The 144,179-nt window shown below is 38.6% G+C and overlaps 1 protein-coding gene across 3 annotated transcripts in view; it reads left to right on the forward strand.

The window, feature by feature from the left end:
- The first annotated feature begins 138,330 nt into the window (after nt 1-138,330).
- PEX5L (peroxisomal biogenesis factor 5 like) overlaps nt 138,331-144,179 on the forward strand; it is a 250,462-nt gene continuing 244,613 nt past the window's right edge. For all 3 annotated transcript variants that reach the window (XM_032298507.1, XM_032298509.1, XM_032298511.1), the window contains exon 1: nt 138,331-138,484. In XM_032298507.1, coding sequence (XP_032154398.1) covers nt 138,464-138,484 — 21 coding nt within the window. In that variant the 5' untranslated portion in view covers nt 138,331-138,463. The remainder of the gene's footprint in view (nt 138,485-144,179) is intronic.

Genomic DNA, 144,179 nt, shown 5'->3' on the forward strand with positions numbered 1-144,179 from the left:
TGACAATTTCCCTTCTTATCAAAGTAAAGGCAGATTCAGGTTGGAATCTTTCACTGGGAAACCTTGTCTAGCTAAGATAGCTCTGCTTTTGTTTATTTTCACAGTTATCTTCTATTTATAGCAACAGATTCTGATTTTCAACTTATGGTAATGACACCTAGTTTCCTTTGATAACAAATTTATTTGAGCTAAAGTAACTCCATTTCTTTTTAATTTTTAATTTTTGTGGGTACAGAGTAGGTTTATCCATTCATGGGGTACATGAGATATTTTTATACAGGCATGCTATGCATGAAAATCTCATGAGGATAAAAGAGGTATTCACCATCTCAAGCGGTTATCCTTTTTTGTGCTTCAACCTAAAGAATTTATTTAGAAAATTAAAACCAATAAACAAATTCAGCAAAGTTGTATGATACAAAATCAACATACAAAAATCTGAAGCATTTTTACATGCCAACAGCAAAGAATATGAAAAAGACATCAAGAAAGTAATTCCATTTACAATAGCTATAAATAAAATAAAATACATAGGAATTAACCAAGAAAGTAAAATATTTCTACAATGAAAACTATACAACATTAATTAAAAACATGGAAAAGGACACACAAAAAATGGAAAGATATTCCATGTTCATGGATTAGAAGAATCAGTATTGTTTAAATGTTCATGCTACCCAAAGTAATCTATAGATTCAATGCAATTCCAATTCAATGCAATCCCTATTAAAAAACCAATGACATTCCTCACAGAAAAAGAAAATCATAATATTTATATAGAGTTTCAAAAGACTCAGAATAGCCAAAGGTATGCTGAGTAAAAAGAACCAATCTAGAGGAATCACATTACTTGTCTTCAAATTATACTAGAGAGCTATTATAACCAAAACAGCATGGTACTGGCTTAAAATAGACACATTGACCAATGGATAAGAATAGAAAACCCAGGAACAAATCCATACACATATAGCAAACTCATTTTCAACAAAGTTGCCGAAAGCATACACTGGGGAAACGACAGTCTCTTTAATAAATGGTGCAGGGAAAACTGGATACCCATATGCAGATGAATAAAACCAGGCCCTTATCTCTTGCCAGGCACAAAAGTAAAATCAAAATGGGTTAAAGACTTAAATCGAAGCCCTCAAACCATGAAACTATGAAAATATTAGGGAAACTCTCCAGGACATTGAACTGGGAAAAGATTTCTTTAGTAATACCCCACAAGCACTGGCAACCAAAGGAAAAATGGACAAATGAGATCACATCAAGTTAAAAAGCTTCTGAACAGCACAGGGAACAATAAAGAAAGTGAACAGACAAACCACAGAATGGATGAAAATATTTGCACCTACCCATCTGACAAGAGATTAATGACCAGAATACATAAGTAGCTCAAATAATAGGAGAAAGATCTAATAATCTGATTTTAAAAATGAGCAAAAGCTCTGAATGGGCATTTCTTAAAAGAAGACATACAAATGGCAAACATGCATATGAGAAGGTGCTCAACATCACTGATCATCAGAAAAATGCAAATCAAAACTACAATGTGATCATCTTACCCCAGTTAAATGGCTTATATCCAAAAGACAGGCAATATCAAATGCTGGTGAGGATGTGGAAAAAAGGGAACCCTCCTACAATGCTGGTTAGAATGTAAACTAGCACAACTACCATGGAGAATAGTTTGGAGGTTTCTCAAAAACCTAAAAATAGAACTACCTTATGATCCAGCAATCCCACTGCTAGGTACATACCTAAAGGAAAGGAAATCATTATATTAATGAGGTCTCTGTACTCACATGTTTGTTGCAGCACTGCTTACAATAGTCAAGATTTGGAAGCAATCTGCATCTGCATGTCCATCAGCAGACAAATGGATAAAGAAAATGTGGTCCATATACACAGTGGAATAGTATTCAGCCGTAAAAAGAATGAGATTCTGTCATTTGCAACAACATGTATAGAACTGAAGGACATTATGTTAAGTGAAATAAGCCAGAAACAGAAAGATAAACTTTACATGCCCTCACTTCTTTGTGGGAACTAAAAATTACAACAATTGAACTAATGGAGATAGTAGGATGATAGTTACCAGAGTCTGGGAAGGATAGTGAGGAGTGGGGAGTGGGGATGGTTAATGGGTAAAAAATATAATTAGATATAATGAATAGAATCTAGTACTTGATAGCACAGCAGGGTGACTACAGTCAACAATAATTTATTGCATATTTTGAAATAACTAAAATAATACAATTGGATTGTCTGAAGCACAAAAAAGGATAACCGCTTGAGATGGTGAATACCTCTTTTATCCTCATGAGATTTTCATGCATAGCATGCCTGTATAAAAATATCTCATGTACCCCATGAATGGATAAACCTACTCTGTACCCACAAAAATTAAAAATTAAAAAGAAATGGAGTTACTTTAGCTCAAATAAATTTGTTATCAAAGGAAACTAGGTGTCATTACCATAAGTTGAAAATCAGAATCTGTTGCTATAAATAGAAGATAACTGTGAAAATAAACAAAAGCAGAGCTATCTTAGCTAGACAAGGTTTCCCAGTGAAAGATTCCAACCTGAATCTGCCTTTACTTTGATAAGAAGGGAAATTGTCAAGTTTTAGAGAGATGTTAAAGAAAAACAGCATCAAACTAAGATTCCTCCTTCATGTAGTCAGAATATGTTGAAAGAACATTGAAAAGGCAGTGACTTCCTCACTCAGTCACTCATTCTCAGTTATTGCCCTGCCCTGCCCCTGACTATTAGGCTCCTTTGGGCTCTCAGCAATGGTACATTCAACCACTTAACACATGGCAAACAAAGCAAAAGTGAAAGGTTGTGTCAAAGGTCGCAGTCCACAGTACAGTATAATAAAATACTTATGGTTACGTAATAGTTTTGCTTCCTAAAGAGAATTTCATCTGACAGTTTTCAGAAACTCTCCAACAGAATGGGAAAAAATTTTTGCAGTTCAGCCATCTGACAAAGGGCTGTTATCCAGAATTTACAAAGAACTAAAACATCAGCCTGATGAAGGATAATTTGACTTCTTCTCTTCCAGTTTGGATGACCTTTATTTCTTTCTTTTGTCTCATTGCTCTAGCAAGGACTTCCAGTACTATATTGAATCACAGTGGTCACAGTTGGTATCTTTGTTGTATTCCAGATCTTAGAGGAAATGCTTTCCATTTATTCTCATTCAATGTGATACCAGCTGTGGGTCTGTTATATTTGGCTTTTATTGGGTTAAGGTATGTTTTGTTTATACTCAGTATTTTTAGGGTTTTAATTATGAAAGGATATTGAATTTTGTCAAATGCTTTTTCAGCATTAATTGAAATGATCATATGGTTTCTGTCCTTCATACCAGGGACATAATGTATTATATAATTGATTTACATATGTTGAATTTTCCTTGCATCTCCATGATAAATCCCACTTGGTCATGATGAATGAACTTTTTAATGTGTTCTTGAATTCAGTTTGCTAATATTTTGTTGGGAATTTTGCATCAATGTTCATCAGAAAAATTGGCTGTAGTTTTCATTTTTTGATATGCCTTTTTCTGGTTTTGGTAGCAGGGTAATATTGGCCTTGTAGAATCAGTTTGGAAGTATTCCCTCTTGCTCTATATTTTCAGAATCATTTGAATAGTATTGGTATTAGTTCTTTAAATGTTTGATAAAGTTCAACAGTGAAGCCATTAGGTCCCAGATTTTTGCTGGGAAATATTTTATTACTGCATTAATATCATTACTTGTTGTTTGTCTGTTCAGGCTTTGGATTCTTCATGGTTCAACCTTAGTAGGTTGTATGTATCTAGGAATTTATTCATTTCTTCTAGGTTTTCCAATTTATTGGCAGATAGTTGCTAATAGTAGCCTTAATGATTCTTTGATTTTCTGTGGTACTGGTTGTAATGTAATGTAATTACACCCTTTTCACCTCTGATTTTGTTTACTTGAGTATTCTCTCTTTTTTTCTTAGTCTGGTTAAAGGTTTGTTGATCATCTCGTTTATCTTTTCAAAAAAAGAACCTACTTTTTGTTTTGTTGATCTTTTGTATTTTTAAAATTTCAAATTCACTTATTTCTGATCTGATCTTTATTATTTTTTATCTTCCACTAACTTTAGGTTTGGTTTGCTCTTGCTTTTCTGGTTCCTTAAGATGCATTGTTAGGTTATTTGAAGTCTTTTTACTGTTTTGGTGTAGGCACTTATAGCTATAAACTTTCTTCTTAGTACTGCTTTGGAAGTATCCCATAAATTTTGGTATATTGTGTTTTCATTTTTGTTTGTCTCGAGAAGTTTTTAATTTTCTTTCTAATTTCTCCATTGATCCACTGGTCATTCAGAAGCATATTGTTTAATTTCTAGGTGTTTCTATCGTTTCCAAAATTTCTCTCATTATTAATTTTTAGTTTTATTCCATTGTGGTCAGAGAAGATACTTAATATTATTATTTTTTTTAATATTTTAAGGATAGACCATATGTTAGGCCGCAAAATGAGTCTTAAACTTGAGAATGATTAATGTGCTGAGGAGAAGAATGTGTATTCTGCAACCATTGGATGAAATGTTCTGTAAATTATTAGATCCATTAGGTCTACAGCACAGAATAAGCCCAATGTTTCTTTGTTGATTTTATGTCTGGATGTCTGGATGCTCTATCAAGTGCTGGAGTGGGATGTTGAAGTCTCCAACTATTATTGTACTGGAGTCTCTCTCTCTCCCTCCCTCCCTCCCTCCCTCCCTCCCTCTCTCTCTCTCTCTCTCTCACTCTAATAATACTTGCTTTATAACTCTGGATGCTCAAGTATTGCATGCATATATATTTAAATTGTTTTATATTCTTGCCAAATTAACTCCTTTATCATTATATAATGGTCTTCTTTGTCTCTGTTTACAGTTTTTGTGTTAAAATCTATTTTGTCTGATGTAAGCATAGCTATTCCTGCCCTTTTTTGGATTTCATTTGCATGGAATATCCATTTCCATTCTTTTATGTTCAGTCCCTGTTTGTCTTTATAAGTAAAGTATATTTCTTACAGATCACAGATCACTGGGTCTTTTTTTTTTAATTCATTCAGCCACTATGTCTTTCAGGAGTTTAGTTCATTTACATTCAAAATTATTATTGATAAATAAGGACTTACTCCTGCCATTGTGTTATTTGTTTTCTGGTTGTTTTGTGGTCTTCTCTTCCTTCTTTCTTTTTGTTCTGTCAGATAATTTTCTCTGATGACATGTTTAATGTGTTGCTTTTTATTTTTTGTGTATCTGTCGTATACTTTTTTGATTTGAGGTTACCATGAAGCTTGCAAATGCTATCTTATAACTCATTATATTAAACTGATGACAACTTAACAGTGACTGAATAAGGAAACTAACAAATAGGTGAAGGTAAAGCTAATAAAAACTCTACACTTTAACTTTATCCTTCAACTTTTAAACTTTTTGTTATTTCTATTTATACCTCATTTTACTGTCTATTTTTTAAAGTTATTGTAGTTATTATTTCTGATTGGCCCATCTTTTAATCTTTCTACTTGTATTAGTCCATTCTTACACTACCAGTAAAGACATACATGAGACTGGGTAATTTCTAAAAGAAAGGTGTAATTGACTAGCAGTTCATCATGGCTAGGGAGGCCTCAGGAAACTTGCAATTATGGTGGAACCGGAATCAAGCATGTCCTTCACATGGCAGCAACAAGGAGAGGTGCTGAGCAAAGGGGGAAAAGCCCATTACAAAACCATCAGATCATGTGAGAACTCACTCACTATCACGAGAACATCAGCCTGAGAGTAATTGCCCCCATGATTCAGTTATCTCTCACTGGGTCCCTTCCACAACACATGGGAATTATGGGAACTACAATTTAAGATGAGATTTGGGTAGTGGCACAGCTTGAGATAGGAGTAGTTTATACACCGCAATTTCAGTGTTAAAATATTCTGTGTTCTTTCAGTGTACATAGTATTACCAGTGAGTTTTATACCTTCAGATGATTTCTTATAGCTTGTTAGTGTCTTTTTCTTTCAGATTGGACAACTCCCTTTAGCATTTCTTGTAAGAGGTCTGGTGTTGAAATCCTTTAGCTTTCGTTTGTCTGGGAAAGTGTTTGTTCTTCATGTTTGAAGGATATTTTTGTTGGACATATTACTCCAAGTTACTTTTTTTTCCTTTCAGTACTTTAAATATGTCATGTCACGGTCACCTGTCTTGAAAGGTTTCCCTGAGAAGTCTGCTGCCAGATGTATTAGAGTACCATTTTGTCCTTCCTTCCTTTCTTTTTTTTTTCTTTTCTGCTTTTAGAATCTTTTCTTTATCCTTGACGTTTAGGAGTTTGACTGTTAAATGCATGAGGTAGTCTTATTTGGGCTCAATCTTCTTCGTGTTCTATGACTTTCTTGTACTTGAAAATGCATATCTTCTCTAAGTTTTGGGAAGCTTTCTGTTACTATCCCTTTGAACAAAATTTCTATTCCTGTCCTTCTCTATGTCCTCTTTAAGGACAGTCACTTCTTTCCTTACTTTCTCCCCCAAAAAACAGAGCCTGTCTCTGTGCTGAGCTGCCTGGAGCTGGGAGAGGGGTGACACAAACACCCCTGTGGCCACCACCACTGGGACTGGGCTGGATCAGACCGAAGGTCCACATGCTGGGCCTTGCCTGAGGGCCACAGTAACAATTGCCTGGCTTATATAATCCCCATTATCCCCACATGTCAAGGGAGAGACCAGGTGGAGGTAATTGAATCGTGGGGCAGTTTTCCCCAAGCTGTTCTGATAGTGAGTTCTCATGAGATCAGATGGTTTAAAAGGGGGCCTTTCCCCCTTTGCTCAGCACTTCTCCTTCCTGCCACCTTGGGAAACAGTGCCTTCCTTCCCCTTCCCCTTCCACCATGATTGTAAGTTTACTGAGGCTTCCCCAAGCATGCTGAACTGTGAGTCAATTAAATCTTTATCCTTTATAAATTGCCCAGCCTTAGGCAGTTCTTTATAGCAGTATGAAAACAGACTAATACAAGGTATAAACAAGCCCAGACTGCAAAGCCTACAGTAAATACCTGACTCTTCAATGGCCAGACACTGATGACATCCACAAGCATAAAGACCACCCAGGAAATCTGACCTCAACAACTGAACTAAATAAGCCCAGTGACTAATCCTGGAGTGACAGAGATAGGTGATCTTTCAAAGAATTCAAAACAGCTCTTTTGAGGAAACTCGGTGACATTTAAGATAACACAAAGAAGAAATTCAGAACCTTCTCAGATAAATTTAACAAAGAAATTGAAAAAATTAAAAAGAAGCAGAAACTCTGAAGTAGAAAAATGCAACAGATACACTGAAGAATGCATCAGGGTCTTTTAAGAGCAGAATTGATCAAGCAGAAGAAAGAAATAGTAAGCTTCAAGACAGGCTATTTGAAAATACACAGTCAAAGGAAACAAAAGAAGGAAGAATTAAAAACAGTGAAATATGCCTATATGGTCTAGAAAATAGCCCAAATGCGTATGTACTGCCTGACTATTGCCAACGTTCATTCAAGGTCCAAGTTCTGTCTACAGTCAGCTTGTGGTGAGTGCTTCCAGGGCCGTTTCACTGTCTTCAGGGCAATGGGGTCTCCTCTGGTCCAAGGAAGGTTCAGAAGTGCTGTTCAAGAGCCACAGCCTGGAATCAGGGACCACAGAAGCACCTTTCCTGCTCTACCTCACGGTGGCTGAGCTAGTATCTAAGCTGCAAGACAAAGTCTACCTCTCCCCTCCACTCCCCTCCCCCCCCCCCCCCCCTCCCCCCCCCCTCCCCTCCCCTCCCCAAGAAAAACAGTCTTTCCTGAAGAGAAAGCTACACTGCCCGGGGTTGGGGGTGGTGACATAGGTACTCCTCCTTTGGGGGCTCTGTTTGGTTCTCACTGGGTCATGTGCCCCGCCAGGTCACTGGCTTTGAGCCCAGCACACCATCAGGACCTGCCCAGGAATTGCAGTACTTGTGGCCCAGATTGCCTCTCAAGTTTATTTAGGACCCTGGAGCACTTTGGACCCTAGTGAAAGGCTTTAGAGAACCCGGGTTCTGACTGCTGGGAGAGGCAGTTTTCTCCAGCTAGGGCTGGTCTAAAGGCAGCGCCTGTGGTGGCTGGTTGAGTTCTGCCCTGTGTTGTTTTCTGCAATAACAGGGCAGCGCTGAGTTCCAATGCAAAGTCCTACAATCCTGTGTTTTCCCCATGGAAGCATAAAGATTCTCCCCGCACCACGTGTCAGCTCCCAGGGGATGGGGTAGGCAACTCAAGACTGTCTTTCCTACCCTCTTCAGTGCTTTCTTCAGTGATATGAAGTTAAAACCAGGAACTATGATAACTTGCATCATTTTTGGTTCTTGTTTAGGTGCTTTTTTGTGTGGATAATTGGCCAATTTGCTGGATAGTTGTTCAGTCTGGTTCAAGTGTTCTCTGAGGGGAGGACTGTTGGAGGTGGCTTCTATTTTGCCATCTTGTTCCACCCTCCTAGTGATTTGAGTGAAACAATTTAAAGAAAATATTAAGTAAAGAATAGGTCATGTGTAAAGAGTAAACACACCTGATGGCAAAAACTTAAGCATACCCTTAGAATGACCCTGTCTGGCAGATGCACCTGAGTGTGTGTTCTGAGCTAGGGAATATGACAGTGGCCAACCCAAAGAGTCATTCATTGTCTGTGAGCCCCAGCTTGACCCATGAAACGTGGGCCATACAGGGAATTGAAGCCCTAGGTTTTGGGTTAAATGAAGATTGCCAGGTGGAAGTCATTAAGAAGAAAGTGTCAAGTAAAGTTCCATATAAACTGCATGGTGTTTGCAGGTTTTCTGTCCAGCCCACCACCGTTGGGCCTTGCAATTATTTTGTCTATTCCACCATCACTGCACCATATGTAAGTCGGATGCCTCGCCCAGCCTGCCATCACTGCACTGCATGTGAGCACACGCCTTCCCCAGCCTGCCATCACTGCACTGTATGTAAACGGTTGCCTTGCCCAGCCTGCCATCACTGCACTGCATGTGAGCACACGCCTTCCCCAGCCTGCCATCACTGCACTGTATGTAAATGGATGCCTTGCCCAGCCTGCCATCACTGTACTGCATGTGAGCACACGCCTTCCCCAGCCTGCCATCACTGTGCTGTATGTAGGGTGCATGCCTTGCCCAGCCTGCCATCAGTGCTCTGCATGTGAGCACACGCCTTCCCCAGCCTGCCATCACCGCACTGTATGTAAATGGATGCCTCGCCCAGCCTGCCATCACTGCACTGCATGTGAGCACACGCCTTCCCCAGCCTGCCATCACTGCGCTGTATGTAGGGTGCATGCCTTGCCCAGCCTGCCATCACTGTACTGCATGTGAGCACATGCCTTCCCCAGCCTGCCATCACTGCACTACGTGTAAGTTTGTCCTCCGGGCTAGCCCACTGCCGCTGGACTTTCTCCCTTCTCTCCCTGTGTATAAGTTTCTAATGTGACCACATGTCTCATTTGCTGGCTTTGGGTCTCTTCTTTAGCATCTTGAACCAGGAGCCTTCCCTACTGAGGTCAATAGAGATTCAGCACAACATGGTTCTCAGATATGGAAAATATCAAATTGTTTCCCAGATGACTGAAGTTTGTAAAATCATGATTTAGTCCAACCCCCTGGATTTAAAAGAAGTGCATAATGTGCAGAGCAAGTTTTAAGCTAAAAATTGAACTAGAATCCAAGTGTCCTCTCTCTTCACCATCACCCCATGACACTCTCCCTCCCCAGCTTCTCAAGCTCTTTTTTTCCCTCCCATTCTCTTCTCCCTAAAACCTTCCTTTCTATAGGTGAGTTGTTCCTTTTGCTGAAATTTATGTAACTCTTGTTCTATTGTATCCAGTTTGCACCGTCTGCAGGCACATTTTTGACCGGGCTGTCCAGCATCTGTTCCATCACTGAAACATCTACATGTTCATAACTGAAGATTCTTCTAATAATGATACACAAGTTTACATATTAATTTTTAAGCTCTTTATAGCCCTTATTCTTGATTTAAAGTGCTCAACTAAGTTGGAAAGATTGATTATCTAATACCAGGAGGGGCAGTAGCTCGAGCGAAATGGTAAAAACATATATGCAGTTTACTTCAATTAATGTCTATTAAATGTCAAGTATTTACCAGTCTCTGTGCTCAGCATTGAAGATACAAGATAGATTTGATATCCTAATAACTCTAATTTATTGTGCACATTTAATTCATTATGCCATTTAGTTCTTACCACAGCCTTCTAAGAAAGCTGTTAACCATATTTTATAGATGGAAGAACTGAGATCACAGAGTTTAGGTAACTCATCTGGAGGTACACAGTTCATAAGGGCCAGGGTCAGAGTTTTGATCTATTTGAGGCTAACCCTCATATTTTCATTTTACATTATTTTACTTCTCGGAGTTCCAAACTTCAGTACTTACAGTTTAACAAGATACATGTATGTTGTTTGCACACATAAACTAACAGTCTATTTGGAAAGAAAATAATTGGGAATATAAAAAGAAAGGGTACCAATGTAGAATATTCCAAATGACAAATGAATGGAATATCCTCACAAGTGGCCAGCATTCCAAACTGCATTGAAAGTGGACACACTGGAGTCCTCCGGCCTCGACTGGAAAGAAAATCTAGGGTTCAAAGAGGTGAGGATGATGTGGAAGGTGTCTGAGGCAGAGTAATGGGCATGTGCAAATGAACAGAGATAAGAAGAGAGAAGCCGCCGAATGGTGAGACGTCCGTTATGGCTACAGCAGGGTCTGTGTCAGCAGAGGGGTCGGAGCACAGAGGTCAACAGGGGCAGGTCACAGGGAAACTGAATGCCAGACTTGAGGCTTCCTCTAGGGACAAGGGATCCATGAAAGGTTTCTGAAAGGGAAATGTGTGAATAATTGTATTTGAAGAAGACCTATCTGGTAGGAGGATGCAGGTCGAGTCAGAAGAGGGAGTGAGGACTCTGTGCCATGAGCTCTGCTAACTTCATGATGATAAAGGCGTGGACCGAGAGCAGCCGTGGAACCAGAAAGAGACTTCTCTTTTGGCTCAGTCACCACCTAGAGGGTATACCATGGCCCCTTTCATGTTCTGGATCTCTGTGTCTCTGTTTAGAGAAAGCCCATGATAAGGCGCTGGGGGCGGGTGAGCAGAAGGGAGCCTCACCCAAGTGGCAACATCAGAGAAACGAAACCGAAGGTATTTTAGGAGGGTGGTTTACAGGTCCCAGTGAAACATCAGTGCAGGTGACACTAAGGCAATACCTCAGGTAACCAGAAGGAGGAGCTGGTGGAACCCTCAGAATCCGAATAGGTATGAACTGCACAGGGGGGAGCGAACAGTGATGGTTCCGTAACTTTCTGGAGGCTTTGCTGAAATAACGATGCAGAAAGAAAACCTTTTCAGACCTTTGAAATTCTAACTCAACATGGTATTATCTGCAGTGTATTTGCTGTGCATTGCCTGATGAGAAATAATTGCATGGTTTTGAAATGGCTGCCTGTTCTGACATGTAACTGCCGTGCAGTAATTTGCAGTCATGTATGTTTTGTGTTTGCCTTATTACTGCACTGTCCACTTACGAAGCATCATTAAGACCCAGTAAGCCATAAATTAGGTAGAGTTATACTTTCTGGCAATTCTTTAATGTGACTGATTACCCTTGGCACAAAAACTACGTTGCATGAGCTTCTTAAATAAAAACTGCATAATGATCTTTCCATCTGTCAAAGTCGCATAATTAAAGGCATCAGCAGTGCATAGAATTAGCACCTCAGGTTTTGTTCACAGGTTTGGACAGCAGCCACCATCAGTTTGACAGACGGAATTGTTTTTCTTCACTTCTCCATTTGCTCTCATTTCTGCTGTTGCATAGGCCCTAGTCAGGGCCCCTTTGAAGATCGAGAATCATGGACCTGGGATAATTGACTGCATGCAGGATCTGTTGGCTTGCTTCATAATTTATCAGCAGATGTAAGCCAAGACTCTAACCGCATGCCATTAGAGAGGGGGTCCATCTCCCCGTTATCCCCTTGAAGCTGGAGAAAGCTATTATGAGGGTACATGAGGACACCTGGCATTCTCTAGATGGAAAGAGGAAAGGAGGACTTCTTTGCTTCTCAGTGGCATTTTCTGAGCACCTGCTATGCGCTCAGCTGTTGGTGTTACTACAAGAATTATAGATGAGTCATTACTTTCACCTGCATGTTCTAGCACCAGCTCCCACATGAAATAATAATAATAATAATAAATAGTTGCTAACTTGTTGACTGCCAGGAAAAAGCCCTCAAGTATTTTCTCATTTTAAGATGAAGTAACTGAGACACAGAGAGCTAAAATCTTGCCCAGAGTCACATACTTAATAACAGAACCAAAATTTCACTGTCTACTCAGAATAGTCTACATAAATAGAAAAATGTGGCTGAGTAGTAGGCAGGGTGATTAATGTCTGTCCCATATAGAGAAGAATGTGCATAAGGAAGAGAGAATAATAAGTCCATTATTCAACATGAGCTGGAAATACAGGCAATCTCCAAATCAGCAGAGGGTTCCATTCTAAAAATGTATTTGTAAATTAGTTTTTTGCCATTTATTCATAAAATGACATGATGTCTGGGATTTGTTTCAAAATAATAGGGGGTGGTAAAGATTAAGTACAATTGGTCATAAGTTAATTGTTGAAGCTGAGTGAAGGGTACATGGGGTTTATAATACTGTTCTCTCCACATTTGTGTATGTTTTAAATTTTCTGTAATGAAAAAGTTTTTAAAAATACTGATGAAAACCTACTAGCCTTGCTATGGATAAATGTACAGATGTATATATGGAACATTCTACATAAAATTTTCAAGAACCTTTGTTGCTTTGGCAAGCACTGTTCTTATACGATCTGTCTCAATTTGTAGGACTTCACTCAGATGGCTATGCATGTGGTAATAATTGGCTTTAGGATTAAAATAGCTTATGAGTTCTCTTTGATTTTTAAGAATCCACAAATATAGTATTTTCTAGTGCCTGTATTAGTCTGCGTTCTCCAGAGAAACAAAACCAATATGAGGGTGTATGTGTGTAGAGAGAAAGAGAGGGAGATGTATTATAAGGCATTGCCTCATGTCGTTTTGCAGGCTGCGAAGTCCCAGCATCTACAGCTGACAGCCTGGAGACCAAGGGGACATGATGGTATCGTTCCCACTCCGTTTTGAGTACAAAGGCCTGAGAGCCAGGACAGCTAATGGTGTCAGTTCCAGCCTGAGTCCAAGTCTGAAGGCAGGAGAAGACTGATGGCCCAGCGTGAAGACAGGTAGGAAAGGCAGATTTTCTCTTACTCCATCTCTTGTTTGATTCAAACCTTCAATGTATTGGATGAGGCCCACCCAAATTGAGGAGGGCCACCTGCTTTCCTCAGCTTACCAATTCAAATATTAATCTCATCCATAAATACCCTCATAGACACCTAGAATAATGTTTAACTAAATATCAGGCCACGCCGTAGCCCAGCCAGCCATGACAGTGCTTAGTAAGTGGTAATACGTCCAGAGGTCAGAAGCAAATCAGTTGGAGACAGAGGCTTTAAAGTGGTAACTAGAGTAAAATTGTTACCTAATGAAACTCCAGGTTTCTTAGTTAATTCATGATCACAAGAAATGTAATAGACTCACTGTGACTCACATCCATGGACCCAAGTTAAAACCCACTGAATGGAAAGTTGTCTGCTCACCTCACGGTCAGCTGTATCTGAGATGTCTCCATGGCAGGCTTCTCCTCATGGTCCCAGCTGCTTCCCTTTCTTCCCTCCTTCATTCCTTCATTCCTTCCGGAAAAGTCTATTCCTGCAATCCTATGTACCGGGTACAGTGTTAGGTATTAGGAATATAGCAGTGAATCACACACATTGGCCCAGTGAGAATCAGCTTTATAACTTCGATGTGAAAGAGGCTTAGAGGTAAAATCTGAAAGGAGGAACGGAAACTTGTCTTGAATCTTGTTTTGCATAACACTTGACACAGCACTAATGAAATATCAATTTTTATATCAAATATATATGGAGCAGACTTTGGGAGGCTGACGCCGGTGGATCACTTGAGGTCAGGAGTTCAAGGCCAACCTCACCAACATGGGGAAACCCTGTCTCTACTAAAAATACAAAAATTACCCCATCTCTACTAAAAATACAAACTTAGCAACTAATTTACCTCCTGTAATCCCAGCTACACAGGAGGCTGAGACAGGAGAATCACTTGAACCCAGGAGGTGGCGGTTGCAGTGAGCTGAGATGGTGCTGCTGTACTCCAGCCTGGGGGATAGAGCAAAACTCTGTCTCAAAAAAAAAAAATATATATATATATACACACACACACACACACACACACACACACACACTAATATATATTATATACAAATATATACATAATATATAATTATATAAATTTTGTATATAAACAAAAATATATAACTGTATGTAATATATAAATATCTATATAATATGTATGGTGTATACACACACACACGGGCCAATACTACCTGAGGGTGGCTACTTCCCCACCTTTTGATGCTGCCACTGGCACAGCCTCCCATCCCCACAGATCTTAAAATCTGGAGAGAGAGAGAGAGATAGTAAACAAATAAACATAATATTCCACTAGTGATAAATAATGTGAAGAAAAATACAGAACATTCAAAATATGATAATGAAGCTTAGTTTTGATTGGGATGTCTTTCTCTCTGAGGAAGAAACATTTAAGATGGGTCTTGAATGAGGCTCTGTTAGTAGCTAGAACTGTCCTGACAAAATCCCACAGACCGAGTGGCTTAAACAACAGAACTTTTCTCATAGCTCTGGAGACTAGAAGTCCAAGATCACGATGTTGGTAGATCTGGGTTTTTCTGAGGCCCCTCTCCTCATCATGCGGGTGGCCACCTTCTCACTGCATCCTCACTTGTTTTTCCTTCGGCCTAATTATTATCTTTGTTCTAATCTCTTCTTATAAGGCCACCAGTAATACTGGATTAAGACCCACTTATATGACCTGATTTTACCTTGGTTGCCACTTTAATGCCTCTGTTTTCAAATACAGTCGGTCTGAGATACTGGGGGTTAGAACTTCAACATACGAATTTAGGGATGACAAAATTTTGTTCATTACAAAGCCTGTCTAGGAAAAAAGAGTTGGAAATGAGATATGAAAGTGCATTGGAAACTTTGGTGTCGAAGTGTAAAGAAACTCTGGATCACCTCTGTTTTCTCTAAAATGTCTTAGCCAACATACGGACCAGGTAATGGCAACGGTGGGACGAGGGGACAGGAAGTCAGAGAAGAATAAGTGTAAACTGGTGGTTACTAATGATGAAGATAAAACTTACTAGAAAACATTTCTGAGCAATGTCGAAGGCTTGGTTGAGGTGAGGGAACAATGTGAGTCTGCCTGGGGAAGTAGTTCTTCTTCACCACCCACTTAGCTCTGTGGTAAAGGCTCAGCAAAGACGTTTGTTCAGACTGGGGTTTTGTCAGAGAGGGATGATTGCAGGGGAGAGGGGAGGGAATCATGCTACTGAGCCGTGGAATCTTAGCTAGATAAAGACAGAGGCAAAGAAAGAGACACACAGGAAGTGCACAAATCAGTGAATTAGACGGGAAATTTATTTAGTGGCATTGTATTTCCTAGGCTCTTGGTCTTCCTGAAGCACCTGCTTTATTCACCAACAATAAGCTCTAAAACTTTAAGGCTATCTCTGTGATGCAGCTGGACGTGTCTCCCAGAAAGGTCATTTCTCTCCAGCCTCCTGAACCCAGAGGCTATGAAACATTCCTGTTAGTCCCCCAAATTTCCCATCTCTGGCTAGGAAAACTCAAATCACTTTGTTGTTTTGGGGAGCGCACTAGTGATACCTAGATCCAGCTTCCTACCTGCACCCTCCTCTTCAAGCCCCGGTGCTCATCAGTTAAAATGGCATTAACATAGCGCTGAAGGACTGCCTTCAGTTCTCATAGATTTGAGAAGAAGGAGATTGGTGCCAAGAACCTTATTCATGATAAGTAAGATTATAGATCTAAATGTCATGTGCTAACAGAAATTTATTAAAGGGTATGCTTTAAAAATCATGGAATTTATTATTTTCAGAATTTCAGGTGTTCATTATTTTAACTTCCTGGTTTCTCTCTGCACTGTAAACACATGCAAAATTTATTTTGCACAAGTATGTCACGTAATGCTTTCTGACCAAACCAAACAGACTTGATTTAATGACCATAGGGATGGACCTAGTCCCAATTGCATTAATTGGTAAAATATTTACGATCCATGGTGCCATAATATATGTGCAAATGTAAGTGTGGTGTTGAGTGACCCAGATACCAGCTCAGCTTGCCTTCTGTAGCATTGGCTTTATTGTTCAGCATCCCATTCTTTGAAACTGTTTGGTGCTGAGGACGTTTAGACAGAAACTCCAAAGAGGGGGCAAGAAAGAAAAATCTGGGAAAAAACCCTCAAGGAAAGATATGTGCCTAAAATCTGCATGTAGCATATCACATTCGGGCAGACATAGCAAAAGGCACATCAATTCATGACCTAGTTACTATGTGATGTGCTTTCTTTTACATCCATTATTCTGTTAATCTTAACAATAACCTGAAAAGTAGATGTTTGCTGATTAGAAAACTAAGATAGCTGACAATCAGAGATTTGCTCCAAGTCATACATCCAGTTCAAGTGGCAAAGCCAAGATTCCAACTTAGGTTTCTCCAGTTCTTGAAGGTATTTTCCCTCTCCTTACCTGCTGCCACCTGCCCCCAGTTCAGGCTTCTTCAACAACACACCATTTTCCTACCTTCATACTTGCTCCCCAGTCTGCACTCTCGTGATTGGCATCTCCTTCAGTAACTATCCAAGCTATTCTCTTGCTGCTCATTATATTCTTTGTGACAGCACATGTTCAAAATTGTCTGCTGGGTCCCACTGTCTCTGTCAACTTTTTTTTTTTTTTTTTTTTTTTTTGAGACAGAGCTTCACTCTTGTTGCCCAGGTTGAAGTGCAGTGGCGCTGTCTCGGCTCATTGCAGCCTCCACCTCCCGGGTTCAAGCGATTCTCCTACCTCAGCCTCCCGAGTAGCTGGGATTACAGGCATGCACCACAACACTCAGCTAGTTTTGTATTTTTAATAGAAATGGGGTTTCTCCATGTTGGTCAGGGTGGTCTCGAACTCCCGACCTCAGGTGATCCGCCCCCTTGGCCTCCCAAAGTGCTGGGATTACAGACATGGGTCACCGCACCCAGCCCCACTGTCTCCTCCAATTCATTTATTAATGACGGCTCCACCAGCTCCACTACAATGAACTGGCAGTTGAGTGAATATTCTTGCACATTAATTGCTTTATTTCAGTCTCATTTGTTTTACTGTAATAATGAATGAAAAATATTAGATTTATTGTGGTATTTCAAAAAGAAATAACATTCACTAAAAACTGCAGTGTTTGTAGGAAAAGTCATGAATAAAATCAGATAGTAGATTTAAAAACCATATCCAGCCTCCGCTAGGTTTTGTAAGGCATTGCTACTGAAAGTATGGCAGCCTCAGCTCATTAGAAATACAGAATGAGCTGAGGCCCTTCTGTATCCACCCCAAGCCAGGCCTCCTGATGAGAATCTGATTTAACAAGATTCCTATGTCATTTGTACACTCGTTAAAGTTTGAGAAGCACGGCTCTGTTGTACTGAGTTTTGGTATCCAAAGCACAAGTGTGTGTGAAATCACTCTTGCTGGAGAAATCTTTGAAATAGAAAGAGTAAACGTTTCAGTGTCACACAGAATGATGTCAACATTTACTAGTTTTATAACTTTGAGTAGGCTACTTCAACCTCCAAACCTCTCTAAGTCTGGAAATTTTCATCTATACAAATGAGAAAGGGTCCAAATGGGGCAAAGTAACAGCCAAGAGGAACACCAAGGAGACAATGGGAGGAAATGAATCTTAGCAGGGTCAGCGAGAATGGAGAGGTGGGTAAACAATGGAAGGAGAACACGCCTTTACTTCTTCCTGGGAGTCTGTACTTGTAAGGTTTGGTTGACATTTAGGAAATAGGTGAGATAAATTTTGACTTTGGTTCTATTATGCCTTTTTGCCTGTAAGTAAACTTTTGAATAAGTAGTGACATTCTGCAGGAAAGCAATAGAACTGGTAAAACAGGTGACTAAGGATTTACGAGATTTAATGGAAAATTCCATATAAACAAAAAAGTCTTAAAAAACACACCTACATATCTCTCACAATTACCCTTGTGATCAAATAAGTTTTTTCTATATCCAAGTCTATAATTTTTAAAAATCCAGTTTGCTAAACTCTAATGATTTTTTGAAAACTGTATCGGGAATATTTTCTTTTCTAGTCAGAGTAACAGTTTAATCAAAATGTCTCTCGTTTCTTCGATCTATTGATACAATTTCAAAAATGAAGGAATGAAGCAAAGGTTCATTTATTTAAGCATTGATTAGGTAAAACAAAATGTAAAACTTATTACATTGGAGATACTTTTCAAATAGATTCTCAAACATATTTTAAAAAATAATTCTTTTACCAAAATGTAGATGTTGCAAGTGTTTCCTTGAGTGATAATACTGAAGAACATGCTATTAACACATTTTTTGTAATGAGAAACAAACATTCATATATTAATAAATTGTAAAATTATCCTCCAACTCCATCAGACATTGTCCTTGCCCCCTTTTTATTGTAATATCTTGCATAAATATACTGCCTAGGTAGGATTACAGGCATAGGTAAACAAATGATTCCAAAATAACATGAAAAATAAAAAGAAAGCCTTACATTATTTGATGTTTGTTTGGACAAAAATATAATATTATGCTATTATTCAATGGAAGAGTTGAGGTGAGTCAACCTGGATATTGGCCTGGAAATTATTGTTTTTCTGATCAAAAGAATTAAAAAAAATAAAACCTTATATATTCTGCAGCCTTGTTGACAGTCCTGTTCAAAAAAATAAAATGCTATCACACAATATTAGTACTTACATGCATAAAGAAAAACATCAAAAACAACTTTGTGTGACTTAGGGCAGTTTTAGATTTTTTTAAAAGCTTCATTCTAATTTTAGCAATTCGTCATATTTTGTTTATTTTTTGGCAAAAGCTAGAACTCAAAAATGATTCAAATAAAAATGCCATATCAAAAACTAGAGGAATCAAGGCAAGATTTAAAGCTCAGATTTCAAAGAAAGTAAGGAGACTATAGAAATCTGAAACAATGCATAATTTATAAAAAATTTTGGCATATTTGAAATGTTCTTGAATATTAATTGGATATCCAGATAGAAGTTTCTGTAAATTCTATTCTAGTATGAACCTATAGAAAACTTTTTACATTTGTATAATAGTTCTTAAGTACCTTTGCAAAGAAAAAGCTGTCAGTGGGATTTTCTAATGTAAAGTATGTGCTTCCGTTTGAAAGACTGAACTGAAAAGTTAGGAGCACCTGATAAGTGTAATTTGTGAATCACTAGTACCATTTTAGTATGGGGGGAAAAAAGGAAAGGCTGTATCTCGATGATGATAGCAAAATTTTGTTAATATGGAACTCAACAATTGTCTTAACAATCAAATTTCACAAATTTCATCATGTCTGATTAATGATGTCCACAACATGAATGCACCACAAAATCTGTGGACCAAAAGCAAACTGTCTTGGAAGACTAATTCAGTGTTTAAATCTCTATGTGCTCACTAGTATTTGGGGATAGAGTTATACCAGAGGTGGTTGTCATATCAAGTTTAAATCTACAGGTAAGCAGTTGTTAACTATCCAAGTTATGAAAATAACAGACGGTAGCCAGAAAGTTCCACAGGGAAAATAAGAAATTTTTTTTGGAAATACTTATTTCCAAAATTTTTGGAATATTTATTTATTCCGAAAATAAATATTCTTACTTATAAGAATATAAATAAGGGAAGGTATCTGAAAATATGACTTGTGCAATGATTAACCATTTATCTTTTGAGAATTATGTAAAGTTAGTGGTCTATTGTCATTTAAGGAGTATATGTTGAGAAATGGTTTTGATGAAAATGGCAGAAAACGAGACTATTTAGGCAGTCATGTGGGCTCAAAATTGTATTGTCTAAGACAGACTAATTGTGAATTATGCTTAATAGATATTGTTATTTTCCTTTATGACAATAAAGGCATCTCTGTTATTACAGAGTAAATTTTTTCATTCATTTATATTAAGTCAAGGTAAATCAAATTTTTTCTGAAATAAAGTCTGACTGTAAAGACTAAGATCAAATATTGATCCCCTGCATCATCGTAGACTTGCACCACATTGTTTGGGACCCTTGCTATGTTACTTTTCAGAGGGTTCCAATAACAAAATGCCAGAAGCTAGTGGCTTAAGACAGCACAAATTTAATACCTCATGGTACTGGATGCTAGAAGTCTGAAATCAAGTGTTGGCAGGGTCATGCTCTTTCTAAAGGTTCTTGGGGAGAATCCTTCTTTCACCCTTCTCACTTCCAATGGTTGCTGGCAATCCGTGGTGTTCTTTGGTGATAGCTTCATTGCTTCTGTCTCTGCGTTTATCTTCACATAACCTCTCTGTCTCTGGATCCAGAGAGCCCTCTCCTGATAAGGATGCTCGTCATTAAATTAGGACCCTCTCTCAGCCAGTATGACCTTATTTTACCTTCATTAAATCCACAAAGACCCTATTTCCAGGCTCCTGAGGTCCCAGGATTTAGGATTTCGGTATCTCTTTCTGGGAAACACAATTTAATTTATAACACTAGCCTACTCCTAAGTAGACCAGCAAAATCGTTAATTCATTTACAAATATTTATTGAGAGAAATAATTCTATTGTATCAGGCACTGTGATAAATAACCTAGACCAACTGTTTTTTTCTAAGGAGCTTACGGTCTGGATTCAAACCATATTTTATAGGTATTTGTAACTTAAAATCATTATATGTAGTTTATAACTTAACAAAACCTTTTTAATCTACATTCTCATGATAAATCTTCAAAACAGTCCCACACGTACACTGAGTAAATATTAGAAGCTACTTTCTTTTTTTGCATGAGAAACTGAAACATCAAGAGATAGCACTTGTCCAAAACTAGCCATCTGGTAAAAGCAAAGCTGGAATGACACTGAGGTCAAAATATACCAGCATACAAAAGGCTGAGTGATATCCACTTGCCATTTATAATTAAGAGGACCATTACTAAATATTAGGGTATTTTATAATTCATCATGTAGAAATGTGATTAAAAATAGAAGACACAGTTCACAAAGGAAAATTTACTTTGATATATGTATTTTATTTCTAATTATCAGTGATGCTCCAGCAAACATTCTGTGAGGAAAACATTCTTCACTGAGGAAAAAAGTGAAGCTAGATTTAGTGTGAATTCATAGAACCATGGTTGGTCACATTAGAATTTCAGTGTTAAAAATGTGGAAATGAGTCTCATTTTATTCAATCCCACGTCCCTTCCACAGCAGGTATCTGGAAAGAGACTTGTGGCAATAAAGAGGGAAAAAATGTGAGTTCTATGTCGTTCTTTCTCTGCAGTTACATTGGGCAGTGGATAGTATTTTACGTATTCTAAACTGTAATGAGTGGTATAATGAGTAAAAATACGCCAACTCTTAATGAACCATAGTCAGTATCTGATGGTGGAGTTGTGCTGGCAGTGGGTGGGGAGATGCTGAGGCTGTGGATGAGCTCAGATTTCCTCCCACAGATTCCGGCGGACTTTGTTTTTGTGGTGGTGTTGTTGTTTACAATCTATCAGATTTGTTTCTGCCACAACCACTTATGAAAAATGCTTCAGCAGATACACAGTTCTTACCCCCTGCAACAAAGCTGCTTCCAGTGCTGGAACCAACGTTAATAAGGAGAGAAGAAAGTTATTCAGAGAAGGCCTATGACAAAATTCAACAGCCCTTTATGCTAAAAACCCTCAATAAGCTAGGTATTGATGGAACATATCTCAAAATAATAAAAGCTATTTATGACAAACCGACAGCCAATATCATACTGAATGGGCAAAAACTGGAAGCATTCCCTTTGAAATCTGGCACTAGACAAGGATGCCCCCTCTCACCACTGCTATTCAATATAGTATTAGAAGTTCTAGCCAGAGCAATCAGGCAAGAAAAAGAAATAAAGGGTATTCAAATAGGAAAGGAGGAAGTCAAATTATCTCTATTTGCAGACAACATGATTGTATATCTAGAAGACCCCATCATCTCAGCCCAAAATCTCCTGAAACTGATAAGCAAGTTCAGCAAAGTCTCAGGATACAAAATCAATGTGCAAAAATCACAAGCATTCCTATACACCAATAACAGACTTAAAGAGAGCCCAATCAAGAACGAACTGCCATTCACAATTGCCACAAAGAGAATGAAATACCTAGGAATACAACTAACAAGGAACGTAAAGGACCTCTTCAAGGAGAACTACAAGCCACTGCTCAACAAAATAAGAGGACACAAACAGATGGAGAAACATTCCATGTTCATGGTTAGGAAGAATCAATATCGTGAAAATGGCCATACTGCCCAAAGTAATTTACAGATTCAATGCTATTCCCATCAAGCTACCAATGACCTTCTTCACAGAACTGGAAAAAACCACCTTAAACTTCATATGGAACCAAAAGAGAGCCCGCATAGCCAAGTCAATTCTAAGCAAAAAGAACAAAGCGGGAGGCATCACACTACCGGACTTCAAACTATACTACAAGGCTACAGTAATCAAAACAGCATGGTACTGGTACCAAAACAGAGATATAGACCAATGGAACAGAGCAGAGGCCTCGGAGGTGACACAACATATCTACAACCATCCAATCTTTGACAAACCTGAAAAAAAACAAGCAATGGGGAACGGATTCCCTGTTTAATAAATGGTGTTGGGAAAACTGGCTAGCCACGTGCAGAAAGCAGAAACTGGACCCCTTCCTGATGCCCTACACTAAAATGAACTCCAGATGGATTAAAGACTTAAACATAAGACCTAACACCGTAAAAACCCTAGAAGAAAATCTAGGCAAAACCATTCAGCACATAGTCGTAGGCAAGGACTTCATGACCAAAACACCAAAAGCATTGACAACAAAAGCCAAAATAGACAAATGGGACCTAATCAAACTCCACAGCTTCTGCACAGCAAAAGAAACAGTCATTAGCGTGAATTGGCAACCAACAGAATGGGAAAAAATTTTTGCAGTCTACCCATCTGACAAAGGGCTGATATCCAGAATTTACAAAGAACTAAAACAGATTTACAAGAGAAAAACTAACAAGCCCATTCAAAAGTGGGCAAAGGATATGAACAGACACTTTACAAAAGAAGACATAAGTGAGGCCAACAAACAGATGAAAAAATGCTCATCATCACTGGTCATCAGAGAAATGCAAATCAAAACTACATTGAGATACCATCTCACGCCAGTTAGAATGGCGATCATTAAAAAATCTGGAGACAAAAGATGCTGGAGAGGATGTGGAGAAATAGGAACACTTTTACACTGTTGGTGGGAGTGTAAATTAGTTCAACCATTGTGGAAGACAGTGTGGCGATTCCTCAAGGACCTAGAAATAGAAATTCCATTTGACCCAGCAATCCCATTACTGGGTATATATCCAAAGAATTACAAATCGTTCTACTATAAGGACATGTGCACACGAATGTTCATTGCGGCACTGTTTACAATAGCAAAGACCTGGAACCAACCCAAATGCCCATCGATGATAGACTGGATAGGGAAAATGTGGCACATATCACCATAGAATATTATGCAGCCATCAAAAATGATGAGTTTGGGTCCTTTGTAGGGACATGGATGAACCTGGAAACCATCATTCTCAGCAAACTGACACAAGAGCAGAAAATCAAACACTGCATGTTCTCACTCATAGGCGAGTGTTGAACAATGAGAACACATGGACACAGGGAGGGGAGCATCACACACTGGGGTCTGTTGGGGGGGAAATGGGGGACGGACGGCGGGGTGGGGAGGTGGGGAGAGATAGCATGGGGAGAAATGCCAGATATAGGTGAAGAGGAGGAGGGCAGCAAATCACACTGCCACGTGTGTACCTATGCAACAATCTTGCATGTTCTTCACATGTACCCCAAAACCTAAAATGCAATTAAAAAAAAAAAGAAAGTTATTCCAAACTGAAACCAAGGCAGGGTGTGGTGGCCCACGCCTGTACTCCCAGCACTTTGGGAGGCCAAGGCGGGCGGATCACCCAAAGTCAGGAGTTCAAGACCAGCCTGGCCAACATGGTGAAACCCCGCATCCACTAAAAAGCTACAAAATATTAGCTGGGTATAGTTAAACCAGATTAAGTTCACTTTTCAACCGCTTTCAGCCGACAGATTCCTGAGTACTCAAGCATTTAGGACCCGACACAATTAGCTCAAGTTCCATAGTCCTTTGCTCCAAGACAGCATGCTTGCCAAAATTCCTGCCACATTCTGCCGCCAGAGTCACACTGATCTTGGAAAGGGGGAGGTATTACTTATAAAGATAACTTATTATGAAGGTATGTCATAATTTCCTGAAAATATCAGTCAAGGTAGTCATGTGTGAAGAAAACATTTTAAGAGATCTTTTCATCCCCTTCTCCACTTCAACCCACTCTGTCATTTATCCTGTGGGTACATCCAAATATTTTAAGCTCAGTTATAAACGTGAGAGAGTGTGTATGTGTGTGTGTGTGTGTGTGTGTGTGTGTGTGTGTGTGTGTGCTGGTTTTGAAAAATTCATATAAACTGATATAAATTTTAAAAGCAAAAACTGTTAGGGAGATACATGTCCTGTGGGTACATCCAAACATTTTAAGCTCGCTTATAAACGTCAGAGTGTGTGTGGAGGGGGACTGGGGGGTTGAAAAATTGATATAAATTTTAAAAGCAAAAACTATTAGGGAGATACATCCATACTTTCAGATGTAGACTAGCGTCCACAAAACATAAAATTTTTTAAATAGATGCAAGTCATATGGATAGTATGATCATCCCTTAATAAGGAGTCACCACAAGGCAATCTCTTCCACAAGACCCTCTCACCCCTCAGTGAGAATTTGAAACATTATGTAATCTTGTCCCACAATTTTTTTTTTTTTTTTTTTGGAGCCAGGGCCTCCCTGTGTCGCCCAGGCTGGAGTGCAGTGGCATAATCTCAGTTCACTGAAGCCTCCGCCTCCCAGATTCAAGCAATTCTCCTTCCTCAGCCTCCCAGGGAGCTGGGATAACAGGTGTGCACCACCACTCTCAGCTAATTTTTGTATTTTAATAGAGCTGGGGTTTCTCCATGTTGCACGGGCTGCCCTTGAACTCCTGACCTCAAGTGATCCACCAACTTTGGCCTCCCGAAGTGCTGAGATTACAGGCATGAGCCACCACCCCCGCCCTTGTCCCACAATTTTTTGCTTATTTACTTGATTTAATTTTGCTTTATATTATAGATCGCTGCCTACATATTTGACTAGTTTCTGGACCATAAGCACTTTGAAAGCAAGGAGTGAGTTTGATTCATCTTTGTATTCCCAGGATTTAATTTAACGGCTAATTTATGTTTTTAGTTTAATCAATGAGTAAATGAGTGTTATAAGTGATCAGAGATCTCACTGATAAATATTTTCCTATTCTAGATTGAATTTAAAAATGTCTCTACTGACATTACCCTGTATTTTTTTGTAAGCTCATTCTCTCAGAGTTCTTGTGTTAGAAACCAGGCAGTTAGTGAGCAGGCCTTTAGTACCAGTGCTTTTTGGAGGGCAAAAATTCATCTGAGTTCATCCTTTTTTTTTTTTCGCTTTAGGTTCTGGGGTACATGTGCAGATCATGCAGGATTGTTGCACAGGTACACACATGGCAAGGTGGCTTGCTGCCTCCATTCCCCCGTCACCTGTATCTGGCATTTCTCTCCATATTCTCTCCCCAACCTCCCCACCCTCTGCTTGTCTTTAATCACTGCAGAATGATGACAGGATGGAAAAAAAAATCAAACTAAGATGCAATTATAATATCCCCTGAAATACCCAATATTGGCTTCAATTAATTAACCAAATATTTTAAGGTAGAGGCCTGGCTTTCTGATCTTGATCTGTGCCTGACCAGTAAAGGATTCTTGGTTTGTTCTCCTGTGCCTAAATCTCTATCTAGTAACTTGCCTTATACTTCATTTATTGCCTTTCATTTCTCTTCATTCCTTAGATTGGAACTGGAATTTCAGACTGATGGATGGGGATACATTAGGAGCCACAGACATCTAACTGCTTGCTCAGGCTTCCAATATTGCTGGTTGCTGGATCCCCACCAGCTCTGTGTAGTGTCCTCAGTACTGACTGCCAGCTCCTTCTGTCACCCGTCTCATACAGGCGGCAATGTGGCATGATGGATAAACAGCCAATATTTAGAATGAGGCCTTCATTCGAATCCCAGTTCTACCACATAACAGCTGTGTAATTGCGGGCAAGCTATTTAACTTCTCTGTGCCCATATTTCCTATAAAGTGATATTTATAATGATATGCACAAAATAGATTTTATAAAGGGATTTTTTAATGCACCTTTCATCTGCATTTCCTCCTTATGCCAATTATTTGCTTCATTCCTTCCTTTCCATGTTCTTTCTAATGTTATAGTTAGCAAGAAACCTACAAACTGTGTTTTCCATGCTCTCTTGTCAACCTACTTCTGGTTACCTTGTCCAAGAGGAGGCGTCAGCGGCTCTGTTAAGAACTTGGAAGATGAGAGGCAGAGAAAAGTTATTATTTTCTACTTCTAATGGTATACCCAGCAGCTGCGGCTGCCAATTCTGGGCTGTGGAAGAATCCAGGGCATTTTCAGCGTGTTCAGCAGGACTATAAACCCAAGCAGAAGTTGCTTAATCCCAAAAAGAGCAGCAATGGCCACGCCTCCACCACATCTGTTATAATTTCTTAAACGTTAAGAACATGACTCTCATGCAAATACAGAATGAATACTGTCGACTATTTTATTCAAGTCGGTAATAAGAGAAGTAGTCAGATGATAAGGCAGGTTCAAAGAGAGAATCAGGAAATGGGTGTGTATAGAGTCAATGACTCAAAAGAATAGTGAAATGAAATTGCTAACATATACAGATTTGGTTAACAGTCTGCAAGGCAAAAATCCGTAGCCTTTGAAGCTTTCTTTTCAGACACAAGTTATTTGTATTCCTGCCAGAGAAAAATCTGCAAGTTAAGATGTGACATGTATCTTTACTAAGTTTGGACAACGTGCATTCCCCCAAATTTCCTTGGACGAAACTCAGAAGACAGTATTTTTGGATAATGCTTTTTGAACAAAAATAAGAAAAAAAATAATGTCCTTGTTATGCAAGCACAGCTATGGGACAGATCTCCACAAATCCAGAAAACCTTTCAAAATGGTAATGGAGCCATTATTGTTCAGATGAACTGTGGAGGACGTGGTACATATTTAGTGTTTTGTCAGCAATATGTGAGAATAGTAACAGTTGCTACTATTATTTTTTATTATACTTTATTGGCCAATTAGAATAGAGAGAAATTAGGGCTGTTTCCATAGTCTCTAACCCATGTTGATGGTTAACTCTACTATTAGGACCTGGTCCCTCTTCAGCCAACTAGTTTGTTCTAGTTAGTCATGTCATGTCCTGGAATATCATAAGAATTAATGCAGAATTGAGCTCCATTTAGGCATTGACAGGTTTCCATAGGGAAAAGAAGTAACCAATAACTTGCTCAAGTGTTAGAGTGTCAAGGAAAGAATTGTTGACTCATTCATTTTGCGATTTTTCTGTGTCTTTAGGAAATGTACTGTAAACTGAGAGTCAGAGGGAGGAGTTACAGCTAAGCTGTACCATGCTCTTGCCTGGGGAAGAAGGCCTTCTCAGCTGATGGCCAGACTTCAGGCTGCTTCCTCTTCTCACCACGTTTATATGGCACTGGATTCAGACCCACAATTCCTGGGGAATTTGGGTGCAAACTGAATAGCATCTGGAACACATTCTTGTTTTTCTAATAAGAAAAGGTGATTAACTCAGGACTGGAAAGATTCAAGAAAAGTCTTGACCCATAGGTCTATGTTAATTCAGGAGGAATGGCTCAAGGTGAACATAAAAAAGTATATTAAGTGATAAGAAACCACTCCACTCTCTGAATTCAAGTAGAATGTTGGCCATTCTTCTTCAACAATGTTTTCAGGCATTTAAAATCATCAGCACTTTCCTTTTAGTCTGACTCTAATCATGATTTAGGCCCTTTGCATCTTACTAGTCTGACCTCCATGGCTGGGTGCGGTAATCACCACCCGAGGTTCTGTGTGGGTGCGTGTGTGACCCTTGCTCTTGGATTTGACTAGTTCTTCTCCTAATCGGGCATATAATTTAACGGGCTTAAGATTTTCAGCTGGGAAGCTTGGCCCCAGATCTTCCAGATCTGATATGTGCAGAACATTTCCAGCACACAGAGCAATACCAGCAGCTAAACCCCAGCTTTGACTGCATGCTTCAGTCCTGACTTCTGAAGTATGGGAGAACCCGTCTTGTTTCTCGGAATTAGAAATTACCCCCTCAACCCAGTCCTGTTGCTGATTCCATTTCTGTACAGGCAAACTTCCTGGAATTCAACTATTTTCCTAGATCTTGAATAATAATCTGCTGCTGGATAACTCTAGTCATTTCTAAAAAAAATATTCTACAAAAATCTACCTTACAGATCTTCCCACTTGCTTCCTGGACCCCTTTTTATTTGAGGCTTTCTAGTTGTCATCCTTTGCCTGCCAAATGAATTTCCTCCATTCTTCCTACTTGACCAACCCTGAAGCATCACTGTGGTGATTCACTGGTTCTGACTCCACCTCATGTGATCCTTTTGTGCTCCTAAATGAGCTCCATTTAGACGCTGACAGGTTTCCATAGGGAAAAGAAGAGAAATAGTGACTACATGGTTTATGGAATACAGAGTCCTTAAATATGGTTTGCCTACGTAACATAAATGAGTAATGGGCTGTCAAGGACCAGAATGCTGTGTACCTCTAGAGACCATCACTCACGTACAGTCACCACGAACACTGCTTCCTGGCATATCACAGACAAGTGGTCCTAACGGGGACTCATGCACAGCACAACCGTGGTTATCACTAATTCTCTTTTTGGAGAAACTCAGAAATTTCTTTTTTTTTTTAATCTCACATTTTAGAAAATGTGAGCAACTTATTCAAGATGATTGCAACACCATGCTGCCTAAAGAAAACATGCCAGTCAGCATGATTTGGCCACCGTAGGCCACCAGTATGTGAGTCAGCTACCAAATGTTCTCTAGAGACGAAGACGGTGGTGCTGGAGCAGCCAATTTGGGTTCCTCCAGATCTGCCCCCTTTGTCGTGTTAGATAACCAGCCATCCTCACCTGAATAGGATGTTTCTATCTTACTGCATTCTTATTCTCAACTTTTTTCTATTATTATACTTTAAGTTATTGGGCACATGTGCAGATTGTGCAGGATTGTTATGTAGGTATACACATGCCATGGTGGTTTGCTGCATCCATCCCCCCATCATCTACATTAGGTATTTCTCCTAATGCTATGCCTCCCCAATTCCCCCACCCTCTGCTATCCCTCCCCTAGCTCCCCCACCCCACAACAGGCCCCGGTGTGTGATGTTCCCCTCCCTGTGTCCATCTGTTCTCATTGCTCAACACCCACTTATGGATGAGAACATGTGGTTTTTGGTTTTCTGTTCTTATACTCAACATTTTTGTTCAGACTAAAATATTAGTTTTTAATCAGACATTCAACATAGATAGTTTCCTTTTAAAATTGACTTATTAGGATGAGAGGTATCATGATATGATATCGACTGTAGCTGTAGTTTACCTAACACATTAAAAAAAAACTTGTGTGTGTGAGTGTATTGTGATAGGAGAATTGCTGATTTCTGACTGGTTGAATTTGTTTCCATTTGACTTCTTTGTAAAATTTGATAGTCTTATGCATATACGAGTACAGGTTACACTAATCACTTTTACGGTAAAGTGATGCATTGTGTTTTTCTTTACGTATTATGTAACATAAAAATTTTAAACTCTAGACCTGAAAGGGCTTCATAGTGTTCAATATAAGACCCACAATCTATCCATCAGGCTCTTCACACTTGAGGCCCACTGTAGTTCTCCATTTTCCTGTATCTTACTGGAAAGGTAACCAGAGCATGAAATGGGGAGCCAGGCTTTGAATAAAGTAGAACTTTGGCCCTTTTCTGAGGCGTGGCTAAGCGGCACATAACTCAAAGCTATCCTTAGATAGGTGCACCTCACGTGAGCTGGGTCATTTTTCCTGGGGATCAGTCCTGATAGGTGATTGATAAAGTACTCCTGTCACCATAGTATCCCATGATATCCTAAACTTTGTTGGGAGGGGAAGCCAATTTGAATAAGGAGTTAAAAGGTTTTCTGAAGAAAACGAATGAGCCTTTCAGGTTTTAAAGTTCAATTTTTGTTGTTGCTGTTGTTGTTAATCCTTGTTGGGTTTGGAGCAACTTGTTGGGTTTTGTTGACCCAGAAAGTCTGCTAGTTGGAAAACCTGCCAGAGGCCTCACGAGCCAAGGGTAATTCACCGTAAGTGGTAAAAAAGGTAGAGTGGGCCTACACATTCGTGAGAAAAGGTGGCTGCATCCCGCAGAGTGTTTTATGGACTTCCAAGCTTGTCCAGATTCATCTACCAGGCATAGAGCCATGTTTGGGGGAGCAATGGCTGACCTCAGCAGCGTAAACTAAGATGCAGTCACCTTGGAGGCTGAGCACGGGGCAGCACTGCATCCTGTGTCAGCAAGGCCGTCACTGAGCCTGGACAAGACCTCCGATATCAGAGTCCCACAGCCACGGGTTGTGAGCGTCCAAACCATCGGTGCCAGGAGACTTGCTGGGTTTTGACTTTTTCTTTGCTGGCATTGAGAAGGCCTTAGGCCCTGCAGACAGAACAGCCCCTGGGTACTTGAAGGAGTCAGAGAAGGCAAGTAGAACATGAGCATGTTTTGATTTGAGAAACAAAAAGTGTAGCTATTTGTAAAGTGTATGTGTTTATACTATAAGTTGGTAAAGCAGACCATGCCAGTGACCTACAGGACACCTACATAAACTCCAGTGATGGCACGTAAGTCGCTCGTGACCACCGGGATGCCATCTGGAAGTGAGATGTGATCTGCCTAGGGAGAGGGCCATGTTTTCTTTTCTATGGGATGAAAGGCCTGGGACCCAGAGTAAACCTGAGAATGCTCAGAAAAATCAGTACAGAAGAAGACAGTAATATTCATATCCTGAATCCAAAGCAAGGGAGGGCATTCTTGAGGGACAGGTCTGCAGAAGTAGATGGCTCAGACAGACAGACAGCACCCCACTAAGCACCTACACTAAGGCTGGACAGCAGCGGCAGCAGCCCAGAAGTGGTGAGGTTCTTAGACAGTCAAACTCTGTGGCCATGTTTGTGTCGTTCTGCATTCTCAAGGGAGAAGATCTGAAATCTAGATCAACTAGTGAAAGGTGATTGCAGAGAGGAATAACCCTCTGAACTCAAGTGAGCCCACCTGGGGCTCTTAAACAAATCAGAAAGCCACAAAAAATAAAAACCTGGACCTCCTGATAAAGTGGGCAGGTGAGAGTCTCAGAGTTGCCATACCGCAGAGCTCTGATTTCTGATGACTGTTTCTACTCCAAGCTGATGAATCTATGCATTCCCGTGACACATGCTTGTTTAATATAAAATATCTTCATTAAAGAGTCTAGTAAATAGTGGCATTCCAGTAAGGTGCAGCACGTGCCTTCAGGGAGCTGTAGTCATTTTGCTGTGAACACCCAGGACCCAACCTGAGGTGCTCAGTATAAGGTTCACAGCCTGGGTTTTTACCCTTTCTCTGCTCTGTAGCAGCTGCAGGTAATCTCATCTCTCTAAACTTTAAATTTTATCTATAAAATGGGAATACTGTTGTTATTGTGAAATAAGGCATGTAGAGTTCTTACCGCCGTGCAGTGTCTATGACTATTATAACAAATAGTTCTAAAATGTCAATTGCTGTGGGTTATTTGGATTAATTGACGTAGTACATTACTTTCTGTATCAAACATTCGAATCACATGGAAAGATATTACACAATCAAGAAGTTGTTCCCCATGAACTTTTCTGCAAAATCAGAAAAATTGTGGTAAAAAATACAAATTCTTTCTGAAAGCAGCTTGTGTCAGAGACAATTTGTAAAAATTGTTGGCTGCTGTTAATAGCAATCTCAGATGCTCTGGGAGTCATTTTATGTAAATACATATAAATAATTGATGAAAAGGAGCTGACAGAGGTCTTTCAAATAAAGTGGAGATGGTCAGACAGAGAGCAGAAGTGTTAAGAATGGCGGTGTGGTAAGTGACTGTGTGCACTAGGTCAAGACTTGCTTTGAATGCTGGGCCAATTCCATGAGTGGCAAATACATGAGGAGTGCCATGAGGGAGGACCCTGTTCTCTACTCTGCTGTTTTCTTTCAGGCTAGAAAATGTTCATGTGTCTTTGACTCTTCTCCTTCCTTCACTGATACCCTGAACTGTCAGAGAAGATCCCTCTCTCCCTCCCTCCCTCCCTCCCTCTCTCCCTCCCTCCCTCCCTCCCTCCCTCCTTCCCTCCTTCCCTTCCTGCCTCCTTCCCTCTCTCCCTCTTTTCCTCTTCTTTCTCTCTCTTTCCCTTCTTTTTTCTCTCTTCAGAATGGCGCTCAGATCGTCTGTTGTCAGCGCTCTCCTGCCTGGCTCCCTGCCCTCACCTCAGGAGTCCCCTAAAGCTCCACTTTATCCTCACTATAAGATTCAAAGCCAATCCTGCTTCTAGACTAGGGGGATTAAATAGGCATAAACCAAATAGTTTAATCTTTCATCCTCAGGTGAACCTGCACTGCTTCTAAATCTCTGATGAACTAGGAGAACAGAGATTGAGGAACAGGTATAAGGAGAAAGAAAGAAGACAGCACAGCACTTCCTTCCCCAAACCCTCCAGGGCCTGGAATCCAAATTCAAATTCCAGCCTCTGTGATTGTGTCTCTACCACCTTATCTGGCCTTATTAAACTTTAAACAATAAAATCAAAGAGGTAGTTTATTAAGCAGGATTCTATGCTATATGGTATACAAAGAACTTTACCTACATTATCTCATTTAATGCTCATAATACCTTTCACAAGCCAACAGTATTATTATCCCCATTTTCAGTTGGAAAGAAAACCTGAAATTAAAATAGACATTACTTGCCCAAAGTCTCACAACTAGAAAGAGGCCGAGTCAAGATTTGAATCCAAGTTTGTCTAACTCCAAAGCCCAACCCCAGGTATTGAGTCTTCCTCAGTGAATCCCACTTTTCAGTCTGTTTGCTCTCACCTTGTGCCCAGATCGTTGCAGCAGCTTAGTAACCGAGGTCTTCACTTTGGTCCTCTCCCTACTCCAATCTAAGCCACCATATACACCAAAAGATGCCTGGGGCTTCCTGCTTGCCTCCTGCCTAAGTTTAGAGCAATAATAAAAGGATTTAAATCAAGACGGGGTCTTGAAGTTACTTTGTCCTGACCCCTGGGATGTTCTTCATTCCTTACATTCTTCCCAACCTCAGACAGAGCTGCAGTTAGCAGATACATTTTGTGCAATATGAACAAGGAACAAATGACCATTTTATGAAATATTGAGTCATATTCCCCCATACGCTATATTCCTATGAGAAGATCATTCATTTTTATCACCTTTATTCTTTTAGCATTAGCTTAATTCACTTTACAAGCTGAAAGCATGGAGAGGTGAAGCATGCTGATGCCAGACTTTCGGTGACAGTGATGCAAAGGACCTGGGGTTCACCAGAGCAGAAGTTTCAGAACCAACTCTCAGGTCTGCTTTTTCAAGCTTATAAAAAGGCATGAAGGTTCTGCATGTAAGGAAACTGCTCCAGCTTTCCATGGCCCATTAAAGGTCTGGGCTTCTTGTTAGTAGACAGTCCTCAAGAGGCTCCTGAGGGAGTAGCAATAACTAAACACAGCTATGGAGGTACCTGTGACTCTACATTAGAATAAAAACAGCTTTAATGCCATCACGTTAAAATGCTGAAATTACAGGAAAGAAAAAATATAACCTGTCATTCTACTCCCTAACATAACTACCATTAACATCTTACATGTTCCTTTTTCCTGAGTTTTTCTAATTGAAATAATGATGCCCATAAAAATATAAATGTCCAATTCAGGAAAGAAGTAGTATAAGCTGCTGATATGCACACTTTACTGGTAATCAAGAAAATTAAAACAAAACAATGAGGCATTATTTATTGGTAAAAATCTAAAAGACTAAAAAATTCCCTTGTAAACATAGGTGGTGCTATATTTCATTTGTGGCAGTATAAAATGGAAAAAGGTTGTTGGGGGAAAATTTGGCAATATCTGTTAAAATTCTGTGTTTACGCATCATCCTACAGAAATATTCACACAAGTTCACAAAGATGTATATGCAACAATGCTCATTAAATCATTCTTGCAGAATTTAAAAGTATTGAAAACCATCCAATTCTGCATTAGTAGAAAAATGGTTAAATAAATTTCAACTTATTTATATTGGGGGATTCAATAGATGTTTAAAAATATGAAGCAATGTTAACAATAGCAGTGTCGACTAGGGAAAATTTTCTAACACATATCATTACACAATAAAGCATGTTGTAGAACAATAGATTTGATATAACCTCATTTTTGAAAAAGATGCCTCATGGAAATGAGAAGGGAAATGCATCATAGCATTCACAATGATTACATCTGGAAACAAAAATAATATTAGTGAGAGCCACAGAAAGGGATTATTACTTTTTTGAGTTTTTCAAAATTTTAATAATGCGATTATATATTTGTATTTGAATTTTTGTCATGTAATTCTATACCTGTATGCGTGTAATTCTTTAAATATCAAAAGAAAGAACTTATAATATTTATAAAATTTTAACTATTATCATATTCATTAGGCATTACACCCAATCATTTTCCCTGTTTTTAGAAAACAGTATTTTCATAATATATAATATTTCATCCACTGAATGTGCCACTTTACATAACAATTTTCCTCATGCTGGACTTTTACATTGTTACTGACTTTTCACTGTCCATAATGTTGCAATGTGTATCTTTTTTAGAGATGGAGTCTTAATTTTCTTTATTTTGAAAGAAGTTCAAGGTTAGAGCCCCAGGAAGGGATTAGTTGGTGGAAAATTAAGAATGCTAAGGCACTGAAGAATCCTACTGAAACCAAGAACAACAGCTTGCCAAAAGTCTCTACAAGTAGCACGGACTTTGTCTTACTTCATGTTCCTCCCTTTGGACCTTCCTTTGACTTTCGTCTTAAATCGCCGACGTAATCACGTTGCTGCCATCTCGAATTTTGCGACTGAGCCCGACTCCAACACTGTAAGGTTTATGAAGCCAGGTGGCAGGATGATGACACTTGCTTTTATCACAGTATGCCCGCAGGTCAACTAACTACTTGCTATTCCAGAAGGCATTCGCCCATCAGTGAGGACAACGCTGTAGAACATCTTTTCCCAGAGGGCAGTGAAGTTGCTCAGCCAGAGCAGCCTTTTGTGGAAGGAAAACCTAATAAAGATTGAGTAGCCCCAGGAAAGCTGTGCTTTGTTTTGGAAGAAGGTGAATCTTGAACCATATGAGCTCAGTCTCGGTGAAAGCCAGCTGTACTGATGTACTCCAAGACAAACATATTCACTTTTTCTTTTTATCGTTGTTACTTTCCCTTGGATATCTAACTCTTTAAAGTAATATAGCAATTCTTAAAATTTCCCATTAGTTTATCCTCTGAAAGATGTATCATTACAAAATAATTGAGGCTGGACATCATATTGGGAGTCCTGGGAAGTAGAGTTTTTATGATACAGTTATGTAAATCACCAGCTAAAGACATTTCTATCACAATTCCCATGTATCAGAAAAGACTGTGGATGAAAGTGTTGTAAAGGGAAATTTTGTGGCTACACACCTAGCTTGGATCAAGGCAAGTGTGTATAACACCGAGCCTGATGTTTCACATCCTATCAGCCTACAACAGAAAACACTTTTTTTTTTTGAGACGGAGTTTCGCTCTTGTTACCCAGGCTGGGGCGCAAGGGCGTGATCTCGGCTCACCGCAACCTCCGCCTCCTGGGTTCAGGCAATTCTCCTGCCTCAGCCTCCTGAGTAGCTGGGATTACAGGCACGCGCCACCATGCCCAGCTAATTTTTTGTATTTTTAGTAGAGACAGGGTTTCACCATGTTGACCAGGATAGTCTCGATCTCTTGACCTCGTGATCCACCCGCCTCGGCCTCCCAAAGTGCTGGGATTACAGGCGTGAGCCACCGCGCCCGGCCCCAGAAAACACTTTTTGACCCTAGCCCCACTTGCGTCGACTCTCCAAAGGCTCTCCTCTTACACACACCCACCCACTCCATGACAGTTTTCTGCACACGAGATACACTTCAGACACCTGTACGGCTACATAGCCACCAAACAGTCCCTTGTTCTGGGCTCAAGCCACTCTCCAGACACCATATCCCGGTTCTTCCTCGAACCCTCTGGAGAAAACTTCAGGGATGTTTACAGGAAATTCTTTAAGTTACCCAGCAAAACAATACTTATAGAAGAACTAGAAAGGTTACAAGACTCACAAGTATATATTTAACAATTACATGTAAATCATTTACAGGTTAAAATTTTGTGGATGGCACTTAACAAATGTTCATCACTTAATTCTCCAAACAAACCTACAAAATAACATTATTGTTAATTATTTTACAGATTAGTAGATACTAGAGGTCACTTCTTCCCATCTGTGGTAGATTGTATTTTTCAAAAACGGCCACAGCAACATTCTGGGTCCACATGCTCTTCAGAACCTTATCAGCATTCTACCTAAAGGTGTAGCCTCTCTCTCCTCCCCTCAAAGTTGGAGGTGGCCTTTGTGGCTTCTTTAATAGAATATGTGTCAGAAGTGAGGCTGCAACTGGGGCTGTGTCATAAAAAGCAATATCGCTTTCCTGACCACATCCACCTTTGGAATTTAGCCACCACATTGAGAGAAAGGAATTGCTGGAGAGAGACCGTGTGTAGTGGTTCCAGACTACACATTTGTCTCCTCTGAGGTCCCAACCAACAGTCAGAATCAAGTACCTCCTATTTGAGGGAACATGCCTTCAGATCAGTTCTCAACCATAGGTCGTTGTGTGCTATCTCCCCACCTTCAGAGAGGACATCTGACAATTTCTGAAAATATTTTGGTAGTTACAACTAGAGGGTGAATACTACTGGCATCTTGTGGGTATAGGCCAGGATGCTGCCAAGTATCCTGCAGTCCACAGCACACCACAGCAAAGGATATCCGACTCATAATGTCAATGTCAGCACCAAGGCTGAGAAAACCTGCTTCAGATGACTCCAGGCTCCAGCCTTTGAGCCCCGCCTGCCGACATTAAGTAGAGTGGGGACAAGCTGTTCCTGCCAAGTCCTGCCCAAATCACAGTTTCATAAGGTGATTTGTTTTTCAGCAATAAATAATTGAAACACCATCAAATAAGTGGAAGAACTGAGTCATACCCTCCAGTCGTTGTGACACTGAAGCTCACGCATCTTCTCATGATGCCCCAAAGGGACACAGTGACAAAAGAGAACAGCAAAGAAGCTTTAGGCAAAGTGTCACTGAGATTTGGGCAAGGGAGAAGAAAGAGAAAGATGACTAAGACCAAGAAGAAAACAAAGGAGTATTTCTCACTGGGTAACTGGACCCCACGTTCATGATCTCAAGCTCAACACCACCCCTTCTCTTCCCTGGAATTGGAGAGACAACTCTGTTTCATCTTCACAACATCCTCATGAGTGTGCCTTTGAGGTCTGTTTCTGTTTGATGGTCCAAATACATCTCCTATAATGTCTATCATCTGAGACATGCTAAGAGGGCACAACTTCCATTAATAAGCTGTGGAAAGATTGTGTTTACCAATGGCATTCCACCTTAGAAAGAACAGCTCAGGCCAGGCACGGTGGCTCATGCCTGTAATCCCAGCATTTTGGGAGACTGAGGCAGGAAGATCATGAGGGTAGGAGCTCGAGACCAGCCTGGCCAACATAGTGAAACCCTGTCTCTATTAAAAATACAAAAAATTAGCCAGGTGTGGTGGCTGGCACCTGTAGTCCCAGCTACTTGGGAGGCTGAGGCAGGAGGATTGCTTGAACTTGGGAGGTGGAGGTTGCAGTGAGCAGAGATCGTGCCACTGCCCTCCATCCTGGGCAAGAGTGCAAGACTCCATCTCAAATTAATTAATTAATGAAGAAAGAAAGAACAGATCAACCAGACTTTTTTTTTCAAACTATGTCAACCTCAATTTCATCATAAGACTACTTTGAATGATCCACAGACTTCCAAAGTACATCACCACATCAAAGTAGGACCAATTCCCAGGCATGCAACTTCTGGGCATCTGTACTGAGAAGGTCATCTGAAATTTAAACAAAGATTTATATGCAAAATTGTTCATTGCAAGGTCTTTGCTAAGAGTTAAAACTTAGAGAAAAAAATGAAGTCTGACAATAAGGAAATGATAGCATAATTTCATAATATAAACCTATAGCAGAATATCATGAGAGAATTAATTAACTGTTCTATTTTTGGCTTTATTTTAATCTTCATTGATATACCTTCTCTATGCCTTTGATCTGCTTTCATGGCTACAATGACCACTCCTATTTCTTAGGACTAGACTTCACTCCCAAGCTCAGACCCACATACTAAAATGCTTACTACACACCATGCACTGATGTACACAATTTGTTCAGAGCATCTTTTTCCAATATTTTCTTTCCTACATTCTCTGAGTAACTGATATCCCCTTCTTCCCAGATCTCAAGCTAGGAAAATTGGCAACATCAGTGATTAAGTCATCCCTTTTCTACATGTTACACATCCAGTTAATCTTAGAATATTTCATTCTAAGTCTCTCCTAAATTTATGCTGAATAAGTCTCAGTTCTCTCATTATATTGTCATTATTATACTCCCAAGTCATCATCAACTCCTACCTGGATTCCTCTAATAGCTTCTAAGTGGATCTCATTTGCTCGTCTCTAATTCATCCTTCATGACACAGATAAAGTGATCCTTCAAAAATGTAAACTTGGTCGTAGAATCCCCTTTCTCACAGCTATTTATAACTGAGCATTGTTATAGGATAAAGTACAAGCTCTTTACTGGGTTTTGAAAGGCCATTCATTTCCATTCACAATTGCTACAAAGAGAATAAAATACCTGGGAATACAACTTACAAGGGATATGAAGAGCCTCTTCAAGGAGAACTACAAACCACTGCTCAAGGAAATAAGAGAGGACACAAGCAAATGGAAAAACATTCCATATTCATGGATAGGAAGAATCAAAATTATGAAAATGGCCATACTACCCAAAGTAATTTATAGATTCACTGCTATTCCCATCAAGCTACCATTGACTTTCTTCACAGAATTAGAAGAAAGTAGTTTAAATTTCATATAAAAACAAAAATGAACCCATAGAGCCAAGACAATACTAAACATAAAGAACAAAGCCAGAGGTATGATGCTACCTCACTTCAAACTATACTACAAGGCTACAGTCATCAAAACAGCATGGTGCTGGTACCAAAGCAGATATATAAACCAATGAGACAGAACAGAAGCCTCAGAAATAACACTACACTTCTACAACCATCTGATCTTTGACAAACCTGACAAAAACAAGCAATGGGGAAAGGATTCCCTATTTAACAAATAGTGGTGGAAAAACTGGCTTAGCCATATGCAGAAAACTGAAACTGGACCCCTTCCTTACACCTTATACAAAAATTAACTCAAGATGGATTAAAGACTTAAATGTAAGACCTAAAATCGTAACATCCCTAGAAGAAAATCTATGCAATACCATTCAGGACATAGGCATGGACAAGACTTCATGACTGAAACACCAAAAGCAATGGCAACAAAAGCCAAAACTGACAAATTGGATCTGATTAAAGAGCTTCTGCACAGCAAAGGAAACTATCATCAGAGTAAACAGGCAACCTACAGAGTGTGAGAATATGTTAGCAGTCTATCCATCTGACAAAGGGATAATATCCAGAATCTACAAAGAACTTAAACAAATTTACAAGAAAAAGATGAACAACCCCATCAAAAATTCGGCAAAGGAAATGAACAGACACTTCTCAAAAGAAGAAATTTATGAGGCCAACAATCATATGAAAAGAAGCTCATCATCACTGGTCATTACAGAAATGCAAATCAAAACCACAATGAGATACCATCTCACACCAGTTAGAATGGCAATCGTTAAAAAGTCAGGAAACAACAGATGCTGGAGAGGATGTGGAGAAATAGGAACACTTTTACACTGTTGGTGGGAGTGTAAATTAGTTCAACCATTGTGGAAGACAGTGCGGCAATTCCTCAAGGATCTAGAACCAGAAATACCATTTTACACAGCAATCCCATTGCTGGATATATAACCAAAAGATTATAAATCAATCTACTATAAAGACACATGCACATGTATGTTCATTGTGGCACTGTTCACAATAGCAAAGACTTGGAACCAACTTAAATGCCCATCAATGAAAGACTGGATAAAGAAAATGTGGCACATATACACCATAGAATGCTATGCAGCCATAAAAAAGGATGAGTTCATGTCCTTTGCAGGGACATGGATGACCCTGCAAACCATCTCTCAGCAAACTAATCAAGGACAGAAAACCAAACACCACATGTTCTCACTCATAAATGGGAGTTGAAGAATGAGAACACATGGACACAGGAAGGGGAACATCACACACCCGGGCCTGTCTGGGGATGGGGGGTTAGGAAAGGGAGAGCATTAGGAGAAATACCTATGTAGGTGATGGGTTCATAGGTGCAGGAAACCACCCTGGCACATGTGTACCTATACTACAAACCTGCACATTCTGCACATGTATCCCAGAACTTAAAGTATAATAATAAAAAAAAATTACAAAAAAACCTCACATATGAGGAGCCAACATATATATGAAAAAAAATCTCAGCATCACTGGTCATCAGGGAAATGCAAATCAAAACCACACTGAGGTATCATCTCATCCCAGTTATAAATGAGTACTATTTTAAAAGACCAAAATGCCAACAAATACTAGTGAGGATGCAGAGAAAAGGGAACTCTTATTCACTGTTTGTGGGAATGTAAACTAGTATAGCCACTATGAAGAACAGTATGGAGATTCCTCAAAAAAACTATAAATATAACTATAATATGATCCAGCAATCTCACTACTAGGCATTTATCCAAAAGAAAAGAAATCAGTATATCGAAGAGACATCCACACTCCCATGTTTATTGCAGCACTATTCATAACAGCCAAGATATGAAATCTATGTTGTCTAACAACAGATGAATTGATAAAGCAAATGTGTTATTTGTACACAAAAGAATACTATTCAGCCATAAAAAATGAATAAAACCTTGTTATTCATGGTTCCATAGATGGAACTGGAGGACATTATGTTTAGTGAAATAAGCCAGGAACAGTAAGTTAAACACTGCTGTTCTCACTCATATGTGTAAGCTAAAAATGTTGATCTCATAGAATTAAAAAGTAGAACAGAGGATACTTGAGGCTGTGAAAAATAGAAGGGGAGATAGGGAGAGATGTGGTAAAGGATATGAAATTATAGCTGGATAGGATGAATGAGTTCTCGTGTTCTCTACTCTAGGATGACTGTGGTCAACAGTAATATATTCCATAGTTTCAAATAGCTAGAAAAGGGATATTAAATGTTCCCAAAACCAAGTAAAGACAAATGTTTGAGATTGTGGATATGCTAATTACCCTGATCTGAATGCTATATATTATTTGTATTGCAACATCACTATATATCCCATAAATATGTACAATTATTATATGTCAGTTAAAAGAAAAGAAAGTGTTAACACTGAGTACTTTTACCAACTCTTCCCGTCTCCAACCAAGGAGCTCCTGATTGTTCCTTTTATCTTCCTCTCTTCATGTGTAGTCATCATTAAGACTTCTTCATTCTGCCTCCTAAGTATCTCTTAAATCTGCCTCGTAGGTCTGCTACTGCCTTAGGTCCTCTCTTCCTGTTGTCACATGAGCTTTCAGTTACCACCAGTGCTGAGCCTCTTCTATTCATTATCACACTGCCACTAAAAGGAACTTTCTGAAATGAAAAACTATGCCCCAACTTTGCCTGAAGTCTTTCAACAGCTCTCTGTTTCTCTTAGAATAAAATTCAGACTCTTTAATACGGCTTACAAGGTTGTAAATGGTCCTCAGCTCATCTCTTGAGCCTCATCTGTAGCCACCAGCCAACTCCAGCTCTACACCGTAACTGTATTCTATTTTCTCTCAACATGTGTTCTTTCTCCATATTATTTCTTCTGTCCCAAATTTTTCTTTACTGGTTAACTCCTATTCTTCTGCTAGCATTCCTTCCCAAACAGAAAAAGACGGGAGAAGCGGCCTCAGTATCTGGCCACTTGGAACCTGTACGTCCTTCAACATACCCCTTTTCACTCTGTATTGCAATTTCTTGGTCACTCCTGTCTTCCCCACTGTTAAATAAATTAACATTCAATTAAGAAACAGGTGTTGGCTAATATCAAATATCTTTTGACGTTTATAGAGATGATTGTTGCATTTTTTCTTGGAATTATCCACTGATGGTATTACAAATATATTTTTTAAATGCTGCATCATCCTTATATGTCTGGAATAAAACCTAATTGGCTTCGGCATGACTGTCTCCTAATACACTAGTAAATTCAGTTAGCTAATATTTGATAGGCACTGTCTATCCTTCAGTGTTCTGGGATTGTTTTGTCTTGTTTTGCTGTTTGCTGTCTTTGCCAGATTTTAATTTTATAATTGTACATAAAATAGTTACTTGGTTTTACTATTATTCTCTATGTTTTAAACTCCATGAGAACTTCCATCCAACACTATAAACCCAGAGTCTAGTAAAACAGGCACATGATAAAAGTTTGTTAAATAAATAAATTGTATTAGAAAGCATTCCTTATTTTTTGTGTTACATTGAGCATGTAACTTGAGAATTAGTTGTTCCTTGAAAGTTGAAATGACCAATATACAACACACAGTAAACTTAAAGCCTTTCACTGAGCGGGAAGGAATGACAGGAGAGGGAGTTTGATGAGTTCCTTTATTTTTTCTATGATTTCTGCTCCATTTCTACTTTCTAGTTCCTCTTACTCTTATCTGTGTCCACTGTCCAGAAAGTAATACACTTAGTCTAAAATTATAGGTCATATTTCTTTATTTCTAAACTATATTTTCTTTGAAAAATACCTAAAACACAATATTAAAAATCACCAAAATTTCATATATAATATATATATAATACATATATCTATATCTCACCCAATCCTAGCCCCAGAAGTAATCACATTTGCTGCAAATTCAAAGTTTCATATATATTAGATATATATGTATCTCATCCAATCCTAGCCCCACAAGTAATCACATTTGCTGCAAATTCATTACTGATTATACATATTTTCAGATTTATTTATCACCTACTCATAACAATCTTTTATTTTGCGGCTTACTGAGAAAAGTGTGTTTCAAAGCTACAAAAGTACTCTCATATTTTCAGAGTTTATATTTAGACATTTAATTCTTCTGGAATTTATATAGTGTAAGGTAGGGCTCTAATCTGATTTCCTTTTAAATAAATGGCCAATTGTTCAAAACCACTTATTTACTAAATCTGTACTTTATTTGACTGGAATTAAATGCTACTTTTATCACTCCAGTAACTGTGTTATCGTTTACTTGTTTCATTGCATTAGTTTATAATAATAATGTTGGCAATCTAACCGTAACAGATGATCTCTCTCTTAGAACCAATATTAACTGAAATATCTTTAGAATGCCATCAGTGTTGGTTTTGGCTTTGATCCTCCAGAGCCAGATTGCCTGGGTTCAAATCCAGTATGCTAGAGGCCACTTGAACAGGCAGGCTCATGTGTGCAAATTGTGTGCAGCTCCTCTCAAGCTCCATGCATAGTGCCAATTTGTTGGTAGCTTCAAATTGACTATGATGGGAGTACTTGCAAACACTATAAATAAGGGATTCGTGGGATGGGAAGTACAGAAGGTGGGAGGAGAGGCGTTTGTCAAATACTGCCAAACGTTTGCTAGCATACCACTGGTTGGAATTCTTGCTCTGGGCAAGTTATCTATGTGAACCTCAACTTCTTTATCTGAAAATAATAATAGTAATAGCAACTGCCTCATAGTTTGTTAAGAGATTTAAAGGAGTTAAAGCAGATAAAGCATTAAAAATAGTGTCAGATATACTACCTTTTTTATAATGTAATTGTCTTTTGTATCCTGTTAGCTTCTTTCTGATCTCTTTAGCCATGTTTCTCTAACTTGCACTGCATGCTTGTTTCATTTATTTGAATTCATTCTTATCGAATGCTTGTTTCATTTCTTTTAATTCTTTCTTGTAATTGTCTTTAAGACTATGAATTTATCTCTGAATTCATTTTTGATCACATTCTATATCCAGCGTCGTCTTGTGTAGTTTCCTCACTGTCATTTTATTTTACATAACCTTTGAATTGCAGATTTGTTCAAAGTAACATGCACATGGTTAAACGTTAGAGTTCTGAAAGATTTATGAAGAGAATTAGCCAGCTTATGCATTACCCATCTTCACTCAAATGCTGCTAACTTTTAATAACAGTATTAACGAATTTTGTTTTAATGCCTCCGTTGACACTCTACTTGGCCCTAAATAAGACCACGATACTTCTATATCAAGAGTCATATGATTTGGATATCATCTATTAATTTTGTTTTGATAAACAGTGATTTCACACGCTCCTATCACATCTTTCCTCTCCCTCTTTTCTTCAGAATGTACCTTTAAATAATTTCCATTTACAGCAACATTCTTCGCCACTTCATTTCCCAGTAACAAAAGGCATAGCTTTTAATCATTCTGTGTGTATGATGATAACATTATTACCCATCTCCTCTTGCTCCTCCAAATCCCAGCTGATGTCAGCTTTACCATACCTTTCACATTGTCATTTTTAATAACATTTTCATTTTCTTCTGTAATCTTATTTCATCCATGTTTTGCCTACAAACTAGAAAATCCTAAAAGTTGAAAGCCAATAAATGATTACATTCTAATGACTTGGCACATTTTTCAGTTGTTTTTAACGGTTTCAGTGTCAGATACCCTGTGCCACTTAAAAGGGAATATTCCGAGACTAAGTTGAAATTTATTCCTCTTGTTTACTGAACAAGCCCAGACATGTCTCGGTTTAGATGGCTGCCTCTTTTCATCATGACTTTCTTGTATAGTTTTGTTTGTTTTGCTTTCGTGGAATCTCTGATTGCATTTGTCTCTGTGCATTTCAAGCATAAAATATTTCCATGATTTCCGTCATAATACGTGTTCCGTCACATTCTAAGTTATTTTCCTTTTTGTTGTGGTCCTCCCACCTCTCCCATCTAGACTGTCTCCTAAGTCACATATAAAACTGCCCTCCCCTTCATGGATCTTTGCCCTCCTGCTTCAGTTCATTCCCTTATTTCAAAAAAATACGTCCTCAAAAAGAATCCCAAGAAACACAATCTGAGTCCTTATATATTTTTAGATATATCTTGTCCTCACACTTGATTGGTAATGTGACTAGAAAAAGAAATTTAGGCCTAACTTTTCCTCAGATACTTGAAAGCATTTACTCCACTGTCTCGTAACAGCCAGCATTTCTGAGAAGAATGATTTCAGTTGAATACTTATTACTTTGTAGATTATTTTTGGTTTGCTTTGGAGGTTTTAGGAACTTCTTTTTATACTTGATTTTCTGATACCTCACATTTATATATCTAGGTTTGAGTTTTTTATTCATTCATCTTGTGCAACACTAGATGAATATTTTCCCTTCGGTTCTAGGATATCCTATTATATTAGACTTTATCTAAATTATAACATTTGAATTTATAATGTAATGACTCTCTTACCAGCTTCTGTCTGACTTCTCTTTTGTATGGTCTAGTAATTGAATATTGGGTTCCTAGAATTGGCCCTCTATATCTCTTGTCCTTTTTTACATATTTTTATGGTTGTAGGTTGTATTTTTATTTTACATTGCATATAAGTTCTTTATTTTTCAATCTTATATTTTTTTTAATGTAGCAAACAAATATTTAATTTCTAAGAGTTTCATCTTATCTAAATTTTCCTTTTTTATAGAAGAGAGTACTAGTTTTCTTGCATACAATGCAGACTTGAACTTCCCTGAAGATACTAATGGGAGATTTCTTTTTGAAGTTCTCTTTTTTTCTCCAATTTATTTGTTTTCTCTAGAGAGAGTTTTTCCATTTTATTCTCTTGGTTTTTCTCTTTCATGCTGTGGGACTTTCTGAAATATCTAGCAATTCTTGTGCTTTCATCTATATTTAATAATCTATTAATGTAATTTGGATTTCCTTGTTGATATGAAATTGAATATTTTTTAATTGAAAGAGTTATTTCTGTTGATGTTCTTTTGAGCTATTGAGTTTAACTCTTACTATTTGATTTTATTGATGTGAGAGACTGTGACTTTTATAATTTTGCCTTTGTAAATAAATTGACATGCATTTTGTGCTTTATATGATCAATTTGTATAAGTAGTTTGTGAATATTACATATATAGATAGCATCATTAATAGTATATTCAAAATATTTACATTTTAGTTATTTTTGCCAGCTTGATCTGTCACGTTTGGGAGATTTCTACCAAATTATCCTTCTACAACAGTATTAGCAGTGTTTCATTTATTCTCGCATGTATTCCATTTTAATGATTAAAATGTTAATGGGGATTGAGTAATATTTCAAAACCCACATACACATCATCTAGAATAACATATAATAACATTTGTCATATTTGCTGCATTAAAAAAAATTAAAGTAATATTTTACTAGTTATCTTTTAAAATAAAACCATACAATCCAGCAATCTCACTACTAGATTTATACCCAAAAGAAAGGAAATCAGTACAGCAAAGACATATCTGTGTTTCAATATTTATTGCAGCACTATTCACAAGAGCTAAGGTTTGGAAGCAAACTTAAGCATCCATCAAAAGATGAATGGATTTTGTCTTTTGCCATATAAAAGAATGAGATCCTGTTGTAAGCAAAAACACAGATGGAGCTGGAGGTTATTATGTTAAGTGAAATAAGCCAGGCACAGAAAGACAGACTTCACATGTTCTCACTTACTTGTGGGAGCTAAAATTAAAACAAATGAACTCGTGGAGATGGAGAGCCGAATAATGGTTACCAGAGGCTGGGAAAGATAGTGGGTGATGAGTAGAAATGGTTAATGGGTAGAAAAATATAGTTGCACAGAATAAATAAGATCTAGCATTTAATAGCATGACAGAGTGATTACAGTCAATAATAATTTATTATCAATTTTGAAATAACTAAAAGAGTATAATTGGATTGTTTGTAACAGAAATAAAAAATAACTGCTTGAGGTGATGAGTGCTCCGTTTGCTCTGATGTGATTGTCATGCGTTAGTATGCCTGTATCACAGTATCTCAAATACCCCGTAAATATACACACCTACTATGTGCCCACAAAAATTGAAAGTAAAAATGTTAAATAAATTAATTAAATAAGTAAATAAAATTGAACTTCATTTGATCTCCGGCTAAGCATATTTCCTCTTCTCTTTTGTCAAAGACAAGTATGAATTGCTGTGTATTTCTCCATCCATGTACTTAATCATTAATTATACAAATACGCATAGGTAGATAAAATATGACTTTGTGTTTCAAAATTTTATCTAGATTATACTGTGTTATTTTCTATAACATGTTTCTTCTCAACTCAGCATTATGTTTTAGAGACTTAGTTCATTTATACATTTTTATTATTTCCAATGGTGTTTTTCTAGAATTGTTTTACCAGTTTGGGGCCTTTCCACTTGTAGGTAAATTTCTGAATCAGATTTTTATTTAGGAAATTGTGTTAAATTTAAAGATAAAATTAAGAGAATAACATATTGGAAGCATTTTAAAATCCCATCTAGAACATGTTATAGTTAATCATTTATTTAGGTTATTATAATCTAAATGGGCCTTTTAGAAATACCAACTACCTTGATATTGTATTATTTTGTTTTGTCTGAAATCTAACAGATTTTCTTTTAAATGGTGAGTTTGCTCCAGGTGTATTGTTTTTTATTATAGATATGTTTGTGTTTGTTTCTACCAACATTACTTTATTTTCAATTTACCATATTTCCCTTTTCTACATTTACTGAATCAACTAAGTTTCCTTATTTTTTATCCTTAAATAGTTGGCTGCCTTTAAAGATACACTAAACAATTCCTTCAATATATGTCTATAAGTGATCACCTTTCTTAGTTTTTGAAAAAGATCAGTCTTTTCTCCCTCCTGAATAACCCTTTATCTGACAGATAAACTTTATCTGATTTTATCTGATTGTGTCTTTGAAGACATATTATATTACCTTCAAACATCTGCTTTTGCTCCTGGGAAGTTTGCTGTCAGCCTACCTATTGCTCCTTAAAAGATAATGTTGATGTAACCAATTAATCACTTTTAATTAATAGTGTCTTTGAATTTTATTTAATAACTCCTTTCCACTTATATGCTGAAATGAAATTTTCTCCGTTTATCTTCTATTAATCTTATCACTTTACATTTCATATTTAGTTATTTAATTGATCTAGACTCATCCTTGGTATATGCTGTTAAGAAAATATGTTTACCATTTCTTCTCTGATTTATTGCTATTCAATTTTTCTTTATCATAGACTTATTTTAATAACTGACTTTTCTTCAAATCATCTGCTTGAAATTTTCAACTTGATTACCATAAAATTATATATAATTATTTCTATAGTTTTGATGACCTTATCACCTATTTTACATAGCCTTTCCTATTATAATTTTTGTATGTTTTCTTTCTTTTAAATTGGATTTGGAAGATAAATTGTCTTTTTTTTTTTTTCTTGCTCTCTTTTACTTTTGCTTTTTAAAACTGTGGCTGCTAAATTGATTTTGTCATTTTGCCTCTATCTTTGTTTTAAAATCTGCTTCATAATTATGACATAATTCTGTTTTAAAATTCATTTCTTTCTTCTGTTTTTTTTTATTTTTTAAATACTGGTGCTTTTTTTCTTGACTTATTAAGTAAAATATTTGACTCATTCACATTTTCTGTCTTGTTTAATTTTTGAAAATATTTGCAGATATAGACTTAACTCTGAATAAATCTTTAGCTATATCTAATATTTTTTTAAATATTGGGTTTTCCTTTTTATTATAATAGTTTTCATCTTTGGATAAGGTGAATATATGAGCAAATGTGCCTAAAATTATTGAAAGTTCCCACGGAAAGACTTACAAATCATAAAAATAATATCTAAAAATAATACCAACAACAGAAACCCAGGATGACAAAAAAAACCATTTACTGAACACTTTGAAAAATGATGCTATGATAGCCTGTAGACAAATCAACGTAACTCTAACCCGTGACTTACCTGATGAAGTTCATGAATTTCAAAGGTAAATAAAAAATTCTACAAGAGCAATAATAGCAAATTGCTAGATGTTGCCAGTAGTTTCTTTCCCCTATTGGAGGTGAACGCTTGAATTCACCATTAGAAGTCAAGCACTCTGGTTTGAGACCAACACTTCAGTGGACCTTTTGGTTATGGTAAATCCAGCCTGGGTGACAGAGAGAGAACCCACCAATAATAATAATAATAATAATAATAATAATAATAATAATTTTCTTTCCTTAAATTTCAGGCTACTCGATTAACCTGAAACTTCAGTTCTCTAATGAATTCAAGGAAATTTATGACATAAAATGCTTATTTGGCTTTTTCTTGTGCTAGAGTAGGAACTACACTCCAGTTTTCTATATCCTAGCTAAAAACAGAGTGCTTTTTTTTTTTAACCATGATTTGTGGTGCTTTCTGTTTCAATATTTTCTTTTCTTGCTATTTCTTTATCTTATCTTTCTTGATATTTATATTACTTCTGTTCCTTTTTTAGTCTTATGTTTTAGTATACATATATATCCTGTTCTTTTCTGTTTTGTTTGTTTGTATTTTAGTTCAGTGGTTCTCAGCAGAAGTGTACCATGTCTTAGAATTTTGAAAATTTGTTGGGGCAATTTTGCTTGTCTCAGTGACTCAGAAGGGCTATTATTCTTCTTTCCCAATATTTTTTATTATGGTAAAATACATATAACATAAAATTTATCATTCTAACCACTTTTAAATATACAGTTCAGTAATATTAAATACTTTCATAATGCTGTGTGATCATTACCATCATCTAACTCCAGAACTTTTCATCTTCTAAAACTGAAACTCTCTACCTATTGAACAATGACTCTCCATTTTCTTCTCTGCCCCTGGCAACCACCTTTTAAGATTTTGTGTCTATGATTTTTGACTACTTAAGTACCTAATATAAGTAGACTCATATCTTTTTGTGACTGTCTTATCTCATTTAGCATCGCGTCTTCAAAGTTCACCCATGTTGTAGCTTATGTCAGAACTGTCTTCCTTTTTAAGCTTGAATAATATTAGCAACTCCAGTGTCCGTTGATGGATGAATAGATTATGTATCACGTTTTGTTAATCTGTTCATGCATTAATGGACACTTGTGTTACTTCACATTTTAGCTTTTATGAGTAATGACTAATCACTTCAAGAGCTACTTTTGACTCTTCTGGGTATACACCCAGAAGTGGAATGCTGGATTATATGGTGATTCTATTTTTAATCTTTTGAGGAACAGCTAAACTGTTTTCCACAAAGGTTAAGGCTGTTGCTCCTGAGTATGTAGATAAGAAATACGAGATAATAGACATCCTAAAATGTGAAGAAAAGTTCCACACAGTGTAGACTTTTCTCACACCCACACAATCTTAAACACCCTGCTGGATGGTCACATAAGTTAACACTATAGTTATGTTAGAACATATATTCATGTCATATAGAAGCATAATTTTTAAAATAATTTTAAGAAATACTGAATTTCATAGAATGCAACTATTTCCTTTTGTTCAGAATTTGAGCAAATGCTAGATTACTATTTTGGAAATAACTTCCTCATTTGCAATTATTCTTGTAAAGCTTAAGCCACCAATATAACATACCTCTATCAATCCATATTTGTAACTTTGGCACCTAGTTATTCTGTGTTAGGTTATGAACGTCGAACTACTTCATTATGTCTTCTACTGTTGTTGTACATGAGCATTTATACGTTAAAACAGTTATTTATTTTGTAAACCAGTGAGATTCTGGAATAGTTTGTTGCAGAACATAACCTAATATTGTTGATGCACACCACTTAATTCCCCAGCATAATTTTTGTTTCTTAGCGAAAAGTTGTGAGTCAGCTCTCTGTCTCCATCTGTTGTGTCACACCTGCATTCCATTAATAAAAAATTGTTGGTGCTTCTAGAATGTGAATGACACCATTTTTCATTTCCAGAACTGATGCAGGTGTATCTCTGGTTTTTTAAACTATTGACCAAATTACTCTTCTGGGAATCTTGGGAGAGGGAGAGTATGCTGTCTTCTCCAATTTATACGGAAGGCCTCCATCTTCAATGGTATCAGTTACTTTGGCTCATTGTAATTCAATTCTAGGCTCCTTTGGGTGAAACTTAAGATAAGATGAAGGCAGGTAACAGAGATCTAGACCAATTTTCATTTCCTATGAACATAGGAAAGACAACAAGACGGAAATAAAAGATAAAGAAAAGCTCCTCTGAAAGACAAAATGGGCACTTTACAAGGCCTCACTTGTTTATTCGTTACAAATCCATTTTTTAAATGTAGCTTGTTACTGAAAATAAGGCCCCATTCAAAGAAGCTGAAAAAATATTCACACACTCCAAGGAGCCAGATGGTCTTTTATTCATAAAATTCTATCACTTCAGGATATTATAAACGTTTTTAAACAAACAGAATCCATAAAGTACACTGTTTCAACCTGAAAGAAGGAATTTTTTAAATGTCAATACCTAAACTATCACACACAACAGTCAATGAATATGGATATGTTATTTTGACTTTAAACTGCTATAAGGAGGACACTGGTTGTTTTTACAGTTAAGACTATTTCCTTTTCTCTTTTAATGACGAGGCAAAGGACAAATAACTGAAATGAGCTTACCAGAATTTAAAATTAAAAGGAGCAAAGTCACAGATGAATTTACTACCTTTAGGGATTTCACATTTTCTAGACATTTATGTATGACATTTGACATGGTAAGAGCCAGAGTTCTCAGAGATTTTTAAGGTAAGAAAGAACTATTTGTCTCAAAAGGAAAACAACAGTGAAAACTGTAGTTAGGACAATAGAAAAGGGGAGGTGAGAGGAAGGACTGGAGAAAGGAAAGGAGGGAGGAGGGAAGTTGGAGAGGGGAGGAGAGGGGAGGGGAGGGGAGGGGAGGATAGAAGAGGGGAGGAGGGGAGAGGGGAGGGGAGGAGAAGGAAGGGGAGGGGAGAGGAGGGGAGGGGAGGATAAAAGAGGAGAGGAGGGGAGGGGACAGGAGGTGAGCAGTAAAGTAAAAAGTGGGGCAGATTTTTGCCAGACAAGCTTATCTGAAGTCTTACGACAGCTATGTTTTCCAATTACAAAGAAGTTGTTCTAAAAGTAAGCATCTGCAGAATAATATTTTATTAAATGTTGCTGTTGCTCTTATAAATAGAGGTAGTACACAATAGAGCTCTTATGAAGTGATTTAAATGGCTTAAATGGAAACAGTGTAAACTGGAATGTTTGATAGAATGTGTGACAGTCATAACTTGCAATCATCATGTGATGACAACCTTGCTTCCAAGTGCCTTATTTTAAATTTTAATACAGAAATTCATAGTAACACACAAATTTTCATTTCCAATTTGACTGTTGATGAATTATGTCTTTTGTGGCTTAACTCTGTGAAATGACTCAGATGTCTCAAGGAATGCTGGAGTGTTATTTTTATTAGATTCAAAACACAAAGGCGGTCTTATCTCTCTACCCTCCACTCGCTCAAGCTCTGTTTCAGTCATTATGAACTTCTTGTGCTCTCTAAATGTATTATCATCTCTTTTGACTGTAGACCTTGCCCATTCTTCTTCCTTTGCCTGAAATGCTCCCCTTACTTCTCACTCCTGATTGCCATTACACATACCTTCACCTAGTAACTCATATTCATTTTATAGGATTCAGTTAAAGCAACACATTCTCAGGGTGATTTTCTTGCCTACGTTTTTTTGGATGAAAAATACTGTCCTTGTCTTAGCCATTAATACAGCGAAGTCACTATTTGTGACACTTGTCTCTCTGCCTTGCTGAGAATGTTTGAAAGCCAGGATGGTTTGTTTCTCTGCAGTGTCTGGCATATAGGAGACAAGTTTTTGTCGGCACTGTTATTCGGCTACATGAAAGGCTCTTCACACCTGTTGTCCCTTACTGTATTCAGCTTTCCAAGGGTGGCCATTACTGCACACATCTGTTCAACCAGATGTAGGTAGAAGTTCCTATGGATGGTTTCCCATCCCAAATGAAGAGCATAGGAAGGAATGTGTCCCTTTTTGGTCACTCAGCGTTTTAGTGGCCTGTGTTAGAATGAGTGATATGATTTGAATGTTTTTGTCTCCTCCAAATCTCATGCTGAATGTAATCCCCAGTGTTGGAGGTGGGGCCTGGTGGGAGGTGTTTGGATCGTGGGGGAAGATCCTTCATGAATGCCTTGGTGCCACTCCATGTGGCTAAGTCAAAGATGGCCACACATCTTTTGATACTTCTTCCATCCAAAGGTGTGTGGTAGGTCCCCTTCCCCTTAAATCTAGGCTCCCCTGTGACTGTTTTGACCAAAAAAATATGACGGAAGTGATGATAGCCCCATTATTTAATGAAAGTCTTTACTGTGGTTATCCTATGCTTGTCTAACCGTCGTGTGGTGGGGGTATGAGGGACAGAGAACTCATCTCCTTAGTTCACAGGTCTTCAGCTAAAAAGGCACTTTATTGGTGGAACTGGAAGAAGAGGCCACACTGAGAAGTCTTACCTCTTTTTCTGAATATCGTATAGATCATGAGACCCTAGACTTTGAGCCCAAGCCTGGTGCCATAATGAAATGAGGCTTTTTGGGTCTTGGGAAGAGGCAAGTGTGCTTTTGCATGTGGAAGGAATGTAAATAACTTACAGCAAGAGTCTGGACTGTGGTGAAGATGGAGGTAAATTCTTTGACACTCTTGAGAGTTGAAAGGAGAATATGTGTCTCTATATCCGTTAATACTTCCCTTGAATCTGGGCTAACCTATGACAGCTTTGACCAACACAGTATGGTGGAAGTGGTGCCACGCCACCTTCAAGCTTAGCCTTTATGACATCTGGCACTTTTTGCTTCCTTCCTTTTGGAGTCCTGGACCACCATACAAGAAATCTGATTATTTTGAGGGAACCATGCTGTGAGGAAGCGCAATCACACTGTGAGTTAGCCGCTCCATTACCTGTATAGTATAAAGCCATAGAGAGAGAGTTTATAGAGTGGAGTATGCCTGGCCAACCCCAAACTATAACCACCAGCTTTTTCAACTTCTTGCCCTACAGAATTGGGACATATTACATTTTTAACTTGTTGTTTAAAACTGTAAGTTTTGAGGTAGTTTGTTATGCAATAATAGATAGTTGGAACATTAGGTAAAAGCATGGTTTTTGCTTCTGTGTTCTTCTGTCCTCTTTCTGCCTGGATGTGCATACAGGACAGAGATCTAAGAAAACTCCTAAATTTGTGAGACAAAAAAATTCTTAAAAATATTTTTTAAAAAACTAATGATATCGGAATGGAAAGAGAGAAAGAACCTGGGTCCTTGCTGACACTGTGGAGCCATCCATACCAGACAGCCCAAGGCTGGTTCATCTGGAGACAGTTAAAACCCTGCCTCTTTAAGTCAATGTTATTCTGGCTTTCTGTTATTTGCCAATGAGGACATTCAGAGCTGATACAACTATCAGCAGATATTGTTCATTGATTGACTGAATCAATTTCATTGAGTCCCTTTTTCCTCAAGTGCATCTTTTCTGAAAGTGTTTACCTTCAACAATGTGACCTTCTGGGATATATAGATATTACCTAAAAAGCAAACTTTCATGGTGCGTACGTTTCTCAGAGACGCTCAATTGTGTTCAATCTCCATTCATCCAACTCTGCTCATTTTCCCAGCCTTTATTAGAATGCGTTTTGTTTTCCAGACACCCCTTTGAATCTTCATTTCCAACTCTGTGACCCCCACGATGTAGGGTCATTTCACCTTAAAACCCTTCCTACTTATGCCTCCGTTGTAAGATGGAACAAGATCCCTCTGAAAGGAGAGGACTTTCCAGCAGTCAGAAGTTTTCATTGCCTTTACTCTCGGGCTTTTAAGTTCTTACACTTATGGTGTTTTTTTCTTAGCAAGCATAAAAAATAAATCATAAAACATTTATGTATGTAACCAGCTGTCTGAAGTTTCCAGACGCTGATGTCTATGAAACAGTAATGAGAAAAAAAAAAAAATGGCAATCACACCAGAGACCTTCTCGGTACTGACTTCTTAAAATGTGTCTCCTTTCGGTCATTCAATGTTCTGGTGACCTGTGTTAGCAGAGTCAGTGATATCATTTGGATGTTTGTCTCCTCCAAATCTCATGTTGAAATAGAATCCCCAGTGTTGGAGGTGGGGCCTGGTGGAAGGTGTCTGGATAGTGGGCAGAGACTCTTCATGAACGCCTTGGCGTCATCCTCACAGTAATGAGTACGTTCTCACTCTGAGTTCACATGACTCCTGGTTGTTTGAAAGAGTGTGGAACCTCCCACCTGTCTCTCTTGCTCCTGCTCTCACCATGTGACACGCCTGCTCCCACTTCCCGTTCTCACCATGTGACACGCCTGCTCCCACTTCCCACTCTCACCGTGTGACACGCCTGCTCCCACTTCCCGTTCTCACCGTGTGACACGCCTGATCCAACTTCCCGTTCTCATCGTGTGACACGCCTGCTCCCACTTCCCGTTCTCATCGTGTGACATGCCTGCTCCCACTTCCCGCTCTCGCCATGTGACACGCCTTCTCCTGCTTTGCCTTCCACCATGACTGTAAGCTTCCTGTGTCCTCACCAGAAGCCAAGTCAATTTTAGTACCATGCTTGTATACCCTGCAGAACTGTGAGTCAATTCATCTCTTTTTTTTTTTTTTATAAATAACCCAGTCCCAGGTACTCCTTTATAATAACATGAAAATGGACTAACACAATGAGTAATAAAAAATGCTCTAGTTTCTGTTGCGTTAAATTTTAATCTCTCAACATGATGAGAGAGGGTGCATTAAGGTGTAGGGACAGAGCACAAGCATTGGAGTCATTTGGGTTTAAATTTCTTTGTCACTTATTCACTCTATAATGCTGAGAAAATCCTTCTAAAGCATGTTTCCTCTACTGTCAGCGGGGGTCTTAGAAAGCAGCATTGTTATGAAGATTACATGAGACAATATATGAAAAGCATATACTTTAGGGCTCAGCACATAGGAAAGAAATTACAGCTGCTGACTCTGCTATAAAAGGAAGTGCAGTAGTCGAAAGTCAGCCGCTACATTACCTCTAAGCATTCTCTTTTAAAATGGGTTTTGGGGATTACTATATATAAATTCTTCAGTTCTCTAAAAATCTATTCTCTGCCTTTACAATATGTACAAAATAATTACAAACAATAATAAATAATGCTAAAACACTAAGGTGCCAATATTTGATGTCATTTCTGTCTAAAGTCTCCTAAACGGAGTATTTGAAGAAGGAAAAACTACTTAGGAAATATTGTATCAGATAAAAGCGAAGAGTTGCCAAAGATAGAGTTGAACATAAATTTAGTAGTAAGTAAAACGATATAAATAAGCAATCTAAAAATTATGATATCTCAACAAGTAAAACATAGTAAATATCTAATGAATACCAATGGCTAAAATGATGGAGTAACCATTGTAATTACTCAATTTCTTCAATACAGTCCTTAAATATTTGAACTTTAAGAAAATATTTTATGGAAAACAGCACATTCCCTTGAGCTGTACTTTTATGTGGCGTAAAACAAAATGTGCATTGTATATTTAATAATAGACTGTAGCCCTCCAAAATGACCTTTTGTTCCCCACCTTAATGTTTATTTGGACCTGTTCCCCCAAGCAATGTGCTAAAGATTTTCCACTTCACAAAAGCTACCTTTTGAGTTTCCATAGGTATTTTGTTACTTTTGGCTTCCTAAAATTGTGTACTATAATGATTACAATGGGGCTGGCACAAAGACGTTCTTGTCCTGCTAAAGAACTGCTCTCAAAGCCTATTTCCTGAAACTGATACACCGCGAAAAAATATCACTTACCTGATGAACAATGAGGTTACGAAAGTCTTTCAACCCAGTAAAATAAGGAGGAGTCAGTCAGACCACACCTATATTTCAGGTACATTTTTGCCAATAATCCCCGTTCTCCGGGCGGATCACCTGAGGTTAGAAGTTTAAGACCAGCCTGGCCAATGTGGTAAAATCCCGTCTCCACTAAAGATACAAAAATTAGCTGGGTAAACAAACAAAAAAAACAATGCTTTCTTCAAAAGGCATAATTTTGAACAGTACATGTCTATTATGTGCAAATGATTGTGCCTTTTTCCATGTTATTTCTGAAATAATCGCTCAAAAAACCACTTTGAAGATAATTCTCTTGAAAACATCCTATTCAGTGTTCACTTTTCTGGTTTTGGACGACATGAAGGAATGAGGTTAATACTTACCTCCTTTTCCAAAAGGTATCAACATCAGTAGATTTTGTCATTATCTAAAAATAAAATGTTCCAACTATGATAGAACAATGCAGACTTGGTTCTGAGCAAATAATTAGGCCTCAGAATATCATGTATGCCCCAAAGAAAGAGATTGGTATACATTACTAGGCAGAGTTGTCAACATAAATAAAACAAAAAAGGAATGAGATACGGTTTGAAGCCCTGCCAAGCAACAGAATGTCCTGATGTCTACAGAAGACACGATATGTCATCCCAAGGTATGACTTTTGGAGACTAGGGTGTGCCACCCCCAAAATGCCTTTGTGGCATGAGGATTATTTTGAGAAACTGCAGCCATGGGAGGAGCTCTGAAAACAGAAGTTATCTTTTATGAGAGGAATTGGCAACTCTAAAGGAAATCTCCATTTGTAAGTGTGTCTCCCTCTTTAACCATGAAGAGAAGGGTAACTCTAAATCATCAAAGACCCATAAATGAAGAAGGCACTGGCATGAATCTGCAAGCCAGCCTTACCTTTGTTTACAGGTCTTTTTCTGACCACTCCTCATAACCCTGCCTTCCCTACATCCTTTTTTGTTTCAGCAGAGGATGGTATTTAAGCCTGAATTCAAGGCCACGTGTTTGATATTTACTCATTTCTCTGGGTATCTCCCAGGTACATGAAGCCATCTTCACAGGGTTAACAAAAATTCTGAACAGAACTATTATTATAGTGAAGCATTACTCGGGCTACATTTGACCCACTGCCTTGTAACTGAAAGTCACCTAGTGCTGGATACTGACCATTTGATCGCCATTGTTCTGTGGATAGGATTTATGACGTTCAATCATAAGGCTTTTGTTTAAGAATTCCTTAAGCAGATCCTGAGTTGGGTGGAACAACTGATGCCAGCCAATTTAAAGACCTCCACAGAAGTGAATCAGCATCAATACAGCTTCTCCATCTCTCTGTCCCATGACTTCACCTTGCACTCTTTGGCCTATGAACCATCTCCACACTTCAACCCACTCCAAAATCCTTAAAACTGTAGCCCCAAACTCCTCAGGAAAGTGGATTGGAGGCTTCCTCCCATCTCCTCCTTCGCCAGCCCTACAATTAAGCCTCTTTTTTGCTGTGACCCATTGTCTTGGTGTATTGACCTGCTGTGCATATTGAGCAACAGACTTACTACAATTACATACATATGAGATATACATGTTAATGAGCATGTGTGTGTTTTTCTCCTATTAATCTGTCTTCCTTTGTAGGAGCCCATCTCAACTAAGATCTATGAAGGCTAAAGAATACGTTACTTTTTCTCTCCTCTGCTTACCTGAGTCACACACACACAGAAGCTTTAAAGTCAAGCATTTGTCCCCTTGGGGCCAGGCCTACCACCTCCAGTCTCTGTAGACAGTGTGAACCCTGAAAAGTTGAGACAGGACTCAGTGAATTTAGAAACTTTATTTTGCCAAGGTTGAGGATGTGTGTCCGTGACACAGCCTCAGGAAGTCCTGATGACGTGTGCCCAAGGTGGTCACAGCACTGCTGGGTTTTATACATTTTAGGAAGACATTAACCAGTCAGTATATGTAAAAGGAATATTGGTTCTGTCCAGAAAGACCTGGGCTTAAGATCATTCTGAAACAAAAGTGACACACTTGTGTTTAGATATATGTATTGTATAATTATCTTTCTGGAATGTAAGTTTCATGACAATAGGAATTCTTTTGCTCACAAATGTATCCCATGTACCAGAACAGTGTGGAACATGACAGGTATTATGTGCTTTGTAGCATTAATGAAACATTACCTTGATTTGATCCTCATGGATTGGGCATGGGCTTGGGGACAAGAAATGATGGCCTTTCCAGAAAGCATCACTTCAGAGTAACTTTCAGCCTCCAAGATAGACAGCAGATTCATTGCAGATATTATGAAGGAGAGCTGAAAAATGTGGCTATGGAACATTAACTAAAAAATATACATTTTGTAGGTGATGGAAGTAATATTTTCTGCAAGTATTTTATCATCCTAATACCTCGAATGACTGTGTTTTAAACACCTGGAAGTGTTCTAGCAACTTCTGAGTTCTCCAAAATCAGTTTTCTCTTACTCATTGAGATTGTCTTTCTGAAACAGTTTCTTTGGTGTGTGATTTTCATTCTGGGCCTCTTTCTGTAAAAATCTCAGGGTCATATTATTGTCTATTGAAAGACTTAAACTGCCACATGGCTTCTAACACTAATGTGATTTGCAATTAAGCTTCTAATTATCTTTGTAAATTCAGATAACAGATTTAACTCCTATTTAGGGCAATTGTGGAACAGCTTTGATGAAGAATTATAAAACATGGACACATTTCCTGACTTAATAATGTGGAGCTTCAATAGCTAAAAATACTATAAACTGTCGTTCAATATAAACGTATTGTTAATGGAATCAAGGGCACTTCGTGGGATGCAAATGGGCCGTTGCTTTATATAATCCTGAGGACAGAGTGAGGAACCGTCTTTCCACTGCCGTCACCATAAAATAGTTGCTCATGATTTTAGTAGACTCAAATCTGGCCATTAGTAACTACTAAAGAAACCCAACCTTTTACCTCTGGCCTTACATTCTCTTCCAGTGTCTGTCTTTTCCAGTTACTCCCTCGATACTCTATGTTCTGTCTTCTGGCTGCTTGACATTTCTCAGATGTATTTCATTCCTGTCACCTTCTCTCAAGTCACTTCCCTGGAGTACTCTGCCCACTTTTCCCTCTGCTTTCTTTTCTGTCCTGTAAGCCTTTCAGAGCATAGGTCCACCATCAACTCTAGAAACACTTCCTTGACTTCTCAGGCTCAACTACTGCTACTGCTCTATGTAGTTCTCTCTCTTCCAGATAAATCTTTTATTGTGTCTCTTTGGGAATGTGTTGGCTTCTTGTCTCACTACACATACCAAAGTAGGTCCTGCTGGATTGTTAACTGTTCAGGGATGGATGTGTCAGATTGTTTAATCTATGTATTTTTAATAACTAACATTATAGAGTTCAGTCATTCAACAATAAGTGCCTTTTTTATTATGATTAATATACTTTAAGTTCTGGGGTATATGTGCAGAATGTGCAGGTTTGTTACATAGGCATACACGTGCCATGGTGGTTTGCTGCATCCATCACCCTGTCAACAATAAGCATCTTAAAGAATTCAGTGAATGAAAGACAGTGAATGAATGAATAACCTGACCCTAAAAGAATGTGAGCAATGCAACTTTTCTAAGCAAGGCATATTCAAATCCAAATTCATATGCCATTGCTTTCTTCCTTCAATGTTTAAATTCTTTAAGTAATAATAATACCACAATTTATCAAGCATATATCATGAAGCAGGCACTATGCTGGATAGTTTGATGAAGATACAAATTCCTTTTTCTAAGCACTTATGGCTCTTTCTAATTAAAAAGCAAAAACAAAAACATTAGAAGCTTCCTCAAGTAATCAGTCCCCTGTCTCACTTATCACCCCTTTCTCTGATTCACACACACTCTTCCTCCCAATTTAAAACGTGACAACAGTTTCTTTCCTACAGCGCTCCAGTTCCTGTGTATTAATTTTGTTCCTGTGATTACACTGGAAACCCTCTAGGAAAGAAGCAGTATCTTGTACATTTTTACTGTTCTATTTCTTTCACCATCCTACTCCAATCTCCATCAGAATATTAATCACTAAGGAGGGATTTAACACATATTTGAGCTTTGAGAGACTTTGTTCCTCTTTCCCTCGCTCCCTTTTTTTCCTTTTATTTTCCCCCTTGGAATCCTACTTAATACTTAGCTGCCTTTAAGTATAGTAACATTGGAGCAGTCACTGAGGGATGTGCTCACGATTGGTTGCGGCACTTCAAGATCACGATTTTCACCTGTTGTCCTGCTATAATTATTAATGATGCATCCTTTCATACTCAAAGATGTCCCCATTGGGATGATAAATTATATAGTCATTCTAACGATAGGAAAAAAAATATGCTGAAGAAAATTGAACAGGCTAGAAAAGTGTCCTATCATCGAGGTAGCTACACAAGAGGATGCAATGTACACACAGCAGTTCTGAGGTTCTTTTTATCTAATATAAACTTCCACAGCACAGAAAAAGATAAGGCAATTTTCAACTCGTATTATGATCATAATGCAAAAACCTGGCAAGAATAGCACCAAAAAAAGACAAATATGGGTCATTTCCACCTATATACATAGATGCAGAATTATATAAAATAATAACTATAACAAAATATTTTTTGCTTAACAAGGAATTATTCAAGATTGAAAGAATGATCTAATATTAAGGTGTCTATTAAGGTAATTCACTACTTCAATATATTAAGGATATTAATATGTTAGATATACTATATCCAATATAATATAAGGATATATTATTAAGCACTTAAAAATATATCTACTGGTAACAATTCTCTTTTAAATGGACATTTTAAAGACAGTTAAGAAAATCTTATTAGTAAAACATTTTAAATTACTATTGTGGTGTAGAGCTGGGGAGGAAAAATATAGAACTGGATCTTTCCTCATATTTCCACTACAGAATGACAGCCTTAATCTGTAGATTAAAAGGCAACAAGCACCATGCTCCTGGAACACTGTTAAACACTCATTGCAGCTGGGGAAAGGGAATGGGACAGAAAATCCTGTTTCTGGAGTAGGGACAGGATAATGTCCCAAACTCACAAATACCGCAGGAGGAGAGACCAGGGAATTGAGAAGTCATACCTGCAAAACTTAGGGACATCATGCAATCCTAAAACTGAGGGTTATTCAGATAAACAGAGACTATACCATCGCTGCCTGATGCCAGCTTAACACGCTTAGAAAAATAAGAAACAGCAGGCAAATACTGCAAGAGGAACAAAAGGGCATGCAAAGTTACCCTCTCCGAGGCAGAGTACAAGGGGAGACAGACTCCATAAGACATTCCTCTGGTAATCCAGTCCACACCCTGACCCAAAGTACAGTTGACCTTTGAACAGTGAGGGATAGAGGTGTTAACCCCCACCCCGTGCAGTTGAAAATCTACATGTAACTTTTGAGTCTCTAAAAACTTAACAACTAATAGTTTACTGTTCATGAGAAATCTTAACAATAACATAAACAGTCAATTAAGACATATTTTATATATTACACTGTATTCCTGCAATGAAGCCAGAGAAAAGAAAATGTTATTAAGAAAATAATAAGGAACAGTAAATATACTATTTATTAAGTGGAAGTGGGTCCTCATGTTGTAGGAGTTATTAAGAAATTATTTTAGGCAGATAGAAAAAGGGGTTCTTGGGAAGTTTTCATTTTTAACACTGCTCTGCAAAAGTTTCTCATAAAGCCCAGCTTTTAGAGCCGGCCCGCAACCTTTGATATGTAAATGTAGGCAGTTAGAAACTGAGTCCACCCAACAGGTGATTCCCACGGCCTTCTTAACCCTGCCCCACATGTGCCTGGCAACATGGCCACCCCCACATATCCCCATGTGTGTAGAACATCATGGTGCTCTGCATTTGCATATTAAAAGGCTGGGGTGGGAGGGCCAGCTTTTTCATGGATAGGTGAATGACATGCCTAGTCAAACAAATCCCCTGAACCCTGTGGAAAGCAGACACTGCCTCCCCCAGCCTCTGTATATATCCTGGCTCATATCCTTGGCAGGTGGGGGCCTCCTCTTTCAGCTTTAGAGCCCCCTGCCTCTGTCTCTGTACAGGGGACCTTCTTCCTTCTGTCTTCTCCCTTCTGTCTTGCCTGTTAAACTCTCCACTCCTTAAAACCACTCCACGTGTGTATGTGTCATTTTATCTAAACTAGCATGAGGACCAAGAACCTGGTGTTCCTCCACTCCTCGGAGCTGTATCACTCAGGGATGTCTTTATCCTTGTCTCATCAGGTCGACTAGGCTGAGGAAGAAAAGAAAGAGGCAGGGTTGGTCTTGCTGTCTCAGGAGCAGAGGCAGAAGAGGTGGAGGAACTGCAAAGGGAGGCAGAAGAAGCAGGTGTATTTGGTGTCACTTTAAGGAAAGACATTGTAATTTCTGTCTTAATTTTTCTTTTTTATTTCTTTAAAAATGTTTCTATATGCAACCAATCCATCACCATTTGCTTTAGTTTTAATATTACGGAAGGGTCAATGTCTTAAAAAAAAAAAAAGTCAAAGGCAGTCCTGATAATTGAAGCCTTCTTCCAGATTGACTAATGTTGAACGTTTTTCCTGGCACTGCTTCCTCTATGTCTTCTTTCTCATCACCTGGCACTGGTTTGGAAGCACTCACCTCCGTCAAGTTTTATTCTGTTAATTCTTCTGGTGTGGTGTCTATTAGCTCATAAATTTCTCCATATCTTAAAACATTTCAGCTCCACAAACTTTTTCTTTCCATATCCACAATTTCTTTCATGATTTTCTTGATTGGCTCTATTATAAATTCTGTGAAGTCATGCACCATATTTGGACACAATTTTCTGCAGCAGGAATTTATTGTGTGGGTATGATGGCTTTTATGGTTTTTCCTGTAACAATGATGACATTTTCAAAGTGTAATCCTTCCAGACTTTCATGATGTTCTATCAGAGTTCACTTTCATAGCATTGACAATCCATTCCAAAGGGTACCATATATAATGAGTCTTAAAGGTTCTTATAAGCCCCTGATCTAGAGGCTGATAAGAGATGTTGTGTTTGAGGGCAAGTAGGCCACTTTAACATATTTGGTGTTGAACTCATGGGGTTCACCACCATGGTGACAAAGGTATTGTCCAATATCAAAAGAACTTTAAAAGCCAGTCCCTTGCTGCCAAGATACTTCCTGAATTCAGAGACAAAGCATCAGTAAAACCAATTCAGCAAAAAGGTTCTCATTGTTCAGGTCTTCTTGTTATACAACCAAGACTGGCAGCTGGTATTTACTATTTTCCTTTAAGGTTCATGGGTTAGCAGCTTTATACATAAGGGCAGTCTTGATTTAAACCCGACTGCATTTACACAAAACAGTAGAGTTAGTCTAATTTTTTCTGCCATAAATCCAGGTGCTTGCTTCTGTTCTTTGATAATAAACATCTTCTATGGCTTTTTTTTTTCCAGAATAGGACACTTTCATCTTCATTAAAAACCTTTTCACACAGTTGTTCTTTCTCCTTAATGATTTCTGGGAACACATTTTCTCCCTTTCCGTCAGCAAAAGCTTCTTCTCTTGTTATCTTGACACTTTCTAAAATTATCGAACCATCCTTTGCTGGCATTGAATTTTCCAGCCTTAAATCCTTCACCTTCCTTCGCCTTAAGTTGCCATTTAATGACTTCACTTTTTCTCAAATGGTATTATTCTATAGGTATGCCTTTCTTATGGCAATCGTGTACTCACACAAAAGCTGCATTTTCAATACAAAATTAAAAAGGTAGTTTACAAAAAGTGCATGGTTTTCAAGCCTCCTGGCATGGCTGTAGTGACGGTTTCATGAATTTTCTCTTCTTTTCCTTTTTTAAAATAAATTCCTCATACTGGATTCACTTATCTTGAGATGGTAGGCAGCTGCAGCTCCAGACCTCAATCTATACTCAGTTCAGCTTTTTCTTATAATGTCATGACATTTTTCTGCTTTTTGAGAGCACTTCTAGCATCACCAGTGCTACTTTGTATGGGTCCCATGATGTTATTCAAGGTTTACAGCATTGTGCTAAACATGATGAAAAATATGTGAAAAGCATGAGAGGTCACTTTTTATTGGAATATGCTGTTTCCTGGAGAAATGAACTGCTCACAAGGAGATGATTAGCATCACATGACATTTTAGCAAATACAATACAAGTTTATCACAATGGCAATAGGAGGTGGCTACAAAATTATTACAGCTGTAGAGTATATATTACAATTAATTTGATGCAGGTATAATCTAATGCTGTATTTTTACATTTGTTTACATTTCTCTGAAGTGCAAATAGAACCAGGTGTCGCTTGTAAGTTTCTGTGTGCATGTGCTTTGATAAGTTTTAACATTTTAAAACAAATTTGTGTATATCTTATGGTAGTCAATAATAAATTAAATATCTACATATATATCATGCATTCATAACATACCTAAATTTTTTCTTAATTTAAAAAATATTTCTAGGCTATGCAGTTTATCTGTACATTTCCTGTAAATTGTCACAAATCTCCAAATAATTTTCCAATATGTTTATTGAACAAAAAACTGCATATAAGTGGAGTCACATAGCCCAAACCATGTGTGTTCAAAGCTCAAATCTATATAGAAAATTTGAAGCCTATAGTGCATTAAAGATAGCCATGACATTAAAAATATCTGAGGCCCAGCAAACTCCTACTTGAATAACTACAGTCAAGCCCTAGAAGAAAAAAATAAATGCTAATTTTCAGATATAAGAACGTTTTACTGTAATCTCTATTTTTCTACACAAGATGTTTAGCTTTCAAAAGAATCGCGAAGCATACAAAACAACAATAACATACATTTGGGAAAAACAAAGAAATCGCTAGCACCAACCTGAGATATAACATAGATGTTAGGATTACCTAACAGAGAATTTTAAATAATTGTGATGAATCTATGAGAGAAATTTATGGGAAAAAATAGGTAATATGAAACATCAGAGAGGTAATTTCAGCCAGGAATAGAAATAATCTTTAAAAATCAATGACAATGCTAGAAATAAACATTTAAACTAAGAATAAGAATTTTTTTTGATGAGTTTATCAGTAGACTCAACATTAGCTAAAGAAAAATATCAGACTTGAAGACAGATCAAAAGAAATTGACCAAACTGAAAGACAAATAGAAAAAAAGGAGTCACAAAAGCAGAAGAGAACATCCAAGAACTGGGAAAAAAAAAAAGTCAACCGTTCTAACATATGTAAAGCTGGAACTTGAGAAGGAGAATAGAGAGAAATGAGCAGAAGAAATAGTTGAAATAATGTCTGAAAATTTTTTACAGTTAATAACAGATACCAAATCAATAATCCAAACAGCTTAGAGAATACCAAATAGGATGAATACAAAATATTAATTAATCAACTAATTAATTTAAACCACTAAAACACAATGTATATCATATTTTTAACTGCTGAAAATAAAAAGAAAAGAGATCTTGAAAGCAACTATAGATGAAAGGAATAAGTGGGAGAAAACAGAAAAAGAGCAAGACAACTAGCAAGAGTTATTTAGCTTAGGATTGATAGAAACAAAGGTAAGAATTATGGCAGTCTTATTAAAAACCAGAATTCTATACCTAGTAAGAATCTCATTCAAAACTAAAGAATAAATAAAGATGTTATCAGACAAACAAAAACCAATGAGCATTACCAACAGAACTATTCTACAAGAAACGTTAAAGAAATTTCTTCAAGCAGAAAGAATATACTATCAGACTGAAACATGAATATACACATGGAAATAAGGAGCACTAGAAGTGGAGTAAATTAAGATAATTTTTTTAAAATTTTTTAATTGCTCTAAAAGATAACTGACTTTAAGCAAAAATGGAAGGAATTTAATATGTGTTTATAGAATAGGTAAAAGTTAAAGGTATGGCAACAATAATACAAAGTGTCGGAGGAGGGGATGATTGCAGATATACAGTTGTAGGTTCCTATAATTACAACTTAAAGTGGTACTAGTATTATTTGAAGGTAGACTCTGATTAATTCAAGATGTCTATTGTGACCCTTAGAGCAATTACTAAAAAAAAAAAAAGGGTAAAAATAGTAAGTCATAGAGTAGATGAGATGGTGTATTAGTTCATTTTCATGATGCTAATAAAGATGTACACAAGACTGGGTAATTTATAAAGGAAATAGGTTTAATTGACTCACAGTTCAGCATATCTGGCGAGGCCTCAGGAAACTTACAATCATGGCAGAAGGGGAAGCAAACACGTCCTTCTTCACGTGGTGGCAGGAAGGAGAAGAATGAGCAGAAGTGCTCATTCTAAAACCATCAGATCTGGTGAGAAGGCCCATTATAAACCTTCAAATCTGGTGAGAACTCACTCAATATCATGAGAACAGCATGGGGGTAGCTACCCCCATGGTTCAGTTATCTCCACCTGATCCCTCCCATAACACATGGGAATTATGAGAACTACAATTCAAGATGAGATTTGGGTGGGGACACAGTCAAACCATATCAGATGGTATCATAAAAGATGCTCAGTTATTACATGAGATGGCAGAAAAGAGGAAAGAAGCAGCAAAGGACCAATGGAATTTTAAAAACAGTAAAATGTTATATTTTTTATTAACTACAGCACTAATCTCATTAAATGTGAATGATTTAATACACCAGTTAAAAAAGAAATTTTCAATACTTAATAAAATATATCGTATATATAAAAGTTACTAAAAGAGCAGAAAGTGTTCAGCCATAATGATAAGTACACAAGGTTATACATATGTAATTACCTTGATTTAGCCATTCCAATGTTTACTTATATCAAACCATCATTTTGCACACCATAAATATATACAATTTTTCTCAATTAAAAAATAAAATTTAGAAGACAGTTTTTCAGATATGATTTAAAAAGCAAGTCCCAATCACAATGCTGCTTATATAAGAAAGTGTTTAGAGTTTAAATACAATGGACAAGTTAAAATAGAAGGATGAGATGAAATATAGCAAACACTAACCAAAAGAAAGCTTGAATAGACTAAACTCAAACAAACTAAATTTCAGTACAAAAGATATGATTATTATCAGAGATAAAGAACAATATTATATACCAAGAAAGGGGTCAATTATCCAAGAAAATATAGCAGTTCTAAATGTGGATGAACTTAGAAAAAAATACAGGCACTTCAGCCAGGAGCAGTGGCTTACATCTGTAATCCCAGCACTTTAAGAGGCCTAGGTGGGCAGATCACCTGAGGTCAGGAGTTTAAGACTAGCCTGGCTAACATGTGAAACCTTGTCTCTATGAAAAATACAAAAATTTAGCTGCACACTGTGGTGAGTCCCTTTAATCTCCCAGCTAGTTGGGAGGCTGCGGCAGGAGAATTGCTTGAACCTGACTGAGTCACAGAGGTTGCAGTGAGCCAAGATCACAACACTGCACTCCAGCCTGGGTGACACAGCAAGACTCCATCTCAAAACAAAAGAGGCACCTCAAAATACATCAGGTAAAAATTAATGGAAATAAAAAGACAAATAGACATCCACAGTTACAGTTGGAGACTTAAAACACCTTTCTCAGTAATCAATAGAAAATTGTCAAGGATAAAGAAGATCTAAGTAATGCTATTAACCAAATGGATTTAATTGACATCTGTAGAACTAGTAATACCAAAAGTAGCAGAATACATTTGTTTACAAATTTAAATGGGTCACTCACTAATATAGTCCATATTCTGAGACACAAAACAATCTTTAACAATTTTAACAAAATAGAAATCACACAAAGTATGCTTTAAGACTACAAAGGAAGTAAACCAAAAATAAATAACAGAAAGTTATCTGGAAACCACTCCCCACCTCTGCCAAGTATTTGGAAATTTAACAACACACTTCTAAATAACTCATGAGTAAAAAAGAATGCCTCAATGGAATTCTTAATAGAAGTTTAAAAATATTTTGAATGGAATGGAAATAAAATGCAACATAACAAAAGTTATGTTATGCAACTAAATCAGTGCTTAAAGAAAAGTTTATATCATTAAATGCTATTAGAAGAAGAAAGCACAGGTGAATGATTTACACTTCCACATAAGAAACAGAAAAAGAAGAGTGAATGAAATCCAAAGAAAGCAAACGGATTGAAATAAAGATCAGAGCAGAAGTAAGTGAAATTAAAAATAGAGTAACAGTAGTGAAAAATAAATAAAATCCAAAGCTGATCTTTTGGAAAAATCAGTAAAATTGATAAATACTGACCAAAATGCTAAACAAGAAAAAAATGATATGAATTACCAATATCATGCACAAAAGAGAGAATATGACTGAAGATCCCATATCCATTAAGAAAAATCATAAGAGAATAGCTATGCCCATAAATTCAACAACTTAGATTAAATAAACCCAATTTTTAAAGAACCTAACTATCAACAATCATTCAAGAAGAAACAGATATCTGAATAATGCTACATATATTTTGAAAATTTAATTCATAGTTTAAAACCATTGAGAAAACTGCAACCCAGTTAGTTGTACTGTTAAATTCTATTATTTGAGGAGAAATATTTAAGAAAAAATAATAATTCTACATAATACCTTTTAAAGAATAGAAACAGAAGGAACATTTTCCAACGCATTTTATGAGGCCAGCATTGGGACTATTAATAGCTCCTACTTCATAGTTAAGTCCGGAAGCTAAATTGAGCAATTCATGTAAATGCATTTTTAGAGTTCCAGCCCATGTTTCCTGTTTGTTTGTTTGGCTGGTTGGTTTTTTAATGGAGTTTTGCTCTTGTCACCCAGGCTGGGGTGCAGTGATACGATCTCGGCTCACCACAACCTCCACCTCCTGGGTTCAAGTGATTCTCCTGTCTCAGCTTCCTGAGTAGCTAGGATTACAGGCACCTGCCACCATGGCCAGCTAATTTTATATTTTTAGAAGAGACAGAGTTTCACCATGTTGGTCAGTCTGGTCTCAAACTCTCGACCTCAGATGATCTGCCTGCTTTGGCCTCCCAAAGTGCTGGAATTATGAGCCAACATGCATGATCCTTTTCCTGGTTCTTGATAAGAACTATCCATAGCCCATGCCAGTAATCCCAGCACTTAAGGAGGCTGAGGTGGGCAGATCACTTGAGGTCAGGAGTTCAAGACCAGCCTGACCAACATGGTGGACTCCCGTCTCTACTAAAAATACAAAAATTAGCTGGACATGGTGGCATGCACCTGTAGTCCCAGCTACTTGGGAGACTGAGGCATGAGAATCACTTGAACCCAGGAGGCAGAGGTTGCAGTGAGCTGAGATTACGCCACTGCACTCCAGCCTGAGTGACACAGTGAGACTTTGTCTCAAAAAAAGAACTATCCATCACCAACAGTTACCAACTAATAAGAAAAGAAAGACAAACCAAATAGAAGTTGGCAAGATGTTGGATAAACAATTCACAGAAGAAATATAAATGGTTAAAATGAGAGTTAACATTATAAATAATCAGGGCAATGCATATTAAAATACTAATAAAATAATTTTCACCTATTAGATAAGCAAAAATGTGGAAGATAAATGGTATACAGAGTTGGCAAGTTCTTCATCACCATGCAAGAAATATAAATTGGTACAATATTTTCGAAGGGAAATAATAGTTTTGATCAATATTTTAAATTTGTGTGTTCGAATATTCAACAGTTGTTTCTAAGCATTTATTTGATATATTTTAAAGGATGCTTACTGGTGTATTATTTTAATAGTAAACTATTAAAAACCAAATATAATGATCAATAGAGAAATTCTTAACTTATCGTTTGTTTTTACTATGGAATACTATGTAACAGTTAAAAATAATAAATTAGATATACATGTACTGTTACAGAAATCTTATATTGGTAAGTGAAAAAAATTACAGGAAAATGTGTATACTCTGATCCCATTACTATCACAAATTACTAACAGATAAACCATGTGTGTGCATACATATACATGGTTAGTTTTTAGGTGGTGGTAAAGGGAGGCTTTCCCTACCTACATTATTTTTTCCAAAAATGTGTTTTTATATTGTACGTATAATTACATTTTACTTTTAGAATAGATGGAATGCAAGCACTTGTGCGCTTTTAGAAGTAAAATTTTTAAATAAGGGAACAGAAGGTTCAGAGGCTCTGAAAACTCAAGAGTATGCATTTTGGAATTGAGAAATGCTGAAAGAAGGCCTCAGTAAAATTCTGCAGTGAGAAGTCTGTCTGTGGTCTTTCCTCATCTCAATATAAAAGAGGCTCCCCAAGGCTTTGGTAGACTTCCTTTTCCTCCCCCCCATCCCCCAATACCTGATTGCCCCAAAACAAAAAACTCTAGAAGAAAACCTAGGCAGTACCATTCAGGATATAGGCACAGGCAAGGACTTCATGACCAAAACACCAAAGCAAGGGCAACAAAAGCAAAAATAGACAAATGAGATCTAATTAAACTTAAGAGCTTCTGCACGGCAAAAGAAACTATCATTAGAGTGAACTGGCAACCAACAGAATGGGAAAAAATTTTGCAGTCTACCCATCTGACAAAGGGCTAATATCCAGAATCTACAAAGAACTAAAACAGATTTACAAGAAAAAACCCCATCAAAAAGTGGGTGAAGGATATGAACAGACACTTTTCAAAAGAAGACATTTATGCAGCCAACAAACATATGATAAAATGCTCATTATCACTGGTCATTAGAGAAATGCAAATCAAAACCACATTGAGATACCATCTCATGCCAGTTAGAATAGTGATCATTAAAAAATCTGCAGACAACAGATGCTACAGAGGATGTGGAGAAACAGGAACTCTTTCACACTGTTGGTGGGAGTATAAATTAGTTCAACCATTCTGGAAGACAGTGGGACAATTCCTCACAGATCTAGAAATAGAAATACTATTTGACCCAGCAATCCCATTACTGGGTATATACCCAAAGCATTATAAATAGTTCCATTATAAAGACACATGCCCACATATGTTCACTGTGGCACTGTTTACAATAGCAAAGACCTGGAACCAACCCAAATGCCCATCAATGATAGACTGAATAAAGAAAATGTGGCACATATATACCATGGAATACTATGCAGCCATAAAAAAGGATGAATTCATGCCTTTGCAGGGACATGGATGAAGCCGGAAACCATCATTCTCAGCAAACCAACACAAGAACAGAAAACCAAACACCTAATGTTCTCATAGGTGGTTGTTGAATAATGAAAACACATGGACACAGGGAGGGGAACATCACACACTGGGGTCTGTTGGGGAATAGGGGGCTAGGGGAGGGATAGTGGGGTATGGGGAGATAGGGAGGGTTAGCATTAGGATAAATACCTAATGTAGGTGACGAGGGGGTGGAGGCAGCAAACCACCATGGCATGTGTATACCTGTGTAACAATCCTGCAAGATCTGCACATGTACCCCAGAACTTAAAGTATAATAAAAAAAATAGAAATAGGTCTCTTTTCAGATCTATATTTGCAAGAAAAAATGTAAAAGGAAAATAGTTTTTTAAAAGAATGAGATAGGCCTAGGAGGGCATCATTCCAAAGCAATGAAAATCTCCCACAATTCTTCCTCATCTGAATTCCTGACCCTCCTCCACCAAGCTCTACTTAGCATCTCAGTGCAGTGGTGCTTGACATGGCAGCCACACCATGCTGTGGGGAGAGTGTGGGGTCCTGACGTGGAAGCCACGCCCCACACTGTGGGGGAGAGTGTGGGGTCCTGACGTGGCAGCCACACCACGCTGTGGGGAGAGTGTGGGGTCCTGACGTGGCAGCCACACCACGCTGTGGGGAAGAGTGTGGGGTCCTGACGTGGCAGCCACACCACGCTGTGGGGAGAACTCTGCAGCTTGAAGCAGTACTCCCGTTTCTCACCATGTATAAAAAGCAGCTGGTCATTGAATTTCCTCATGGAAGCTCTACATTCACTGTAGGATTTCTTAAGAGTTCTCATCTATTTTGGTATAGCTTTCAGTAAATGATGATCAGAAGCAGTGAAGGTTAGATAGATATCATTATTTAAGATGAATAGTTCTTCTTGTCAAGAGCCAGGAACCATGGGTCAGGAACTGGAAAAAAGCATTTATATGCATTGCTCAGTTTAGCCTCTGGACTTTATGAAGTAAGAGCTATAAATGTCATCATTTTACAGATGAGGAAACTGTAGTTTAGAAGTGTAGAGTCATTGTCCACATTCACTTGGTTAGTGAGTAGCAGGAGTTGGGACTTAAACCTAAATTCAAACCCAACCAGTCTAATTCCCTGTAAACTTAACTACCACACAAGAACTAGTGTGGGCTGAACAAGAAAAAACCTGTTCCTTGACAAAATGGAACCTGCGCCTCAGCACTCTTTAAGGCAAGCTGTTTGCTCAGTTCTGGGGATACTTACATGACAAGAGTTACATGAAATCGCAGGAGGAGCCCCAGCCTGGCATACCCTTCTCCCAACAGCATGGAGGGATCTGTTGATTTTATCCTCTAAAAGCCCGACAGCCCGATAATGTCATCGTTTCCTTTTTACGGCTAACACCAGCCAGCAGTTTTCAAACCAACTTTGAGCATGTCCATTTAGGATTCATTGCCCTGGAAAACGTCCCTCTTAGACCCAGCAATGAAAATAAGCTGTTTTGAAGGAGTCCTCAGAAAAGTCTACATCGAAGAAATGGACCTCAGAGTATATTCCGATTTGAAACACCTTGCAGCTGGGAAGAGATAACCTTTTCCTATCATCAGCAAGAAAGCTGTAAGCGCAGGGACTGGTATGCACCTTTCCAAAATCCTCTTAGGAGAACACATTCCTCTGCATTCACTCCAGGCTGGAGATCTGAGAGGAGCAAAGAAGTGCTTTGCCAGAGCCCCATGCAAGGAAGCACTTGGGTCCACCACCCAGACCTCCTCTCTCTGCACCTTCATCCACAGGAAACACGGATTGAATGAGGGGAAGAAGCCTCCACATTTTAATGACTTAATACTTACTTCAGAACCCATAAACAACTCCTACCATCTGGCCCCATTTTATTTTTTACCGCACCGGAGAAAATATCAGCCTACTACATGATAAAAAAAAAAATCAGAATCAAATCCCTGTTTTCTCTCAACCCCCACTTCCAGCTCTGAGCACAGAGTTTTGCAAAGCAAATCTTTGCTATTATTCTTATGGAGAAAGAATTCTGGCAAGGATGAAAAAGAACCCAGAGGAAGACAAGCACAAAAGGTGTTTTGTTTCTTTCAAATCAGTGTAATTTGTACAGCTGTGTATGAGAGCGAAGCTGTTTCGCTGAAACAGATCTAAGCCCCAGTGGGGACTTTGAGGCCTTGGCACCATTTCCCTCAAAGCCATTCTTACATCACCTTACCTCAGTCTACCTTTAGTGTCTCCAGTCAAAACTCCAAAAGATACATAAATAAAACGTTAGAGAGAACTCTGAATAAAGGGCACTGAATTAATCAGACAGCAAAGACAGTTATTCTGTATTCTTTTCAGAAACTACCTCAGTGTAAAAACGTTTTTTAAATAAATGAGTGGTCGCAGTGATGAGTTTAATGAAAGCAAACTGGCTCAAGTTTTATAAAGTTCAGCCCTCTGTTCATAGTTCTGGCACCCACTGGGATTTTCAGATGGGGCCAACTCTTACCTAGGGGTGAATTTGACACATAATTTCATATTCTTGAGGAGAAAGAAGCAAATGGATGAGTTGAATCTGTTGAATGAGTGAGTGGACCAGTCTAAGATGTCCTTCCATCATTATTGCTTGTGTTCAGACTGAATAGCACGTGGCGGCAAAGCTTGATTTGTGGGCCTAGCCCCTTTTTACCCCCTTTCTTTTAAGTTTCCAATGAATCTTCTTGTTTTCTCTTAGCCAATTCAGTCGTGTATTACAGAGGTGGTTTTCTTGACTCCCAGCTCCCTATGCCTTAACCTCCATGCGGAGGAGCTACCTGGCAAAGCAAAACAGCTGAAACTTACTGAGTACTGTGATGGGCCAGGAAAAGAGGTAAACACCCTCCACGTAGTAACTCACTGAATCCCTGCAACAGCCCTACCATATGTTTATTATTATTATTAATTATTTTATACATGAGGAATCTGAGCTTCAGAAATATCGAATTTACACAGTCAGAAAGTGGCAATGCCTGAGTCTAAAAGCACACGTCTGCTTTTTGAAGTTGTCCTCTTACTTGAGGATATATTGCGTTAGAAGAGGCCCAGGCTTTGGAGCTAGCCAGACCCTGGGCTCCATGCCCAGTTTGGTTATTTACTAGCTGGGTGACCTCAGGAAAACTGCTTCACTGCTCTAAGGCTCAGATTTTTCAACTGTAAATAGGTATAAGAAAGCTGCCTGGCTGGGCACAGTGGCTCACGCCTGTAACTCCAGAACTTTGAGAGGCCGAGGAGGGCAGATCACCTGAGATTGGGAGTTCGAGACCAGCCTGACCAACATAGAGAAACCCCATCTCTGCTAAAAATACAAAATTAGCCGGGCTTGGTGGCACGTGCCTGTAATCCCAGCTACTCAGGAGGCTGAGGCAGGAGAATCTCTTGAACCCAGGAGGTGGAGGTTGCAGTGAGCCGAGATTGTGACACTGCACTCCAGCCTGGGCAACAAGAGTAAACCTTCATGTCAAAAAAAAAAAAAAAAAAGGCTGCCTGATAGGGTTACTGGGAGGTTTAGAAACAATTTAGCACAAACTCTGATTTGTAAGAGATTCTCGATGCATTAAGACTACTGTCTTAGTTTTTACTAGGAACGTCAGAGGGTCCACTAGTTAAGAGCCCTCTCCCTTGCAGCAGCTTCCTGACAATTTGGAAGATATGATGTAATAGCTTTCCTCTCAGGCCTGCCTTTTAGACCCAATGAATTTTTTAAGAACATTTTGATGATAAATAGGTCAAATTACCTTTCTATTAATATCTTTTCCAAAGAAAAAAATATTCCATCGTGTTCATTTCCCACTTTCCTTCTTAAGGGCTGGAATAAAAAGCTGCCATATCAGCAGAGATTGTATTATGCTAGGATGTTTTCCTCTAGAACTTTGAAGAATGCTCTATTCTGTTGGAATTCCATTTCCCTTCCCTTTTGAGAGCTCAGAGGCAATCGTGTCAGCCACTTCAGAAATGTTTTTCATTTCTATTCCGTACATGAAAATTAAATTTAATTATTATCCAACATGTCAAAGGCACTCATCAAGTTAGGCTGGTTTATGCTGAGCAGAAACTGCGAATCAGATTTAATTTGGAAGTACTTGTTTCCGCAAATCTTCCTGAACTCTGAGGAAGAATTACTATTTGTGGCAATACATATGGGAAACCTACTGTGCTGACTGAGAAGTGTCACTTGAGGTGGAAAAGCTGTGGAATGCGCTCTGCTTAATTCTGCCACATACTAAACCCTTCACTGAAAAGTTACGGAAGAGGAAGCTTTGTCCCTGGGAACCAGCCTCCACGAAGCTATGATTACATTAAAAGAGGCAGCAGGGGTTTACAGAACATATCAGGCTTATCAAATTTGATAGGATCCTCTCGGAATTTAAAAAAAAAAAAATGCTGACAGGCCAAAACAGCCATCATGTGTATTTGGGCTGTTTTGAAAATGTTGAGTATATCACCAGAGGAAGCCATCTACCCAGGGCTTAATAAAACCTGCAGCTGAAAGAAGAAAGAAGGGGCATCTGGGAGCAGGAGACGCTCTGGGGTTGCGCCCACACAGGCTTTGCTGGTAAGTGTCTCTGAATCCAATTCTCAGTTCACTGTTTACTGTGTATCGTTGAGGAAGTTACTCACCCTTTCCAAGCCACAGTTTTCTTTTCTGTAAAAGGAGCAACTAAAATCAGCACTGTGGGACAGTCACATCTGCAAGCATCTCGTAGGTCAGAGGTCAGTGCGTGGGGCTTTCTCACGTTTGCTGTTGTGTTGTTGCGTTCTTGTTGGCAGAGTGAATGGAAGCCATGAGAAAGCAGCATCTTGACGTGATTTTGACGAGGGTAAATGTGATCCTGATAGAACAAGGAGATGTCTGTGAGGTGAGGTTTGGCATCAGTGTCGAACACGTAAAACCACATCTACATTTCAAGACCAACAAACCGGACCGCACATTCCTTTGGTCTTCAAGATGAAACGTATCGTCAATAATGGTTAGGGAAAGCAGGTCTTTAAATTCATCCAAATGCTTTTGAACCAGGAAAAGAACTATAGTGTATTTAAGCCATTCTCTTAAAAATGTTTCGAAAACATGGAGGAATTGCATGTAGAATCCAGAAGAATTGTGTGATTTGTGAAGAAGTTAGAGTTCACATTTCATGAACAGACACGAGGACAAGGGAATTTGGCATTTCTAAACACGTCTGTGGCTGTGCTGATAAGAACTATCAATAACATACTTTTCTTAATAATAATGAGAAAGAATCCTTTGTATGAGTTATTTGTTTTACCACAAGCAAAAGTGCTCTCGTGTCCTATATCTTATCGGAGCTCCTGACATCCCTGTGGGGTAGGCCAATGCAGTCACACTGTTCTCAGCTTACAGATTTCAAAAACAAAGCCCAGAGAGACAGAAAGGTTTGCCCAAGCTCACACAGCGTGAAATGAGGAAGCACAAAATAGGTAAAAATTCTAATTCTCAGCTCAGCATTCTCAACACTACACACACTGCCTCTTATTCCTAAAGTTGAAAAACGTTACACTACAATTTGTTCTTTTTTTGTGATTCTTAATCTATAGTAAAACAAAATTTTGAATAGCAATTTTTAAAAATATCCTATCCCTCCAGTACACCATTTGGTGACTTTCTAATAAGATAGAATTTTTTGTAAACAACATGCCAAAGTCTTTATACCTAAAGTAGTTACTTACCATATCAATCCCCCGCTCTCACTTTTTGCTGACACCACTCCCACTGTAACTACACAACCTTGCAGGGACTGAAAATCGAGTAAGTCATGTCACAAGACTTTGAAGATAAAATTATGATGTGCCAAAAGGAAGTGGCAGGTTATAAATGAGTATCATTTATTCACAACTAAGGACCATATCTGCAGACTCAAGGATTTCTGATACCAATCTCTTGAGGCTATGTATTAGCAGCAGTATCTGGATTGGTGTGGTTTGTGTTCCTGACTGCTGAATTGTAACACACACACAACACCACACACACACATGCACACGCACACACACACGCACACATATGCATAATCACATATGATTACAATTAGTTTTGGTGACTGACAAACCCAAGTGCCTGCCAACCCTTTGAAGAAAGAGTAGCAGCTAATTACATATGCATAAGTGAGTAGTAATTTGGTTATTATTGTTCAGCGAAGTTCAGACTGGTAAGAATGACCTTTTTTGGGGGGGGAGGACAGAGTTTCGCTCTTGTTGCCCAGGTTGGAGTGTAATGGTGCGACCTTGGCTCACTGCAACCTCCGCCTCCCAGGTTCAAGTGATTTTCATGCCTCAGCCTACCAAGTAGCTGGGATTGCAGACACCTGCCACCACGCCTGGCTAATTTTTTTGTGGTTTTAGTAGAGACAGGATTTCATCATGTTGGCCAGGCTGGTCTTGAATGCCTGACCTCAGGTGATCCACCTGCCTTGGCCTCCCGAAGTGCTAGGATTATAGGTGTGAGCCTCGGCGCCCAGCCAAAATGACCTTTGCAATTAAAAGTTGGGCAACTTTATATCTTATACTTAGAGGATCTTGTTCATATACACTTAATATTTAAAATTTTAATTAATTTTCTATCTTTCTTAGCTCTTAAATTGGACCATTTTATAAACTTCAGTGAAAATAAAAAGCAAAGAATTTTTTAACTGTTTTTTTTCTTTCTCTCTCTTGCTGTCATTTCACACAATAGTAGGTGCCCCAAATTCTCAAAATTATTATCAATTGACTTCTCCACATGTCTATGTGCCATTTTAAATGCTTATATAATTTTCTCTCATAATTATGGAGCCTAAATTCACATGAAAGAGATAAAAAAAAAAAAAAACTTTAAAGACCACCCAATTGAGCCTCAGCCCAACCCCCTCATTTTAGAAGTATGAAAACTTAGGCTCACTGTATCAGGCGACTTTCCCAAAGTCACACAACTGGCCACTCAGAGTTGTCACTAGAACTTAGCTTTCAATTCTTAGCTAAGGCATTTTATATAAATGAAGTGATGCCATAGTGTGGATGTTAGCATTTTATTTTTTATAATTAAAATTAGCAACAAATGCAAAAGGCCATCATTCTTTTTTCAATATACGTTGAAAGAGCTCCTTTTATGAAATAGTGACTTGTCCTGCGTCCCATTCAGCAGCTGAGCGTTTACATGGTGGGTGAAGGCCAAATCTCACCCAGATTGTAACATGTAAGCAGCTCAGCATTTCACTTTGAGGTGGCTTGCTAGGGCCTACCATTACAAGGCTACCTCTCCTCTCTGAATAAACCATGATTTGGCTCTAATGATTAAAAATGAGGTAGAATTGTACTTTGTTTATTATTGGTCACATATCATGTAAGCATTATGCAGGTATTTTCCACAGTGATTGTACCTGTCTCCCCAGCTCCTGTCTGACAGTTCAAACAGCCTCGTCCTGGAAAACGTAGCTGGTGTTAATAAAAGAAACATGCGTAGGAGACGGCCAGCAGCATCCAGACAAGCCCTCTGAGAAACACTGGGGCAGGTCCGGGAAAGCGCAGGGGACACTGATCTCTTTTATACCTTGACTGGGGCAGAAATTATGTGTCCTTGTCCAATAACATTCATTTTTACCTTATTTGTGATGTAAAAGTATGCATTTCTCTCTGATTTATTTGCATACACACATGCATATATGTGTCTATCACAAGGAGCAAGCAGGATTTCTCCACAAAGGTTTTAAGCAGGGATCTGTGAGTGCTACACATTCTCCTTTCCCACTGCAGATTTGCAGTCTTTCTCAAAGGGGTACACTGGCTGGCAGTACTTTGCTTCAGGCCACAGTCTTCCATCCATCTTCTTTGTATGAGAAGTCAAAAAAAAAATCATCATATAGGAGCTCTTGAGTCCTACAGAGAGGATTTTTTTCACTATTCTATTAACAAAAGAATAATAATACATGTCCATTTAGTGCCTGTGCAAATTTAAGCTTGCATTTTTTTACCCTTGCCATCCTTTTCTTTGAGCTTTTTGTTTGCTTGTTATTTACTGAATTATTTCCTAATATGTTCCAGGCACCTTTCAAGGCATTTTAAGATGAAGACAGATGGTCTCCATCTTCAAGCAGCTCACTGTCTTATGATGGTGACAGGCTGGTAAACAAATACTTTTCTTTGTGTGTCTCGTGTAAACAACCCAAACTCCAAAAGGCCTGCAGCCTTAGCCCCTCTCACATTACTCTGTCTTACCCTCCACTTCAGGCCCACTGAAGTATTTATCTAGTGGTAAAGCAAGGATGCCTTTTAAATGTTCTCTTTATGAATAATCTATCCTGATGTGCAGAGCAGTGCAGCGCTTTTCAGCGTAAACTTGAAATTCAAATGAATTGGCATAACACATCCTAATATTTGCTATGGTTTTAAATATTTTATAAGTATGGGAATTAGCTATTAACTTAAAATTACAAACAAACTTGAGACTTAAAAGCATTTTGTAAACAAAATTATTTTAAATTGTTCATTAGGAAAAAAGTCATGCAAAAACATTAATGAGTGCTCATATTTAGTGCACACAACTGCAACAGTTATGGCCAGTCTGCTGTTCTTGTTTAATCTATACCCACCCCAAAACCTTTTTTTTCTTTTTTTAATAAAAAGGAGATATTGGAGCATTTTAAAGCAAATTCCATGCATTATATTATTTCTTCCATAAATTTTCTTAAAACGCACACAAAATAACATTATCACCCCCGGCACAATTAACGATAATTGCTTAGTATCAACTAATATCTTGTCTGTGTCTAATTTGCCCTGATTCTCTCAAGAACTCCCTTTTCCTGTTGATAAGGACCGCACATTGCAATGATTGATTGTTCTTTTAATGATTGTGTGTTCTCCCTGTTGTTTTTTTCCAACATCATTTATTTTGGGGAACGACTAAAACTTCTCACAACCTGGATTTCGCTTATTGTTCTTTGTGTGAAAATTAGCATATTCTCCTGCCTCTTTTTCTTCTTTGAATTAGTAGTTATACTTGCAGGCCTAATTAAATTAAGTCTTTTCTCAGGAATATTTTATAAGAGGTGCTGTATAATTTCTACGGCTTTACATTATGTGTACATAATATCTGGTCTACTTTTGGTGATATTAAGAATTAATTAGAGGGCTCAGGTGGTCAGCTAGGATCTGTCCATTATAATTTTCCATTAACGATTCACTTAATGGTTTTAGCAGCCACTGTTGCTTGTAACCTAGATCCATTATTCCATTGGTATTGCAAAATTGCTGTTTTCTAATTCTGTCATTTGTCCTGCATATATTGGCTATAATAATTGTATTAAAGAATAATTTTCCTTCAGCAGCTATTTGGTTACCCTGAAATACAGTTTATACAGGAAAAGGAACATAAATGCTTGATCCTTTACCATTTTGATCACTTTTCAGAGTAAGAAGTTAGTGCCTTCTTTTGCTCTTCTGCTGAGTTTCCATGGGGCTTTAAAATATAGCAATATTATTTTTCATCTACATGATGCACTTCTTTATTTTACATGATTTCTTTTTATGGTATCCCAAACTGATTTCAAAAAAGTACATCCTCTTACATCTTAAATCTCCTTGAGTCCAATAATTATGAATCTCCTAAACATTCTTCTGCTTTTTATATAAGTCAGTAAGGAAAAGATGTTATGCTAGGTTTTTCAATCAATGGAAATTTAATATAGAACACTGCTTGCAAAAACGATAGTAGGACTAAAGAATTAAAAAAACAAAAGAGGAGGACATTATTAGTAACTCAGGAAGCCACTACCCACTTAAGCAGAAGGACAAATGGGGAAAGAGTATATAGTGCCCACAGTAGCTTCATCACTGTGGCTACTGGGGCATCTCCTACCAACATTGTCACCACTGCTGCCACCTCCATGGCAGAAACCTGGAACTCCCATTTCCACTGATGCTGCAGGGTCTCAGAATGCTTCTTATACAGCTTCTGGAGCCAGAGCACCAGCGCACTGTGTTGACGGGGATGACAGAGCACTCACTTTGCACTGCTACTGAAACTACATCTGAAGAACCCAGGACCCTGGATTTTTTCTGTGCAGCCATCACTGCTGGGGAAGCCACCAAAAACCTAAAATGGAAGAAAAATGATTCTTTCCTCCTCAAGCTTTTTAGTCTGATTTCCTACATTGCTTTTCAATGATAGACCCTAACCAGAAGAACCATGCTAGCAAGAGAGTCTGTGGAAGGCAGCTTCCGGACTTCCATTTCCCTGCAATATGTAGCAGAGCTTGAAAGGGCAAGGTGAAGCTAAGAGCAGTCAGATAAACGGCCACATACACTTCTTTTATTGTTGCAGAGGGAGTCAGCTCTTCCTGTAAGTCTTCCTGGCATCTGAAGCTGGAGAGCTTTTTATAAGTTCTGTGATTGACCTTGTTTACTAATCCATAAGGAGGAAGTTTTGTGTCTGTCCATAGTGACCCTGAAGTCAAATAGAAGTTAAATTTAATTCAGAAATTCCAAAGAGGGTTTTACTTTCAGATCAATGGCATAACATTTAAAAATATATGAATATTGACATCAGACCCTTTGGGGCAACAAAATGAACCAAAGTCATGGCCTTTACTGAGAGCTTTGTACTGTAAGGTGACATGGACCACATCCCTGAGGAAAGGCCCCTCACTGGGCTGGAACTCTGTGAAGTGACGGTTTTTGTCCGGGTCCAGGCTGGGCCTTTCCAGGTACTGAGTGTACTTTTATTGCAGCCAATCTATAAACATCAGGGGACGCCAAAGAGACACCACTAAAGACTTCCTCGGGTTGTCCTTGCTCTCCATGCAAGGTCAGAAAACCTTTGTCTCTTAGACAGCTGTGCCGTGTGAATATGCCTTTTTCCTATTTAGCTACCAAGAACAAGACCATAGATCTCAATGTTTTCCCACTCATCTAATCAATATTTTACCTTCTAGATGTTTTTCAAATGCCTGGTCAATAGTGTTACTGGCCTTGGTTTCTGAGGCGGCTAAAAAAAATTCATTTGTGTGTTTTTTTTAAACTTTTAAATGGGAATTTAAGAGGATATAAAGAAGGTGAGGTCTGTGCATATCAATTTTGCTAAAAAACATACTTATTCTAAAATTATTTTAGCACTCTCCTTAACACACTATATCAATCATAAACTGATATAAAATCTATTTTAAAATATGGCCATATATATGGAGGATTAATGCTTATTTTTTATTTTATATTTTATTTTATATTTGTTGACAAGGCAGTACTTTCATGTGGTTAAAAATTCAAAATATAAAAATGGTCAAGAGTGAAAAGCATCTTTCCCATTCATGTCCTCTGATCACTCAGTTCCTTTTCGTATATTCAGTTCTCATGTATTTTTGAAAATATCTTTTATGTATGATGGTGTACCCATATACCCTATCTTGTACCTTGCTTTTTCCATTTAAGGATAAATTGGAGATTGTATGTATATGAGATAACTCAGTATCAATTCCCTCATATATAGGATACATTCCTACAAGTGGAATTGTTGGATCAAAGGATGTATGTCATTTGTAATTTTGATGGATATTGCCAGGCTGTCCTCCGTAAGATAATTTACACTCCCACCCTCAATGTTATCAGAGTATGTTTCTCCACATTCTCACCATCACAGTATGATATCAAAATTTCGATCTTTGCTAAGTGAAAAATCTGTCATGTAACATAAATATAATATAAATATCATATAAATGATGATAAATACTTTTGTATTAAAGTATTATTTATATTTCCTTTTCTGTGACCTCCTAATTCATATTCTTTGTCCATTTATTCCAGTTGGGTTAGTGTCTTTCTTTCTTAAATTAATTTGTGGAAGTGCTTTATATTTTAGGAAAACTGGCTGTTTATTTGTTAATTAAGTTGCAAATATCTTCCTGTTATATATTTTGTCTTTTGTCTTAGTATATGTTCATTTTTGCAATTTAAAACATAGATGAAAGTAAATTTATCAATCTTTATGGCTTTTGAGTTTTATGTCATAGCTAGAAAGGATTATTTTATCATTCTCCTCTTCTTAAACATTTAATTTTTTAAAATTTTCTTCAACTTTTATTTTAAGTTCAGGGGTACATGTCCAGGATGTGCAGGTTTGTTACTTAGGTAAATGTGTGAAATAATCATATCAATACATTTTTTGTAATACATTAGGTTCCATTAAAGGTGAAAATACAAAATAAGCAATGGAAATATAGAGTAGGCATATCAATTATATTTATAGAGGCTTTGGCTATGATATTGTTGATAAGCTTCACATTAATCTCCACCAATAATATGCTAGTACACACAAATGCAGGGAATTCGATAACAGAGACCTCACTCATAATTCTTGCTAAGATGATTAGCCTTACTTTAGATGCTTCTACAGTCTGCTATGGAATCAGCAGTCAAGGTGGTACCTTTCTCATGATGTGGCATTGCTTAACGCTTCCAGGAAAGAATAAGCTAGCAGCATCTGCACCAAGAATGTGTTAATTCCATATAATGCAATTTACTTTTTGTTATACAATGCCACAACTACTATCAAATTTCATACTGTGGCAGGCAGTTATTTATTAGCAGAAAACTGCTCTCTTAAAAAGAAAGTCTTTTACTCTCTCACCACTTTTGAAAGCACTGAAGTTTAATTGAAAATTGGTCTAGGCAATCTGCTGTGGGCTCCTGAGAAATAATTTGTGTGAATAACTACCAGCAAAAGCTTCCCCAAGGAAAAGCTTTTATTAGGGCTGAGAACACTTTCTGATGATTCTTGTAATTACCTTTCTCTGAGTTACCAGCTCACCAGCATGCTTGTCAGAAAGTGCTTTGCTGATATTCTTTCATGCCTCTTGCTTTTATAGCTCAGGTTCCCACAACAGAAGAAAATTGTTTGGTCAGGACATGAATGTTTATTAAAACCTGCTTCACATGAAAATGTTTATTGAAATGTTTATAAAACAAACCCTGAAAAATATTCTTCTAGAATGTAATGGGACATAGCCTCCATTCATGCTTCTGAGTCCCAAAAGACTTTTTTCTGATATGCTTGTTATTATTACTGAAGTAAGGCTAAGAGAGTGTGAAGAAAGAACTTACAGAATTGAGACAGAAGATCCGGGCCTGAGTTCTGCCTCTACCACAACTATAAAGTTAAGCACAAATAAATACATTGTATGTCTTTCCATGGATCATTATGAAGATTTAACAAGACACTGTTGAGGGAAATACCAAGCATCACGCATGGCCCATTGAATGTGATCATGCATGTCAGTTGAAGCTGAATAAACAAAAAAGCAGTTAAGCTGGATCTTCAAACTTTCGTGCATTTGCTATTTGGACGGCAAGAGCTCATTAACACTGTATTTGTTCATTCAGTCACTGAATTCGACATTGGACCACCTTTATTTACATGATGTTGTAATAGGTGCTTGCGTTGGTAATAAAAAGACTTTAGTTTTTGAAATGATTTGAAGAGAAGTGAGGGCATAAATATTTACATCATGTTGAATGCAGCAACAGAGGTGGAGAAAAGGATGACTGAAAGCATGAAAAAAAACCCTTTACATTTCCTGGAGACATTTCTTTTTAAAAAGTCACAGAGAAGACAACATTTGAACTGAGGCATAAATAATAAGCAAGAATTTTCCAGATAAACAAAGCTGAAGTCGAATGGGTAGAGACCCACAGGCATAGGACAGAGCCTATGCTAGGCAGGAGTAAAAATGGCATGGGGAGAGAATGAAAAGCAGGTCCGTATAGGTGGGAAGAGGCAGCACGAGGAAGAAGGCCAGGAGGTGTGGACACAGCAATCACATCATACTGACGGTCGTGCCTTTCTACAAACTTGGACTTTATCTTCTAGGTAAATGCCTCCCGGATTTACTGAATATCAGAATCACTTGTATTTTTTTAATATAGATTCCATAGAGCTACTTTGCAAATGTTTGGAATTAGTAAGACTAGAGTAGAGCCAAGATCAATAAAAAAAATACAAACATGTATTTGTACATATCCACATATATATACATACACACACACGTATCTGTGTGTGCATGTGTGCGTGCATGTGTGTGTGTGTGTGTGTGTGTGTGTGTTTATTTTAAGCTCCCCAGGTAATTTTGATGAACAGTCAGCTCTGGAATTTCTATTTTGGTAATGGAAGGTAACAAAGATATTTAGCAAGGAAGGGTGTGATTGGGATTTCTTTTTTCTTTACAAAGATTACTCCTGCATCAGAGTGGAAGTTAGATGAGGACTAGACTGGAAGAGGAAGTTTAAAGAAGGTTGCAACAATCCAACTGATAGTTGATGAAGACCCAAATTAGGGCAGTGGCAAGAGAGTAGAAGCAGCGTATTCAGGGGAAATGTAGGAAATTGAATTAACAACATCTGTGGATTCGATTTCAGCTTGGTTGATTATTTTGCTTTGTGGTTAGCATGTACAGAGTAGTATTTTTTTCTGTGTAGTTTTGTATTTGGTTGGGAAGGGTAAGTTTTAAACTTTTCGTATGCATAGAAAGCATTGGGTCTAATTCTTATTGTTGCTGTTGAATGTTTAATAAGTTTTTCAGCTCTGTGGATCCTTTAGAGCCAGTAGAGCAGGTATCATGTTGAATGAGCAACTCAGTATACCCTTTATTAACAATGCTACCAAGAGGTTATACTGGTATTTCTAGGGTCTTCTAAAATAATTCTGTAGCTCACGGGCCAAAGCGAATATTTGTTTTTGCAGCAAATATCTATGGACTAAAACACTTGACAGTACAAACTTTCATGCTCATCCACAAAAAGCTAGAAAATCATAATTTTATTTGAAATGAAATTCACCTCCATCACAGTGTTCAAATTTTTGTTGTAACTTTAGTGACTGAAATGTTGGGTTTTTTATGAGGATTTTTTAAAGCACATTATTGAAAATTCAGTTAAATAAAAATTTTTGTACCAATGATACGGTTATTCACAGGTGTATCAAGTAACCTCAAGGACCCAAAAGAAAGAAAACAATTAAAACTGTGTAATCTTTTATCTTTGGCATCTTATGTCACACAAACAACTACCTATATTTGGTAGGATTGTAGAAAATTGCCATTTCATAGAGTTCAACCTAATGGTTATAATATACAAAAGAAATCTAGAGAAGGAGGTGGAGTGAGATGACCAAATAGAAACTTCCAGTGATTGCCACTCTCCCTCCACATGAACACCAAATTGAACAGCTATTTGTACAAAAAAACACTTTCATAAGAACCAAAAGACAAATGATTACAGCACCTGGTTTTGACATAAGATTAAGGAAAAAGGCACTGATTCGGGTAGAAGAGGCGGTCTGGAGTCATCTGCACCACCCCTCCCACTTGCTCCCTTCAGAGCAGCACCTGAGTTGCAACTGGGCCCCCTTGAGCTATGGCTAGACCTGCCAAAGAGTGCTCCACCGGAATGCAGGAAGCACAGACCAGAGACAGCCATGGCAGCAAGCCTCAAGGTCCAGCAGGAGCCCTGACCCATCCTCCAAAATCATTCTGCCCCTTAGGCACCTGCACTCTGGGCTTCGATAGGAAGGGTAGCCCTGAAGACCTCTGAAATGCCTTGACTATCATTCTCCCACCGTCTTGATGAATAGCATCTGGATATTTTTTACCCATACTAACCTCCTTATCAAATGGTTGCCTGACCACAACTTGAGTTTTATCTCTTAAACATGTTTATTTTTATTCTTTACGTGGCCAGGCTAAGACTTTTCTAGATCTTTATATTTTGCTTCCCTTGAAATTATAAATTTCATCTTATTTTATTTCACTGTAAGCGTAAAGAGAAGCCATGCAGCATCCTGGATACTTTAGTGTTTACAGATTTCTTCTGCCTTTCATTAAGTCCTATAATACTAGCATAATTCAGCCAGGTTATTTGCCAATTTATAAAAGGAATGACCTTTTATTCAGTTTTCAATAACATAGTCTTATGTTTTTCTTTACACAGTTTCAGATCTACTGCAAAACTGAGCAGAAGGTACAGAGATTTCCCACATGCCCCCAGCACCCACTCATCCAAGACCTCATCAGAATAATCTCCACAGTCACAGCAATTTAAGTAATCTCTGAGAAAATTGTTTCCTTTAAAGCTCTTCTTTTCTTCTAAGCCCTCACCAGAATTGCCCTTAATGCTCTTTTTATGGTAATACAGGCTTTTGTTTGCATTTGCTTCAAAACTGCCTCAGTCTTTGCCCATTACCCAGCTCCAAAGCCACTTTCCCATTTTTAGATATTTGTTATATTAACAGCCCACTTCTGGTACCAATTTCTGTCTTAGCCAATTAGTGCTGCTATGAAAGAATACCTCAGTCTGGGTAATTTAAAAAGCATGTTTGCTTTCTCAGTTCTGGAGGCTTCAAGGTTAAGACACTAACAGGTTCAGTTGTCTGATGATGGCTGCAACCTCTGGAGGAGAGGAATGCAGCAGCATACATAAAGGCAAGCTAGCTAAGTATTGTACTAAACCTCTTTTATAAAAGGCTTAATCTCATTCATAAAGGAAGGCCTCCTATAGCCTAATTATATTTTAAATTTCCCACCTCCTAATTGTATCACATTGGCAACACCTGATTTTTAGAGGGTACATTCAAACCATGGCAATCTTTATGTATTTCTTCTCAAATGCTCTTCCTCTCTTCATGTGGATCTGAGTTTCTAACACATATCATTTTGCTTCTCTCTGAAGAACTTCTCCTAACAAGTATTTCAGGGACTATGTACTGGTTCATTAGTTTTTCTTAAAGTCGTTATTTCTCCTTTACTTTTGAAGTATGATTTCGCTAGATACAGATTTCTAGACTGGTAGTTCATTTTTTCTTTCAGCACTTCAAACATCCATTCTAATCTTGTTTGGATGTGCCTGACTAGAAATCTGATGTAACCTTTATCCTTGTTCTTCTCAAGTAAGGTTTTAATTTTGTGCTGGCTTCTTGTAAGAGTTTCTCTTTTTATTTTCTGAAGTTTGAGTATTACATGCCTAGAGTTTGATTTTCTCTCTTTTTTATATTTGTCTTGCTTGGCATTCTGAGCTTCCTGGAACTGTGGCTTCATGTCTGTCATTAATTTTGGAATGTTTTCAGACATTATCACTTCAGTATTTTTCTATTCTTTCCTTTCTTCCCTTTTCTCTTCATTTTCTCATTGCATCTATTTTACCCTTTTTGTAATTTTTCCATAGTTCGTTGATATCCTGTTTCATATTTTTAATAGATGTTATTCTTTAGACAGTTTCAGGTCTACAGCAAAATTGAGCAGAAGGTACAGAGACTTCCCACATGCACCCTGCACCCACTCATATATGGTCTCCCCTGTTATCACAAGTGGTTTATTTATTACCGTTGATGAACCTATGTTAAAACATCATTTCCAGACAGAGTCCATAGTTCACATTAAGTTTACTCTTGGTGATGTGTATTCACCATCATAACATCTGAAGAGAAGTTTCACTGCACTAAAATCCTCTACGCTTTGCCTGTTCGTCTTTCCTTCCCCGGCAGACCTTAGCAACCACTGATATTTTTATCGTCTCCATAGATTTGCCCTTTCCAGAGTGTCATATAGTATGCAGCCTTTCAGATTGGCTTTTTTTCACATAGAAATGTGCATTTAACTTTCTTCTATGTCTTTTCATTTCTTGAGAAATTATTCATCTTTATCCCTGAATAGCATTCCATTGTCTGGATAAAACACAGTTTATCCATTCAGTTACTAAATGACATATTGGTTGCTTCCAAATATGGGCAATTTTAAGCAAAGCTGTCATAAATATCTTGTGTGTGGGCTTTTGTGTGGGCATAAGTTTTCAGCTCCTTTGAGTAAATAACAAGGAGCGTGGTTGCTGGGTCATGTGGTAAGAGTATGTGCAGTTTTGTAAGAAACCACCAAACTATCTTTCAAAGTGGCTGTACCATTTTGCATCCTCACCAGTAATGAATGAGAGTTCCTGTTGCTTTTCATCCTCATAAGCATTTGGTGTTGTCAGTACTCTGGATGTTGGCCATTCTAATAAGTGTCTAGTGCTATTCACTGTTGTTTTAATCTGTATTTTCCTGATAACATATGATGTGGAACATCTTATTATATACTTATTTGCCATCTATATGGTTTTTGGTGAGGTATTTGCCCCGTGTTTAATTGAATGCTGTTTCCATTGAGTTTTAAGAGTTCTTTGTGTATTTTAGAGGTGTGTTTTATCTGATATAAATTTTTAATTATTTTTTTCCGTCTATGATTTATCTTCTCAGTCTCTTAACAGTGTCATTTGCAGACCAGAAAGTCTTAATTTTAGTGAAGTCCAGATTATCAGTACTTTCATGGAGTGTGTCTTGGGTATTGTATCAATGAAGTCATTGCCAACCCCAAGGTCATCTAGATTTTCTTCCATTTTGTCTTTTAGGAGTTTTACAATTTGTGTTTTATGTTTAGGTCTGTCATCCACTTTGGGTCTGTTATCCATAATTTTTGGGAAGGGTTTAAGGTTTGTGCTATGGTTTGGATATGGTTTGTTTGGCTCTGCCACATCTCATGTGTAAATTTGATACCCAGTGTTTGAGGTGGTACCTGCTGAGAGGTGTTTGGGTTATGGGGGCAAATCTCTCATGAATGGCTTGGTGCCTATTCTTGAGGGAGTATGTTCTTACTCTTAGTTTCCAAAAGAACTGATTCTTAAAAAGAGTCTGGAAACACACACACACACACACACACACACACACACACACACACACACCCCTTGCTTCCTCTCCCACTATGCAACAAGTGACTTCCCTTTACCTTCTACCATGAGGACCTCATCAGAAGCAGATGTTGGTGACAGGCTTCTCGTACAATTTGCAGAATGATGAGCCAAGTAACCTTGTTTTTTAAATTACCCAGCCTCAGGTTTTTCTGTATAGTGACACAAATGAACTAAGAGAGTATGCATCTACATTTATTTTATTTAATTGCATTGCATTTGAATGTCTAGTTGTTTGCTCCTTTGTCAAAGGTCAGATGACTCTATTTATGTGGGTCTTTGTCAAAGGTCAGTTGCCTATATTAATGTGGGTCTATTTTTAGGCTCCTTATTCTGTTCCATTGATCTGTGTGTCTGTTACTTCATAAGTACCACACTGTCTTGGTTACTGGCTTTATGGTAAGTCTTGAAGTTAAGTAGTGTAAATTCTCAAACTTTGTTATCCTCCTTCAATATTGTGTTGGCTATACTGGATTTTTTCCCTTTCCATGTAAAATTTAGAATCAGTTTGTCAGCATCAACAGAATAATCTGCTGAGACTTTATTGCTATTGCATTGAATTCATAAATCAAGTTTGGAAAAACTGATTTCTTGACAATATTGAGTCTTCCTGTCTATGAATATGAATTAGCTCTTCATTTATTTAGTTGTTTGATTTCTTTTAGCAGACTTTTCTACTTTTCCTAATATAGATCTTATATATATTTTGTTAACTTTCTACCAAGATATTTCACCTTCGGGAGTGCTAATGTAAATGCTATTGTGTTTTTAAGTTTTAAGTTCCTGTTGTTCACTGCTGGTATATAGGAAAGCAATTGACTTGTGTGTTTGTAATCTGCAACCCTGCTATGATCACTTATTTTTTTTTCAGGAGTTGGGTGTTTTTTCAACTCTAATTTTCTGCATAGATGTTCATGTCAACTGTGAACAAACAGCTTTATTTCTTCCTTACCAATCCATATACTTTTTATTTCTATTTCCTGTCTTACCGCATTAGTTAAAACTTCCAGTATGATGCTAAAATCGCAGTGGTCAAAGGGGATACTGTTCCTTGTTACTGACCTTGGTGCGAAAGCTTTGAGTTTCTCATCATTATAATATTTGCTATAGACTTTTTATAGTTTTTTTTTTATCAAGTTGGAAATGATCTCCTGTATTCCTAATTTATTAAGGTATTCATATTTGTTCATTTTAAAAGATGTTTACATTTCAGTTTGGGAAGTTTTATTGATATATCTCAAGTTTATTGATTGTTTCCTTGGCAATGTCTAGTTTGCTGATAAGCTTATTAATGGCATTTTTCATTTTTTTACAAGATTTTGGTTGTTAACTTCTCTTTTAATTCCCAAAGTTTCCATCACTTTGCTTATATTCCTCACCTGTTCTTGTATGTTACCTACTTTTTCCTCAAGTTTTTAAATATATTAATCATAGTTACTTTAAATTCCCCATCTGATCATTCCAAAATCTGTGCTATATCTGAGTCTATTTCTGATGCTTACTTTGTCTCTTCAGACTATATTTTTTCTTGGCTTCTAGCATGTCTTGTAACTTTTTGTTGAAAGCCAGACATAATGTACTGGGTAAGAGAAACAGGGGTAATTAGGCTTTTGGTGTGAGTTTTTACAGTAATCTAACTAGGCACTCAGCTGTGTTAAATGCTTTCTTGCTATAGCTGTAGAGGCCAAAGATTTCAGTTGCCTCTGGTTTTCATATGTGTGTTTTACTACCCTCTTGTCTTTGTGCTTACCTAAGGATTCCTTCTTAAATTGAGTCAGTGTATTGCAGCTCCACTCATTATAATCCACTGATACTATGCCCCAGCTTTGCTGTTGTGATAGTGATATGGGTTGGCTCTACGTTCCCACCAAAATCCCATGTTGAATTGTAATTCCCCATGTTGAAGGAGGGCCCTGGTGGGAGTTGATAGAATTATGGGAGTGAACCTCTCCCTTACTGTTCTCATGCTAGAATTCTCGTGAGATCTGGTTGTTTTAAAGTGTGTAGCACTTTCCTCTTCATGTTCTCTCTCTTTTCTGCTACTGTGTAAAGACATATTTGCTTCCCCTCCACCCTTCCACCATGATTGTTAAGTTTCCTGAGGCCTCCCGGCCGTACTTCCGGTATGGCATGTGGAAGTGTGAGTCAATTAAACCCATTTTCTTTATAAATTACGCAGTCTCAGGTAGCTCTTTTTAGCAGTGTGAGAATGGACTAATACAGAAAATCGATATCAGAGAAGTGGGACATTGCTGTAAAGATACCTGAAAATGTGGAAGCTACTTTGGAACTGGGTAACAGACAGAGGCTGAAAAAGTTTGGAGGGTTCAGAAGAAGACAGGAAGATGTGGAAAAGTTTGGAAATTCCCAGAGACATGTTGAATGATTGTGACCAAAATGTTGACAGTGATATGGACAATGAACTCCAGGCTGGGTGGTATCAGATGGAGGTGAGAACTTATTGGGAACTGGAGCAAAGGTCACACTTGCTATGCTTTAGCAAAGAGACTGACAGCATTATGCCCCTGCTCCAGGGATCTCTAAAATTTTGAACTCAAGAGAGATGATTTAGGGTATCTGGCAGAAGAAATTTCTAAATAGCAAAGCATTCAAGATGTGGCCTGGTTCCTTCTAAAAGCCTAGTTCATTTGCATAAGCAAAGAGAAATTATATTTAAAATAGTAGCAGAGTACAAAAATTTGGAAAATTTACTGCCTGGGCATGTGGTAGAAAAGAAAAACCCATTTTCTGGGGAGAAAGTCAAGCTTGCTGAATAAATTTGTATAAATGAAGAGGAGCCAAATGTTAATAGCCACGACAATGAGGAAAATGTCTCCAGGGCATTTCAGAGACCTTCACAGCAGCCCCTCCCATCACAGGCCCAGAGGGCTAGGAGGGAAAATATGGTTTCAGGGATCAGGACTTAGCTACTCTGTGCAGCCTCAGGACATGGTGCCCTGCATCTCAGCTGCTCCAGCTCCAGCCATGGCTAAAAGAGGCCAAGGTACAGCTCAGGCCATGGCTTCAGAGGGTGCAAGCCCCAAGCCTTGGCAGCTTCCACATAGTGTTGGGCCTGCAGGTGTGTAAAAGGCAAGAGGTAAGGTTTGGGAACCTCTGCCTAGGTTTCAGAGGATGTATGGAAATGCCTAGATGTCCAGGCAGAAGTCTGCTCCAGGGGCAGAGCCCTCATGGAAAACCTCTACTAGGACAGTGCAGAGTGGAAAATAGGGGGTTGAAACCCCCACACAGAGTTCTCACTGGAGTCTGCCTCGTAGAGCTGTGAGAAGAGGGCTACCATCCTTCAGACCCCAGAATGGTAGATCCGCTGACATCCTGCGCTGTGTACTTGAAAAACCTGCATGAACACCAGCCTAAGAAAGCAGTCATGAAGGCTGTACCCTGCAGAGGTACAGGGATGAAGCAAGGCCTTGGGAGCCCACCGCTTGTGTCAGTGTGACCTGGATGTGAGACATGGAGTCAAAGGAGATCATTTTGGAGCTCTAAGATTTAATAACTGCCCGGCCAGGTTTCAGACTTGCGTGGGACCTGTAACCCCTTTGTTTTAGCCAATTTCTCCCTTTTGGTTTTAACCAATGCCAGTACCCTCATTGTATCTTGGAAGTAACCAACTTGTTTTTTATTTTACAGATTCATTGGCAGAAGGGACTTGCCTTATCTTAGATGAGACTTTGGACTTAGACTTTTGAGTTAATGCTAGAATGACTTAAGACTTTGGGGGACTGTTGGGAAGGCATGATTGTGTTTTGAAATGTGAGAGGAAAAAGATTTTGGAGGGGCCAGAGGTGGAATGATATGGTTTGGCTCTGGGAGCCCACCCAAATCTCATGTCAAATTGTAATTCCCAGTGGTGAAGGAGGGGCCTGGTGGGAGGTGATAGAATCCTAGAGGTGGAATTCCCCCTTGCTGTTCTCCTGAGACAGTTCTCATGAGATCTGGTTGTTTGAAAGTGTGTAGCACTTCCCCCTTTGCTCGCTCTCTCTGCTGCCACCATGTTAAGAAGCGCTTGCTTCCCCTCCACCCTTCTACCATGATTGTAAGTTTTCTCAGGCCTTTTAGCCATGCTTCCTGTACAGCCTATAGAAGCGTGAGTCAGTTGAACCTCTTTTCTTTACAAATTACCCAGTCTCAGGTAGTTTTTTGTAGCAATGTGAGAATGGAGTAATACAGATAGTAAGATGTTATTGATGAGAAGCTTTCTATAATCTTATGCTAAGGTTTCATTTTTAGTGTTCAGCTTGAGTTCCTGAGCTGTGACCTTGAGCACTACAGTTGGCCCTCTGTAGTCACAGGTTCTGTATCTGTAGAGTCAACCAACTTTCAATTGAAATATTCAAAAATAATTTAAAATAATACATATTTATAAACAAGCCAGATGCAGTGGCATATGACTACAGTTCCAGCTTCTCGGGACCTACAGGCAGGAGGAAAACTTGAGCCCAGAAGTCCAAGGCTAACCTAGGCAACACGGCAAGATTTATCTCAAAGAGAAATACGGTAAAACAACTATATTTACATAGCATTTATATTTTATTCAGTATTATAAGTAATCTAGAAATGATTTAAAATATACGGGAAGAAGTGCTTAGGTTATATGCAAATACCATGCAATTTTATATTAAAAAACTTGGGTATCTCTGGATTTTGGCATTCACAGGTGAAAAGGTTCTGAGAATTAATCACCTTTTAATGCTGAAGGACAACTGTCTTTTCTTAGTGTTTTCTCAGTGACTACTCTTTTTTTCCCCTTGTCCCCTTATCTGTGGCAGGGAGGCTAAAGAGGGCCAGGTTTAGCCAATTGCCCCTCCCCTGGTAAGATGAGGACATCAGATAAGACCCTGGTAATGTAGTTTCCCCTGCATGGTAGGACTTTTTTATATATAATTTTTTATTTTTGTAAGTACATAGTAGGTGTATATACTTACAGAGTATATGAGATGTTTGATACAGGCATGCAAAGAGTAATAATCACATCATGGAGAATGGGATATCTGTCTTCTCAGGTATTTATCCTTTGGATTACAAACAATCTTTACAAAGTTTAAAATAACTCTTTTAGTTATTTTAAAATGTACAATGAAATTATTATTGACTATAGTCACCCTTTTGTGCTATCAAGTAGTAAGTTTTATTTATTTTTTCTAAGTATATTTTTCTACCCATTAACCATCACCACCTCCCCCCACACACCCCCCACTATCCTTCCCAGGCTCTGGTAACCAACCTCCTAATGTCTATCTTCATAATTTCTATCATTTTGATTTTTAGATCCCACAAATGGGTGAGAACATGTGATGTTTATCTTTATGTGCCTGGCTTATTTCACTTAACACAATGACCCTCAGTTCCATTCATATTGTTGGAAATGACAGGATCTCATTCTTTTTATGGCTAAAGAGTATTCCATTGTGTATATGTATCAGATTTTCTTTATTCACTCATCTGTTGATGGACACTTAGATTATTTCCAAATATTGGCTGTTGTGAACGGTGCCGCAACAAACATTTGAGCGCAGCTATCTCCTCAATATACTGACTTCCTTTCTCTTAAGTATATGCTCAATAATGAGACGGTTGGGTCATATGGATCTATTTTTAGTTTTTTAAGGAATCTCCAAACTGTTATACATAGTGGTTGTACTAATTTACATTCCCACTGACAGTGTTCAATGGCTACCTTTTCTCCACATCCTCGTCAGCATTGGTAATTGCCTGTCTCTGAATATAAGCCATTATAACTTGATAATATCTCATACAAGTAGTTGTGACTTGTATTTCTCTGATGATCAATAATGTTGAGCACTTTTTCATATATCTGTTTGCCATTTGTATGTCTTTTTTGAGATATGTCTATCAAAATCTTTTACCCATTTCCTATCAGATTATCAGGCCTTTTTCTATAGAGTTATTTGAACTCCTTATATATTCTGATTATTGATCTCTTGTCAGAAGGGTAGTTTGCAAATATTCCCTCCCATTCTGTGTGAATCGCATGATCCCATTTGTCCAGTTGTGCTTTCGTAGCCTGTGCTTGTGGAGTATGATTCAAGAAATCTTTACTCAGACCAATGTACTGAAAATTTCCCCCAATGATTTCTTATAGTAGTTTCATAGTTTGAGGTCTTAGATTTAAGTCTTTAATCCATTTTCAGTTGATTTTTGTAAAAAGTGAGAGATGGGGGTCTAGGTTAGGTTCATTATTCTGCAAATGTATATCCTTTCCTTTCTGATTGAAGTACTCCTTTTAGCATTTCTTGTAGGATAGGTCTAGTGTTGATGAACTCCCTCAGTTTTTTGTTTGTTTGTTTGTTTTGGGCTGGGAAAGTATTTTTTCTTTATGTTTGAAGAGCATTTTTGCTGAGTATATTATTGTAGGGAAAACGATTTTTTCCTCCAGTGCTTTGAAATATGTCATGTCACTCTCCCCTGGCCAGTAAGGTTTCCACTGAAAAGTCTGCAGCTGACATGTGTTGGAGCTCCATTCACATGTTATTTGTTTATTTTCTCTTGCTGCTGTTAGAATTCATTTTTTATCCTTGATCTTTAAAAGTGTGATTATTAAATGTCTTGAGGTAGTCTTCTTTGGGTTAAATTTGCTTGGTGTTGTTTAATTTTCTTGTACTTGGATATTTATATCTTTCTTTATGTTTTGGGAAGGTCTCTGTTATTATCCCTTTGAATAAACTCTCCACTCCCATTCTTTTTCTATCTCTTCTTTAAGGCCAATAACTCTTAGATTTGCCCTTTTGGGGCTATTTTCTAAATCCTTAAGCATGCTTCACTGGTTTTTATTCTTTTTTCTTTTTTCTCCTCTAACCGTGTATTTTCAAATAGCCTGTCTTGAAACTTACTAATTCTTTCTTCTGCTTGATCTGTTCTACTATTAAAAGACCCTGATGCATTATTCAGTATGTCAGTTGCATTTTTTCAGCTTCAGAATTTCTGCTTGCTTCTTTTTAGTTATTTCAATCTCTTTGTTAAATTTACCTGGTAGAATTCTGAATTTCTTCTGTGTTCTTGAGTTTCTGTGAGTTTCCTCAGCACAGCCATTTTGAATTCTGTGTCTGAAAGGTCACATATCTCTGTTTCTCCAGGACTGGTCCCTGGTTCCTTATTTATTTTATTTGGTGAGTTAATTTTTCCTGGATTGCCGTAATACTTTTAGAAGTTCACCTGTGTCTAAGCATGAAAGAGTTAGATATTTGTTATTGCTTGTAGTCTGGGCTTCTTTGTGCCCATCCTTCTTAGGAAGGCTTTCAAGATACTCAAAAGGAATTAGGTATGATCTAAGCTGTATCTGCTCTAGGGAAGAAGCCTGAGCCTAATAATGTTGTGGTTCTTACAGACTGATAGAGGTACCACCTGGATGGTCTTGGACAAAATCTGAGAGAATTCTCTGGATTTCCAGGCTGATACTCTTGTTCTTTTCTCTCGATTTTTCCAAAACATACAAGAGTCACTCTCACTGTTCTAAGCCATCTGAAGTTTGAAATGAAATGACACAAGCACCCCAAGACGCCACCACCATAACTGTGCTGGGTCAGATCTGATGCTGGCACAAGCACCCCAAGACCACCACCACTATAATTGTGCTGCGTCACCCCAAGACCCCACCACCATAACTGTGCTGGGTCAAACCTGAAGTCAGCATAGCACCCCAAGACCCCACCACCATAACTGTGCTGGGTCAGACCTGACGCCGGCACAGAACTGGTCTCACCCAGGACCTGTGGTAACCATTCCCTGGCTACTGCCTATGCTTGCTCAAGGCCCTGGGCCTCTGCAATCAGTAGGTAATAAAGTTGGCCAGCCCTGTGTCCTTCCTTTCAGGGTAATGTGTTCCTCCAGGCTCTAGGCAGATCCAGAGGTGCTGTCAGGGAGCCAGGGACTGGCATCAAGAACCTAAGAAGTCTACCTGGTGTTCTATTGTACTGCGGCTAAGCTGCACTCAACGCACAAAATGCAGTCCTTCGCACTCTTCCCTCCCCTTTCCAAAGGCAGAGGAGCCTCATTACATAGCCACTGGCACCACAGGCTCACGGGAAATACTGCCAGACTTCCACCAGTGTTCCCTTAAGGCTCATGGGCTCTTCAGTCAGCTTGTTATAAATGCTGCCTGGTCTGAGACCCACATTTCTGGGCAGTAAACTCCCTTCTGACCCAGGGCAGGTACATAAATGCCATCCAAGAGCTAAATATTGGAATCAGGGACCCCAAGAACCCACTTAGCACTCTCCATCCTTATGGCCGAGATGGTACCTAAGGTGCAAGGCAAAGTCCTCTTTTCTTTTTCTTCTGCCTTTCTCAAGCAGAAGGGGTCTTGCCCTGTAGCCACTACAGCTTGGAATGGGCATAGTCTCACCTGAAGCCAGTAAGTCTGAGTCTTACCCAAGGCATTCGATGAGGGTATCACTACAATTCTTCCAGGCCCAAGAGCTCTTCATTTAGCAGGTAATTAATTCTGCAAGAACTGGATCCTTCTCTTTAAAGCAGTAGATTCCCTTCTGACCCAGAATGTGTCTAGAAAAGTTATCTGGGAGTTAGAACCTCATGTCTTTGACCCATCCCTGACCTGCCATGACTCAGCTGGTATCCAAGATGGAAGACAAAGTCCTTCCCACGCTTTCCTGTCCTCCCCTCAAGCAGTAGGAAGAGTTTCTCTCTTGGAACCACAGGCTATGCCACCTGAGGTTAGGGGAGGAGTGATGCCCGCACTCCCTCGGCCACTCCGGCTGGTATCTCCGTAGGTCACATGCCCCACCAGTCCACTGTCTCTGGGCCGACGTCTGAACTAGGTCTCACGTGAGAGTGGCAGACCCTGTGGCCTGGACTGCCTTTCAAGTTCATTTTGGTCCCCATAGCACTTTAGCCCGTGATGGCAAGGCTTGTGGGAACTCAAGTTCCAACTGCGGGATGGGCAGTTCCCCTCTGGTAGGGCTGATTTAAATGCTTCCTCCATCAGCACGTGTTAGCTGAGTTCGTTCCAGTTTTCCTTTCTGCCCTAACAAGATGGTACTGAGCATGTCTCATGCTCACTCTGCTGTCCCTCCCCCAGCACCCAGAAATGCTCTCCACACCACACCACCCCTGCTGGGAGGTGGGGGGCAGGGAGGTGGGGGGCAGCGGCATCAGCAATTTAAGACTCTTAACACTGCCTCTTCAGTGCCTCTTTCAGCAATATAAAGTCAAAACCAGATACTCTGATGTTAAACCCAGTTTTTGTTTCTTATGAGCGAGGTTTTTTGTATGTGAACAGTTCTTAAACTGTGTCCTTGTATAGGCATGGGAACCATTGGTGGAGCCTTCTACTCTACCATCTTGCTCCACCTCCTGCCCTGGGAGGTGGGCTTTTGTTATGAGGGAATTCTGAATAAATTCAAAATGGTTACTCTTTCCCTCCCTCTTCTCCGAATACAGATAGGGGTTTTTCTCTGATCCTCAAGAACCTGGTGAGGCTGCTGGAGGTAAATCTGGAAAGCACTGGTTTCCACAAGGACCAGGACTCTGAGACTTTAACTCTCAAGTGAGTACACACTCAGGCTCCAGGAATTCCTCAAAATTACCGTACAAGTGTTTCTACCCATTGATGGTTCCAGTGGTTTCGGCTTCAGGTAAACTGGTCTTGAGTGTGATTCTTTGTATTTGCCAGTCCTTCCAGATTTAGAGGGTGGTGGGGAGGTAGTTTTCCCTAGAACCTTACTTGTTTGATGGACTTAAGAAATGTCATTGATTTTCAGTTTGTTCCATGTTTTTACCATTTTTAATGTGGGAGTAATGACTTCCAAGCTTTTTACATGTCACAGCTAAAAAAAATATTTTAACAGCTTTATTGAGTTACATTTTACATATCATAAAATTCATCTATTTTAAGTGTACAATTTGATGATTTTTTTAGCAACTTTACTGAGTAGTGCTAACACCACCATAATTAGTTTTAGAGTATTTTTATCCCAAAAGAGCGTGTTTTTGATATCTCCTACCCCTCACTGAAACCCTCCCACATGTCCAGGCCTAAATGCCTTTGCTAATGTTCCACCAGAGTTTTATTCTATCTTTTAAAATGCTACCGGCTAGATCTCTCCTAATTCCCAACCTTGTTTACCTCACAGATTGGATTTGGAGTTAGAAGACCTCACACTGCCACTTACTGTTTTTTATCACATTAGGTAATTCACTTCAACGTTGGAGGTTTGCATGAGGAGAGCAAGCAAGAACAGTTTATCCTGCAACTAGCAATCAGTTACCTGCAAATGGCAAAATAGTGGACACATAGGCAATGATCAATAAATATTTGTGAATGAATGAATCTGGAGGATTCATGAAATGTTAATAATAGGGTATATGAAATCAGGGAGTTCATGGATCTATGTGTATAAATCTGAGGGGTAAGGAATGTCCCTCCTAACTCAGAATTTTTATAAACCAGATGTTTTGTTATGGAGAGCCTTTCGGTGAAGTCTTCCTTGTTTAGTAAGTACGGAAGTATGCAGTAAGGATTGACATACCCTCATGCTCTTTGTTTTTAAAATCATTTGGCTACTCTTGGCTCTTCTGTCTTCTCCATATTTATTTTAGAAACTGCAGTAGAAGCTCTATGAAAACTGATACCTTTTTATTCAAGGTAATGATCCTGGTCTTTGCTCATATTTATACTAGCTGTTATGACTTCACATTTACCCTCAAACTCTAATAAATGGGATTAACTGAAGATTCTGGAAAAAATAAATGTTCAACTTGCCTAGACAAACCAAATGAAATAGAGATAGTTGGGCAACTATATTTTACTACAGAGCCTTTCCCAAGTTTTATTATTTGAAGTTTTTCCCATACTATTCTTTTTGGGGCAAATAGGGCATTTTCTTCTGGTTATTAGTGTGATTGCCTATTATAGTACAGACCTAAATTCATACAAGCACTAGTAAAAGGTAGATTCCACACCACTTAGAGCTCAAGGACTAAAAGGTGTTAGTTAATTCCTCCAAATCTAAATCCTGGGATCTTACCACATCTAACTGATCATGAAAGAGCCGGAAGTTGAAGGGATAAAGAAGAGAACAAAACTAGGTCTGGCCTAACTTATCCAAACAGCTAAATGTATGGAAGAGATAGAAAAACGTGTGAGAGTTGAGTTTGCCTGGCTAGTTTCAAAGAGCCAGACTGTTCTGACCTCTCTTTCACCCTAAAGCAGGAAACCGGAAGTAGAATGCAGGTTTGTTTTTTAAAAGACCACCATGAATCAAGTTTCCACTCTTCATCTTTTAGAGGGTAAGCAAGTAAGTGAGTGAAGAAGAGGGTGGAAAGTGGGGCAGATCTGATACGGAAAGAAGGGGGCTAAAAATCTCCCTCCCTCCTACCCTGGACTTTCAAACTTACTTTGATTGACAGGTTGTCATTCATTGCTCAAGCGTAATTTTCCATTGAGCATGAATTCAAGTTAGCAAGTCCTTTGCTGTTCACGTAGTCTTGCTGTATGTAACCTTTGCTGAGACCAACTTCTGCATTTCCACAGACACAGCTTCTGTCCTCACTCAGCCATGCAGCGGCCGCTACCACCTGGAGTCTCAACACGTTGGATTTATACTTAATCACCTTTTTACTCACTCATCCAAAAATACATTTTTAATACAAATATTATAAAACAAAATTAAATCTACTTAACTAGTAGGTGGTTAATAAATATTTATCAAATAAATGAATAAATACATAAATGAATCATGGCTGCCTTAAAGTACTTAGCTTGATGCACTAACACTTTGTTGTGTATTTATATGCCTGACCAAATCATTTTTTTCTCCCTTGCCCCAATTCACACCTGGTAAAAAATAGAGCAATAGGAGGTCAGGGAAAAAGGCAGATACAATTAGGGATGTAAGAAGTAAGAATCATAAGAAGAAATTTTCATTGCCTGCATGCTGAAATGCCAGAAACGTAAACCATAATGTGGTATCATCTCGTCGATTTCACAGTATCCGGGTGAAATCGGGAGGGTATGATTATATTTATTTTCCAGGAGAGCTAAAACCAAGTGAAAGTGTTGGACTTGCCCAAAGTCAAAGAGCCAGTAAGTGACATGGCCAAGCTGTGACTCTAATGCCAGCCCCACATTAGCACACAGCCAGACTTCATTGTTCCCAAAGCCTGCTCAGACTTTGAAACCAGGTTTCAACCCACTGAGAAGGTCCAGGTCGGCCCACAGAATAAACCAGAGGAAAGATGTTCTTTCATTCCTGGCTACATTATAGGTCACCTCCAAGGGCTTAGCTGAGCTATGGTGGCGGTGAAGACTTCTGGCCCAAGCATTTTATGCTAAAAAGTCCTGCTTTAAAACAGCTAAGAGTTTATTCTCATTAGTAAGAACAGCGCTTAGCTGCTGCACCTCATTTTTATTTGTTATTCTTAATTAAGATTAATTTACTAGTAGTCTCTAAAGAAGGCAGTATAGTGAGGGCCAGGTTCTGAAATACTCTTATTCCTAAATAGATAAGCCACTAGGATTCTAGGACAGCCTTCCACCCACCTTGAGATGAGAGAATAAGGGCAGAGTTCTGAGTTAGTAAGAACCCCTTCCCCAGCAAAACAAAACAAAACAAAACAAAAAAGTGGTTTACTTTCCTTAGTAAATCAGGATCATATGCCTAAACCACTAGTTTAAAATGTGCATTTCATGTAACCCTCCTTAGAGAGTCTAATTGCATGGTCCATGTGTACAGATCAAAAAAAATCTGCGCCTTTAACAAGTACTGCACTTGATTCTGTTCTAGGTGGTTGAGCCGCACTACGTAAGCACAGGTCAAATCTATAAAAAGGGATACTAGCATTCATACACCTAACAACACATTTATGTGTAATATGGAACTATACTTCGCAGAGGTAATATAGATGCAACCATATTAATATCTATAAAACCTTATATGTAACAGGACTACAGGGATGAAACAAAGGCAAGGCCAACTTTTGGCCTGAAAATCTTGGGGAAGAAGCATACACTTTCCCTTTTTGACAATGTTTTTACCATTTTATTTCCACAGTTCAATGCAAGTCAATTAGGTAAATATTTTTCCTGCGTCTACCGCACGCTGGTACCTATATCTCTGCCCTCTCATTCGTTGAGTCTCATAAAGGAGACATGCAGATCTATACAAATAACTACAATACAAAGGTGAATATAGTCACAGAAAACCAATATGACAATAGGCTAAAGAACATGCCTGAAGTTTTCATTGGTTAGAAATAAGCTCTTGCAATCTATTGCAGAAATGAGTTCTCTGAAATAGCTAACACCACAAATTGGTATTGTCCTTGATATCCATGTGTTCAGCAAATATTAAATGGATAAACATAGTTGACTATCGAATTAGCTATATAACTCATCACAAATTGTCATGGTTAGTTGGTTTTCAATTTTTATTTGCAGTGCACTCTTTTGCAAACGATATATTTTATAAGACAACCTATCTACACGTATACACATCTCTCATACACACTGCCAAAAGTAGTCTTTGAGCACTTCCTGAAGAAAAGTCTGAAAAACGCTATCAAGAAGGAGGAAAAATAGAACAAAGAGAAAGAGTAGAAAGCACAGAGTAAGTTCATAGAAATAAATCCCCGCAGATTAGTAATTATGTTAAATACAAATGGACTTACTTCTGTTTCCAGCCAAGATGGCGTAAGAGGGGCACCAGCTTGGCTTTAAGCAACTAGAAAACCATAAAAAAGACATGAAACTGGTTTTCAGACGTTGGAAAAGAAATAGCATAAGACTCTTATAAAGGCAGAAGGAAAGCAATCACGATTGTACCAGATTACTACCTAGAGGCAGTTTCCATGTTGTAAGTTGCAGAAACAGAGGAAATCCAAACAGAGCCCTTTAATCTTGAAGATTAGGTGGGGAGACAAAGTGGAAGTTCAGCAAGGCCACAGCTACTAGAAATTTTGAGGAGGGGTACTGTAGAGAGGAGAGGCTAGACAGAAGAGTGGGAGGTCTACGGATCTGTAGAGGGATGCCGCTGAGTGTTTGACTGAGTACAGATATGTACAGATATGAGAGGAAAGAGCATATGGCAGTAGGACCCAATGTGAGGCGTTTGGCAGCATGGAGGAGTCACAAAGTGTCAAACACTTGGACCCAGGGAACCCTTACTTCTGAAAAATGTTATGTACATCCACACATCCAGAGCTGCACTGAAGTATTTATAATGGGGAAAACTTGGAAGAAGCCTGTCTAAAAATTATGTAATAATTACGTACATTAGATTACATAAACTAGATGATAACTCGGGGTCCTTAACACCAAAGAATTTATGAACCCCAATTCTGTACATAAATGTTAAGGCCATATATATTGGGGGGGGTGTTATCAGTTGTTCTTAATCCTGGACACATTAGAGTCATCTGGGTTTTTTTTAATGCTGATGCCTTGGCCCTATTCCTGACTAACTAAATGTGAATTTCTGAGGATGAAGCCTGGACAGTCACCCTTTTAAAGCTCCCAGATTATTCTGAAGCACACTGAGGGATAAGAATCACTGGTGTAGATGTTTCATTATATTTCTCAAAGGGATTTTTATCTAAAATATAAGAATTACTTTTGCAGATAAAAATAGTATATAATAATTTAAAACGCTTGTTACAAAAGTTAATGTAAACACATTAAGAAATGCTTATAATATTTTTAAAAGTACAACACTAAACTTTATGTATACAGTAATAACTACTTAAAGAACATATTTAACGGTAAAAATGCTACAAGGAAATATGACAAAACATTGCAAAGAAAGGTCTTACGAACTCATAAGTGTTTTTTTTTTTTTAATTTTCCAAATGTTCTGATTCATATGTTGGGGGAGGCAGATGTCTTTGAAGGACACACACAAGGACTGGTTTAGGAGACCCTACTGCACTGCCTTCCTCTAGAGCCTTCCGGGACCCTCAGCCTCCTGGCATTTCCCTTTCAGACTCAGGACGCCACTGAGTTATTGCCTGGCCTGCATTAATCCGAGTTCTATCTTATTAAAACAAAAAAAACAGGATGGCCTAATTTAAGGGTTCCCTGTAGGATGTCTGCGTTTAACTTCTGCCCTGCCAGCATGGCTTGTAATCTTTCAGACATCTCAATCAGAGATTTCATAGCCAATATTTCTTTGTAGTCAGTAGTACAGACTAGCTATTTTTCTTCCCTGAAGGAACCTAAATGGAAAGATGAACATTTTGGATTGTAAACTCTTTTCCCAGAAAACATGGAAGCCTCCTTGTGTGGAAGCTGGAAAATAGGTGGTGGTAACCGTGGCAAGGCACAGAGCGTGCGGCTTTAAGTACAGCAAGACTGATGCACTGATGATAATCTCCGGTCCGTCTGCTTTTTCAGGAGTTAGATAATAGCCCCCATTGTTCCTTCTTTCAGTTTCTTAAAATGACAAATCCCTGTAGTCTTTAATGATTGAGCCAAGTAAGCAATTACAGGAGATTGCTGGATCCATCTGCTTCTCCACCAACAGATTTGAGAATAAGGATGAGCATGTTCAGTTTTCATTCTTCCAAAAGTCAGTCAAACTCCTACTGTTTTATAAGGTCATTGAATTCCTCCTGCAGGCTCCTTCTAGAACTCTGTGTGTAAAGTTTCTGAAAACAGCAGTCCTAGGCTAGCAGTAATAATCAGGCCTCCTTTGGTTGCAAATGACAGATGCTTCTCCAACTAGCAGAAGCTTCTCAAACTAGCTTATGCAACAACCAGGGAGGAAGCACTATGTAATTGCTCACATAACTCAAAAGTCTACAAGCAGGCTGCATCCAAGAGGTCATCAAACATGTCTCTTGTTCTCTCAGCACGACTTTCCTGTGTGTTGACTTCATTCACCACAGGCTCACCCAGGTGGAGGCCTAGATGGCTGCCCCCACCCAGCTAGCTGCTCCAGAGCAGTCTTCTCTATATGCGATCTCAGAAGGAAATAGGTTCTCTCCCTCCAACATCTGCATCAGTTTCTGCAGAAATATTTATCTGTGCTTAGACCACACACAGCCTGCGTGGCAAAGGCTTAGCAGTTACCATCGTATTTGGCCAATCTAGATCAAACACCTCTCAAAAGTAATCAAGGACATATGGCTGGTGGAGGGAACACTTGTCCATTATACAAGGTGGAGGGTGTATTTGACACCACACTGTACATCTAAAACAATAGATATCCATTTAAACTTAACAAAACAGGGAGGGAGAGAGAGAATTTTAGCTGAAAAAAATAATTTTCGTAATAACTTGTCACTGAATGATAGGCATAATGCAATCAAGAAAAAGACTCAAAAAGAAATGTAAGGACAAAACTGAGAGTAAATAACCAGATTATCAGATTTCAGTTCCCGTTATTCTTTACATTCTCTGAGTTACTGGTTTATAATGGTTTGCAGTGCTGTGTAGTAGTTCACGGTGTCTTCTCTGAGTTACTGGTTTATAATGGTTTGCAGTGCTGTGTAGCAGTTCAGGGTGTCTTCTTCTCTGAGTTACTGGTTTATAATGGTTTGCAGTGCTGTGTAGCAGTTCAGGTTGTCTTCTTCTCTGAGTTACTGGTTTATAATGGTTTGCAGTGCTGTGTAGTAGTTCAGGGTGTCTTTAAAATTTTTGACTTCGAGTGCATTGCATGTTAACCGCACCAGAAGGGAGTTACCTTGTCTAATTTGTCCACTTCTACAGTTGTTGATGTCCGAAGGGTAAGTACGAAACCAGTATCGTAGTAATAGCTGGACATGAACATCTTGTTAAACATTTTTAAATGAATAAAGAAAGAATTCTTGCCAAAACTGGGAACTATTATTTTTAAAGTGTGCTTTATTAATCAGCCTCCTAGCAACTTCCTAAATGCTCATTACCTATCATGTGTCTCATTCCCCAGAAAAACCCCTTTTAACATATTAGGATATTTGCATTTTCAAAAGTTATGTTTTAAAGAGAAAAGCCTTAAAAAATAAAAGCATACATATTTAAGGTTTCATTCACTTCTATTATTTTTAAAAACCTAATGGACAAAGAGTGTTCCTTCTGATCCTCATATTGCCCCGTCTCCATTTTGCAAATCGTGGGATCATCTCTGATATCAAATCCATGCTTACCGCCTTCGTACTGCACTTATAACACAAAAGAACAAGTCCTTTCTAACTTCATCATTTTCTTCTTCAAATAATGGCTTGTTTTGCTTTTTGCTTTTATAGTTATGTTCTTTTTTCCTCTTATTACTACTAATAATTAACAGACAACATAGGACGAGTTACAAGAAGTTAACCATACTCATGTTTCATAAAAGCATTGTCCCCATGCGATGACAATCTTTTCCTTCTGAGTCCTGGCACCTCCTCAGTTTGCATTCGTCAGACAAGCAGGCGAAGGTCACCAGGTACCAGAGAAAACGTGAAGAATTGAAGACTTTGCTTATAGTCCTCTGTCTTTCACTATCTAGCTGTGAGACCAGATGTGATTTCATTTAACATCTTTGGTGCCTTGGTTTCATTTATATGATGGTGGGGGCGGACTCAAGAATTACAGTATTTAACATTTACGGAACATCTGCTCTGTACCTGATGCTGTGCCAAGAATATAGTTAACGTCATCTAATCTTCACAGTAATTCTAGGGAAGAGGTATTATTATTATTCCATTACATGCTTGAAAACTGAGTGTCAGCATCATTAAGGTTCTTGCCCAAGCGGTAAATAGAAGAGCCAGTGTTAGACTTAACCTTTGTTTGACTCCTAAGCCGAAGCTGGTAACCCCCATAATTTCGGATGAAACCGATTTCTAAACAGTCTTCTGGAAAAGCTTACATGCAATCTGCACAACCTCACAGCTCCTCCTTCCGATGAGCATAATTCAGGCGTGTGTTGTGTTTGCATGTTGTCTGTCAAATTTAGTTCCCAAGCAGAAACTTCGTCTAACACAGCATTCTGCCTAGAGGTTCACACATCTGTCTAATGACAGGAATTTTGCCATTAACATTTATTTGTCATTAGTTCAATATATATTTAACAATCCCGAATGCTAAAAATATCCCATATTGCTTAATGCTATTATATACGGATTTAAAAGGTTCTGTATATACATGCCCAGAAATGCCTCAGTTTGGCATAGCCTCGTTCTATATAGACTTCACTCACAGGAAATATCTTTAGCAAAGATCTACTCCAGTTCATTCATTCATTCATTCATTGAGTGAGTGAGTGTTTGGTGACTACTTGGTGAATATTTAGGATTTTACTAGCCTAGCATGGTGTTCAGTGCTAGGGAAAGAAAACAAAGATAATCTCAGCCTTCTAGAATGTATGGTATACTGTACCAGGGTTTCCATACAGGAAAGCAAATAGACAATCAGTGTGGTATAATAAGCAGCGTGGGTGAAGTATGCCAGAGCGGTATCTAAGTCAGGACTGGAGATCAGAAAAGTCATTCCACACAAGTGATAGCACAATGAGAGCTGAAGTGTCACATAAATTAGCCAGGGGAAGAGCAAATGAAAGAGGACTTCAGAGAGAAAATGATGTTCAAAGACTTAAAGATTAAGGAAACAGAGAAAGGCATTATTCCAAAAACTGAATATAATTCAGAATGGTCAGATTACCAAAGAAGAGTGGTGAGAAATGAGATTTAAAGGTAGGTAGATATCATTTTAAAAGACTTTATCGTCCATGCAAGGCATTCGGGACCTTTACCTGAAAACAGCTGAGAAGATTTAAGTAGTGTCATGAGATGATCAGATTTGCATCATAGAAAGGTCACTTTGGCTGCAGTGTAGACAGCAAATTACATGGGGCAAGAATGGGCTGAGGGAGAACATTTTTGTCAGAAATGGCCTTCAACTACTGAAAAGGTAAAGACAGGAAATGAAGATTACTTACCTTGAACGACACTGATTCCTGAAGAAGATAGTGATGAAACACACTTCACTGGCTGGACCAGATCCTGTGAGGGAACTGGACCAGTCAGTAAAATTTATACAATCTTTTATGGCGACCTGGGCATGTATGTATATACAACAATTCTACTTCTGTAGGAAATAACCGGGAAAGAGGGGCCCTGAGAGGTTGCAAGCTAATCTCAGCTGATAGAACATTTCTGAAAAATGGGCAAGAGACCCGGTGAAATACATTTAATTTAATGTCCAATCTAGTAGTTTTCACTGCCCACAACCACAGGATCCCCCCAAAGTCTGGAGTTATTAATTGAGTGAAACAGTTAGAGAGACTGTCCACCAAATTTCCTAACTGCTAAATTTAGATGGAGATTATTCCAAGGAATTCTGATTCCCCATTCAAGAAGGAGGCCCTTGGGTGTTGACCAAAGCACATCATTGTGATGCTGCAAGATTGACTGGTGCAGATGTGGAATAGAAAGGGCGTTTCACTGAGAGCTTAAACACCTGGCAATTAAAGCTATCAGTGCCTCACACAATATTTTAGACCCAGTGGCATTTAAAAGTATTGTAAATCACAGGACCACGCAGGTCAAATTTATCACCAACTTTCAAAGGAAGGAAAAAAAGTCTAATGTGTTAAAGCTGAAGACTTTATTAGAGTAGATGACAGTTAAAAAAAATGGAAATAAGCAACTAATGAGTATTTTTTTCTCCCAATGAAGTCTAAACAATTGGGGGAAAAAATCAAAAGAAGGTGAGGTTTTAGTCTTCAGCAGGATCTGGAGTCCAGGCAGTCTAATACTCAGGTAAGGGCTGATCGTTACCGCATTACTAATGAGCAAAGCCAAATATAGAGTCTATTTCCTCTTAGGAAAATAAAAAAATCCTGGCTGAACTAGAACAAAGCTGAAAATGGCCCAAGAAAGTACACATTTTAACCATTTTGTGTGTTGAAGCAGAAGGTGGGATAAATTGTACAAAGGAGTGAGAACGGTAGGCTAAAATTTTCCTTGGTAAAGGTTCTGGCATAGCTACAAGGCTGAAGAAAAAAGGGTCACCAGGGTAACTTTCTCCACTAACGATAAAAGATAACAAATAGTCAATGAACTGGACATGACTTATAGACATGTTTCCTTTGACCTACAAAACATCTTTTTAAACTTTCCGCCAGTATTTAAAAATTGGGGACTTTAATGCACACACACACACACACACACACACACACACACATGCACACACATATACATCCAGTCCTTGAGCAATATAAAGGTCTGGAAACCCTGAGTCTACATTCCAGCATGGCAGTGATTATTCAGAGCTCTTGAGATGGGCTCTATGCCACCCAGCTGACTGCATTTTCCACCTGGCTGGACTACGCAATTACCTTACCTCTCCAGCACCCGCATATGTCCATGTCTGTGACTTCACCGCAGGACAGGGCTAGATGACTTCAGCCCAGTCATTTTTCAGATGAAGTGTTAAAACCACAGTCCTACAATCGAACTACTAATGAAATCCTTCAACGTAAACTAGCTGCAAGTATCTTAATGAGTTAATACGATGGAGGATGTCTGCCAGGGAAGACGACTTCGGCTTGGGAGCAACAGGTCTTAGATCGTGCCTTCTGAAAATGAGTGCTATGTCCTGTTGGCTGTTGTCTACTCGGGGAACTCCTGGTTTATGACAATACAATCACGTTCTCAATTTAAAACGGAAAGTTTTTATTTCTGTAATCTGTAGCAAGGGGCATTTAAAATTCATGCAAAAGTGGTTTAAAGTTATTAAGGTAAAAGTTAAAGAGAAAATGAAGATGCCGGAAAAAAATCGCTGTTTTATGCTGCTCTGACTTGCCATCTTTAAAATGATTACTTTATCCTATCTGAACTCTCAAGGTGATGCTATAAACAATGTGAAGAACACCTTTGTAATTATCTCCTTAGATTAAATTTCTAAAAGTAGGATAGTATCATGGGTCAAATAATTTGCTCACTTTACGATTTGATATATAGACTAAGTTACTTAAAGAAAGAACTACCCGTGTAACTCCCATCAATAAATCATGACTGATTATATTCCTGCTCCTTCATTAATAGAGTTTTGTTTATATTTTTAACCTATACTAATTCAAAAGTGGAAGTAAATTTTATTATGTATTATCTGTACTGAGAGAATTACTACTGCAGTTAGATGTATTTTTCATGTTTCTTGGCATTTGGTATTTTTTTCTGTTCATCACCTTTGTATGACCATTGTCCATTTTGTAATGGGGCTGTTAATTTTTTTTCTCATTGTAGGTGTCACCTTTTTCTCCTGATTCATGAATGTGTACTGTTTATAACATTAATATTTTATCACCTTTATTGCCCAGAATCAACTTTGTTTGTTATGAATATCATTACATCCCACCTTCTTTTCGCTTGTATTTGTCTGATACCCATTTGTCATATATATCTAACTATAAGTTCCTCCCACAGACCAGTTTTTCTGTTCTCTTAAATAAGGTAAGCCCTTATTTTACCCTTCTTCTCCCAGTGTTTCCTGATCTTGTTAACTAGGTTATTTTGCTCCACTTTAAAAGTCGTGCCCATATAAAACTTTTTTACACTGAGTTGCTAATTGCCTAAGCCATACGTTTCCCCAGCTTCGGACCTCACTGTAGGTCCTTGCATCCTACTTCTTTGCTTTCGATTCCATTTTAGTGGGTTTTTATGTAAGAATCTCTGAGTGGCAAACTTTCTAGATCTTCATGTGCTTGAAAACAATGATTTATTTGGCATTTAGTCTGGAGGGATATTTTAATAGGATATCGAATTCTAGACTAGTCGTTATTTTCCCGCAACTATTTAAAGACATTATTCCTTTTTCTTCTGAGAACTCTGGCTGCTGATGAGAATTTTTGCTCTTCTTTCTGGTTATCTTGCTCTTTTATTTCCTGAGGTCTCACCATACTTTTCCTATTAAATAATTGATGAGTGTTATGGTTGGAATTGTGTCTTTCTCAAAAAGATATGTTAAATTCTGAACCCCCCTAGTACCTAAAGTACATAAAGAATGTGACTTTATTTGGAAACAGGGTCTTTACAGGAGTAACCAAGTTAAAATGAGATCATTGGGATAGAACCTAACCCAATATGACTGATGTCTTCATTCAGAGGAGAAAATTGGACAGAAAGCAGACACGCATAGGAGCACAGCAGCCTAAAGAGACAGGAGACGATGCCGTCTGAAGATCCAGGCGGAGGTCAGAGTGGTGCATCTGCAAGTCAAAGAGCATCAAGATTATCAGCAAATTCCATTTGTTCTAGGGGCTCCTTTCAAGCACCTGGTATTTATTCAATAAGTCAGTGGGCGGATTGGCCCAGTTCCTGGATTTGAATCTGTCTGCTTATGGTAATTGTGTCTCTCAAAATACTCAGCTCTGTGCAATCTGCAACCCAGGAAATCATTGGCTTCAGCTTTTTACAACCTCCTTTCATAAATTATGAAGCTCCAACACAGCCTCTGTTTTTAAGCAGCAAGCCTGGCCCCAGTTTCCTGCTTTACATGAGCCACGATTAGTCCCAGTGACTCCATACCAATTTGCCTGATTCTGGTCCCAAAATTCAGCAGGCTTATAATTTACTATTTTGAGTTTTCTCTTGCACTTTCAGATGCATAGATAATTTTTTAGTTCAGCCATGTCTTTTCAATTTTTTCATTTTAGAGTTTATCATTGCTATATATTTAGAATGGCAAGTGAGGACTCAAACATGAAATCATAACCACATCTTGAACAGAAGCTGTGGATTACTTTCCAACTCTAATCTTTTATGAGTCATTCTGAGTTAACTACTGTTAACACTGTTCCCACAGCCCAGTGCAGAGAACGCTATTGGCCTGGAATGGCCCATCAAACCATTCTTAGGCTATAAGTAAATTAGGCTTGCACAGCTTTTGCAAGCTAAGGCTAAGATAGGCTCTGTCTTTTTCCTGGGTTGATAAAATATACACATTCCAGCACCAAGTGCAGTATAAACAAACACAAATCGATAATAATTTTTCCTTGTTCCGAATGCTGATCTGGGTTATCCTCATTCTATAATGCTGAAACAAAGTTCTTTGTCCTTATCACCTCAGCATTACACACAGGAAACACAGAAAAAGGAGACATCTCCATTACCAGTGACCTTTTAACTTTTCTCACATGTGACATCCCCCAGTAGCAAGCCTCCTTGTTGCTATGGCATCTGACTAAACAAGGTCAACTCTCCTCCTTCCTGGAGTGGAAGAAGTAATGAAGAGAAGCCTTAAACTTCTTCCTTGAAGACTAACAACACCTATTTTCTTCAAAACCTTCTGGTGTTATTCCATTATCTTCTAACTTCTCGTACAGCTGAAAAGACTTGGGTCTTACTCATTTTTCCCCATGATGTATGTCCTAATGTCAATCTAGCTAAAAGATGTTTTATTTTTCATTGAACTTGACTAAGATTGTATTACTTGTTTACCTTAGTATGGCTTATATTTTTCCTTAGGCTTTGAGCTAGAAACCTAGTGTTCGAGCTCATAGCTCTTAATTAATCATTCACTTGCAGGAGGTTGTGTGAAGAGTACACTGGGGAAATTTTATCTGCCAACTTCTATGTAAATTTTTCGAGTACCTTGCTCTGAGAGCTTTCCATAATCTCTAAAGAAAGGATACCTTATACTGAATTTTCTGTTTCCCAGATTCGGACTCCCTGATCAGCCTTTTACAGACTTGACTAAGTGGCAGCAAATCTGTTTCTTCCTCCACTGAGCACTATTCACAGTCTCTTTCTTTTTTTTTTTTTTGGTCTTCAAGATTCTTTTTTTTTCCCATTTATTTTATTGCATTTTAGGTTTTGGGGTACATGTGAAGAACATGCAAAATTGTTGCATAGGTACACACGTGGCAGTGTGATTTGCTGCCTTCCTCCCCATCACCTACATCTGGCATTTCTCCCCTTGCTATCTCTCCCCAACTCCCCACCCCGCACCGTCCCTCCCCTATTTCCCCCCAACTGACCCCAGTGTGTAGTGCCCCCCTCCCTGTGTCCATGTGTTCTCATTGTTCAACACCCACCTATGAGTGAGAACATGCGGTGTTTGATCTTCTGCTCTTCTGTCAGTTTGCTGAGAATGATGGTTTCCAGGTTCATCCATGTCCCTACAAAGGACCCAAACTCATTGTTTTTGATGGCTGCATAATATTCCATGGTGTATATGTGCCACATTTTCCCTATCCAGTCTATCGTCGATGGGCATTTGGGTTGGTTCCAGGTCTTTGCTATTGTAAACAGTGCTGCAATGAACATTCGTGTGCACGTGTCCTTATAGTAGAACGATTTGTAATCCTTTGGATATATACCCAGTAATGGGATTGCTGGGTCAAATGGAGTTTCTATTTCTAGGTCCTTGAGGAATTGCCACACTGTCTTCCACAATGGTTGAACTAATTTACACTCCCACCAACAATGCAAAAGTGTTCCTATTTCTCCACATCCTCTCCAGCATCTGTTGTCTCCAGATTTTTTAATGATTGCCATTCTAACTGGCGTGAGATATCTCAATGTTGTTTTGATTTGCATTTCTCTGATGACCAGTGATGATGAGCATTTTTTCATCTGTTTGTTGGCCTCATGTATGTCTTCTTTTGTAAAGTGTCTGTTCATATCCTTTGCCCACTTTTGAATGGGCTTGTTAGTTTTTTTCTTGTAAATCTGTTTTAGTTCTTTGTAAATTCTGGATATCAGCCCTTTGTCAGATGGGTAAACTGCAAAAATTTTTTCCCATTCTGCTGGTTGCTGATTCACTCTAATGACTGTTTCTTTTGCTGTGCAGAAGCTGTGGAGTTTGATTAGGTCTCATTTGTCTATTTTGGCTTTTGTTGTCAATGCTTTTGGTGTTTTGGTTATGAAGTCCTTGCCTACAGAGCAATCAGGCAAGAAAAAGAAATAAAGGGCATTCAAATAGGAAAGGAGGAAGTCAAATTGTCTCTATTTGCAGACAACATGATTGTATATCTAGAAGACCCCATCATCTCAGCCCAAAATCTCCTGAAACTGATAAGCAAGTTCAGCAAAGGCTCAGGATACAAAATCAATGTGCAAAAATCACATGCATTCCTATGCACCAATAACACACTTAAAGAGAGCCAAATCAAGAACAAACTGCCATTCACAATTGCTGCAAAGAGAATAAAATACCTAGGAATACAACTAACAAGGAACATAAAGGACCTCTTCAAGGAGAACTACAAGCCACTGCTCAACAAAATAAGAGAGGACACAAACAGATGGAGAAACATTCCATGTTCATGGTTGGGAAGAATCAATATCGTGAAAATGGCCATACTGCCCAAAGTAAATTACAGATTCAATGCTATCCCCCAATGACCTTCTTCACAGAACTGGAAAAAATCACCTTAAACTTCATATGGAACCAAAAGGGAGCCCGCATAGCCAAGTCAATTCTAAGCAAAAAGAACAAAGCGGGAGGCATCACACTACCAGACTTCAAACTATACTACAAGGCTACAGTAATCAAAAGAGCATGGTACTGGTACCAAAACAGAGATATAGACCAATGGAACAGAACAGAGGTCTCGGAGGCAACACAACATATCTACAACCACCTGATCTTTGACAAACCAGACAAAAACAAGCAATGGGGAAAGGATTCCCTGTTCAATAAATGGTGTTGGGAAAGCTGGCTAGCCAGGTGCAGAAAGCAGAAACTGGACCCCTTCCTGACACCTTACACTAAAATTAACTCCAGATGGATTAAAGACTTAAACATAAGACCTAATACCATAAAAACCCTAGAAGAAAATCTAGGCAAAACCATTCACAGTCTCTTTCTAAGCTTAATCTTGCCTCCAATCATGCATCAGATTCCCATTAAAACCCCATCTAGGCAGTTAAAATGGCAGCATAATATAGTTTTTCTGCTAGACTTGTATCCTCTTGTGTTCTGTGGGAGAAGGGTGAGTCTCCAGTGAGCCCCTTCCTTTGTCCGCCCACGGCTCTCTTTCACCGCTGGAATTTCCACACTCACCGATTCCAAGCTTAGCATCCTCCGCTGCCTCATCTGACAAGTTTGTAACACGACTCTGTGCCATGCACCTGGGGTATTCCTAAGCTGAGATTTGGCCTCTGTTGATGTCCTTGATGTTTCTGTTACTCACTTCCATAAAGTCTAGACAAAGGCACACATTTGTCATTTTGTGCATATTTATGCACTTTATCATGTGTCAATTTATCATATGTCAATATATGCACTTTATGCATAAATTTATTCATAAATGAAAAAGAGTGTGCCTTTGTGTGCACACTTTTTCATTTATGAATAAATTTATGCATAAATGAGGTTTAATTTAGCAATTTATCATAAGAAGTGAGAACCAGTAGGCAGCCAGCTGAAGAGCAGAGGAAGTATGAAGAGCAGTCAGCAACACTGCGGAGGACTTGGCTAAAACACAGACTGTATCTTACAGAGCCATATCGAAGTCTTAGATTCTTATCAGAAGGTATCATAGGTTAACATAATAAATATTAATACTATTCAGATGTTTCATTGCTCCTTTTACTATCATAGGACAATGCATTTGAACAAGTAGAACTGATTCTGTGGGAAGAAAAAGAGCAAAGGGGCGGAGCATGTTGGCTCACGCCTGGAATCCCATCACTTTGGGAGGTCGAGGCGGACGGATCACCTGAGGTCAGGAGTTTGAGACCAGCCTGGCCAACATGGTGAAACCCCGTCTCTACTAAAAATGTAAAAATTAGCCAGGCATGGTGGTGCACGCCTGTAATCCCAGCTACAAGGGAGGCTGAGGCAGAAGAATTGCTTGAATCTGGGAGATGGAGGTTGCAGTGAGTCAAGACCACACTGCTGCACTCCAGACTGGACAAAAGAGCAAGGCTCTGTCTTGGGGGAAAAAAAAAAAAAGAACAAAGGAGAAGGAGTCATAGGAACTTTTTTAAAAAATGAGAAACAGCTGCTGTTCACTAGCTGTGTGTGCTTGGATGTGGCCCCTAACATCTCTAGGGCTTGTTACAACTGTCACAGACGAGAGTAAAATTCTCTATTCTTTAGAATCACTTCATGATGCATTTATTTATGTACAAATGGTAGCCGAAAGGTGACTGTTTCTCTGTAAGGGAAGTCACATACATACAGAAAATGTATTTTGATTCCTGCCAAACTACTCTCTTTAGAGTTTTAGTATCCCTGACATCACAATCAACCATCATAAAAAATAATTGCGATACCTTAATTAAACACAGGCACGACTCTTCAAGCAGAACCTAGAAAAAAAGATTACAAAACTGCACTCAGATGAAATGTTTATCTTTTTATAATCTCTGCCTAAATGGATTTTGAAGCATAACTGTATTTTTTATTCAAAAATAGAGTCAAGATAGTCACAACTAGTATTGTTTGGGGAATAATTTATCATAATATTGTTCAAGGTCAAAAACGTGCCTTCAGAAGGCTCTTAAAGACTCTTCTGAATTGTTTTCACCTACCTCCGAAGTGAAGGACATTTTACATGAGCACAAAGTGGAAGAAATTGTAAATACCTATGGTTATTAAAAGGAAGGCAGGTGGCATTGATTAGAAGAAAATAGTAAAAGGTTATCATTTGGAAGTAATTTCACAATTATGTGCTATGGATTTATCTAGTCTGGAAACTATTATGTGAGTTGAGAGCAATGCAAATTTTGCTGAGCTTCATAATTATGAAGTATTTAAGGTGAAAAATTAGCAGCCTAATCACATTATCCTCTACACAGGCGCACATGGTTAGATATTTTTGCATCTGAAATTCTCTCCAATCACAGATCATTGCCAAATATTATCTTGGAAGCAGTGGAGCCTAGAAGAGGGGAATAGCTGGGTTCTTTGACATTCTGTTCTGGTTTTCAATACCTTATACATAATGAACACTCAGTAAGTACTGATCAATAATGTCTTTAATGAGAATTCAGATTAAAATAAATGTTTATTACAAATAATCTTTCTTTGGGCGCCATGCAGTTGCTAGGATTTTCTTGACATAATTTCACATAAATCACAAACTGGGCATGGTTGGGCAATGAACTCACATAACTTCTTATTGTTTTCAATGTTATATGAACTCTTCTTAGATAATAGCGGAGCCAGCCTTCAGTACAGAGCAATCTTCTCTGACATCATAATTTACGTATGCAACACGTAAGTGAAAATGCTTTCAAGTGTTTAGGTAATGTCACCTGTGACCATGAACATGACTTTGATTAGCAAAGAGAACAGGTTTCTCCCATTTCTCCCTTCTTTTGTAAGACATTTCCCTTGACAACATTATGCATTGCCTAGTTCTCAAAATCAATTGTGAATAAGAATAACCCAGGGATGTTGAAAAAAATTCAAATTCCTGAATCTGACCCAAAGAGATTCTAACAAAGTAGGAAATAATAATGACTGCCTTGACTATCTTGGGATAATGAGACAGCAGATCTGAATGACTGCTTTTTAGTTTTAATTTTTGTGAAATGTAAAGTATTGTTGTTATAATTAATACGTACACTTAAGAAACTGCATAGGAAAAGACTTTTTTAGACAAGGTCTCACTCTATTGCCCAGACTGGAGGGCAGCAGCACATCACGACTCACTGCAGCCTCATTCTCCTCAGGCTAAGGAGATCCTCCTGTGTCAGCCTCCCAAGTAACTGGGGTTTCACTCTGTTACCCAGGCTGGTCTTGAACTCCTGGGATCAAGTGATCCACCCCCCTTGGCCTCCCAAAGTGCTAAGATTACAGGCACGAGGCACCACACTCACCCAGAAAAGATTCTTTTCAGTAACTTTTTTCTAATTATAGGAGTATTATATGATTGTTATATAAAGTTTGAAAGACAATGAAAAGTATAAATAAGAATCTAAACTTTCCTTATATCCCACTACAAAGAAATAACAGCATTAACTTTTCTTTCTTTTTTGGAATTTTTAAATTGTTTACTAAAACACAAAGAAAATTGCAATAATCACATATTTAGATCAGCTGACTATTCACAAGCAACTCACCTGTGTAACCAGCATCCAGCTCCCAAATCAAGAAATTGTATATTATCAGCATCTCAGAATCACACACATAAGCCCAAAGCAGACAAAACTTAAAACTTACCTCTAGCATTAGAAGTCAAGATATGTTTTTGGTGGAGAGTTGTAACAGAAGGAGACATGAAATGGGAAAGATTCTGTGATGCTGATAATATACAATTTCATGATTTGGGAGCTGGATGCTGGTTACACAGGTGAGTTGTTTGCGAATATTCAACTGATCTAGACATGTAATTATTGCAGTTTTCTTTGTGTTTTAATAAACAATTTAAACATATATATGAGAAAGGTCTCACTGTGTTGCTTGGGCTAGATTTGAGTAGTGGAGATTACAGTCATGCACCACTGGCCTGACTCTATATATTTTTATATATACATCTTCATTTTTTCAACATTAAGTTAAGACAACATGGGCATTTGTGAAATTTGTTCATATTGTTCTGTATAGTTATATTTTACTCATTTGCTTAGCTGTGAATATGCTACCAGTTTGGGACAATTACAAATAGTTCTACTATAGACATTCTTGTACATGTTTTGTGGTAAACATATGTATACATTTATGTCGGAGATACAATTAGGAGCGGAATTGCTGGGACACAGGGAATGCATACATTCACTTTAGCATATGGCCAAATGGTTTTTCAAAGTGGTTGGACTAATTTACACTCCCACAAAAAGAGTATGAGAACTCTAGTTGCTCCACATCTCACCAAAATGTGGTATTCTCTTTTACACTTTAGCCATTTCCATAGACAGAATGTTGTTATATTGTGGTTTTAATTTATATTTTCCTAATGACTAATAAAGCTGAATTCCTGTTATTAACACTGTGATGTATTTTTCAGTCTTTTTTCCTCTATGTATGTATATAATGTACATAACAATATTTTAAAATAAGATTATATTCTATATACAGTTTCATATATACCTAAAATTATCATATGAAATTTCCATATTTGTAAACGTTATTCAGAAATGTTAATATGACTTTTAGGACACCATTCTGCTAATGACTGAAAAACATATTCACCAGAGTCTAATATGTGGGATAATTTGTTTTTATTTCCTTCCATCTCATTAGCAATAATTAATTTATGTGCTTATAAATTTATGCTCAGATATTAATTAAAGTCTGTATGAAAATAGGCCAGTAACAACAATACTGAAATTTAAATTGAACAACTAATTTCACTGGTTTGGTTTCTGGTTCTTCTTTTTCTCTTGTTTAAGTCATGGATATTCAATCGATTAAACTGTGATTACTTGATCCCAGGATGAGGAGCAGTGGTGTGGAGCTGTAGTGCCTGAGTCACATGAAGATACTGGCCTGTTCCCTGGCGGTGGTGGGAGGGTTTTATGCAGATCAAGTGAGAGTCATTTGAATCTGAAAATAGTTTGTACTATGTAAGGCATTATGATAAATTAGGGAATATTTGTATAATTCTAGCAGAGCAGCTTGTAAATATAAAGCTCTCAGTAAATATTTGCTCAAAGTCAAAAGTACAGGTAGCCAGTCCACATATAAAGGCTCTTCTGAGATATTCTGCAGTTGCAAAATTAAAAATGCCAGACTCTCACAATGAGAGATGTTATTAGGATTAACTCCACTTTTAATCATTGTAGAGAAATTTAATACTGAATATATAGTTACCCCCGATTAGTACAGACATAAAAGATTACAAGATTTTTTTAAATAAGAATGCTGCTGTAAGTCAGACTTTAGGTTTAACTTATAAATATTCATCTAACAAAACGCAAACTATTACTTACATATTTTTCTGTATAAATGATTTAGCAAATTTATATTTTCAAGACAATTCTTGGTATTAGACTGTCAGTGATAATTCTGGTTATGTTGGAATGTAATTTGGTGTATTTATCACAGTTAGGCACAGCTACTCAGTAATCAGACATAGCAGTTACTTATGTGCCTTGTGTGTTAGAACAATAGAGTGGCAGAGACCTTTGGCAGGGCTGGGGGGAAACTGCTTTTAAGACAAGGTTTGAAAAAAAGAGTGATTACTCATTGAACACAAACCATGTTCTACAAACTTCACAAGGTAGTTTAAGTGACAGGCATTTCATTTAACCAGTAGCTTACTTTTTGTTACTGTGTTATGATGAGTAAGGCTTAGAACTGTGAGCATTAAAAAAAAAATGAGTTAAGTTATACTGAGAACATGTTTAAGAAGGACAAGTCTGAATTCAACCCACATTTCTTGTTCTCATTGGCTTATATTGTGAGGTTACATCTAACACCCTGCACTTTTTTACATAGGCCCAGGCCCATTCAGCAGCAACCTGCATTTCTCAGATAGTGAGCACTGCTGCCTTTTCCCTGTCTCCTATTTATTTGTAGGTGTTTGTGTGATTTGAAAATTAATCTCACTTATTGAACATTACATGCATCTAAGCCACTTGTTGGCAAGCTATAGGGAGCGCCCAGGTCCACAGAGTGACATTTCCAGAGCTAATGATGTATGCTCAAAACTCACCCAGAACTTACAAGAAAAAAATAAGGCTACCAGACCAAAATCTCAAATACAAACATTGCTGAATGTGTAGCAAAGATCGCATTTGCAGTGTTGCTTATTTCAACCCTTCCAACACCTTCTAATACAGTAGAACTTGGATTATTAAGGTGATGGAAAACATAAAAAATGTGTATTCAGGCCGGGCGCGGTGGCTCATGCCTGTAATCCCAGCACTTTGGGAGGCCAAGGCGGGTGGATCACGAGGTCAAGAGATCAAGACCATCCTGGTCAACATGGTGAAACCCCGTCTCTACTAAAACTACAAAAAATCAGCTGGGCATGGTGGTGCGTGCCTGTAATCCCAGCTACTCAGGAGGCTGAGGCAGGAGAATTGCCTGAACCCAGGACGCGGAGGTTGCGGTGAGCCGAGATCACGCCATTGCACTCCAGCCTGGGTAACAAGAGTGAAACTCTGTCTAAAAAAAAAAAAAAAAATGGGTATTCAGTGTTTCTCAAAATATCATTTGAGAGCTTCCTGCATCAGAAGCACCTGGAATGATTACAGAAAATGCCCCACTCAGACCCTCAGAATCAAAATCCCTGGGAACCAAGCCAATTAGTCTAGATTTCTATTACATTCACTTGGTGTCTTATGCATAATAAAGTTTGAGCATCTCTGCTATAACATATCAGAATATGTATCAGAGATAATTCGATGAAGCTGGGCGTCAGACAGCAGCTGACCTGCCAGCATAACAAGCAGGGGCATCAGGAACACAGGTCACGGCAAGGCAGGGGCACAAGCTGTTTAAAGTCAGGCAAGCGTAACAGTCATAGGAACTAGTTGTGGTCAGATTCTACACGGAGGTAGAAATACTGGTTTGTTTCAGCAGATGTCAGAACTGGGTAGGGAAGTAGGCAGAGCAAGAGGTCATAGGAAGAAGCTGCTTCACAGAGAAGTGGTCCAATCTCTGGATACTTCCACAGGTAAACGTAACTTAGTTGAAGGTCCTCTGAATTGTAATCTATTCAATAAAAATATAAATACACACACAAATATGCATATATGTATGTTTTTGTACATATATGCATGTGTATACATATATGTATATATGTATTACATATGTGTGTATTTATTTAACGATGTAGCGGTAATTAGACAGATTAGTCTCTGCTCTTATGGAACTAGTATTTCAGTAAGAGAAAACAAAAAAATAAATAAATAGAAAAATATACAGAAGCCAACTCGTGGCAATATAAAAAAATTAAAGCAAGATAAAGGGCATGGAGAGTCACAGTGTAATTTTATGTAGGATGATCGCAGAGGTATCTTTGATAATGACTTTTGAGGAAAGGCTTAAAGGAAGTGAGAAAGCAAGCCATACAGATATCTGAAGGAAGATGCTTCTAGGTAAAAATTTCCAAGGTTGGAATATTCTTGGAGGTCAAGGAGCAGCAAGAGGGCGAGACTGACTGGTGCCAACGGTGCAAAAGGGCGTGTCAGAGCGGATGAGGTCGAAGGAGTTACTGTGGGCAGATCATGGAGTACTGCGGGCCCAAGGACCTGAATTTTACTGTGAGATGGGAGGATTTGAACAGAATAGTGTTTTTTTAAAAAAATGTATTATTACACTTCAATTTCTAGGGTACATGTGCAGAATGTGCAGGTGTGTTACATAGGTATACACGTGCCAAGGTGGTTTGCTGCATCCATCACCCCGTCATCTATATTAGGTATTTCTCCTAATGCTGTCCATCCCCAATACCCGACTCCCCGACAGGTCCCAGTGTGTGATGTTCCCCTCCCTGTGTCCATGTGTTCTCATTGTTCAACTCCCACTTATGAGTGAGAACATGCAGTGTTTGGTTTTCTGTTCTTGTGTCAGTTTGCTGAGAATGATGGTTTCCAGCTTCATCCATGTCCCTGCAAAGGACATGAACTCATCGTTTTTTATGGCTGCATAGTATTCCATGGTGTATATGTGCCACATTTTCTTTATCCAGTCTATCATCGATGGGCATTTGGGTTGGTTCCAAGTCTTTGCTATGGTAAACAGTGCCACAATAAACATATGTGTGGTTGTGTCTTTATAATAGAACGATTTATAATCCTTTGGGTATATACCCAGTAATGGGATTCCTGGGTCAAATGGTATTTCTGGTTCTAGATCCTTAAGGAATTGCCACACTGTCTTCCACAATGGTTGAACTCCCACCAACAGTGTTTTAAAAGGATCCTTCTAGCTGTTGTGGAGAGGAGTCTGCAGATGGGCCAGGGCAGAAACAGAAAGGCCAGTTAGGAAGCCGTTCCATGTCCAGGTGAAAGATGACAACGACCCACACCAGGGTGGTAGCTGGAGACGTGGAGAGAAGTAATCTGCCTATTTCAAAGGTAGATCTGACAGAATTTTCTAATAGATGGGATCCAGAGTCTGAGAGAAAGACGGGAGGCAAGGATGCTTACATGTTTTCAGTCTGAACAACTGCAAGACTGGAGTCGCCATTTACCAATGAGGAAAGCAGTGGGAAAAACAGATTTAGAGGGAGGTAGGAAATAAGAGTTTGATTTGGTGGGGGCTTGTTAGGTTTGAGATGATTGTTAGGCATTTAAGTAGAAATGTCAGGTAAGCATTTGAAAATATGAGTCTGAAATTCAGGGGCGAGAACAGGGCAGGAGATAAAAATGTCACCCGTGTAGAGAGGAACTGGGTCTGGTCATCTGGAGGATGCATGGGGATAAAGACGGGGCCCCAGGACTGGGTCCCAGAGCACGACCACATTCAGCTGAGAAAGAGCCAGCTGAGGAGAGGAAGCAGGCTCAGACGGCAAAACCGAAGGAAGCCGAGGAGAGTGGTGGCCGTGGGGTAACGTGAAGGAAACGTTTGACAGTCTGTGACAAATGCCGACAATAGGTTAAGATTCAGTTTGACGACATAAAAGTCATTATTGACTTTTTTGGTGGTGCAGGATGGACAAAGGCCTGAATAGATTTGATTCCAGAGAAATTGAGGAGGGACAGTGAAAACAGCTGGATCGTCAAGTCCCCACGAGTTTGGCTGTCAAGGATCAGAGAAAAGGCTTGGTGGATGGGGAGTGATGAGAAGGCATGGGAGTGTGCTGGTGTTTGGAGGTGGGGGATATTACACGTTTCTAGGCTAATGGAAATCAGCAGGTAGAGAGGGACAGATCACAATGCTAGACGAAGACTAAAAGCGCAGGCCCGAGGTTCCGGAGGAGGTTACAGCTCACAGCGAGAAGGGCTGGCCTCGGGGGAACAAAGTCGGTCCTTTAAGACAAACAGAAAAGTAAAACGTTCAGGCCAAAATACCAGTATCTTAGTAAATGTGGAAGAGAGACATGGAAATTATATTCCTGATTTTCCCTCTTTACCCACTGAAATGGAAAAATGAAGTAATGAGGAGGCGAAGGAGGTACTTAGGCTCAATAGAGGCCGGCAGTGAATTCACTGAAGAAATGTGGCAAAATTTGTTGGACAGCATTGGTAATACGCTTGAATTTTGTGGTTTTCTTTTTTTTGTGAGAGGCAGTCTCCCTCTGTCGCCCAGGCCGCAGTGCAGTGGCGTGATCTCAGCTCACTACAACCTCCGAGTTCAAGCAGTTCTCCTTCCTTAGCCTCCACAGTAGCTGGGATTACAGGCGTGCACCACCACACCTGGCTAATTTTTGTATGTTAGTAATTTTGGTGTCTAGTATTTTGTACTTAGTAGGTTTCGCCTTGTTGACCAGTCTCGAACTTCTGACCTCAGGTGACCCACCCCCCTCAGCCTCCCGAAGTGCTGGGATTACAGGCGTGAGCCACCATGTCTTGTGGTTTCCAATGTTAGATGAGGCCAGCAATGTTTTGCAGGTATGAAAACAGTAGAAGGCTGAATTTAATCAAAGTTGAGTTTTGGGCAGGTGATTGTGACAGTGGGAAAGACGAGCAAGAAAGTTGAAGATGTAATCCTCATCATATAGTCACAATAGCTATAGTTTATTCATTATCTGTGATGTGCAAGATGCCATGCCCAGCAATTTGTGGAAATGATCTACAATCTTTGCGGTAAACCTTAAGGGTAAGTATTATCTCTGTTTTTCAGGTAAAGAAACTAAGGCTGAATGAGATTCAGTGACTTACAAAAGCCGCATATGTCTAGTAGGTGTAAGAGCTGAGACGCAGTGCCATTTTGCATTTCTTACATTAGTAATAATGACCGTGATATTATTAATTCTGATTTTCCATCTATGGCTCATTAGAAATGTCACGGGAAAAATGAAAACATGACTGCTGGAGTTTGCTTCAGAAAACACCCCCCATATACACCAACCAATCATGGCATGCTAATTTAATTGCTTGAGAAAGTTTTCTGTTTGCAAAAACTTTTGATGGGAGGATAATAGGCTGAGTAACCAGATTTTTGAAATTGAGCCAAGCCCAAGTAATTGATTTTAAGAGCTTTGACATTTTTGAAACTTTTTTTTTTCAATGTCAAAGTTTCTACAGTCCTTTCTCTTGCTCATGGTTGAGGCTTGATTTCATCCTTAGGGCTCAGGACTCTTATTTGAGAAAAAACAATTCAATAGGCTCTAGCAAGACAGCTATAACACTAATATCCTAGTCCCAAATGGATGATGAAGAGCTAAACTGCTCTGCCATATAAATAAAGGACCCTCTTTATTGAATGCTATTTCTGAAAACCATAAATTGTCCAACTTTAGAGGCCCTGAGCCCAAGAACAGAGAGTATTTGGTCAATGGCACCTCTAAATGATGGGGAAGAGCACACCCCTCTAACATGGTGTTGGCCAAGGAAAACGCGAGAATGGCCCTTTGGGAATGCCAGCATCTAATCTTCAGTTGGTTTTCTTTGGCATCATAAACCCCATTCTGTTAACTTCAAACCTTTCATAAAGTTTTATTTAAAACCACACCCCACTTTTACAGGTCTGGGATTTAGAATGGGACCTAAGTCCGTACATGGAACAAGGTGTTGTATGAATTGCTACAGAAGCCTTAAGAAATGGTTGCAAGAAACCTAAGGGAGCTGTCCAGATGAGCGGACATGTAAGTATTACTGGAGAGACTCATAAAGAGGAAGTAAACATAAGAGACTCATAAACAGGACTTCCTCCTAATCAAGTGAGACAAGGAGCCTTCACTGCTATTAACATGGAGAACTTAGGAACAGCTAAATTACGGATACTCCGTATCTCTCTACCACACATTTTTAGCACTACTTGTCAATATTCATGTTAGCTCCTTACAGATCATATAAATACAAGGTATCCAGCCTAATGTTTAATGCCTTTGTGATTGTCCCCTAAAGTTGCTGAGTCCTAGCACTGGTGTTCAAAATACAGAAAACTGCATGAATGTTTCAGATCCAAAAGAGCAACACAGAGGAATCTACTAAGTAGTTACTCACTTCTTTCTCAGAACTCAAACCATATACTCTAGGTAAATTTCTGCAAAAACCACACCCCTTTTACAAATAGTGCTCAACTTCTTCCCTCCTCACTGAAGTTACTGAAGTAAAGTCTGAGACCCTCATTTATCTGTCTTCCTTTGTGTTTTCTTTTGTTTTATTGGCAAAACTTCAGGGAAAATCTCATTTTGCAAAACAGAAAATACGGAAATAAAATGTAAAACTCAACATAAACTCAGTGTCACAGACTACGCATCACTAGCATCCCAGAGGTGTTTAATTCTATTTAAATGCTGAAAACAAACACATCCACACGCATATAAGTGTCTCTCATTATCTGAAAATAATCTGCTTCTTTAAAAATATTGAAATAGTAAAATTTCAGTTAACAGGAGCCTATATCTCATCACTTTAATACAGAAAAAAATTTCAACCCATCAAAACCCTCCAAATAATTTCCTCAAATATCATTAAAACACTCTTAAACAGCAATATAACAAGCTGCCAAGAATTTATGCATAATACAAAGCATATAAAACACCAATTACCTAATTATTAAACTCTAAACGAACTCATTAGTAAGCATGTTTGCATGCAGTACACATGGAGACTACACATTAGCAAATGTAAATTACCTTTCTTCTACACTACAGAAAGTGTGTCTGTAATGCAAACAGTAACATAATGAATCAGATAATTAAAATAACATCTGAATTAAACCTGGGCTGGTAGACCCCTTAAGGTGTCTCACTGGAGCAATCGCAGGTACCCTTGTATATCTAGATCCACAGGGAAAGAGCTGAAAAGACCATAAATGATAATGCATGGCATGTTTAAGCTCCTACAGGGAACAGGTGCAATCAGCCTGCAGTGGCCAGCACACCTTCTGTCTAGCACATTACTAGTTTTCCCTAACTAGTGTTGGCAAATTCCTCATAAGCTTATTTTAATTTAGGTAATGAATTTGGATAGTGAATTGGTTTGTCAATTTTTGGTAATTGTTTTCAAAAGGAATTATAGTGAATGTTCATTTAGAGTCAGACAACAAGAGTTGTATATTATATATATGCATATATATGTGTACATACACATACCTTATGTATATGTATACTCCTATATATATTATAATGTAAATCAGTTTTTTTGTTAATACTTGCTGACTTATTTTCCATGCCATTAGTTTCTAAAGCATTCTTTTTAGATGATGAATGGTATTCTGTCATACTCAAATGAATAAATTACCATTTTCCTGTTGTTGCCCATTTAAGTTGTTTCCAATTTCCCATTATTAAAAACCAATTCTTTACACATAAATCTTAGTGTAAATTCATGATTTATTTTTGAAAGTGGAAATATTATGTCACTGGGCATCAGTATTTTTGAAGCTCTTGATCCGTATTGCCAAACCATCCTCCAGAAAAGTTGCACTAAGGATGAGACCCCCTGCAATGTAGAAAAGGATCAATTTCAAGCACCTCTCCAATATTAAAAATCTTCTCTAAAAAAAAAAAATGAACTTTGCCAACTTGGTAAGCAACAATGGCACTGCTATGTTTAAGTAACCATTTCTTTCATTACTGTTTGTGTTAAATTATTTATTAATCATTCATATTTTTGACCATTTAAATTTCTTTATTGAATTTTCATTTCATATTTTGCCCATGTTCCTACTGGATTTTTTGTCTTTAAAAAATGTATTCATAAAAGGTATTTGCAGTATAATTGCCCATTGTCATTTATGTGGTGAATATTTTTTCTTCGCAAAGTCTGAGAAATTTCAAAGCTCAGGTATATTCTCATTTACCAAACTGAATCAATTTCCACAGGAGTATTTACTGGTATAAAATGAGCCTCATCCATTCATTGCAACAGAGAATCCACCAAATTTTCACCCACCCTCCCACACCTCAAATCCTTTTCTTTCTTCACATTGAGTAGGAGAACGTCTTCAACACTAGCCTAGGTGTCCCTGACTTTCAGGCAGGTCTGATAGGCTGGCCAAGTGATTCTCACACTCCTTTTCTCACACTCAAGCCCTGGGATTCCAGCTCTTTTGAGGTCGACAAAGACAGTTGGCCAGAGCTGAGACCTTGATCAAGGCAGTCCCTTAACTCGTCCAGGTCTCAATTTCTTCATCTGTAAAATTTTAGTTTTGTCTCTGATGCAGTTAATAGTACATGTGCCTGAAAATAACTTCATTAGAGGGCTTAAGAGACTTTACTGGTTTTCAATGATGAATTCCTTATTTTGCTGAATGGGTAAAATTCATAATTTCTTTTTTGATTAGCATTAGCTTTTTTGCATACTTGCTGACTAAAAATTGACTGCATCACTTTGGAAAATGGAAAAGATTCTTAATGGAAAGATGGAAATGTACTCATCCAATAATGCTGTCCCTGTGCTTGGCCGTGGGGAAACGGTGGTATAGACCAACAATCTCTGCTTGCTAGGACATACAGCACAGTGGAGAAGGCAGGTTTGCAAATAAACAATTACACTCTTGTGAGAGAACACTGATGAGGAGCGCACAAAACCACTATGTAATCACGAAGGACGCAGGCAGAGTAAAGGAAAACATCAGAGTGGAGCTGACACTTGAACAAAGGCCTGAAGCAAACATGTATTTCCTGGTGCATGAAGGAGAAGAAGGAAGGAAGGAAGGAAGGGCACAAGCTGCAGGTAGAGGGAACACGAAACACTCAGGCATGCAGGTGTTGTACCAGAGCGAGCACAGAAAGTCAGCACCAAGACAAAAGTACACCAAACTGCAGGGTCTCTCCAACCCGTGGCCCCGAAAGGAGGGTGTCAAGACCTTTTATGCCCGTAAACCACCTCCTGGGCGGGGTGTGGGCGAGGGGCTTCGGACATTCTGTAAACCACCTCCTGGGCGGGGGTGAGCGCGAGGGGCTTCGGACATTCCGATTGTTACTAAAGTGGTTCACAGAAGTCAAGATAAGCGTTAGTTTACACATTGCCTGGCTAGGGTGGAAATGACAGACCTTTGTTACTTATTACAACTCGCAGGGGCCAAGATAGCGTGGGTTTGGACTGCTTGCCTGTCACATCAGGGTTACAGAGAGCAGTTTCCACAGAAAGCCGAGGTATAGTTGAGGTATGTAGTTTTATGGGGCTTTTACCATGTCACAGTGTGACCCAGTGTGGCACCCTCAGGGGACTGCAATTAGCTGAGTAAGCCCAGACTATAATTGAGGACTTACAGGGAAAGAAGTTTGGAAAGAAAAATAGTGAAGAGCTTTGCTTGCTCTAAAAAATAAAATGTGGGTTTTTTTCCTCTTGTTAGTGGAGAAAAGTTAATTTATTTTAAATATAAATGTAGATATATGTTTAAAAGTAATTTACATTTATTTTTTAATGTTGACTTTAATTACTTCATAGAGAATAGATTAGAATGAAGAGAAAGAGGAAAGAAAATGTAAGAGGCTTTCACAAATAGTCCAAAAGAGATATGAGTCAAAACTAAGACACTATGAACGTTTATTACAATAATATATAGTATTTTAGTGATTCACTCTTCATGGAATTAAAACATGTAAGTTCTAGCCTCCAGTTGCAAAGTGCCATAGGCTGTAACAAATACCAAGATTATTTTTTTTTAATTTTAATTTTATAAGCCTTCACACATGGGCATTATGTATCACATGAAAATCTTAATTCTTTTTTCAAAAATAGCCTTAAGATTTCATTTTCCTCCTGACAACTGTCTAACAGAGGTAAATCAGAATCGGATACTCAAGAAAAGAGAATTACTTTAACCAGGATTAGAAACTATAATTCCCCATTCCTATAAGATTATATCACCTCTATAATTGTTTTAATGTTGCCTATCTCTTTCTGCAGCATGAACTCTTTTAAAAATCAAATCCCTTCTTTCTGTGAGTAGCAAAACCAATGTCATTTTCATTGATATAAAGTAGAGCTTCGGTTCTATAATATTCCTGAAATTCCTTTCTGCAAATCTTCATGCAAACAGCTACCTTTTCCTAAATCTAACCATTCATCCACTATATTTCCTCCCTAATGTACTAATTTATCAAGTATTTTTCAGATACCACTATTTTGTGACATGAATTGAATTCTGTCATTACTAGTATACTTTGAGTTAATTATACCCCCCCAAGTTCCTTTATTCAGTCATAAATAGAATTGTTTATTTCCATCAAAGAATCACGTTAGGAGCTGGGCATTTGACTTTGTTGGTCTTGGTATTCTTACTTGAAAAGGCAGGGAATCAGTCCACAGAGCTATAAGCTTTTTCTCTCCAGCCTTAATATTATGTGATTCCACATAAAACCAATGACAATGTCATTAATATTTTATTCAAAAGAATTATATTTTAAATTCATATTCAGAATAAATTATTTTAGAATTATTTTCACAGTTTTCATAGTTTCAGTTCTTCTAAAATAATTTATTTTTTACAATTATTACTGAGATTTTTCCACATACACGAAATCATAGTTATTTAAGAATAAAAAGGAATAAAACAAGGCTCTTGTCTACATCTGGCTACATCTAATAGAGAGTTTAAAAGCACAGAAGTAACTAAACAAAAACAAATTTACCGGGCCTGGTGTAGTGGCTCACACCTGTGATCCCAGCACTTTGGGAGGATGGGTCAGGGGACTCCCTTGAAGCCAGGAGTTCAAGACTACCCTGAGCAACATAACGAGACTCTAACTCTACAAAAAAAAGTTTTTTAAAAAGTTGGCCAGTCATGATGGTGCATGCCTGTAGTTTTCACTACTCGGGAAGCTGAGACAGAAGGATCACTTGAGCCAAGGAGTTGAGGCTGCAGTGAACTGTGATCATGCCACTGCACTCCGATCTGAACAGCAGAGCAAGACCCTGTCTCCAAAACAACAAAAAAAGAAAATCTATAATTAAAAGAATGTCATTTGGCATATCATAAACAAGTTCCCAGCAAAGAGAAGTATTCAATCAGAGAATGAAAAGGGCATCAGGAAGGAAATGGAATTTGAGACCAAAGTTGAAAACGAATGAGCTTTTATTCACGAGAAGTAAAGAGAGGGGGCACATTCTAAGGAGAGGCAAGAGCATCACTTGGGCTAACTTTGGGGGATAATATAAAAGCAGGGTTACTGCAAAAGGTAGAGAACATACAGAGTTGAAAAAGACAGGCTCAGTCTATGGAAAGCCACTGTATTCATAAGTATTTTTTTGATTGCAAGTGACCAAAAGTCCAACTAAACCAGAAAAGAGATGGAACTAGCTGAAATAACTTAAAGGCTACTTTAGACTGTTTTAGTGTTGGTTTATTTAGTGGCACAAATTTTGTCTCCTGGAGCCTGCCTGGATTCTTTTCCACCCAGGTTGTTTTCCTTTTCAGGATGGGTGTGCTGGATTCTGGCAGTTCCAAGCTAATGTCATTAGAACATCCAGCCCAGAGGACGAATCACTCTGCTCCCAAGTAGTCCTAGAGCTGAGTTCATTTCCCTGATTGACTGATTGGGTCATATCCCCGTCTCCAACTGTGGCCAATGAGGATGGAACGCACTGTTTGGCTCGACTTGGGTGCCATGTTGCACCCCCAAAGCCTGGTAGCAAAATGTTTCCTATCACACAAATGGACCAGAGTGAGAACGAGATGGTTCTTCAAAGCAAAGAACCTTGAGAAAAAAGGCTTCCTGCCACTAGAAGAGAATGTGGCTCTGGACAGCAAATGACTTTCCATGACTATGAATAAAAAGCTGAAGTTTGGGGACATCAGTAGGCAATGGAAGGCCATTGAAGGTTTCCGAACTGGGCAGCGTCATGATTACTGCTGACCTTTATGAAATTAATCTGGCTGCGATGTATATGATAGGTTGGCATAGGAGGTGGACGGAGGTGATAAACTAGCTTTACGTGATAAGAGGTTTACGGAATCTGTGCTAGGATGGCAGTGGTAAAAGTAGAAAGATGGAGTCAAAAGCAAGAAATACTTTTGTTCACAAATGTTTTCTCACCAGGACTGAGAAGCTCTAGAAAGTACACTTAATATTAAAAGCAATATTGAATCACTGAAAGAACATTATCCTAAAGAATAAACAAATGTGGTGTAATTTCTTAAATGGGTTTAATAGGAGGCCCAGCTCTGAAGTTTCCAGCTTGTTTGCTCATTCGGAAGAACGCTGCTGCCATCTCCTAGCCATCAGCGTCCACCTGCTTTTCTTATTCATAATTATTGAGCTGTATCGGCTGGGTCGGCTGTGTGGGCTTCCCACTTTTTCCAGATGAAATGCCCTGAACACCAGCTAATTTCATTCAATGTCTTGAAGAGACAAAAAGGGCAAGTGGGCAAACTTTAACAAAATGTTCCTCCTTCTGATTGAACAACAAAAACCAATTAGTCATTCTAACTTCGATCTACAGTTATCTCGACTTTTGTTCTCTCCTACACCATCTTTTAGCATCAGAGTTTGAATTGTACAGATTATAAAAGAATGATTGAATCATCAAAAGACTCTCTTACCTCTGATTTTTTAAGTCCATAAGAACACTGACCTCATCATTATTACTCAGCTTTTTCAAAGATTTAATAAATCCTGAATTTTCAATACCCATTTGCTGTGCAGGAGGATTCACTTATTAATTAAGCAAAATTAAATTTTGTCAATACAAAATAGATTCTATTGCTACCTCTCGATTATTTAATTGTATTACAGTGATTAAAATTGCAGTGGTACTAAGCACATTTCTTGCTCTAAGAAAGCTGAATGTGCTATGCTTTTATGCCACATCCACTGACCACTCAAAATACGCAGAGATTATTTTATAAATGGAGTGCAATATGAATTGTGCTTCTCTCGTGGTACTGAGGTTGCTCATGTGTTGTTTCAAAAGGCAAGAGCTAGCTTTGCCACACATTTACATGAATAAATAAACCTTCTAGGCCACAGGGCTTCTCAGATTTTACGGGGCATACAAGCACCTGGGGATCTTGTTGAAATGCATATTCTAATTCAGCAGGTCAGAAATGGCACCCGAGAGTCTGCGTTTCTTACAGAATCTCAGGAGATGCTGATGCTGCTGATCCACACAACACGTTCTGAGTTACAAAGGTTTTCAAATTTAATTACAAAATAAATATTTTGTAAAATATTGTTCTGGACTTATATTATCAGGCATGCATTGTTTCTGAGGAAAATAAAGACAATTCAAATCTCATTCCTATTCTAAGAAATATTCCAGGAAAGTGAAATTTGAGGTTAACCAATCAGAAACCACCAACAACCTCTGACTATGGACTTTCCTTTAGAATGATCCAAAAAGTCGGTATTCCTCTTTAACCAAATAATTTCTTTTCTCTGCTTCCTCAGTAACCCCATAAAATCTTTCCCTTCAACGACTTCCAACAGAGTCCCCAACTGCTTTCTGTCTGCTGCTGCCCGACTCATGAATGGTTGTTAGCTCAGAAAACCCTTTAAAAGTTTAATGTGCCTTAGTGTATCTTCTAACAGAAGGGATGAGTGTGAAGAGGAATTCTTCACAAAGGAAAGCATTCGCTCCTGAGATTGGAGAATGTAGGCAGTAACTAAATGAGTGACTCGGTTTAAAAACGGAGTGTGTTGAGTTCCAGCCCCCACTCGAAGCAGTTGCCATTCTGATCGAAATGCGTTTATAGTTGTTGCTCATTGAACCTGTCATTAGGTAATAATAAGCATATAATGGATTGAAAAATTTGGCCCTATTGTTACTTCACAGATTTCTAGTGCTTTCGAATCAAAGCACTAGAGTTTTCCCGGTTTTTATATCAACAATAGTGTTCTATGATAATTAGTCCCATTTTAAAATTGGCAGTACTTGAGGTCTCAGAAAATCAGTCCTCATCTTTTCTGAACTGGGAAAAAAATGTCTGTTTGCATATTCATATATCATGGTTGGCAATTTACAACTTCCTTTGCATACATTCAGTCCTCAGCAGCTCTGTGCAGCACACTAGGTAGATATTTGCCTTATTTCAAAATTGAGAAAATAGAGGCTTGGCACACTTGCCCAAGAGAGCAGTGAGGTGTTGACATGGAGCTGTCACCTCTGCCTGCTGACTGCTAGTTCTGTGCTTCATCCTGTAGGGAACAATAAAACAAGAACTGGACAGCACTTTACAGTTTACAGTGCTTATGAACATATCTCAATTTTCAGGATAAAAAAAATGTTTTTTATACAGAGTTTAGACATGAAAAACTGATGTCCAAAGTAGTAAAAGGAAATCGTCCAAGGGTAACACTGGTGGAATATAATGGGAATCTCTATCTCCTGCTTACAAGTCTTCGTCCCTTTGTGTTTATCTGGTTGGTTGTTTTAGGGCCTCAGATGCATTGAATTGGTTCATTTCACGTTCTCCGCATCAGTCCATCCGTTTTATTGAGTTACGTAGTAATTTTTAACAGGATACTAAATGTCCTATGAATCACTACCCAGCATAGAAACTAAGACATTAACAACTGACCTTCATGTAAAATGCTTCCCTGCTTCCCCTCACCCAGGGTCACCAACATTCTGAACACTATATTCATTGTTCCACTGCTTTTCCTTTTTATATTGTTGTGTATTAATACACATTTACATTTCTAGGGAGTTTATGGTCTCATTTTTTAGCTTTATAAAAAGCATACTATGCTATATGCAATATTTTGGGGATTATATCATGCTGTACATAATATGAGGGGCTTGTATAATTGGAGATGCCTGTACCAACAAAATTAGGTAATCACAGTATACACCACCCCGTGGTGTGTGTGTATATATGCACATTTATTGTATAGACACATTGAACCGGTGTCAACTTGAGACGCATTTAAATGCACTCTTCGTACGTGTGTACGTGTGTGTACGTGTGTGTGTATACGTGGGTATGTGTGTACGTGTGTGTGTAGCAGCAAAGGTCTGTGCCTCCAACAAATGTTTAGTGGGTGCCTGCCGTGTGTCAGGAAGTACTAAGCACCTTACTGTGCACTCCCGTGCAAAGCCACGTGCAACACTCCACCCCTAAAAACGTCCCTGATCTCAGGGAAATAACATTGTACAGAGGGAGAGACAGACAATAAATTAGATATGGAAAACATGCAGGACGTTAGGTGCGGGTGCGCGCCAGGGAACACATAAAGCACGCCAGGTCCTTGGGGACTCGGGCTCGCCGTTTGGGACTGGGGTGAGGGCAGCGGGAGCCTCTGTTCCCCGGGCGAGGCGGAGGTAACTTTGGAGAGTGAATCGAGCCGAAGTAAACTCGCAGCCCCGCGCTCGGCCTCAGCCTGCAGGACGCCGGGCCGGGGCCGGCGGTTCCCGGAGAGCGCGCGCCCTCCCCCCGCCGGGGTCGCGCCGCCCGCCACGCCGCACTGGACCGACGCCGCGCTGCACGCGTTTCCCGCCCGCGCGACCCCCGCCCGCCGGCCCCTCGCCCGGCCGTGCGCGCGCACCCCGAGTGCCGAGCACGCGCGTGGGGAGCGCGCGCCGCCCGGGCCGCCCTCGGGCCGCTCCCAGGCCCTCTGGGAACGCGCGCGCGCGCCCGGCCCTCGGCCTCGGCAGCTGCGGCGGCTGCGCCCACGTCAGGCTGGGAGGCGGGTTCGCCGCGGAGAGAGCGGGGTGCGAGGCAGCCCGGCGGGCGGCGAGGGCGCGTTCCGCGGAGACCGGTGAGCTCCGGAGGCGCCCGGCGGCAGGACCCGCCCCGGCAGGAGGGCGCGGCCCACCCGGCTCCCGGCCCCGCGCTCCCCGCGCCCCCCGCGTCCGGCTTCAGCACCGCGCGCCGAGGACAGCTCCCCGCACCGCCGCGCCGCCAGGGGCCGCCGGGAACTCGCGCTCGCGGGCCGGGAGCACGCGAGACACCCGCCGTGCGCGCCTTCCCCGCGGCTGTGGCGGGCAGGTCCGCGCGGGAGCGTCCGGCGGCCTCCGGAGCCTGAGGAAACCGAAGCAGCATGTACCAGGGACACATGCAGGTGAGAGGGCGAGGCGGGGCCCCAAGTTCCCGCGGCCGAGCGCTGCCTCCGCGCGGCTCAACAGGTTGAGTGACGCGACGGGACCGCGGCGCCGCCGTCCGGTGCCGCCGGGGGAACCCGGCCGCTCTCGCGGGGTGGGAGAAGGCCGGGGAGGACTCGGAACTTCCCCGGGGAAGTTTGTTTTCTGTGCGTCCCCGAGACCGTTTCCTGAAACGGGATCCAGGAACCGCGCGAGGGGAGACCCCGGCGGCGACCGCGTTTCCCGGTGACCCTAGGGCGCGTCTCAGCCGGTGTCAGCTGAAGGGCGAGCGGTGACAGCAGCGGCGGCGCTTCCTGCACCGTCCCGGGGGGCTGCTGGACACTTAGGACGCTCTGCCGCTTGCGTTTCGTTTTTTAAAGTAAAAACGTTCTATACTGTACTTCCCCCTGCACATGACGGGACGCTGTCCTCTACTCCACTAGTCACAGGATGACTTGGGAGGATGCGTGTCAGACACGTCCGAGAAGCTCTAACGTTTTCCGGGAGAGGTGCCGCCGCGGTTGTCGCTCAGGTTCATCCGAGCCGAGCCGCTGCTGCTCCCCGAGGCAAACCCGCTACTCTAACCTTGACTCCAGTTCTCATTCATACGGTGGGTTCTTTTTATAAAGGCAGATAGATGCTTTGGGAGAAAAAGGAAATACTAACTCAGCTTCAGGTGTGAACTGAGCTCGTGTTGTTGCACCTAAATGGTTTAGTCGTCAGGGTTGGTGTTTGGGCTTCCCTTCCAGTCCAAAGATGGTCAAATACATTATGTGTGATGCCTTTACCCTGGTGTGTAATATTTGTGAATACTGAGGATTTTGCTTCTGTGTCTTTTAGAGCCATTGGAAATAGATAAATATGTTGTTACATTTATAATTTAGTAGTACCCAGTATTTACTTTCCATATTTTAGGGAAATTCTTTTGGACTACATTTTTATATAAAAACAATATTTTATCATAGTCTCAAATTTTATGAGAATCCTCAATATGCAGTACCAGTATTCCAAAAGATTTTCCATATTACTAACATCATCCTGCTTTGAAAATTATTAATGTAATTATATCACATTTGATAGACAAAAATTAGTGAACAAAGTATATTTTTAAAAATTATATATAATCCATGTGATCTGCGTGTTTCTTGTAAAAGCTACACCAATTGAAAAGTTTAGTAACAAAAAATTCAAACAATGACTGCTGAAAAAAATCAACAAAGAATTATTACTATACTTTTATGCTTCATCTTCACCCGAGAATGATAATTTAAATTTTATATGTTATCTGTTTTTTAAACAGTTTCTTCACAAGGCTAAAACAGGAAGATTTTAATAGCGTCAACCCTTAAAAAACTGTTTATTTACACAAAATTGACAATTGACCACTAAGGGGAAATTTACAAAAACTTTGCATGCACGGTATTGTTTTGTTGCTTAAAAAATATGTTACTTTGAATGAAGAATCAAAGCAACAATATGGTAAATTCATGCACTCAAAAACAATTTTAGCTCAATTTTCTCAATATTTCAAAGGAGAATGTTATTGAAACTTGAGTTGCCTAGAACAACGTCCGAGAGTTTAATTTCACTTAGAATGAATAGACAAAATACAAGACTTTGCATATTCTCCCAACTTAATGTATTTTGCTTGTGCACTGCTGTAACGGTAAATACGATGACTTGCAGTAAAACTCACAGATCTTTGCTGCCAAGCTTAACTTAAAACATTACTAAATAAAGATTGTAATCAATGTGTCCACCAAAATGACAGAGCATAATACTTTTTTCCTACTTACTATTAACCGTTTATGTTAAACATAAAACTTCTGAGGCCTTACTTGTTATTCAATAGCATGATTATCTGAATGGGCATCTGCTCCCCCCAACAACAACAAAAAAATACCTATTACAGATTGATTTATAATGTACTTGTTGGCTTACATTTTAAACTCAAATCTCTTCCCCAAAGAATATTATTTAGCCTATAGACAGAATTTCTATTGTGTTGGTATACTTAAAGAACGTTTCCTTTATCAGAGACAGGATCATCTTCCTGTATGTACCTGACTCTATCACAGATAAGAAGAAACATATTCCCAACACTCCAAAACATTTGTAATTAAAATCTGAATCCATATTTGGTAAAGTGGACCAGGAATACTAACATTTCTGCCAGCTTTGGAGTTTATTTGAAACATAATGTTACTTGACTGATACTTTAAAGCAAGAGTGAGAACAGAAATATTTGCATTCTAATTATTTTCTGTATCCAAGAGATTTTAAAATAAAGTGCTTTGTAAATGAGCAGTTTGAAGTAGGGGCAGGTGTTCTCAGGAAGACTTAAAAATAGTCTAATTTAAAACCCCTGTGGTGCCTTTGTTTCTGCAACTTAATGATTTTGCAAATAAAGTCTATTAATTCTCATACATATGGCTAATTCATCTGGTTTATGGTAGAATTTGAATTCATTTTAGAAACCACAAACTTTTAAAAACACACATTTGGATTGCTCTGCTGGCTCATTAGAAGATAAAATTTGGCATCTGTTACAGATAGAGCAAAGAGTAACAGATATTTCTTGGTTTCATACTAAAAGCCACAGGTATGTTTCTTATGAGCAGGGTCCTGGAACTATATATTTTTTCCAGTTGCCTTACCAATTATTTCCAATGGGAATTAGTCACCCCAGTAACTGAAGCAAAGATTGCTTTTTCAGTGACTGTTTTAGATTTTTTTTTTTTTTTTTTTTGACCAAGGGTACTGATGATGATTCAATATACTTTAGCATCGGTTCTGACAAAACTCTCTATTGATCATAGATGGCCTATGGTCTTAATTACACCAATACCTCTGTATGTTCAGGGCTGAGGTGATTATTTTCATATGTGCATATGAGTTAACATTTCCAGTTAGAGCAAATTATTATATGTCTCTGAATATTTTCTTAACCAAGCTGTTTTTTTTCTGGGGTGGCATAAATAGAAATATAATTTCAATTTTCTACTAAAATTTTTTGAATTGTTATTGAAGAATCCAGAGTAATTGGTTTTATTCTTATAAAAGAAAGTTATTTCAGAAAGCAATCAAACAAAAAATCTGTTTGTAATTGTAACCGACCTTTATTATAGGCATTCAAGGCAGACTTTTTGACTTATTCAAGCTGTCTGGGGAATCCTTGCACACCCTCTAGCTTCACAAGACATAAACTAAAGAAAATTTAAATAACAAAAATTATAAGATTATGAACAGCTCGAAAAGTAGCCATTTCCCGCCCCACCAAGGGAGTTTGCATTTGTTTTTATATATGACTTTATTTAAGATTTTTCATAAAATCTTTACAAAGGTGAATAGCTTAGGTAATATAAGTTATGTTAGTACATTAGATCTTGCCCCTGGGGATTTATTTAGGTTCACTAGAAACAACATGCATGAGAAACCAAGTGAAGGTAAGACTGTAGAATGTTGTTTTCAATACCGTAAGCAGTAGGTTATCATAAGTGAGACCCTCAGCAAAACTGTAAGGCAGAGGATACTTATCATGGGTACTTCCACCTCTCTAACAGATCTACGTTTTCCCCTCCTGATGCCACCTTTTTTTTTTTTTTTTATTGAGACGAGGTCTTGTTCTGTTGCCCAGGCTGGAGTGCAGTGGCCCAATCTCGGCTCACTGCTTGCTCTGCCTCCCTGCTTCAAGCAATTCTCTCACCTCAGTCTCCTGAGTAGCTGGAACTAGAGGTACATGCCACCATGCCCAGCTAATTTTTGTATTTTGTGTAAAGACGGGTTGTCACCGTGTTGCCCAGGCTGGTCTCAAAATCCTGAGTTGAAGCGATCCACACACCTTGGCCTCTCACAGTGCCAGGATTACAGGCATGTACCACAGCACCTGGCCCGCCCTTTCCTATTCTGTGTTATTTCTTTATTAACCCTTTGCTAAGGCATTAACTGCTAGCAAGGATATAACTAATGACAGTACACCACACACACACATTTTCAGAGGTGAATCTTTGAGTTTAGTTTGGAGTAGGAGCGAGGGTGACATTTTTCAGAATGAGCAAAGCTGGGGCTTGTGTTGTTTTGGGTCAGTGGTAGCTCTACCTTCTTCTCCCCCTCTTTTACCTCCATTCAGGTGGTCTTCCTCAAAAGTCATCTTATCAATAATGATGAGCATGAGTATGATAAAATATTAACCAGAACTCTATTGAAGCAAATTCATATACATTTAAGCTGTTGCTCAAAATTATGACACAAGCTTCAGCAAGATTCTGAAGTGCCTTCGTGTATATGCACATGCAAATCATATATGGTATGGATGTAGGGCTGAGCTTTTAACATGTGAAAGTTATAATAGTTATGGTATGAATTAGAAGAATACTTGATTAACTTGAAAATATCATTCCCCAGCCATACTGGCTAACAGTTTATATACTTAATATAAGAAACACAGTATAGTCTTTATAAATTTTATCTACGGTTTATAAATATTCCTCCTTAAAACGTGTGTTTGAAAGTAAAGTTTTCAGCAAATGAGTGATTTTATTATAAAACATTTTTTAAAGTAAAGAATAAGAAAAGGTTAAAACACAACTTGTTAATTCTACAATTTTGAATCCCTAGTATTACTACTGCCAACCCTGGAAGCATTAAGATGCGATACACCAGGTAGTCAAAACATCTGGCAGGCTACTTTTTTACACTTTTCATTGAGATCGTATGTTTCCAACATAAGCTAAAGCTGTTAAAAGGTTTTATATTTAAAAATTACCTTCTTGATACACTTGTAGGATACCCAATATGCAATTCTTACACTAAATGTAAAGGTAAACCCCAGCCTAGTGTGTCCTTATTTTTAGTTTTTTTGTTTTGTTTTGTTTTGAGATAGAGTCTCCTTCTTGTCACCTAGGCTGGAGTGCAGTGGCACAATCTTGGCTCACTGCAACCTTTGCCTCCCGGGTTCAAGTGATTCTCCTGCCTCAGCCTCCCTAGTAGCTGTGATTACAGGCATCTGCCACCAAGCCTAGCTAATTTTTTGTATTTTTAGTAGAGACGGGGTTTCATTATGTTGGCCAGCCTGATCTCAAACTCCTGACCTCAGGCCATCCACTCACCTTGCCCTCCCAAAGTACTGGGATTACAGGTTTGAGCCACCACACCTGGCCCAGTGTGTCCTTATTAAGAGACCTAAGTCCAGTCTGAATGTTTGGGGCATCTAAAATCTAACTTCAAACATGCTGATAGAGAAAACTAGTTACCAAGTTCCTGAAACATTTTTCACCTTTTTGTAATTTAGAACTTAGAAAACACAGAATCATCTTGAGCTATTGCATGTAACCCATGGATCCGAGACCAGAGTGCTGTGAACTGGGGGTTATGTTTCTTTCAGTGATCTCTCTCTTAACCCCCACCTCATCCCCTTCTACCTCACCTCACCTATACCGTCCCCTTTAGCAGGGATACCAAATGAGAAACTTTCTTTCCCAGTCTGCTAAGAAAAATTATTATAGCTTATGTATTACTATATTGGAGAGTATAAGCAGGAAGACAGTTAATACTCTAGTCATTAAATATCAAGACAATTGCTGATTGTTCAAAGCTCAAGGTATAATAATATGACACACTGCCAATGTTATAACATCAGGTTGACTGGTTCTTCTAGGTAGTAACCAATATACTATT

Source organism: Sapajus apella, unplaced genomic scaffold (assembly GCF_009761245.1).
Source record: "Sapajus apella isolate SASKATOON/1434 unplaced genomic scaffold, GSC_monkey_1.0 scaffold38, whole genome shotgun sequence".
Lineage (NCBI taxonomy): Eukaryota > Metazoa > Chordata > Mammalia > Primates > Cebidae > Sapajus > Sapajus apella.